Below are 144,179 nucleotides of genomic sequence, written 5' to 3'. Positions count from 1 at the left end.
AATGTCACAGAACGCATTCAAATTACGCAACTAAATAGTAAACAGAAGGCGAACAAACACTCTCTACACCAAGCAATAAGAAGGCGAGACAAACCTCAGAAAATGACTAAAAAGGCTTATATTCCCATTGACACCTCAATGTTTAAATGCCTTGTGAGTGAATCTATCATTAGTTTCTTATCATGGATGACATTTAACCAATGTTAGACCCTGACGTCTTTGAAGCAAAGACCCTACAAACGGACGTTTTAGGTGTCAATGCTTGAAGATACCATTCCCACTAGCATGATCGAATCAGAGAGACTAGATTGATCTAACTTTCGAGCTAGATCAGCCACCAGCAGCTGAGAAAAAATAAGTCAACATAATCATCAGAGTCAAGCGAGGTAGACAACGACTTCACACATTATACTCCACAGAGAGGACATTCTTACACAATTCACAAAAAGCGTTCAAAAGCTTCGTTAAAGGCATTGTTCGCGATCCCAGGGACGGGCATGGCTGGTGGTGTGGCAAATGCAAAATGTTAGTCATGCTGAATCAAGGTGTAATCAAGTAATAGCTTATTTATAGATTGGGAAAATCCTAATCCTGATAGTAATGATGGAATATAAACTTTGTGAAAAGTTGAGAAATTTGCCACTTCTATGATTTGTATGTTTTACATTCCATGTTGTACTAGCCTGTACTATACATGAACAGTCAATACATCCGGCAAGTATTCTGTGCTGTTCTTTTATAGTTAGGTCCCCGCAATCCGTGATAAGTCTTTCTATAGTGTCAACCATTCTCTTCGATTACTGTAATCTACTCCAATAAATTCCCATTTAACTCATTTGTATGATTACAGGGAAGCCTAAGCCTATCTCTTACAATCTAAGATTTGAGATATTTGACAACAATATGTATGCAATTTTCATATTTTTCATAGGCCTAAATAACACACAGAAGAAAGTCATACTCAATGTTTTGTCCAATTGAAAGTCAAATTTTCACCGAAACAAGTAGAGGTGGCCATCTGTAAGCCAAACGAGAATTAATATTAGCAAAGATGGATATTAATTGAGCCTTTCCCATTTCCGATCCCAGTTACTCATACAACGGGGTATAAGCGAAAGCCAAGAGTATCGAAGTGTTGAAACCTAAGTGGCCCCTATTCAGTACCACGAAGCCTACAGGTACACCTTAAAGAATACTTACCAGGCCAAAATACCGAGTGTTGAATTCCTTCAAAAGTGGCAATCCTACAGGTACACCTTAAAGAATACTTACCAGGAAAAATACCGAGTGTTGAATTCCTTCAAAAGTGGCAACACCTGGAAAGACACTGCGGCAACCAATTTATCACCCTGATCTCTAACTATTTACCTCTATACCCAATAAAGCACCGAGACTCAAGACAGTTGTACATCACAAACTTAAGAGAGCGATCGAAGACACTCGCCTCACAGAACGCAAAATGGAAGGCTGCAAAGACGATTCTTCAAATAGGCAAAAAAGAGGCTAAAAACAACACAAACATTCACAGCAACGACGACAGGTCGGGTTTTCTTCCTATACTACGGTACAAAACCAAACCAAAGGGTCTTTCAAAGGCCACCGCACTTCCCTTAAAGCCCGGCTCGAAATGGACTGGGATCATGATTAGTGCCAAGTTTGGTTGGGCGTTTTTGGGGCATGGCTCTGCATAATGAGTCTGTTGGTAACGGTTGCGATCGTTCGCATTATCTGCGGATCTTTTTGCTCTCAGATCACGCTCAGGCTCGGACTAATATAGATACGTACAGCCTTCGTTTCAAGGTTCGTTTCAGTCATGCCATGGCAAATACTCGAAATAAAAAAGAAAGGAAAACTATCAACTTAATCAAACAAGAGTTTGCTTGAATGAATTTACGAAGTTTCAGGCCATATCAACGTTCGTTATGTGAATGATTCAGCTGCTGACCGCCATGTACATACGGAATATTGGCGCCATCTAAAGTCGAATAATTATCAAAAAAGTAAAAAGATTATATCTGGGCTTTCTAAGAATGTATTGTTTATGGTACTTTTTGTCTTTGTTTCCGACTAGCGGTAAATATGTTACCCCTAACCCATTCCTATTTTACTACCGGGGCGTGACAGCCCTTCACAAACAAGTCGTTACACTCGCACACACCATCAGTTAAATGGAAAATAAGCAGATTATGACAGCTGAGAATACTAGCTAACAGAAAATCATAGTGGGTAAAATGCCTTAGAGGGGATGATTTCGATACCTGGCCAACGGACTAACTGTTTTGTGCATATTGTTCAAAAAATCACTTAAAATTGACACAAACTGAAAGGCTTAAGCTTTGTAACTTTCAAATATGCAACTTTCCCCAATAAAACTATACATGTTTGGAAAGGCCAATTTCAGAGCTTTCAAACAGTATAACATTTATATGGTTTCATAATTCATAATTCGAGGCAGAACGGGAAACATTACCCCTACCCCTTATATTATAATTTTGTTCAAAAATCACTTAAAATTGACACAAACTGAAAGGCTTAAGCTTTGTAACTTTCAAATATGCAACTTTCCCCAATAAAACTATACATGTTTGGAAAGGCCAATTTCAGAGCTTTCAAACAGTATAACATTTATATGGTTTCATAATTCATAATTCGAGGCAGAAAGGGAAACATTACCCCTACCCCATATGTTGTAATTTCGTTCTAAAAATGACTTAAAATTGACACAAACTGAAAGGTTTAAGCTTTGTAACTTTAAAATATGGACTTTTCCCAATAAGACTATACATGTTTGGAAAGGCCAATTTCAGAGCTTTCAAACAGTATAACATTTATATGGTTTCGTAATTCATGATTCGAGACAGAACGGGAACCATTACCCCTACCCCTTTTATTATAATTTTGTTCAAAAATCACTTAAAATTGACACAAACTGAAAGGCTTAAGCTTTGTAACTTTCAAATATGCAACTTTCCCAATGAAACTATACATGTTTGGAAAGGCCAATTTCAGAGCTTTCAAACAGTATAACATTTATATGGTTTCATAATTCATAATTCGAGGCAGAAAGGGAAACATTACCCCTACCCCATATGTTGTAATTTCGTTCTTAAAAATGACTTAAAATTGACACAAGCTGAAAGGTTTAAGCTTTGTAACTTTAAAGTATGGACTTTTCCCAATGAAACTATACATGTTTGGAAAGGCCCATTTCAGAGCTTTCAAACAGTATAACATTTATATGGTTTCATAATTCATAATTCGAGGCAGAAAGGGAAACATTACCACCCTACCCATATGTTGTAATTTCGTCCTTAAAAAATCACTTAAAAGTTAGACAAACTGAAAGGCATCAGCTTTGTAACTTTAAAATATGGACTTTTCTCAATAAAACTATACATGTTTGGAAAGGCCAATTTCAGAGCTTTCAAACAGTATAACATTTATATGGTTTCGTAATTCATGATTCGAGGCAGAAAGGGAAACATTACCCTACCCATATGTTGTAATTTCGTTCTTAAAAAATCACTTAAAATCGACACAAACCGAAAGGTTTAAGCTTTGTAACTTTTAAATATGCAATTTTTCCCCATAAATCTATATATTTTTAGAAAGGTCTGATGCAGCACTTTCAAAAATGTAACATTTTTATGGTTTCATCATTCATGATTCGAAACAGAAAGGGAAACATTACCCCTACCCCTTATGTTACACACGGATATGTGGCATACCGCGTAATCAGAAAACAAGCTCATGCACCCACTAAATCTCAAGACACATACTTTTAATCTTGTTTTTCTTGTTTATTGCACTGAGTTCTTCCAAAAAATATATAAATACCTTATGAAAAATTGTTTGGAGGAACGGGAACTTAATTATTGGGTGTGAAATTTCGCAAATTTTACGATTACGGCCAATGACCGATATAAAGTCTAATCGACGTTCAAATATTAATTAATCCCTATTAAGTTATATATCAATGAAAAGGCCATGATCTTGGCTTTCTAAAAATGTAACGTTTATAGTATTTTATTGTTTCTGTTTCCGTCGAGCGGTAGATACGTGACCCCTACCCCATTGTTGAATCCAAGATGGCGGCCAAGATGGCGGCAAAGATGGCGCCAAATGAACCCCATGGGACACGATTTGATTTTGGGAACATCAAAATTCATTAAATATAGACCCTAAGGATTACAAAAATGTAGGTTAAAAAAATACATCCATGGGGTGCATGGGAACCCTACCTTCCGACTAGACTAACTGTATCTATATAAATAGATATTTTCTCGGACTGCACAGGGGAGACAGCTTATACTTGGCATCTGAAAAGAGAACGCCTGTCTGACCTGGGAGATTGCTGCACAACTCCGGCTGACTCGCAGCGTGTTTGCAAGGTTATATCTGATTGGTCGATTGTCACTATTAACAGCAACTTAGGGAGTTTATTTGTATTATTTAATTGTAACGGTAAGATTCTGCCAACCAATTGGATAACAGCTTCGAAATCGCTGCACAACTGACAATAATGGAACTGCAGATATGATGGAACCAATGCAAGTGTTGCAATACTGTCGATGTCATGTACAAAGAAGGTGAGAGGAAAAACGCTGTTTTCAACGTCGAACAATTACGTCATCAAACTGTGAACTGCGCTATGTGTATTGAATCCTACGTCTGTTTTCTTCGCATCACAATGTCTCATTGAAGATCAGACTGTTTAAGTTGAAACCACGGCTCAACCACGTTCTCGACCAAGCTAAGTATTTCTTAATAATTTTTGTATATTTCAATTTATTAGTGAGCATTTTAGTTTAAATTAAATCATTTTTGTCACCAATGAACGAACTCCTCTGTGCACATCAAATATCCACTTTCTGTGTCTTGCAATTTCTACCGTATCAATAAATAATGAAATTTCTTGTTCGTAGAATGTTTAAATTTTGAAGTTGATCTCCAAATACTACATACATATATTTAATCAGTTTCTTATTTTTCTTGTAGCAACTTTCTCATCATGGACCCGACTACGTGGAATTTTGTCGTAGTATTTATTGGCTTTTAATCGCGGTTTCTTCGAAAATCATGGAGCTACAAGCGCTTGTACCTTCGTCGTCAAGTTTAATATCCACGGAACGAAGGAGAACAATCGACGAAAAAAGTGCGGTCACTGTGTAACATGAGGAATGGAAGCTTACAAAAAAATACAAAAAGCACGATTAGAAGCAGCAAAGTGTGCGCATGCGTGCATCCTCGTACGCGGATATCATTTGAAAGATCAAAGCAACGTGCTTCTTGAGATACTTGTTTTGTACCTCTAGAACCACAATCGTAGTGAAATCCACATGTGATCGTATCGTCCGTGCTCTCTGTTTCCAAATACGACTGGTGCTTCTTGCGAGACATATTTCGTATCCTTAGAAGCACACTGTAAAAAGACATGAAAATAAAGAAATTGCACCATTTTAACCACTTTACTCAAAACCCCTTTTTTCCCCATTAAATTATGACTGGTGCTTCTTGCGAGACATATTTTGTGCCTTAGAAGCACACGATTAAAAACATGAAAATATAAAGAAATTGCACTATTTTAACTTAACTTACTGATGAATTTATTTCACGTTTTATGAAACAATTGTGACTTATCTTCTACTGACCATCTGTAATAAAAAAAACACACTTTTTCCTTATATCTTCCTATTTGTGCTTCTTGCGAGACATATTTTGTATCCTTAGAAGCACATTGTAAAAAACATGAAAATATAAAGAAATTGCACCATTTTACCGTAACTTATTGATGAAATTATTTCACGTTTTATGAAGCAATTGTGACTTATCTTCTACGAAGACCACTTTCAATTGAATAAAAAAAATTTCCTTTGATGTTATGGCTGGTGCTTCTTGCAAGACATGTTTTGTTTCCTCAGAAGCACACTATTAAAAACATGAAAATATAAAGAATTTGCACCATTTTTACCGTAACTTATTGATGAAATTATTTCATGTTTTATGAAGCAATTGTGACTTATCTTCCAAAGAACAATTTTAATGATTCAAATAAAAAACCACACTTTCCTATTGAATTATGACTTGTGCTTCTTGCAAGACATATTTTGTATCCTTAGAAGCACATTGTTAAAAACATGAAAATATAAAGATATTGCACCGTTTTAACGTAACTCATTGATTAAATTCTTTCACAGTTTATTAAGCAATTGTGACTTACCTTCTACCGACCACTTTCAATTGAAAAAAAAACTTTTTCCTTTGATATTATAACTGGTGCTTCTTGCAAGACATATTTTGTGTCCTTAGAAGCACACTATTAAAAACATGAAAATATAAATAAATTACACCATTTTAACTTAAGTTACTGATGAATTTCTTTCATATTTTATTAAGCGATTGTGACTTATCTTCTACTGACCATCTTTAATTTAAAAAAACGTTTTCTTTTTATATTCCAATTTGTGCTTCTTGCAAAAACATATTTTGTGTCCTTAGAAGCACACTATTAAAAACATGAAATATTAAGAAATTGAACCATTTTACCATAACTTAGTGAAGAAATTATTTCATGTTTTATGAAACAATTGTGACTTATCTTCTACCGACCACTTTCAATTGAAAAAAAACCTATTCCTTTGATATTATGACTGGTGCTTTTTGCGAGACATATTTTGTATCCTAAGAAGCACACTATGAAAAACATGAAATATAAATAAATTACACCATTTTAACTTAACTTACTAATGAATTTCTTTCATATTTTATTAAGCGATTGTGACTTATCTTCTACTGACCATCTTTTATTTTAAAAAAAACACTTTTTCCTTTTATCTTCCAATTGTGCTTCTTGCAAAAACATATTTTGTGTCCTTAGAAGCACACTATTAAAACATGAAAATATTAAGAAATTGAACCATTGTACCATAACTTATTGATGAAATTATTTCATGTTTTATGAAGGAATTGTGACTTATCTTCTACCGACCACTTTCAATTGAAAAAAAAACTTTTTCCTTTGATATTATGACTGGTGCTTCTTGCGAGACATATTTTGTATCCTTAGAAGCACACTGTTAAAAAACATGAAAATATAAAGAAATTGCATCATTTTACCGTAACTTATTGATGAAATTATTTCATGTTTTATGAAGATATTGTGACTTATCTTCCACAGACCAATTTTAATAATTCAAATAAAAAACCACACTTTCCTATTGAATTATGACTGGTGCTTCTTGCAAGACATATTTTGTGTCCTTAGAAGCACACTATTAAAAACATGAAAATATAAAGAAATTGCACCATTTTACCGTAACTTATTGATGAAATTATTTCACGTTTTTTGAAGCAATTGTGACTTATCGACGAAATTCTTTCATGGTTTATGAAGTCATTAATATTGTGACTAATCTTCTACAGACCATTTTAATTTTCAAAAGCTAAAGATAAAATCTAGGTAGACATCCTGAAACATACTGAAAACTGACTATAAAAAGTTGAGAGGTGTAACAGCGAACAAAAATGAAGGATTATCCAGACCTAAATACATATTTTTTTGAATATATTTTCACCTAAAAGCTTTCAAACGTGAAAAGATATCGATAAGCTTTTGCCCTCCTAACTTCAATGGAGCAAAAACTGATTGATTTGATACCCAAAGTTTTCCTTGCCAGAGGAAATCAAGAAAATTATGTTGAATTTCATCGATGATAAAAGCAGGAGGACAGAGGCAAATCAAAAGATGGAAGAGTTTGGTTACAGCAAGGGGATTATTACATGACGCGGCCTTGGAATGGCATAGCTTGAGCATATCTATCCCGCCATTATTAACACAGTCAATCCAGTTTTTTTAATACTCACTACTGTTACCCAAATAAGTACCAAGGACCGTGAGACCAATACTATTCCAAAAAAATTCAAGCAGGTGATCAGTACGCCCACGCCAAGGGCCAACCAAAAGACCCGAGAGACTTACGATAGATAATTTTTGCTGGCAAGCTTGTAAACAGAAAACCAATATTTTAACCCTAATTCGGTTTTACGAGTAACAAGAGTATTTATATCATGAGCATTAGTTGAAAGTATACGTTTATGTGCCGTGGGCTAGAGGGGCTACATGCACCCCCCCCCGGATAACAAACCTGTATTTTTCAGAAGCCTTGTTAAAACCGATAACTTTGTTACTAACCAATAACGTATCAAACCCGATAACGTAGTAATTTCTTCCTAACCGATAACGTATCAACAAATTTACCGATAACGTATCAATGAACCAACCACGGATTAAATCAACTGATAACGTAGAAAAGTCAACCAATACTGCATCAAAACAACCAATACTGTATCAATTAACTGATAACATCTGATTCAGTGATTCATTGGAGCGATAGATCGATCGATTTATAGATAGATAGATATTAGATAGATAGATAGATGGATAGATAGATAGATAGGTCGATCAATGTATCGCTAGATAAATCGATCACTCAATCGATAGATCGATCGATCTATATATTGATGTTTGATAGATGGTCGGTCGATCGATCAATTGATCGATAGATAAATTGATGGGCAGATCGATCGATAGAACGAAGGATCTATCAATTCGATAGAAAAATAGATCAATTAATCGATAGATCGATTTATCGATCGATAAATTCGTCATCAGATAGATGGATAGATATATCTATAGATCGATTTGTAATCACATTGTCTCGTACTCAATTTTCTTTTCTTCAATTTATTTTTTCCGTTTAGCGTAAATTGTTACAAATTTGTTTCCCATACTAGACATATTGCAAAAATGATGCGGTGACGCGGTTTTTTAAATTGTTACAAATTTTTTTCCCATACTAGACATATTGCAAAAATGATGCGGTGACGCGGTTTTTTAAATTTCTCCTCACTTTTTTACTCTTTAACCAACAAGAATGCGCAAAAAACATGAAAACGACATAGCAATGCACGCAGAGATTAATGCACAGTATGTTGTTTTAGTATTTTTGTATAGCAACAGTTCTGTGGTTTGACTTTTAGTGCAGCAACGCACAGTTTTGCCAGCTTAATATAACAGTGAAATATATGTACAGTTCTGAACGGAATGTTAGCGTCAGTTATTTACGTGAATAACGACAGAAAGGATAAAAAGGAAAGAAAAAAGCAATATGTTGTCTGCAAAATCTGTGGCTTCCTTATACAGGAGTGAATTTTGATTATAAGGAATTCAATTGAGCAATGAGTCCAGATTTACCTAATTCAGCCCTAGAATGAGAGTTACATGAGTGTGTACGGGTACTTTACTATCTGCTCTGTTCTGTCAAGAGTCTATGTTTTATAACTTGTGTATTACGAATTTTGACCTAGTGTTATCGGATTATGGATTGGTATGATTACGATTATTTCACAAATATGAAATAAGTTTTAACAGGAATATGATATGATTTAGTAGCCATTTGGATCATATTTGGAAGGGTACCCACGTATCACGGCAAATTTGCTGAAACACATACATGTGCCATATCTGGGTGCCCTACCATAATGATCAAATGGCTACTAAATCATATTATCTTCCATTAAAAGTCTATTTCATATTTGTGACATACTTTTGAAACAAACAAACAAATCAGATTTTATATAAACGTTGCCTTTTGTATCATGTGTAGCAAAAGTATGGCAATTTTTTTGCTATTAAAAGTCTTGATATATTTATGACATTTCCCTGCAGCAAATAAAGCAGATTTCATACGAGTATTGTCTTTGTAATATATCTAAGTAAAACTTTGGTAAAATTTGAGATTAGCTGTAACAGTAATTTCCGATACAAACTTTAGGGTATCGGGTAAATGTTTGTCTTATTTCAGAAACAAAGATAGACATATTGAACATTACAATATGTCATTTTGAAGACTAATAAATTGCCTTTCTAATACTAAACAAGCCAGGTTAAGCTCATAGATGACTCACAAGAATAATTTAACAATTTGAAAAAAGGTGCCAGTCTGCAGAACTGTGATAATGCATTACTCTTCAAAATATGGCTATTACAGCTATACAATCCAAATATTTTTTTCTATTAAAAGTCAATTTTATATTTCTGGTATGTTTCTGTAGCAATTAAAACAGATTTCATACAAAGCATTGCATTTCTTATTATGTCTAGCAAATAATTGGTAGAATTTGCGATCCACTGTAATTTGCGATGTTAAACTTTGGGGTATGGGTAAGTTTTAGTCATATTTCATGAATCTGTACGAAGCCTTTGAAAGAAAATGCAACGACCATCTCCATTGGTAGGAGCAAAAACATTGAGCAAATGATAGGAAGTATCATCCATTTTAACATGCAAATGCAGTAAACGACCTTGAATGATACTTTTGACAGAAACAACATCAACATTTTTGTTTCGCGGAAACAGCACCGCAACACCAGCAAAATTGCTCGTTCCATAAAAGAAGTAAATAGGCGCACGCCAAACAACTTTCCAATGTGCCTGATTTGCCATTGTAGAATGGGTTTCTTGTAGAAAATTAAAGTCAGCGCAATGGTTACACTTTAGTTAAGACAGAAAGTTGTACCGTTATAAAGAGCGTGACATCCATTCACATTCCAAGAAATGACTGAAATACTTGTCATCACCAGAAAAGCAAAAACAAGAGAGAATATACATTCAATAATTTTTACTAATTGCCACATTTTTACACTATCAGATTTTTGTAATTAAGTCAAAAATTTTTGAATATATTAACAGATGGACTGTCTTTTGTTCACTTTATACTTACCTGTCATAAACCTCGAAATTAGCGCTTAAAATCTTCAAGATGTGTTTAAAGACGCGATGATAACCAGCAGAATATTGCTATGTTTCAACATCAAACAATGGTTGTTATTTGATACACATGAAGGTAATTTTTAAACCGAAGATTGGTCCTCAGATACACGGAATTATAATAAGAAGAGGGATTTTTTGAATAAAAGGAGTCTGTAGAAGATAAATCACGATGCTGTGGAAGGATTTCATCAAAGAGCTACCATAAAATGGTGCAACTTCTATATTTTCATGTCTTTTAACAGTGTGCTTTTCAGGATATATAATATGTCTCGCAGGAATCACAAGTCAGAATATAAACGAGAAGTGTTTTTACCGAATAAAATCGGTCTGAACAACATAAGTCACAATCGCTTAGTTAAATATGAAAGAATTTCATTATTGGGTTACGTTAAAATGGTGCAATTTCTTGATTTTCATGTCTTTTAACACAATGTGCTTCTAAGGACACAAAATATGTCTCGCAAGAAGCACCAGTCATAATATAAAGGAAAAAGTTTTTTTTTTCAATTAAAAGTGGTCGGTAGAAGATAAGTCACAATTGCTTAATAAACTTTGAAAGAATTTAATCAATGAGTTACGTTAAAATGGTGCAAGTTCTTTATATTTTCATGTTTTTAACAGTGTGCTTCTAAGGATACAAAATATGTCTCGCAAGAAGCACAAGTCATAATTCGATAGGAAAGTGTGTTTTTTTTGAATTATTAAAATTGGTCTGTGGAAGATAAATCACTATTGCTTTATAGAACGTGAATAATTCCATCGACAAGTTATGGTAAAATGGTTCAATTTCTTTATATTTTCATGTTTTTTAATAATGTGCTTCTAAGGACACAAAATATATGTCTCGCAAGAAGCACCAGTCTTAATATAACAAGAATGTTTTTTAAATGGTCTGTGGAAGATTAGTCACAATTTTCATTGCTTCATAACCCATGGAAGAATTTCGTCGATAACTTACGTTACAATGATGAATTTTCTTTATTTTCATGTCTTCTTATAGTGTGCTTCTGAGGACACAGAATATGTCTCGCAAGAAGCACCAGTCATAATTCAACAGGAAAAGTGTTTGTTTAATTAATAAAATTGGTCTATAGAAGATAAGTCACAATTGCTTCATAAAACATGAAAGAATTTAATCAATGAATTACGTTACAATGATGAAATTTCTTTATTTTCATGTCTTTTTACAGTGTGCTTCTAACAGGTTTGGCCATGCACTTTTCTACTTTCTTTCTGTGTTTCTGAGTGCAAATTATGTATCTCAAGAAGCACAAGTGATAATAGAGAAGAGAAGACATATATTCTTATGTTTGTACTGCACCCACAAAAGTAATATAGTATCCCGGATATGTTTACGTACTATAAAATGACATAATTTGAGAAAATGTTGGGTTTAAAGCTCATAGAATTTTCTTTTTTTCATTGTGCTTCTAAGAGTTACAAAAACCCACGAGAAGCACAGTTACACATTATACAGGGGAGGGATTTTTCGTTTAAACTGTGACCCAACACTAAAGAATTTTGCTTTAACTAAATGGTAAAGGACATCATATTGCATACAAACTTGGTTTTAACATTCAATGTTCTGTATATTTGTCTCATTGTGCTTCATAGAGTACAAAATATGTATCTCAAGAAGCACAAGATATCATATTGTCTACAAAATTGGTTTTGATATTCAATTTTCCTATCTTTTTCTCATTGTGTTTCTTATAGTACAAAAGATAGATCTCAAGAAGCACAAGACATCATACAGGGGAGGAGGTTTCTAGGTTTGAACTATGACCCACACTTTAGGCATTGTAAATTTAAATAAGCAGAAAAAGACATCATTTTGTCTAAAAATTGGTTTTAACATTCACTGTTCTGTATATTTTTCTAATTGTGCTTCTTAGAGTACAAAAATGTATCTCAAGAAGCACATGTAATTATAGAAGGTAGCTAGGAGATATCTTTATGGTTAAATGGTGACCCATACTTTTAGGCATTCTAAATTTAACTAAGCAGAAAAAGACATTGTATTTTCTAAAAAATTAGTTTCATACTGCAATTGTCCTATCTTTTCTCATTGTGCTTCTTACAGTATAAAATATATCTCAAGAAGCACATGTAATTATAGAGGGGAGCTAGGAGAGATCTTTATGATCAAAATGTGACCCACACTTTAGGCATTCTAAATTTAACTTGGGCGAAAAAGACATCAAATAGTCTACAACGTTTGTTTAAACGTTAAATATTCTGTATATTTTTCTTATTGTGCTTCTTAGAGTACAAAAGATATATCTCAAGAAGCACATGTAATTATAGAGGGTTAGGAGAGATCTTTATGGTTAAATGGTGACCCACACTTTAGGAATTTTAAATGTAAAGCAGAAAAAGACATATTGTCTACAAATTTGTTTTAATATTCAAAGAGTACAAAATATATATCTCAAGAAGCACATGTATTAATAATGGGGCCTAGCGGAAATTTTAATAGTTAAGAAGGGATGTGACCCACACTTTAGCATTCTTAATTTAACTTATCATTTGTTTTAACATTAAATATTATGTATATCTTTCTAATTGTGATTCAAAGAGTAAAAAATATATATATCTCAAGAAGTAGATGTAATTATCATAAAAGAGCAGGAGCTAGGAAAGATTTTTATGTTTAAAAAGTTACACACACTTAACGCATAATATTCTTTTAACATTCACTGTTCTGTGTTTGTGTCATTGTGCTTCTTAGAGTCCAAAAAATGTATCTCAAGAAGCACATGTAATTATAGAAGGTTGCTAGGAGAGATCTTTATGTTTCAAAAGAGACCCACACTTTAGGCATTCTAAATTTAACTAAACAGAGTACAAAATATATATCTCAAGAAGCACAAGACATCATACTGTCTATAAAATTGGTTTAAACATTCAATGTTCTGTATATTTTTCTCTTTGTGCTTCTTAGAGAACAATATATATATATATATATATATATATATATATATATATATATCTCTCTCTCTCTCTCTCTCTCTCTCTCTCTATATATATATATATATATATATATATATATCTTTATGAGATCTTTATGTTTCAAAAGAGTACCACACTTTAGGCATTCTAAATTTAACTAAACAGAGTACAAAATATATATCTCAAGAAGCACAAGACATCATACTGTCTATAAAATTGGTTTAAACATTCAATGTTCTGTATATTTTTCTCTTTGTGCTTCTTAGAGAACAATATATATCTATATATCTATATATCTATCTATATCTATCTATCTATCTATCTATCTATCTATCTATCTATCTATCTATCTATCTATCTATCTATCTATCTATCTATCTATCTATATATATATATATATATATATATATATATATATATATATATATATATATATATATATATATATATATATATATATATATATATATATACACAACTGAGTTGATCAGGATAATCTAAAATATTACATTTCCACTACAAATTTGTTTCGTATAGGCTGCAGAGCGCCTACACTAATCGGGTGGCTGTGATCGAAACAAATTTGTAGTGGAAATGTAATATTTTAGATTATCCTGATCAACTCAGTTGTGTATTTAGCTATACTCTAGTATTGAGCACTCTACTCCAGCTGATCTTGAACTAAACAAGAAGTTATATATATATATATATATATATATATATATATATATATATATATATATATATATATATATATATATATATATATATATATATATATATATATATATATATATATATATATATATCTTTATGAGATCTTTATGTTTCAAAAGAGTACCACACTTTAGGCATTCTAAATTAACTAAACAGTGTACAAAATATATATCTCAAGAAGCACAAGACATCATTTTTGTCTATAAAACTTGTTTTAACATTCAATGTTCTGTATATTTGTCTCATTGTGCTTCTTAGAGTGCAAAATATATATCTCAAGAAGCACATGTATTCATAGAGGGTAGCTAGGTGAGATATTTATGTTTAAAAAGTGACACACACTTTAGACATTTTAAATTTAACTAGCAGGAAAAGACATATTGTCGACAGAATGGTTTTAATATTCAAATTTCATATTTTTTTCTCATTGTGCTTTTTAGAGTACAAAATATATATCTCAACAAGCACAAGACATCACACAGGGGAGGGATTTTGGTTTAAACTGTGACCTAAAATATGCATATTAATTTTAACTGAACACAAAATGGCATGATTGCTTAAAAATTAGTTTTAACATGCAATTTTCCTAATTTTTCTCATTGTGATTCTAATGGTACAAAATATGTATCTCAAGAAGCAAGAGCCATAACAGAGGGGAGGAAAAAGTTTTTTGTTTAAACTGTGATCCACACTTAGGCATTCTATATTTAACTATTATAGAATGACTGAATTTAACATAATAGGGTGTAATTGATGCGATTTTCCTATCTTTTTTCGGTGTGCTTCTAAGAGTAAAAAATATGTATCTCAAGAAGCATTACATGTTAGTGATCCACACTAGGCATTCAAACTTTCACTACAAAGAAATTAAATAATTTTCAAAAACAATGCAATTTTGCTATACTTTCTGATTGAGTGCTTCTAAGGACAAAAAGTATATATCTCAAGAAGCACATCATAATGAGATAAGGGGGTGGGGATGGTGTGGAGAGTGTGAGAGACATTGTTATGTTTAAAAGTAGGCATTTTACGTTTACCTTAATATAAATTGACAGCATTAAAAATGAGTTTGGCATGCAATATTCCCATATTTTCTGATTGAGTGCTTCTAAAGATACAAAATATATCGCTCAAGAAGCATGTCATAGAGGGAGGGGGAGAGATGTTGTTATGTAGAAAATGTAGGCATTCTACGTTTACCTTAATAGAAACTGACAGCATTAAAAATGAGTTTAACATGCAATTTTCCTATATTTACTGATATTTACTGATTGTGCTTCTAAAGGTACAAAACAAGTATCTCAAGAAGCACGTTCATCTTTGAAATGACATCCGCGTACGAGGATGCCCTTACACGCATGCGCACACTTATGCTTTCCCCTGCTTCTAATCGTGCTTTTTGTATTTTTTTTGTAAACTTCCATTCCTGGTCCATGTCACCGTCAGTTTCCCGACCGTTGAACCCCCGTGTTGGACCACTCAGGATTTCGATGTGCCGTCCATATTTGTGGTTAGAAGCGGTATAATAGCAATATGCGTGGGCTATAATTGCAACAGGTGTGCTATGTATTGTTCTTGATATTGTATCTCTGAACATTTTAGTCAAAATGTACGCTCTTCAAATTAGTAGTCACATTATATTGCGTTCAAATTGGACGGCAACCCGGAGAATGCACTCGACGCTCGTTCGTAAACTTCGACGACTTCAACTTTTGAAGGAAAACGCCGAACAGTGTGTTGAAGTGCTGAAAAGTTCCAACTCGAAGTTTGTGCTGTTCTATGATTCAAAGCCCCTGATGACGAAGAGTGGAAGCGATCTTGTCGTAGCCCTTAAAAGTTTACAAGGTTTGTGGAAACTTTAGACACATAGGCGTATGGGGACGGGGGATGGTTCGGCGCCCCCAGGGGGGCAGGGCGCTGTTGCGCTGTATATGGGTAGATGTATCATGGACGTCTGTTTTTACGTCCATGGATGTATGGAATGCTTGATCATACCCACCCATGGGGGAGCTGAACCATCCTCAATATGACTGTGCGCTGTACATTTGTGTCAGTATTCATGAAACTGCCCCCCCCCCAAGTCGTTAGGGGTGGACCCTTTGATGTCGGGGGGGGGGATGGTTTTGGAAGATTGATGAGGTGGCATTATTTTTTTACATGATTCATTGTATATTATTTTCCCCACCCTCCCACCTTTTTTGTCACGCCTTCTCTGGCTGATTTTTATTCATTGACATTTGCTTGGAATTTCTTTTTAAAAACCTTCCAGACCCCAGGTTATCAAATGGTCCACCCCTTAGTCAGCTATGGGTCAAATGATAGTATTGGTAGGGAACCTTTGTTAATCCAGAAAGTTTCAAAGTCGTGTGGTCAGGTGTATAGTGGTATTGCTTTAATCTCTATGATACATACATTGGTTTCAAATTCAGTATTTTAGAATTGGCGATAGATGTAATCTTTACTAATAATTTGTAATTTGTCAGATGGAGCTTACTTTTCAGCAAATTCACAAGAACTGTACAGTTGACAGGATTGAAACTAAGACCAATGTTTCATTTCCAACTTCAGTATAAAAGATGATCATAGTGATCTCCACAACATTGTCTTTTTGTTCTTAATTGGTATGTAATATGCAAATTGGATGTAAAATTAAAACAAATTTTATTTCAAAGAGTTCAACAAAAGGTTGAAAAGGTTTGGCCCTCCAGATGTAATTACTGTTACAAGTGATATTGACAAGTTATTGTTAAGTATAATGTAATCAAATGGTAATTAGCTTTTGACCATATTTCATGAATAAATGCCTTTATTTGACCTACACATGTGTATACTAAACTAGGAAAACTTGCTATTGTGTGTGTACATACATTTCAACATGCGTGCACATGATCACATCAAGTTCCTGCGTCCATAGTAATCAATGTGTAGTTGTAACAAGTATATAACTCATAGTGACAAACAAGTATAAAGCTACAGAAACAATTGCATTCTTCAAAAAGAGGATTAGAAATAGATATGTGAAAACATCTGTCTGCATGGAAAACATGGATATAATCTTGGAAAATGAATTTTTCATACCAATAGTACCAGTTAGTGGTGTCAAATGTACTTGTCTATAGGGAAAAATTGAGAATGAAATGATCTGCATTTTTTGGTCAAAGTTTGAGTCAAGGCTACAGGGTGGTGGTTTCTCGCATTATCTTTATGACCAATGGACTGTTAAGATATTTCCATTACTTTACATGGGTGAAAAGTTAAATTTCGTTTTGATCCATTAATATGTGTTTTTATGAGAGAAGTGAACACTTTTATGATTAAGATTCGTGTAATGTTTAACCTTTTCAGTGTGACTTTTAAGAACTTCTTTTCATCAACATTTTAACGTGGTAATTTCTTTAGATTTACAGGAAAAATTTCAGAGCTGTGATGAAATTCTCAAGACATCTGTCCTTCTGTATAACTATGACAACAACAAAAATGAAGAAGTATTTGCCGTTGAAATTCCTCCAGGAACAGAAGTCAAAGATGACTTAGGTGAAATGTTGTCTGGTAAATTTGTGACCCCAAGAAAGGCTTTAATGCTGGTGTCTGATAGAGACATTGGAATGCTTTCTCAGGTAAGTCTAGAAATTTAGGGTAGAATATGCCTTAGGGAAGTACTCAGACTTTTCAAGTTTTTGGTCTGTCACTTGTATGGGCTCATTTTGAAGCCCAAGGAGTAACAATATTTTTGTCTTGGTTTAATTCTGGTATTTTGTCCTGGTTTAGTCCATGTGTTCTGTCCTGGTTTAGTCCTTGTCTTCTGTCCTGGTTATAAGACCTTGTTTTTATCTGGTTTAATCCTTGTGTCTGTCCTGGTTTAGTCATTGTGTCTGTCCTGGTTTAGTCCTTGTATTTTTCATGATTTAATCATTGTGTTTTTTCCTGGTTTGGTCCATGTGTTTTGTCTTGGTTTAATGCTTGGTTTGTCCTGGTTTGGTCCTTTTCTTCTGGTTCAGTTATTATCTTTCGTCCTAGCTTAACTCTTGTGTGTGTCCTTGTTTAGGCCTTGTCTTTGTCCTGGTTTAATTTTTATTCTTTTTACCTTGTTTAATCCTTGTGCTTCATCCTGGTTTTGTGTTTTGTCCTGGTTTACTAAGTCCTTATCCCTGTCCTGGTATAGTCATTGTCTTCTGTCCTGGTTCAGTCATTGCCTTTGTCCAGGTTTAGTCATTGCTTCCATGAAATGAAGTGAAAATATGATATGAACTTTCAAAATGGACATAATATGCAATATTGTAAATTAGTGTTATTTGTTTGATACAGATAAAATCCAGAGGGACTAATTGGTCATGTCTATGTGTTTGGGTGTGAGTCTCTGCGTCCGTGCGCCCATTTTATGCAAATTACTCAGAGATGTAAGGAGTGATTTCTTTCAAACTTTGTACAAGGATTACTCCCTATGTCCTACATATGCACCTTGACTTGTTCTGTGATAAGATCCAATATAGCCGCCAGGTGGCCATTTTCTCACGTTTGTTTTTAATGTCCAGAACCATTTCTAAGACATGCCCATACAAATTTCTTATATAGATAAAACACTGTAGAATACCCATGCACATTGCTTTGTTTTGTAATATGATCCAATGTGGCCCCAGGCAGCTATTTTCTTGCAATTTTATTGATGTCCAGAGCCATTTCTAACACATGCCTTGACAAATTTCTGTTAAACTTGGCACAAGGACAATGATCAAATATGGCCACCAGGTAGCCATTTTCTTGCAATTTTTTAAATATCCCAAGCAATAACTAAGGCATTCCTCCACAGATTTATTTTAAAGTTGGCACAAGAACAACACTGTATGACATACATAGCATGTCAAATGACTTCATGATATGATCAAAAATATTGCTGCCAGATGGCCATTTTCTTGCAATTTATTTATCTCTAGAGCCATTAATGAAAAATGCCTAGACAAATTTCCACAGTAACCAAGTCAAATGTCTTCATGGTATGATCCAATATCACTGCCAGGCAGCCATTTTCTTGCAACTTTTTCTTTTCATTGCCATTAGTAAAGCATGCCTTGACAGATTTCTTTTTAACTTGACAAACGGACAACACACTATGACTTTACGTAGGTATGTCAAATGTCTTCATGATGCAATCCAAAATGGTCACCAGGCCACAAATCATCAAAAGTTAACATTACTGGCCCATTAACAGCCCAGGATTTCCCTTTGCACCCTGCACTTTCAAGTCCAGTCACCTTTTACTCTTGTGCCTATAAAACTGAGCTTCATACATTGCCAGACCAACAATTTAAGAAATGTAGAATACCTACAGTCATGTCTTCGTGAATGACTGCTACATCTGTCCACCCGTATCAATCTTTATCACAAACCAACACTCAGACTTCATATAACCACATTGCAGCCATTGATCACACACCCAACTATTTCTAAAATCTAGCTAACTAATTCCATTCAAAGATCAGACATCAAATGCACATAAGTATTAATATACTCCACCATTTTCCATATATCTGCTTTCCGATATCACTCAACCATCATTTTCGTCAATGGTTTTGTAAATTCATAAACCAAGTTTGGACTATGTCATTAAAAATGATGTGTTTTCATTAATTCTATTGAAGGCAATATCGTACCTTCATTGGCATGGTAACAACCAGTTCTGCTCCAAATGTGGTTCTAGATCAATCAAGACACCATCCGGATCACATAGACACTGCTCAGACTGTAAAACTACTCATTATCCAATGGTCAGTTTTCCTTTTCTTTTTATCAACAAACTAGCATCTCATAAGTAATTTTGTAAAAATATACAGCTGCAATTCATAATCCCTGGTCAAAGTATCAGTTGGTATTTACATTTGCATTAAAATCAACTGTTTGCATTGTATTGTGTCTTTTGTTTTCCTTTAAAGTGATATCAAGTTAAACAATAATGCTGATAAACATAAATACTCTAACAACAGCAGTAATTAAGCTTGTGATGAGATAAATGAATGGAAAGTGTCTTGTGAGGTGACTAGATAAATGAATGGAATGTGTCTTGTGAAGTGACTAGATAAATGAATGGAATGTGTCTTGTGAAGTGACTAAATAAATGAAAGGAATGTGTCTTGTGAAGTGACTAGATAAATGAATGGAATGTGTCTTGTGAAGTGACTAGATAAATGAATGGAATGTGTCTTGTGAAGTGACTAGATAAATGAATGGAATGTGTCTTGTGAAGTGACTAGATAAATGAATGGAATGTGTCTTGTGAAGTGACTAGATAAATGAATGAAATGTGTCTTGTGAAGTGACTAGATAAATGAATGAAATGTGTCTTGTGAAGTGACTAGATAAATGAATGGAATGTGTCTTGTGAAGTGACTAGATAAATGAATGGAAAGTGTCTTGTGAAGTGACTAGATAAATGAATGGAATGTGTCTTGTGAAGTGACTAAATAAATGAATGAAATGTGTCTTGTGAAGTGACTAGATAAATGAATGGAATGTGTCTTGTGAAGTGACTAAATACATGAAAGGAATGTGTCTTGTGAAGTGACTAAATAAATGAATGAAATGTGTCTTGTGAAGTGACTAGATAAATGAATGGAATGTGTCTTGTGAAGTGACTAGATAAATGAATGGAATGTGTCTTGTGAAGTGACTAGATAAATGAATGGAATGTGTCTTGTGAAGTGACTAGATAAATGAATGGAATGTGTCTTGTGAAGTGACTAGATAAATGAATGGAATGTGTCTTGTGAAGTGACTAAATAAATGAAAGGAATGTGTCTTGTGAAGTGACTAGATAAATGAATGGAATGTGTCTTGTGAAGTGACTAGATAAATGAATGAAATGTGCCTTGTGAACTGACTAGATAAATGAATTGAAAGTGTCTTGTGAAGTGACTAGATAATTGAATGGAATATGTCTTGTGAAGTGACTAGATAAATGAATGGAAATGTGTCTTGTGAAGTGACTAATAAATGAATGGAATGTGTCTTGTGAAGTGACTGATACATGAAAGGAATGTGTCTTGTGAAGTGACTAAATAAATGAATAAAATGTGTCTTGTGAACTGACTAGATAAATGAATTGAAAGTGTCTTGTGAAGTGACTAGATAAATGAATGGAATGTGTCTTGTGAAGTGACTAGATAAATGAATGGAAAGTGTCTTGTGAAGTGACTAGATAAATGAATGGAATATGTCTTGTGAAGTGACTAGATAAATGAATGGAATGTGTCTTGTGAAGTGACTAGATAAATGAATGGAATGTGTCTTGTGAAGTGACTAGATAAATGAATGGAATGTGTCTTGTGAAGTGACTAGATACATGAAAGGAATGTGTCTTGTGAGGTGACTAGATAAATGAATGGAATGTGTCTTGTGAAGTGACTAGATAAATGAATGGAATGTGTCTTGTGAAGTGACTAAATACATGAAAGGAATGTGTCTTGTGAAGTGACTAGATAAATGAATGGAATGTGTCTTGTGAAGTGACTAGATAAATGAATGGAAAGTGTCTTGTGAAGTGACTAGATAAATGAATGGAATGTGTCTTGTGAAGTGACTAGATAAATGAATGGAAAGTGTCTTGTGAAGTGACTAGATAAATGAATGGAATGTGTCTTGTGAAGTGACTAAATAAATGAATGGAATGTGTCTTGTGAAGTGACTAGATAAATGAATGGAATGTGTCTTGTGAAGTGACTAGATAAATGAAAGGAATGTGTCTTGTGAGGTGACTAGATAAATGAATGGAATGTGTCTTGTGAAGTGACTAGATAAATGAATGGAATGTGTCTTGTGAAGTGACTAAATAAATGAAAGGAATGTGTCTTGTGAAGTGACTAGATAAATGAATGGAATGTGTCTTGTGAAGTGACTAGATAAATGAATGGAATGTGTCTTGTGAAGTGACTAGATAAATGAATGGAATGTGTCTTGTGAAGTGACTAGATAAATGAATGGAATGTGTCTTGTGAAGTGACTAGATAAATGAATGGAATATGTCTTGTGAAGTGACTAGATAAATGAATGAAATGTGTCTTGTGAAGTGACTAGATAAATGAATGGAATGTGTCTTGTGAAGTGACTAAATACATGAAAGGAATGTGTCTTGTGAAGTGACTAAATAAATGAAATGTGTCTTGTGAGGTGACTAGATAAATGAATGGAATGTGTCTTGTGAAGTGACTAGATAAATGAATGGAATGTGTCTTGTGAAGTGACTAGATAAATGAATGGAATGTGTCTTGTGAAGTGACTAAATAAATGAATGGAATGTGTCTTGTGAAGTGACTTAAATGACTGAAATGTGTCTTGTGAAGTGACTAAATAAATGAAAGGAATGTGTCTTGTGAAGTGACTAGATAAATGAATGGAATGTGTCTTGTGAAGTGACTAGATAAATGAATGGAATGTGTCTTGTGAAGTGACTAAATACATGAAAGGAATGTGTCTTGTGAAGTGACTAAATAAATGAATGTATCTTAAGAGGATTTTCATCAGTTCCCCTTTGTAGAGGTCCAACCTAATTCATCTCTGCTGTGTGCCCCATGGCAGCCCTGATGGTCACTCTGGCTTTCAGGTCTCGCTGAATATTTTCATTATCTTACGCTGTTTATTGTCAAGTAGGCAATCTCTTTCAACAGTGTATGTATTTTTCTGATCATTTTACAAATTATGAAAGATGTGTGTATTTCATTCAGTATGTGATCACTGTGTAGCTTTGTGCCACCTGGCATGGAGTGCTGATTCTGGTTAAAACTATTTTTCGTTGAGATCAATGCGCATAATGTAAATATGGTTGACATGTAATTGCACATAATTTTCTGATATTTGAGATTAAATATCAAAATGCACACATTTTAAAAACAATTCTCAAGAAAAAAAATTAAGTATTAATAATGATACATAATGACAATTTATTAATGTGATAAAATTGGAACATTTCCATCCATAATGAAAAATATCCCTAATGATTGTCATTGCCTAGTGTCCAATCAAATTGCTGGTACCAGACACATCTCCAAATGAAGGGTTCTGAGGTAGACTGATGTACACTGTGACTCTTTGTCTCTGATCCCATCCATTCTCCACATTCCCTATTATACAACCAGAATCAATGTGTCTCAAATCCATTACTTGTCAATACATTCTGGTATTTTGATTTTATTTGCAGACATCGCCAGTTGTCATCACTCTGGTTCACCATGGAGACCATTGTTTATTGGCAAGACAACCAGAATTTCAGAAGAATTTCTATTCAGCACTAGCTGGATTCTGTGATATTGGTATGACATTTTAATTCAGTGAATTCCCTGATATTGGTATGACATTTTGATTCGTTGAATTCTGTGATACTGCTAGGACATTTTAATTCAGCTGGATTCAATATAACATTTCTTTAGCAGAGCTAATTTTCTAAAACCTCCGTTGAAAAGACCATCTTCAATTATCTAGGGTTGATCATTTCATTTTCTGTGTCCAATATGAAAATAAACTCCTTAATAGTATACCGTACACATAGTTACTGTTAGTTATAGTAATTGCATTATCTATAAAATAACATGTAGTATTTTTTATCATGAGAGAACCCAGTTGTTATTGATCATGTATTTAAATGTATTGTAAACAAGTAACGCTGTTTATTGAAATACATGTCTTATTATGTGCTTGATTACTGTACTGGGCTACAGTAAGTTATTCCATCTTCCAGTACTAAACCTAGGGAACTTGCCAACATTACAACCGCGGCAAAGCAAGTGCATAGGTAACTGATTGTAATACAAACACTAATAGTAATTAATATGTAGTCTAACTGTGCCTTGTTTATCTATACTTTGTCGCTGTCAGTAAGAAATCTCAGCAGGGTGGCGTTAAATGGTACTGTCTTCAGGAAGTCCATGCCAAGTTGATTTCTTATATTTATGTTTGGCAAGGAGACTTCTCATATCTAAACCAAGCACCCCGTGGTTTATTAGCTCTTTATCAGTAAAATAAAGATGCCGCTTCTATTTACTTTAAGGTTTTCCAGTACTTGTTGCTATTGTAGTTTCTGTTTGTATTACAATCAGTTGTCTATGCACTTGCTTTGCCGCGGTTGTATTAACTTTTGAGTATTGTTTTGTCTATTTGGCACTTCTGGACCTGGAAACTGCATTTACAGTCACATTTGTGCACATTGACAAATTTATATTTGGCGGGGACTATGTCACTGACGATGACTTGTCATTCAATAGCATGAGAGTCTTCCAAAATAGTCTATTTCACCATAGACTGAGTTTCTCTACAACAGTCTATTTCACCATAGACTAAGTTTCCCTAAAACAGTCTATTTCACCGTAGACTGAGTTTCCCTAAAACAGTCTATTTCACCGTAGACTGAGTTTCCCTAAAACAGTCTATTTCACCGTAGACTGAGTTTCCCTAAAACAGTCTATTTCACCGTAGACTGAATTTCCCCAGAACAGTCTATTTCACCATAGACTGAGAGAATAAGACTGTTTGAGCAACTCTAAGGCAAAAGGGAAAAACAGACTTGTGTAGTTATCCAAATATGGCCAGTCAATGTGTTTGGTAACCTACTACATTCAATTTTCTCACTGACGTACTGAGTTCCTCTGTTATCACATGTTTTGGTTGCAGACAACACAACCACCTCCATTTTACATCCTAGAGTGTGTGCACATATAGACAGTGCCTTTAAACTTAGACATTCAACAGCGGTTCTGAACTGTTAACCAGTCAACAGTTTGAAAACTGTTGACCAGTGACTAGCTATTTGCACACTTCGATGCCAAAATGATGCATATGACATGATTGTAAATGAACAAGTCACGTTAAAGAGATTAGAAGAGATGTGCTACATGAACAAAGTACATGGTATATTATGATAATGAGCAAATGAATAAGTTTATCATTTGCAAACACTGCCATCTTACAAAGCTTGTCTATGGTATTGAGAGGACATGAGTTGTGTAAACAAAAACTTTTGACGTCTATTACTGGTTGACCAGTGTCATTGAAAATACGGATTAGAAAATCATATCTATTTGAAATTGACGTTAGCATAAATGTTAGTGTGATATAGATGCATTCTGGCAGAGTATTTAGCAATTTTAACAATCACTTTAACACAGCTTAGTTAAAGAAAAAAAATTGCCTTTTAATTCTACTTCCTAGCTTACCAAGTATATTATAATTGTAGTAACTGGTCTTTCTTTCTGCAGTGTTTCTTTGTGATGCAACAAATTAGAGCTCTAACTGGGTACAATGATCATTCTTACTGCATTTTCTCTCATCAGGGGAGACTTTTGAAGCAGCAGTCGAAAGAGAAGTCGCAGAAGAAGTCGGTTTAGAAGTTGATAATATAAGATTTTTTTCATCCCAGCATTGGCCATTTCCAGCCAGTAGTTTGATGTTAGGATGTCATGCAAGGCTAAAAGAAGGCACAGAGCAAAAGGTAAATCTGACTTTTGAAAAATATTGTATTTGTTGATTAGTCAAAGCAAGGCACCACTGATAGATACCCTCTTAGCTGATACAGGTTGATTTCATCTGTTCAAATTGACTTTTTCGATCTGCATTCTGGAATGTGACATGGTTCACTTGAAAGTGCAACTTTCTTTTTTTCATAACTTTTGTATATATTTATAACACATGTGTGATATCAAGTGATCTGAGATTGGGATTGACAATATTGTTTCACTCTGACCAGTCAGTCTTGTCTAGTAGACCAGTGAATACCAATGCATTGTACGATATTAGAGTGTCACAGGTCAGTAAACTAAGACAGCAGGCTGGCAAACCAAACTACAAGACTGGTAAACAACATTGCAAAATAGATTAGACTACAAACTAGACTACAGGACTAGAAAAGTAGACCACAAGAATTATGTCATACTGTCTGGACTTCACAAAATTCTGATAGGTGTGTTGACTTCACTTTCCATCTGTAATTTCACTCACTTTCCAACTTTTGTTAGCTCCGCTGTCAGTGACGCGGAGCTTATCAAATAGGTTGATTTCCGTCGTCGTCCGTCGTCGTCCATCGTCTGTCGTCGTCTATCGTCCGTCAACTATTGCCTTCTCCTCTGAAACTGCAAGTACAATTGCTTTGAAATTTTATATGCAGCTCACTGTGGGTGACCTCACTTAAGTTTGTTCCAATTGTGGTGAAATTTGCATATTTGTATTTTTGGGGCATTTTTTGGTGTTTTTTGGTAAAAAAATCTTCTCTGAAACCGCTTGTCTGATTGCTTTGAAATTTGATATGCAGTTTACTTAGGGTGACTTCAGTCAGATTTGTTCAAATTGTGGTGAAATTTGCATATTTGTATTTTTAAGGCAATTTTTGTCATTTTTGGTAAAAAAATCTTTAAAAATCTTCTTCTTCAAAACTACCTGTCAGATAGCTTTGATATTTGGTACATATGTCCCTAGGGATGATGTTTTTCAGATTTGTTCAAATTGTGCAGAAATATGCAAATTTGCATTTTTAAGGCAATTTTTTGCGATTTTTGGTCAAAAAATGTATTTCTCAAAAAGTACTGGTCTGACAGTTTTGAAATCTGGTATACAGGTTTCTATAGATGAACTAAGTAATGTATATTGAATTCCTGATGAAATCTGTAATTTTGTATTTTTGGGGCAATTTTTGCCATTTTTGGTCAAAAATGTGTATTTCCAAATGTACTCATCTGAGAGCTTTGAAACATGGTATACAGCTTCCCATAGATGAACTAAATGATATTTATTGAAATTATGATGAAATCTGTAATTTTGTATTTTTGGGGCATTTTTTGCCACTTTTGGTCAAAAAATGTGTATTTCCAAAACTACTCATCTGATAGCTTTGCAATTTGGTATACAGGTTCCTACAGATCACCTTAATGATATTTATTGAAATTATGATGAAATCTGCAATTTTGTAATTTTGGGGAAATTTTTGCCATTTTTGGTCAAAAAATATGCAAATGTGCATTTTTAATGCAATTTTTTGCGATTTTTGGTCAAAAAATGTATTTCTCAAAAAGTACTCGTCTGATAGCTTTGAAATTTGGTATACAGGTTTTTATAGATGAACTAAATAATATTTATTGAAATTATGATGAAATCTGCAATTTTGAATTTTTGGGACAATTTTTTCCATTTTTGGTTAAAAAATGTGTTTCTCAAAAAGTACTGGTCTAACAGCTTTGAAATTTGGTATACAGGTTTCTATAGATGAACTAAATTTGATCTTTTGAAATTGTGATGAAATCTTCAAATTTTATTTTTGGGGGCAATTGTTGCCATTTTTGGTCAGAAAATTTTATTCTCCAAAAAACTACTCATCAGATAGCTTTGGTTGACATGTTCTTAGGATGATCCGATGTGATATATTCAAAGTACGATGAAATCTTCTATTGTGTATTTTTGCAGCTATTTTAGCCACTTTTTTCTGGCCACTGCATTGAGCTATCAAAGATTTCCACCTTCTTCATCAACATCCGTCAAAAATAGTTATTCTCTACATAAACACAGCGGAGCTATATCGGCCGCTAGGTCGCTTGTATTACTTACTACTATGTTACCTCAGACTCATGACATTTGTTATCTTTTAAAGGGACAAAGCCATTCTTTTTTGAGCTTTTCCTCATGGATTTTGTTTGATATGAAAAAGTAGTTTGACTTGTTTGGCTTCTTGAAACATGCTGAAATACAAGTCAACTGTGCACAAGCTCAACTCTGCTTGCAGCCAGATAAGATTAAACATGCAGCAGCATTGTCTGCACCAAAAAATCAAGTTCTAATATCAAGTGTACAACTCTCACCATGCATGGCTGAACATATACTGTTTACATAAAGTTTGGACATCATGTAAGTTTTGTAATGAAATCTTAATTGTTCCTTTCATACAGCTATAAGGATAGCAGCTTTTCTTTACATAGTGGCAATGTTTATCCATCATAGCAAAGCAAGTCAGAATGGGAAAATCCATTTTATTAAGAAATCACAAATGAAATCATCTATATGCATTAAACAAAAAGGTAAAGCAGTCCTGCACTGTTATCAATCTGTATCCTGAGTGACTTTATGCAAGTATTCCATGTTTCTTGATATCATAAAAAGAGTAAAAAAAGAGCAACTTTGTCACTTTAAGGTCAATTTAAGAATGTCTGAAAATTTTCTAGGGCCAGCCCTACCAGTACATGCAGTATAGAACTTTCTGGTATCAGCAGTACCAAGCTTTGGCTAAGAGGGTTTCAGCAGTGCCTTAATTGCTTAGGCTTAGAGGGTTTCAGCAGTGCTTAGGCTTAGAGGGTTTCAGCGGTGCCTTGTTTTGGCTCAGAGTCAGAGGGTATAAGTGGTGCCTTGTTTTGGCGTAGAGGGTATCAGTGGTGCCTTGTTTTGGCTAAGAGGGTATCAGTGGTGCCCTAGGGTTTGGCTTGCTTTGGCCAGGAGAGTATCAGTGGTGCACTAGGGTTTGGCTTAGGGGTACATTGTTCTATCATAAGCTCTTTCCCCTACTGATCAAGCTTTAGTGTAGAATAAAATTAGTGCATGCCTCAATTTAGGTGTTGATAACCTTAAAATGTTGCTTTGCCACTGATTTTCACAGCATCAAATCTGATTTTATTTTTTTTAATGTTTTTCTTGCCGAGTTCAGATAGCCTTGGATAAAGCAGAACTTGAAGACGCTCTATGGTTTCACAGAGATGAAGTTAAAAAAGCTGTTCTGTTTCAACCAAAACATTTCACAAAAACAAGGACAGACAAGATGCCATGGTTTTCAATTCCACCACCATTGGCCATTGCACATCATCTGATAAAAAGTTGGGCTTTGAATTGACTTGATAACTTCACGGAAATACGGGTATAAATATTATGCAATATCAATTGACTGTAACTTTGACCTCGAATATTTTGGGTATTTAAATTTGACTACAAATATCAGAAATATGGAATCTTAATAAAATAATTAACTTATATAACTTGACCTTGTCCTTGTTTTTCATAATTATATTTTTCTGCTGCACACTGTGGTAACAGCCAATATAACTACCTAGTAACTTGACTGTAGCAGACTTCTCCGGAAATCACAAAGCCGTTTCCTGTGTGTGTGCTATTACCAATCACATACTTGCAAACCATAGAATGGCCTTTCCCATGTCGACAGGGTCAACATTGTATTGACTATCCAACTACAAAATCAGTGTTGCACAACATAAAACAGAGACACCAATTGAATTAGCTGTTTGGAATTTCTAGTACTTTATTTACAAAGCTTACAGTAAGACAAGTGACGGCACTACAGTGATTCAAAAACAAAGTAATGTTATCTCTTTGTAACTGTGTTACTGTTTGCTAAGCAACAAACTCCCATTTTCTAACATAATCTGTTACTCAACATATGGAATTCTTTGGACAACTTACATGATCATCAACACTCAATACACTGAATAAAACAATATCTACCATAGTCTTGAAAAAAAATTATTTTTGTTGTGATACATGTATTACAAGTGGTTGTGAAGTTGTATGTTGAATTGTTACATCCTATGCAAACAAAAATACAGCACTACAAAAACATTTTTTTGGCTCTTGAAACAAAATTTCACCATACTGTCTTGCACATTTAACATTCACTATCTCTAAACACTGATAACATTTGTCAGCAATGATGATGTAAAACTGATGCTGACCATTATGCAGTGTGTGATAACAATCTTTATAAAAAATAATGGAAACTCAGAGACCCAAAAGTTGCCTTCTTTAGCAATAACCCCTGTGTAGGGTGATGGCAAACACTTGTATTTTACATAAAGTTCAGTGACAAATGACAACTCTCAAGAGTCTTAATAGCGCTGATCATGATTTCAGGTTTGTTACGACATCGGACACTACTGCTTGAAATTCAGACAAATTTTGTTGTTGCAGCTTGTCTTAACCATGAATCAGTGCGACTTTTAATAGCCATTGTAACACTAGCAGGTTTTATTTTCATAGTTTATGCGTAAACTGCGGACAATATATGACGCCATTTGCGATCAGCGCTACTTACAAGAAGGTAGTGACATTAAATCATATTAAGACCTCTGATATTATCATCAAGAAGCTGATGTATATCGACACATCATACTAAAGTAATGTTTTATACATGTCAATGCTGGATCAACTTATTACATTGAAAGTAATGTTGTATACATATCAATGCTCTGCAATGATAGCAAATGTTCACACAGGCAAAAACAGCTTTTATCCCTTCCTCTACTTGCACAAGATATGAAAGGCAGTGTAGACATAACCCTGTGTATCAAATAAATTCCAAAGATCTAGCTTCAAAATAAATAATCCATTGTTACTGCACAGGTTTATAATTACAGCACTATCAGAGTAAGATTTAGTTCCTATTACACTGAGAGGTTATATGTTAATTGACTAATCTTGACTATCTCAAGTCAAATCAATGACTAATCTTGACAATCTCAAGTCAAATCACTGACTGATCTTAACAATCTCGAGTAAAATCAATGACTTGACTCTGTCAAACAGAGATTGTCATGCTTTGTTCCAGAAATACACCACAACAAATCTTTCTATGGCTAATTTCACTGACTTGTACATCTTGCTAATGAATTACATGTACTTGTAAGTGACATATTGACTATTTTCTAAATTCTTCAAACTAATCAACCATATAGGGTATTAAAAAGCTACTGTAACAAATCACCAGCAATGGATTTTTTACCATTTTCTGATGAGTAATCTTACTTTACATCACTGAGGCTTCCACTGGTTGTACTTACATTTTAAAGTCAAGTCATTAAAATTTTTAAACATTGGCAGTACTTTGTCCTCAATTACCATGGTAGCTAAAGCAACATCTCCATGGTAACTAATGGAACATTGTCTTTAGTACAGGTTAGTATTGTGACCTTTGACCCAATGACCACTAGAAACAGATAGCTTTAATAACACTGCTAAATTTACTTTTGTTCCTGCTAATGATGAACAGGTATGTCACAATTACAATGATATGCATTAGACAAGCTCCTAGAAAAGAAAAGTCTGGTATTGGATAGAGGAAATCTTAATGAAACTGCTGGATAATAACTGAATTTTTTAAAATTTTATTTACGCAAATTAATAAGACACACTACAACAGATCAAAGCATTCTACAAAGATTGATCACAAAGACGTGACAATAAGTCAACACCAGTTTACTAAAGTAAACAATTCTGACACTGTTGGTACTTTCTGATACTTCTTTTAGACATATTTGAAAGGAATGAGTTTCAATATGGGCTAAACTCCCTTATAGCTTCTTTGCTACACAATGTTCCCTTCTGCCAAATCCATGTTTTCCAAAACAAGGTAAAGTTTTCTACTGTGTCCCACTATAATGAGGCAGTGTGGCCAGGTCAGGCTCAGTAATACCCAGCATGCTTTGTGAGCCTCACTCTGGTTAAAGTGTTGTGGAAGCATAAAGTACAGCAAAGAATAGCAGCTTCTTTACTCACAGAGATTGTCCTGTTTTAAGTGCTATTAACAACCCATCCAGTTGTGCTAATTACACATCCAATAAAAGACATAAAGGAAAGGAGTACACCATGATGGGCATAATATGTACATGTCCAAGGAAGAAAATACAACATTCATTTTGTGATTCCTGTTTATAAGCTACATTTTGCAAATTACATTTGAATTAAAATCTGGAATCTGTAACCTGACTTTTACATGTCTACACTACTTTGTTTTGTAACATTCATAACATGCATGTATCACTGTATACAATGGAAGGTTTGAAACATGCTATTCCATACAGTGTCTGATTAGCAAGTGTTCCTTGAAAATACAAGAACACAAGTTTTCCAATAGTAAGAGTTTACAAGTACTTCTTTGTATCTTTGCATTTAATACATCATTATACGGTATTACCCTAGATTTGTACTACTTTCACAAAACATCACAGCAGTTTGGGAGTGTGGACTGTGACACTTTCATTACTGACACTTGGCTATTTCCTTCAAATGTGCTCAATTATCAATATCTACATTCAGACAGACATACTGACACTATGTAGGTGCTTTCACATTATTTGTTGTTAGAAAACATTCTTTGAAATGCTAGCACAATAGTCTTTCATACATGTACCTATTTAATTAGAGTTCCAAATTGTTGAAGACAGTGGGCTCATATCGCTATATTATGGAACTGTGTTAATCTCTTCCCTTTCATCAGAAAACAGATACTTATACACATACAGGTAAAATGACCGTCTCCTTCTTTTCTAATAAAGAAATCCAACTTTGTCCTCAAAAACAACATGGCTGTACAACAGCTAGATGCAAAGAGGGTACATGCTGTAGCTGTCATTACAGTTGACATGCTTCCTGTTAAAGCCTGGCATGGTGACCAAAATTTTGTTTTCATTTCAATGAAAACTGTAGGAATGTATTTGAGGTGTGTGTGCAAGATAGAACTGAAGTTGACTGGAATTTTGAAATAGATTTCAAAGTACACAGAAGGAAGTTTATCAGCATTTATCCTAGAAATACATCTATTGATTACTTACAATCTTCTATACAGATGATCTTCTTCTTGTTTGTCCGATTACAATTTACAGCAAGCCATCCTTGAGAAATCAAAACAGTATACAACTCTGTTCCCCTTGAATGTAGACGTCTTCACTTTTTCTCCATGTCTGAATTTACAGCTTCTTATCTATGTATTCAGTCACTGAGTGACTTTTCTAGTCTTTTTTCCTCCTAGAGGGACAGTAGCTGTAACTTACGATGATTTTCACTATCTTTGTTAGTGTTAATTTTGCTTGGTAAAGCACCTACAATTTAGCTTGTCAACATAGGGCTACATGTGTAGAATACAGTGTTATTATTTACATTCACTTTTCAACAATAACAATACAGTCTACACATGTACAGGCTGAGTTGACAAGCTGAATACTATGTTTCAACATGCTGTGGGGAGTAGAACAAGAAACAGAAGTTGATATCAAGAATAAAAATAGTGAAAAAAAATAATCAAAAGTTACAGCTACTGGCCCTTGAACCCATAAAATGATAAATTCTTCATTAAAAGTTTTATAGAATATATTGCACACAGTCACTATGTCTCAAGAGCTAAGTTTCTCATTTATAACATTTGTTTTTATATTTGTTGAATTGTCAATCGCTATGACTCTTGTAATGAAATAAATAGATACAAGTCATTGTAAATGACAAAGTCCCCACCTGTAATTTAGGTGATTTGATTAGATGTAACTAAACTGAAATCAATATAATGCACCCATTAGAATGTATGACTGGTAAGTATAGGTAAGCATAGTCATAAATCGTAAATAAATTAGTTATAAATCATTGCACCTTTGAGATTGGTCTTGGCATGTCTGAGCAATGGTTCCAGCTTGACAAAAATTAAAAGAAAATGGCCGCCAGGCAGCGATATTGGATCATATCACATATAACTATTGATGTGCATCTGTACTTCATGGTACTCCATCCTTGTGCCAAGTTTTATTGAAACCAGTGCTACAATATCTGAGTAATGTCTTTGGACAGGCAAATATTAAACTGACAGCTGGCAGATGGCCAAATTAGATCACAGTAATGTCTTTTGACAGGCAAATATTTAAACAAACTGACCGGCAGGTAGCCACATTAGATCATATCATTAAACAAACTGATGTGCATTAGTGTCTTGGGGGAAAAAAGGGTAGAAAGAGAATTGAGACCTAAAGCATCATGGCAGTGCCATCTTGTAATGAAGATCTAAAGAGTGCTGACAAGCAAGAACTCATGAGTCAGCTTCAGTTACTGAAAGCATTATGATCCAGACCGATACCTCAACTCACATTCTCTAAGGTACAAGTGTAACAACTGACTGAAATCTGTCTAGGTATGTCAAGGCATTGGTTTGAGACCAACAGTATTAAAATATAATTACCACCATGCATACATATTTGATTGTATGGTGAAATATGTTGACAAACACCTGAATGTCACTGATTTTGTCCTTTTTGAATGGAATCGTTTCAGTCAGATCTGAGTAATCGCTCTGGAAGGACAAATATTAAAATATAAAATGGCTGCCAGGCTGCCATATTGAATTGTATTGCAGGATAATTTAATGTGCTTTTTGACATCAGGGTACTATGTCCTTCTGCCATACTTAATTGTAATTGGTCCAGTCATGTTAGTATACGGGCTCCAGACCAACAAAAATTAAAACGGAATGGCCCCCAATAGCCAATTCTGTTTTGCAAAACAAATACTGCACTGTCTTTGTGCTCACTTTGAATGTGTAAATTATAGCTCTTTGCACAAAATGACTGCCCGGCAGCCATATTGGATGGGATGACAGAACAAATCATATGTATGCTACAATGTGTTGTCCTAATATCAAGTTTGAAACAAATTAGTCAAGTTATGTCTTAGAAACTGCTCTGGGCTGACGGATGCATGAACAGACGGAACTCAATCAATAAATCCATGTTCAAAACTTTGTCAAATGCAGACAAACAAAACATGTTCAATATATGAAAACTTGCCTTGTTAATACTTAATTTTACAGTAATTTTTTGGGGGTTTACAGGACATTTTTTCCTATTACAGTAAATCTTTTGGCTTCACAGGACATTTTTTCTACACTAATACCACATCTCTTTATTGTTACACTTCCTGCGAAACATATACAGTCTTAATGGCAGCCATATGGGATTGTGTATTGTGTGTATCCATACAAAATATTTCAAATTATAAACTAAGATACAATGTATACATATATACAAATATACAGTTAACAATCTATCATCATTCAAAGTTTTTATAAATAATAACTGTCACTATAAAAGAATTGTCGTCTTGGATACATAATGCCAGTTGCTTCCTGATACATCATTCTTGAATTTGTTATTTTTTTGTTGTGAAATATATAGTTATACCTATAACTGTTATCATCACCAGACCTATAACCACCAGTAACACTCGATTCTGCACGATCCTGAAACAAATAATATATGTGCATTTTTTCAGTGTTGTTGTTTTATTGATTGTGAATACACTGCAAAGGAACTGTCTGCTGTACAAACACTAGACATGTTATGTTATGCTATGACAAGACTTCAAGTCATGTCTTTCATCTTTTGGTGTTTTTGATAAGTTTGGAATGTCAGTGAAGTGATCAAAATTATTGTAATTTATGGAACAAAATCAGAACTAAATAAGTATCTCTTGTGCATTTTTATGAAATACTGAGTAAGCTCAGCTTCACGTAAAAAAATGAAATCACAACATTTTTCCTAAAAGTTTCAGAAAACTGAAACACTTTCTTTACAATCAAAAGAAAAACTACGGTATTACTGGGGTTTGAATTCACATTCTGTTCTGTAGATATTGAAATGTGAATGTTGACTTCACAAATTAAATCATAATATCCGTGTATTCTGATTTATAGATATTGAAATTGAAAAATGTAGGCTGATCTTTTATGTGTTGTGCATTTGCATGAGATTTGACGACAACATTGTGAACATCCAGATTTTTTTTACTTTCCAGTAGTGAAAACTTGCCGTGAACAGCAAATTATTGGAATATTTAAGAACTACATTCTGAAAATCAGTCCAAAAAGTGCAGACTACTTGAAGTAGCTAAACAACATTCTGTGTAATCTACAGCAATACTCTAATACTGAGACAAAAAATTACAGCACACACACTGAACAGAGACAGACTGAATTTGCCTTTAGGGTGATTCAGATTATCAGTGTAGGTAAACTTTGAACCTGACCTTTAATCCAAAGGAGTGATGGGAGTCAGGAGAATGATGGGAAGGAGAAATACATGCAAAGTATGAGGTACATTGATGTGAAAGTATTTACAAACTCACAAGTGAACGTTTTTAATTTCCAGAAGATGGAAGAAACCTACCGAAGAATAAAAAGAACTGCAATTCAGATTTCCACCTTGCCAAGAATCTTAGTTAAATTTACAATTCTAAATAAGCGTAGACTTCTCACACAAAACACACGCTTAAAGAAATCAAATTTGCCTTTGAAAGAAAGCAGTACTTATTACCAACTCTCATTTTTGGCAAAGAATAGAGTTTGAAGGACAATGTATCTCATTAATAATTAGTAAGCTAGGGAGTTTGAAGGACAATGTATCTCATTAATAATTAGTAAGCTGGGGAGTTTGAAGGACAATGTATCTCACTAATAATTAGTAAGCTAGGGAGTTTGAAGGACAATGTATCTCATTAATAATTAGTAAGCTAAGGAGTTGTTAGGATTGGTGATGAGTACATAAGTAGAATCCCATGAAAATGCTTTTACTTTTACTTTTTAACTTAAAGATTTGTATCCCTGAATCTTCAATAGTGACCTCATTGATAAACTGTCAGTGCCATGTCTTCAAGGATCAACGGTACTGCTTATCTGAGAATCAGCTGATGTACCAGCTTTCTGATTTACTCAAGAACATAAAAAAACCCCCAAAATTTAAACACTGAATGAGAAAATTACTTATCACTGGTGCTATCATCGTTATTAACCTGATTACCCCGCTTTATTTGCAAATAGGTCCACACACACATTTGATAACAATAGGTTTGAGGCCAACCGTGGCAGTGAAAAGGCTAGAGTAAAGTTAGTGCATCAGCTGTGACTTAAAGTTTGAAAAATTGACACTCACTACAGACTTGTAATGTGATATTGATATGCAAACCAAGAAAAGATCACAGACAGATTCAATGATAAAAACACACTGCCATCACCGTAGAAACCTACCTTCTCATCATTCCACTGAGAACCCTTGAACTTTTTCCTAAATCTGTATCAGTTTCACGAAGCTGAAATGACAAAAAAGATTCTCAGCATTTCAAAGTTTGAATAATTTTACTAGCCTTTCTCACTTTTGAAACTATGTTTTTGACTTCAGTAACCACAACACAGAAATACTTAAAATCTTCCTAAACACTGAAATTTTAACATTTCTGTATATTATTCTGGCAACAGTGATATAGCACTACTCAAAATTAGCTGGATGGATTACCAAAATTGGCTTAAAATCACTAAGTGAACTAAAGGCATTAGCAATAAGCATTAGCAATATTTGTTTTTTTTTTTATTTCTACTAGTTTCTTTTTCTACTCCCCAAAGCATGTTTAAACACATGGTATTCCCTTTGTCAACTCAGTCTGTACATGTGTTTGCTATTGTTGAAAAGAGAATTCCGGTCCAGCCAAGAATTCAAACGTAAACATTTACAGTACATTTGACAAGTACAGATGCTGTGTTGATAAGCTAAACTGTGTTTTAGCATTCTCTACGGAGTAGAATAAGAATTTATTGACATACAAAAAATAAATTGTAATACATAATCAAAAGTTACAGCTACTGGCCCTCTAAACACACAACAGCTTGCAATTACACCAGTTTTGTAAAACCTTGACAAGCTAAATATAAACTTCTTTGCTGTTATTTATGAAAATATTGAGTACATGATGTACAATGGATAGATTACTGTCAAGTACAGTGTATGTCTGAATTATCCCATGTGGTCAGAGGATATAAGTGAGGTTTTGTAATTATTTTCCGGTAATTTCTATAAATCAAACTTTTTTTATGTATTTTAACTCCATGACCATTATACATGTAGGAGAATGATAAATCTTACCCTCTCTCTTGCTCTTTCAATTTTTCTTCTGTCATCTTGTAAGTTTTCCAATATGTCAGCTCCAACTTGTTCTGAATGAAGCAATGCAAAATTCAAAATTATCACTTTGATTTTCAGTTTTCATGAATTTATGATGGTCGGTTGGGAGCCAGGGGGACTGTCATAGGAGGGTATACCTAGGGGCATTGCCATAGGAGGGTATACACCCTGGGGAACTACCATAGGAAGGTATACACCCTGGGTGCATTGATATAGGAAGGTATACACAGGGGGCGTTGCCATAGGAGGGTATACACCCTGTGGCACTATAGGAATGTATACACCTTAAAGCACTGCCATAGGAATGTATACACCCAGGTGCACTACCATAGAAATGTATATACCCAGGGGCACTGCCATAGGAGGGTATACACAGGGGGCATTGCCATAGGAGGGTATACACCCGGAGGCACTGTCATAGGAAGGTATACACAGGGGGCATTGCCATAAGAGGGTATACAACCAAGGGCCCTACCATACATGTAGGAAGGTATACGTCGTGCAGTACTGCCATAGGATGGTATATATCCAGGGCCACCATCATAGGAAGGTATACAAAGGGACCACTGTCATAGGAGGGTATACACTGGGGAATTTGCCATTGGAGGGTATACACCTGGTGGCACTGTCATAGGAAGGTGTACACCGGGAGAACTGCTTGTAAAAGAGGTGATCTCTACAATTAAGAGAATATTAATGAACATGGGATCAACTAGCTGTGATATGACAGCGGTGCCTGTGGCTTCTATCGAACGTGCTTGGGTCAAGGGTCACCGCCACAGTACTGCTGCAAGCCAACACGTAAGCTTTTTTGGTAGTTTACTACGACACTGATCGGTGTTGCTGATTTAGCTTGCAAAATAATGAAACATAGTAGACTTTGAATAAATGAACTTGTATCATCTTTATCATTGACTATCTCAGTAAGACTCATTCTCTACCCCTGCTAACTACCTCGATGACAAGAACATGTATTTCAACCACTTTCTTGTGAGCCGTCGACGGTTTCTGTGACGTTTCCCCGCTTGTGGGTACAATGCACTGAATACGTTTGAGATCAAAAGTTCAAATTCGAGCAGAACTCGTCAATGCGTCGACGGCTCATGGAAAAACAGATGAAAATACATGTTCTTATTGTCTAGGTAGTAACCGGGAGTAGAGAAGGGGTGGTAGATAGTCATTAACAAATTGGGTACAAGTTTATTTATTCAAAGACTAATATATTTCATTAAGTGTTCTCCCTGAATAAGGTAACAGGGGCGTGGCGCCCTCTTGTAAATTCCGAGCGCCCCCTTGCCAGAAATGAAAAAGATTTATTTTTTTGAAAAATAAAACAATAAAATGTACGGGGAAAAAAAGTTGACAGTGATTTACAAGCAAAATGCGAGCGTGAGCGTCGATCCTGCAGACTGCAAACGTAATTCTCATCGATCTTGCAAATCTCGCGAGTTTGTGATGTCATCCGAGATCATAAGCCCATGTGCAACTCATCGAAGGCAGCCATATTTGCATGGCTCAGTCCGTAACGTCACGTTAGCCACAGTCCCTCCATAGGGACCGTGCATTAGGTAACCGACTTAGCTGAGTAAACATGGCAAGGAGCTGGAGGGTAACCAACTGAGGACAGCAGAGTACACTGAAGTTTTTATAGGAGGTTAGAATTTCGTTTGTGTATTCCTTCCAAAAGCAAAACAACCTAATTTTAGGCTCGGTCGGACTTGTATCAGGATGAGAACACGTGAGTGTTATGGTGATAATTTTGCCATCGATGAATAAATGTATGTCTGTAGACTCGCTATGTTTTCGTTTGTAATAAAAGTTATGGAACACTGTTTCAGATCTCTTTTCCTTTGAGTTTTTTGTACGAAAAAAATCTGAAAAAATGCTCCCCAAACCTGAGTGTTATGGTGATAATTTTGACATCGATGAATAAATGTATGTCTCTCGCTACGTTTTCGTTTTCAAAAAATGAAATCTTCATAATTGAAATCAGTGAACTGTTTATGGTACACTGTCTCAGATCTCCTTTCCTTTGAGTTTTTTATACGAAAAAAATCTGAAAAAAGTACTCCCCAAGTGCCACCAAATAACACCATTTTAATCGCTGTTTTTCAAAGCTCCAACGGCAGGAGGGGGACACCCCCCTCCTGACCTCCCCCCGCGACCGCTTACGCGGTCGCTTGTGGTGCTTCGCACCACGTCTTCACCCTCTTCTCAAAAATCCTGGGAGAACATTGTCATTATTTTGTGAGCTAAATCAGTGACACTGATCAGTGTCATAGTAAATTACCAAAAAAAGCCTATGGGTTGGCTCGCAGCGGTACTGTGGGAGTGACCCTTGACCTGAGCATGTTCAATAGACGCAACTAGCACCGCTGCGATATCACAGGTAGGGATCAACATATTTGAATATCGACAGCTTATTTCTGAATATGTTGTAGATTATTTTTTTGCATGGGATAGAGTCAAACTAGTGATCATTTGCATACATCATTGGTGGCACACTTTGCTTGATTACTAAAATTAGTAACAACAAGTCATCGTTGATGACCCAGTCCCCGCTTGCTAATGGGTACTTTGATTACAGGTTCTGTGATAAAAATACTTTGATACAGATGGCACTCAATGGCCAAGAATGAGTTCCATGGTGATGAAAAACATAAAACCAATGTAGGCCACTATCCTAAAGGTCATTAAATGAGTCAACTGGGAATTAGTTGACAGGATGTTGCAAAACATTTTTCATTCTATCCTAACACTAATAGATAACCGGTACCATATTTCATAAAGTTTAATGTAGTATTTACAACACTATGAGATCAACATCTGTATCAAGTTTCATCAAATTTGACGTTGTATTTGTGGATATATCACTCTAATTAGGAAAGTTCATTACATATGCAATTACAAATTAATTAAAATGACACTGATAAATGTCTTTTTCACTGTTAAAGCAATGTGAGCTTAACATCTGTACAAAGTTTCATGAAATTTGATGCAGTATTTCTGACATATCAACCTAATTATGAAACTTCAATAATTGACATGATACTGCTACATGACGTGAAACAACTGACGAGCATGTATGAAATAGGTCAATGTCCTTGTACCAACTTTGAATGATACTGGTGGAAATACCGGTATGTCTCAGTTATGGCTCAGTACATGAGAAAATCGTAACAAATTTGCCGCCAGGCAGCGATATTTGATCTTACTGTTTTAAAAATCAACACGTATATGTATTACATAAGTCAATGTCCAGGTACAAACTTTGAATAAAATCAGTTGAGACTTGCTAGAGTTATGGCTCTCGACATGAAAAAAACATAACAAAATTGCTACCATTTGGCCATATCAGACCATATCGAGAAACAAATCAATGTACTTATGTATACTATAAGTAAATGTCCTTGTACCAACTTTGAATGAATTTGCTTGATACATGTCGGAGTTATTGTTCAGGACATGGAAAGTCGTAAAAAAATGGCCACAAGGCGGCCATATTGGATCGTATCACAAAACAATTCAATATGCATAAGTATAACATAGGTCAATGTCCTTGTACCAACTTTGAATAAAATCAGTTGAGATATGCCTGAATTATGGCTTTGTACACGAAAAAATCATAACAAAATGGCCACCTGGCGGCCATATTGGATCATATCACAAAACAAATCCACATGCATATATATGACATTGGTCAATGTCCTTGTACAAACTTTGAATAAAATCTGTTGAAACATGTCTGAGTTATGGCGCTGTACATGAAAAAATCGTAATAAAATGGCCGCCTGGTGGCCATATTGGATCGTATCACAAAACAAATTGACACGCATATATATGACATAGGTCAATGTCCTTGTACCAAGTTTGAATAAAATCGGTTGAGATATGCCTGAGTTATGGCACTGTACATGAAAAAATCGAAACAAAATGGCCGCCGGGCGGCCATATTGGATCGTATCACAAAACAAATCAATGTGCATATGTATGACATTGGTCATTGTCCTTGTACCAACTTTGAATAAAATCGGTTGAAACATGCCTGAGTTATGGCTCTGTACATGAAAAAATCATAATAAAATGGCTGCCTGGCAGCCATATTGGATCATATCACAAAACAAATTGACATGCATATCTATGACATTGGTCAATGTCCTTGTACCAACTTTGAATAAAATCGGTTGAAACATGTCTGAGTTATGGCTCCGTACATGAAAAAATTGTAATAAAATGGCCGCCTGGCGGCCATATTGGATCGTATCGCAAAATAAATCGATGTGCATCTGTAGGTCATAGTGCTATGCCTTTGTGCCAAGTTTGAACAAAATTGGTTTGGCAGTGTCTGAGAAACTGTTGATGACGGACGGACGGACGGACGGACGGACGGACGGACGGACACACGGACGGGACCCAATCTATAAGTCCCCGCCGGACTTCGTCCGCGGGGACTAATTAACCATAGCTCAACATTTTGTTTGACCAGAACCGGCAAACATTGCCCCAAACGTATAAGTATGCAAGTTAATCATATATGTATTTTCGACAAATCTGAGTCAGGCCACCCCTAGGAAGCTACACATAAAAGCAAGCTGCATATCAAGTTTCAAACCAATCAGACCTTCAGTTTCAGAGAAGAACCTTGGAATGCAAAACCTTGACAGACGACAGACAAGAGATGTTGGACAACAGACAAGATGACAACGGACAACCACCTATTTGATAATCTCCTTGTCGCTGACAGAGAGGAGCTACACCAAAGGGTTGTTCAGATATCTCTGTCTATGGCGTATGGCACACTGCATATGGCATACACAAAGCCATCACTGCAGTCTGTTGCTCAGTCTGTCCAAAGAACAAAAAATGCCTTCAAACAATAAACATGCTTATTTCACCAGTTTTGAACAAATCTGCATAAGATTAGCCCTAGGGACCTCTACAGCAAAAAATACACCTGTTTTATCTGAGGTTATGAAGATTTTTTTCAAATATGAGATTTGTTTGCTCATTTTCATATTTTTGACAATATCATTAAAAGAATCTAGCTTTGATGCATCTACACACCAAATATCAAGTTTGTAAGTACTCAAGATATTTGAGTGGATGGAAATCCTCACACACATTTATACAGTACATATGTACCGGTACATACATACCGGTACATACAGACAGAGATGAAAAGACGCCTGATAAATATCCATACTATAGGTTCTATAGACATATAATGCATCACAACCATTATGAAAACTCATAACTAACGAATTTAATTGATTACACAGTAAAATTCATAGAAAAATCCTTTCAGGTGATAGTTGGGTGCAAATACACATTTGATGGCAACAGTCAAATTTGAAAACAGATCATCGTAAAAGTGGACAGCTGCCTTATAATGGGAAGAAAAGACATCTCTCCAAAGATTTGATGGTAAGTTTTTGGTAAAGCAACATGCGAAAAGATACAGCTACTGAGGCTGTAAGAGTAGAGTTTGTGCTTTGTAGTTTGAGCTCTCTACATATACCTGGCAGTAACCCAAATCAGGGCTGACTGCTTCTCTTGGGAGATTTTCTCAGTTTTTGAATGATAAATAGGTTGCTGGAGGGTACTATTCCATATTTGCTAATTCCAGAAAATTTTCACTCAACAGAAACTAAGGTGTGATAGCACACTTGTTTCATTCGAAACCATATGATTGAAAAATTATAGTATTTCCATCGGTAGGAAAAAAGCAGCAAAAATATGACACATTTTTACAAATAGGGAAGATTAGCAGCAAGTGAGAACACTTTATGTATATTCCCGCAACTATTTCTCAGTTTAAGAAATTCTAAAGAACATGCAAACTTACCTGTTTCCACTGCAATCCTATACCCATGTTCCAGTCGTCTATTTGTCCGGTCAAGTTTTTCTGTGTTGTCTAAAAGCCTTGCTCTCTAAAAAGAAAACAAAAATAATCCCTGAATTGTTTTGACTGAAGAATTATTTCAATGTATTAGGTTTGTGAGTGTTATTTCAATTATTGCTATCCTTGTCAGAGGACAAGGATAGCGTTGGGACATACATGAAAGAGTGGGGACATACATGATAGAGTGGGGACATACATGATAGAGTGGGGACATAGATGATAGAGTGGGGACATACATGATAGAGTGGGGACATACATGATAGAGTGGGGACATAGATGAAAGAGTGGGGACATAGATGATAGAGTGGGGACATACATGAAAGAGTGGGGACAAACATGAAAGAGTGGGGACATACATGATAGAGTGGGGACAAACATGATAGAGTGGGGACATAGATGATAGAGTGGGGACATACATGATAGAGTGGGGACATAGATGATAGAGTGGGGACATTGATGAAAGAGTGGGGACATACATGATAGAGTGGGGACAAACATGATAGAGTGGGGACATAGATGATAGAGTGGGGACATACATGAAAGAGTGGGGACAAACATGAAAGAGTGGGGACATACATGATAGAGTGGGGACAAACATGATAGAGTGGGGACATAGATGATAGAGTGGGGACAAACATGATAGAGTGGGGACAAACATGAAAGAGTGGGGACAAACATGAAAGAGTGGGGACATAAATGATAGAGTGGGGACATTGATGAAAGAGTGGGGACAAACATGAAAGAGTGGGGACAATAATGATAGAGTGGGGACAAACATGATAGAGTGGGGACATAGATGATAGAGTGGGGACATACATGAAAGAGTGGGGACATAAATGATAGAGTGGAGACAAACATAATAGAGTGGGGACATAGATGATGATGGTATGGGGACATAAATGATAGTGTGGACACATATATAATAGTGGGAAGATTTTGCTTCAGCTATTTTAAGGTCAATAAGACTCTAAACGCCTCCAAAAATTACAACCTGACTCCAATAAGTCAGACAGATACGCACTGGCTGCTGAGAATAGTCATAATACCAGATATGAACTGAACATGCTCACATGTGTAGTAGTGAGTCAGGGCTGTTATTTAGTTCAACAAGTCTTTATCATAGAGTGAAATGTGACATAAGCATAATTAGCTAGTTTCATTAATTTTTGTGATTAATTACAGGATATGGTAATTAGTGGCTGATGAGTTTCATTCTTAAATGTCGTCGCATAGTACAGAAAGATTTCTGTAAGATCAATATGCTAATATGTTTTCAGAATAAAAATAGTCTGATCTGAAAACGCATAATTGATGATAAAAGTTGATTACAGAATGTTTGGAGAAATTGCTCCTTTGGTTTGATACAGTATAGATGCTATTAGGTTTGTGAGTGTTGCCCTACTATTCATTATATAAATTTTCCTGGAAATGCTTTTGTAGAAGAGGGGTACAGTATGGATTTGTTTGTGTAAGAGCGATACCTAAAAATGGTAGTGGAGTAGAAAGTCAACCTTCATGTGAGCAGCTGCAGAAGTTATGGTCAGTTTCTGTCAATCTTTGGCTGAATCAGATATGCATTGATTGTAACTTTTATCTTATCAAAAACCTCAGAGTTCCATATATTCCAAATAGTGTATTTAACATAAGAAGTAATACAATGTATTATTTCTGAGATTGAATCATCAATGTCTGCTCCAGTTATTGCCATTTTTTTTTTCAAGTCAGTGTCTTCATGTAGTCCATGCTCTTTTGTTAAGAACAATATCCCATAGTTTTGTTTGCATATCTCCAATCAAAAATTGCATGTTCAATGGTCTCTTCGTCCCCACAGATGTGGCATTTCCCATCACTAACTTTGAAGATTTTTGCCAAACTTTCTGTGACTAAACCTCTATGATATATCTTCCAGTTTAGGTCATTTACCACATTGCTGACAATTTTGTCTGAATTTAAAAGCTGGAACAAGGACTTTTTATAGTTATTCCAGTTAATATTCAAAGTCTCTGTCAAGTCACACTCCTTTTCTTTAAAAAAAAGGTAAATTTATTTCAACAAATTCTCAATAAAACAGATCTACATAACTGTGAATGCATTAAAATTATAGTGCAACTTTCATAAAGGAGGACACTTCCAACATTTTTAATATTGTCATTATACCGCAGAACTTCACTAAGAAGATTCTGTTTTGATGTTGGTAAATATTCACTCTTGTAAGTCTAAGTGACTTCCAGGTATTTCACATATTCCCATACACCATTGGGGTACGATTGTTTTTGGCTTTGACATTGAGATGGAGATAGTGATAATCACTATTCAGTTTATTGTCAAAATTTGCTATGAAATACTTTGATAAGCTGGCCCATTTAGGGGTCTCTTTATCTGGATTTTTCTCAAATAATTTCACAAGCCATTTTAATTGGAGTGCATTAATTTTTTCTTCAATATCGACAACTTTTTGCCACAGTCATCATATCTTTGAATGAAAATGCCCCTTTTTATAACTTCTCGTTTGCCTCTCCAAATAAAATTCCATAATTTACTATTTGCTTCATTAATAATTTCCTTAGGTACGTGATCAAATGATGCCAGGTACCATAATTTTGATGCAGTCAGCATATTGCCCTGCCTTTAAAGGACAGACTTCCAGTATTCCAGATCTTAAGGCAGTTCGTAAATTTCTCCATCACTGTTTTCCAGTTTTCTCTGGATGTGTAGCTGTTTCCAAACCCAACTCCCAAGATCTGTTAAACCTTGTTCGAAAAATTGATCCCTTCCACTGAATCAGTGTGGTTTTTAAAACTCCCAGCCAATAAATCTTTGGATTTCTTCTTGCTCAGTTTTGTACGTGTTGCTTTTCCATATTTGTTAAATATTTTCAAGGACTGTGTAATGCTTTCTACATTTCTCACGTATAGAGTCGTATCATCTGCATAACTTTCAATTAATTTTTTCCTCTTGTTTGTCTTGTAGTATGAATCCAGTCATACTCCATATATAAACATGGTACTTCAAATGGTCGATATGGTCAAACTATCGTTTCACTAACATATTCACACTCCACCATATGATGGCACTATCACTAGCTTCTTTCACCACAAATTTATCTTTTTCGAAAAAAAAAGGACTGAGGTGACAAAGGCATGAAAAATCCGGCATTCAGTACTCAGCAGTCCTTTCCATCACTGGTTCAGATTATACCATCAACACTGCGAGCTGTTAATTAACATGGCTCTGCTGAATGTCTCACAGCAAAGTCAAATGTCTGTCACTTCAATATCTGTAGGTTTTATCAATATTGGTAAACCAATTTCACTAATTACAATATTCAAATTAGCATTTAATTGGCATGATGCTCCAAATACTATAATTTCTTGCATATTACAATTTATATGGCAAGTTTCATCATATTAAGTGCAGTAAATCTTGATATATAACACTATGTTCATCATGCATCCCATAGACAACCATGTAACAGAAAAATTAAAACTGATATAACTTCATGAATATGCATACCAAACCCACGAAAATCTAATAAGTTCTTGCCATTTGATATCTGAAGCTATGTACAAAATTTGGTTGAAATCTGTCCAGCCGTTCTTGATATATCGTGTATACAGAGGGACACAGAGAGACAGAGAGACAGAGAGACAGACAGACAGACACACACAAACACACACAGACATCACTGAACCATAAGCCCACATGTGTGACACACGTGAGCTAATGAGTTCATGAATGACAAATGCTGCATTCAATATGTGTCCAAGTGTGTCCTCTTGGATTCCTGACTTCGTGACACATCACTGTTTTCTGCACAGGATCAAGTGAGTAACTTGTATGTTCAAGGTTTTTTTGATTGTTTCGGGATAGTTATGGATGAACACTTGCTGCAAGACTTTGCAGAATTTACCTTGAAGTGGCAGTTTTCATTTTGTACAATATTAAGTGGAATTTTGTTGTCTTCTAAATCAGTAGCTGTGAAAGTGCAGTTATCTGTAGCTGAGTAGGCTTTGTCTATGCGGGTCATCAAAAGCTTGAGGCGAGTTGACCTTTTAATGACATGAAGATACATTGGTAGCATCACCCACTACAGATAACTGAGCTTTCATGGCTACTACATCATACATTGATTCACATAGTTTTATTAAAAATACCGTCAATGACGCTGTACCTTCTCTAATGTGTGGCCAGGTCAGGTAATTGGTTGTTGGCATGGAGTTGTTGGTAAATAGTTGATGATGTAGGGGCATGAGGTGGGATATGGACCCAAAGAACCCAAAAGATGATTAAATACATCAATCAAAAAAATTCTAAGCTACAGTATAAACTGCCTAAAGATAGTTCAATGTGGAAAAAAAGTTAACAATTCAGAAATAAGAATTAACAGTCCAAAATAGTAATGACGCACTTCCTTACTGACGTGAGTGCATGTGAAATACACAACCTGGCATCTGTAAATTAAATGTATACCAAGTGATCATTTCCAGTCACTTTTAACTGTTTTTAATGGATTTTCCAAAGAGTCCTGTGGAAATGATGAAAAACGCTTATCTGGTCTTGTGTTTGTATAACCTCATGGCTGATAATTGTCATAGTATTGAAAAAAAATTGAAAGTGAAGAAATTACTGTTTTAATAGGCATATTTTCCTTGAAATACATGACAGTGTAAAGAATATATGCTAAAAGTGTTTAAGAGTAAATTTCTTTTCAAAAAATAATTTAATTTGTGACCAAAGGATTTTTATTCTTTGAGTTTACAAATTCAAACATTGCAATTTGTTCAATCATCTTGTGCAGTGCAAAATTTATAAAATGACTGAAAAACAAAAAAATTGGCAGAATTACAGTCTTTGTGATGTAAAATTATGGGTTGACATCACGATAATTGTTAATCTGTTTGAAGTACTAATATACTATAATTTAAAAAAGAAAAATTCATGCAGAAACGGTAAAATATATTGTCAGCAATGTAGTGTTAATTTTGACTTTACATCAAAATATGCCTTTGCTGGATACCAAATATATAGGGCGAAATATCAGCCATGTTCAGCAAAATCCACACAACAGCATTGATCCTTTTCTAATTTGATTTGATTTGCTTATGTTATCCTTGTATGACAGTCAGTACAATATGGAACTTGAACACAACACAGTGAATAAGTATGCTGTAAATGAAATGGTGTGGCTGCATCCACATGCAGCAATAGGAGTGCCTTTGTCTCTCACCCCTCATTTCCAACCTGTCCCATCCCTGAAAAAATAGTTTGGTCTTATATTTATAATGTTAATAATTTCTGTATTTGTTAAAATGTGCGCATCTCAAAAACTTTTGATCATAAACATTTTCATTGTTTTTTATAGCTGACCAATCAGTTAACCTGTTTATTTTGAATATTTGCGCATTTTTCCTCAGTATTTGACATTTTCTGAATACCATCTTATTCAGTTTGTCATTTTCTAAAAGTTTAAATGCTCGAGCTCCATTGTGTGGTCAAGCTTTCCACAAGCATCAAATGTGGTACTTCATATAGGAGGGTCTGCCTCTAGAGGGCGGGCATCATGAACACTCCTGTGTTTATTGGTTAATTTCCTCCACGTAAACTTCTGATTGTACTGTAAACATTGAACATGGCCGACGTCCGATTTTCCTGTCTAAAACTTTCACTCATTTTCGTTCATATGACTCTGAAACTCCAGGAAACGATTGGGAAGAAAGGGTTATCTTGAAATATTGAGGTACTCGCCGATATTTGCAAAATTAAATCAGAAAAAATGCAAGGAAAATGCCGACAGGCTTACACAATGACAGTTTTCAGACTCGGAGGCATATGATCATCTCCGCAGATTATGCAACAGGCCCAGATCACGTGAGGCCATGAGGGGATATCCATGCAACTCAGTACCAAACACTAGCGCTCACAGAGTGAGCAAACACAAAGTGAGTACCCCTAACGTCAGCTCAGTAGTCTGTAATAGATTGTAGTCAACTAAGAAACCTTGGAGAAAGGCTTAACACTGTGGCTATGCCGCTAAGTCCTTTTGATTTTTGTCATAGCTCAAAATCGTTCTCCCACACCTCAACCTGAGCCATGAACACCCCCACAAGTTTATGATATGACCCATCACAATGGCATGACGTCAACGGATCTTGACAGACGGAAGTCTTGACAGACGGAAGTTCTTGACAGCAGCATATTGGTTTTCAACTCTAATACCTTCTCTGTCTATAAATAGACACGAGAAGGTAAAAAAAAAGTTCCAGGATTAATGGCATGTGTCGGATATGAGAGTATTACTACTGATTTTGTTCCGTACTTATACCGAGACCTTAGAGATTGTGCTTCCAGTAACCTAACCTACTCGAGTTCACCCCAACCATAAAAATTTTTCTTCAATTGCAAGAATGCACCTCTGAGACTATATCTGGACCATCAAATTTTTTGGAATGTTTTTGTGGTTTAATTGTGTGGATTCATTTGGAATAAAAGTTTTCATCATCTTATCTTTTTAAATCAAAAATTTAATTTTTTCCCGCCAATAGAGTTACTGGTAATACAGCTATGGCAGCCATTTCGAATTATAACTGATGATAAATTTGAGATACTTTGTTTTTCCAGTACCAAATTTGCATCAGGACCCCTTAATTTTATTCTTGATTTTGACAGCGAATAGTTTCCTTCAGGTAAGTTTGAGCAAAAGTTTAAGTCTTTGAGCTTCAAGGCGCATAGTTCCTTAATCCAATCTGTTTAATTCTTACCTGATCTTCAGACGTTGTGACATCATCTCCTCCTAAAAGTTCTTCTCTTGTGTGCTGTAAATCACTGTATGCTATTCGAGAACGTTTCTGAAAAGAATGAAATGAAAGGGATGGTCAGGGGTGGCTCAAGGGATTTGTATGGATATGAGGGAAATTGTGATTCACTTTCTGTTATCTGAAATGTACAAGTGTAAAACACATGTAGCACACTTCATAAGATGTCATTACTGTGAGGTTGTAAGTAGTGATCAGTGACTTGGCAATGATGTAAACACAATAGTCATTACTGTGAGGTGGTTAGTAGTGATCAGTGACTTGGCAATGATGTAAACACAATAGTCATTACTGTGAGGTGGTAAGTAGTGATCAGTGACTTGGCAATGATGTAAACACAATAGTCATTACTGTGAGGTGGTAAGTAGTGATCAGTGACTTGGCAATGATGTAAGCACAATAGTCATTACTGTGAGGTGGTAAGTAGTGATCAGTGACTTGGCAATGATGTAAACACAATAGTCATTACTGTGAGGTGGTAAGTAGTGATCAGTGACTTGGCAATGATGTAAACACAATAGTCATTACTGTGAGGTGGTAAGTAGTGATCAGTGACTTGGCAATGATGTAAACACAATAGTCATTACTGTGGAGGTGGTAAGTAGTGATCAGTGACTTGGCAATGATGTAAACACAATAGTCATTACTGTGAGGTGGTAAGTAGTGATCAGTGACTTGGCAATGATGTAACACAATAGTCATTACTGTGAGGTGGTAAGTAGTGATCAGTGACTTGGCAATGATGTAAACATAATAGTCATTACTGTGAGGTGGTAAGTAGTGATCAGTGACTTGGCAATGATGTAGACATAATAGTCATTACTGTGAGGTGGTAAGTAGTGATCAGTGACTTGGCAATGATGTAAACACAATAGTCATTACTGTGAGGTGGTAAGTATGATCAGTGACTTGGCAATGATGTAAACACAATAGTCATTACTGTGAGGTGGTAAGTAGTGATCAGTGACTTGGCAATGATGTAAACACAATAGTCATTACTGTGAGGTGGTAAGTAGTGATCAGTGACTTGGCAATGATGTAGACATAATAGTCATTACTGTGAGGTGGTAAGTAGTGATCAGTGACTTGGCAATGATGTAAACACAATAGTCATTACTGTGAGGTGGTTAGTAGTGATCAGTGACTTGGCAATGATGTAAACACAATAGTCATTACTGTGAGGTGGTAAGTAGTGATCAGTGACTTGGCAATGATGTAAACACAATAGTCAGTACTGTGAGGTGGTAAGTAGTGATCAGTGACTTGGCAATGATGTAAACACAATAGTCATTACTGTGAGGTGGTTAGTAGTGATCAGTGACTTGGCAATGATGTAAACACAATAGTCATTACTGTGAGGTGGTAAGTAGTGATCAGTGACTTGGCAATGATGTAAACACAATAGTCATTACTGTGAGTTGGTAAGTAGTGATCAGTGACTTGGCAATGATGTAAACACAATAGTCATTACTGTGAGGTGGTTAGTAGTGATCAGTGACTTGGCAATGATGTAAACACAATAGTCATTACTGTGAGGTGGGAAGTAGTGATCAGTGACTTGGCAATGATGTAAACACAATAGTCATTACTGTGAGGTGGGAAGTAGTGATCAGTGACTTGGCAATGATGTAAGCACAATAGTCATTACTGTGAGGGTGGTAAGTAGTGATCAGTGACTTGGCAATGATGTAAACACAATAGTCATTACTGTGAGGTGGTAAGTAGTGATCAGTGACTTGGCAATGATGTAAACACAATAGTCATTACTGTGAGGTGGTAAGTTGTGATCAGTGACTTGGCAATGATGTAAACACAATAGTCATTACTGTGAGGTGGTAAGTAGTGATCAGTGACTTGGCAATGATGTAAACACAATAGTCATTACTGTGAGGTGGTAAGTAGTGATCAGTGACTTGGCAATGATGTAAACACAATAGTCATTACTGTGAGGTGGTAAGTAGTGATCAGTGACTTGGCAATGATGTAAACACAATAGTCATTACTGTGAGGTGGTAAGTAGTGATCAGTGACTTGGCAATGATGTAAACACAATAGTCAGTACTGTGAGGTGGTAAGTAGTGATCAGTGACTTGGCAATGATGTAAACACAATAGTCATTACTGTGAGGTGGTTAGTAGTGATCAGTGACTTGGCAATGATGTAGACATAATAGTAATTATTGTGAGGTGGGAAGCAGTAATCAATCATTCTCAAATATTTGAGATTTTCATCTGATGTTGCTTTCATTATGAAAGGAATTTTCACACCTCTTCATGACTTGCAATGAGTCCTTAGTTTGTTCATTTTAAAGCCCAAATAGATGCAAATTTTATGCTTTATTTTTCATTATTATTATTTTAAAAACAAAGTTGGTTCATGTAAATATACTAAAGAAGGATGTGTATAGAAGTATCACTGCTCACTGATTTGGACTGTGCCTACATGTTTTAACAGGTTAAAATAATAAATGGGTGCTGCACTCATAAAATGCCGCTCCCACAGAAATTTCCTGCACATACACATCGTGATCATACAAGAAACAAGCATGATGCCATTTACTTGAATGCTCAGCACATGACGGCCAACATTTTGTTGTTGTAATCTTTACTTTCTCTGTCACATGATTAGTTTTTGAAAATGGCTGGAAATCTAAAATGATGTTAAAACGTTTGAATTTACATGCCACTTTCAACACTAATGACAGTGTTTATACACTTTTTCAGTCTTTAATGGGTCTTATCCAAAGAAAACTCTTGGAAAACTCAGGATATTGTGAGATCAGTTTATTACACATTCACAGCTATTGTGGCTTTAATGTTCACACATTACAGGGGTTACAGCCACAGATTTCATTAGAGTTCTAAAGACTGTCCAGCTGGGTCTTATCAGAGCATGGAGGTAGGAATGAGACAATATTTGAAATCGATAGTCCAGGTGTCCCGATTTGATCAAATCTCATGCCATCAGAGGACTGGAACAATAGTCTCTTTTCACTACATTAATCATATTTTCTACAAGACAAGTATTGTAATGCATTTATTTGAAACTATAAAACTCAACAGAAGTTAGAAATGGGATTACAATCATGCTGCATCATGAAAATGAAGCAAACATAGAAATGTTGGGGGCTGCAGAGCCAGTTCAGAGAAATAATCAACGTTCCGATAATCAATGGTTCACTGATGTCCAAAATGATTTCCTCTTCAAGGAAAGCATTCTCATCTTCAGTGTACCAATCTTTATGTCTACCTTAACAAATCACATGTCTATCTTAACAAATCACATTATTTTACTGACATCTTCATTGTTATCTTTTGTGAAGTACGACTGAAGTTGGAAGATAATATGATTGATGGAAAAACAGAAAATACATCTCTAGAAACATACTTGATATCACTCATAGACACGTAGAGATTCATGCTTGCTCTACTGAACACAACACAGTATTCCCCACAGTTTGGAAAAAGATGGGTGACCAATTTACATAACATGGTCCATCTCTAAAAATCCCTTTCTGGAACAACCCTGCAACCTGTTTAATGGCAAAAATGCAAATCTGTATGTTCCCTGCAGTTCATGTATTTAATTTTGCTACAGATGTTTTGGCCATGTTTGTTTGGGGCAGGTATCATGTATTTTTGCTGAAAAACTGAATTTAGAGCATTGAGGCTGATCAAACATCTAAAACCCACTTTGATGTCACTGTTCAAAGCAGAGCAAAGTTAATATAGATCAATAAAAGAATTTCCAAATACTTACAAAATCTTTTTCTAACTTGGTCAATTCTGATTGGTAACTCTTCAACCTGTTGCTGAATCTTTGTCTGTCTTTGGAAGGAATTTCTCGGATTTCTAAATCCATTTGCTCAAGCTGTGAATGAAATATTGACAGAAGAAGCTTGCTGTTAAAAAAAACTTTCAACAACTTTGAATTTTCAGACCATAATATTATTTTCCTACTTTGTTTACATGCTTAAAACTATTGATTTGGTTGCAAAAACTTTGTTTTGCATTTGTTGACGTTTGATTTACAATTATAGATTATACTCAATCAGTCAATCAATCGATCAAATAATTTATAATGCGCTGGTATCCTATACTGTGACTGAGAATACTGGGTATTCCTTGTAATAAATTCTGTTGTTATTGAGAATACTGGTATGCAATATGCTGTTTCTGAAAACACAGGGATCTTGGTGCATACATGATGTACATTTAATATTTCAAAAACTTGCCAAGTACTTAACCCTTTCACCACAAGAACTTGGTATCACTCCAATGCTAAAGCTGGACTTTAACACAGGAAAATTGGGATGAAAAGTTTAAATTCTATCAACGGCTTTTCAAGCATACAAAATAAACAATGTCACAAGTTCATGGATACACCGGTAGGTCTGGAATCAACCATATCCTGCCAGGCAGTATTACATTCCCATCTGCCTAGTCAGTAAAAAGCACTATTGAGTCAAATCTATAAATATTATGTACACTCATCTATTTGGCATTGTAAGTTAAGGAGCAGGTTTTCAAGTAAAAAATCATGTTTACAGTAATCTATGTCAGGGCTTGAATTCATTTTTTTTAACTGAAAATATGGTCCAATATCAAATATGGTGATCAGTCCAATATCAAATATGACAAAGGTTTACTATTAGAGTCTCTGACAGTATTAAATGAGTGCATCAGTTTGTTTCGGTCATTGTACATCAGCTTTGGTTGACTGGTCATCCAATTCTTCAAGAATTTTTTGACCATTTTGGGTTTTTTTTAGATGGAGCAGCACTGTCTTGCTTATCGTTTATTGATATCCCATCATCTCATTTGTTTTGTTTACTGGGCTAATACAAGTACTGGAACTTGCATTTCCCTCCAGACTTTGCACTTCACTCGCTTTTTAAACTCAGATACATCCAAACTTACAGAGATCTGAACTGCTTATATTTTTAATGTTGAAAGAAGTTCGGCACATCGTCATTGACCTTGTCCATTGCCAAATACTATCAACTTTGCCATGAATTAAATCTCAGGAGATTCAGTAAAGCAAAAACATGTGTGGCATCTTTTGATCATCGGTGTAATTTATGAGGATTGCTTGTATCAAATCTTGCATTCATTGACGCTACCCAACAGTGATGCAAACGTCACTTATGATATTGATGATAGATTCATGGAACCCTGGCACCTGCTGGCTTTACTTGTACACTGTATGGGTATCTGCTAAGCCATGTTTGACAAAATCATACTAAATGAGTGACAGATAGCAGTGGCCATATCAACACTGTTAGCCATTGATCTTTTCACAACAAATTCAGAGTGGCAGGTTCTATAACCGAGTATAATCATTTTCAAACAAGGCCGTCACAAGTTAGATTTTGTGATGGTCCAAATTGGACCACTGCTTTTCAAAAAAGGTTGTCCAAAAAAAGAAACTGCTGGACTTTTGGATGCAAGACCAATGTCTTCTAGCCCTGACTGTGTGTTGTCATGGGTCTTCAAATGTTCAAGTTCTTGTTAATCTGTTCACCTCTAATTCCGTGTAAACAGGTCCACACTCACCATTAATAACAATGGGTGTGAGCCAAACCATGGTGGTGAAAGGGTTAAAATGCAACATACGGGACATGTTATGCCTTACTGGTTTTAACAAACTTGACCTGATGGTGACACATGACCTTGGAAGGACAAAGGTTAAAGCACACAACATATACAGTGAATGGTGAGATGCTTACCAATTCATGTGCCTCATCCAGGCTTTTTTCAACAGAGCTAATCATGGATCGTTTCTCACCTGTAATTTGTGTAATAAAGTAAAACTCTCATTAGCATATAGATATTTAGTAACTTAAAGGCGGAGCCTCCCTTTAAAAGGGCACGAAGCTATGGCGGCATTCATTGTGTAAGTTGACACCAAACAGGCAACACGCAGGCATACGCTCCAGAAAATGCCACTTTTTAGTTTTTTCTGGCCACAAAAACGCAGACAGACTGCCAAGTGGTCAGTGCAAAGCTGCTGCCGATCAAACTCTATTCAAATTCTAACGCGACTGAAGATGAGTTTTTAGGAAATTTGAGCGTTGATGGTTGGGAATCAATGACCGTTCGTGATTTGAACCGACCGCTATAAACACAAAGCAATCGCTCTTAGGCCACACATACCAAAATCTCAATTTTTCAACTGATTGCAGACTGACAGTAGATAGCCTACTTTCGAGTGTGTGGCAGATGTGGCTTGAAAACAGTGTTTCAGTTGAAACAGCACAGGTCCACTATAAAATTGCACCCCAAAAAATACGTTTTGATGCAAAGAAGATAGCAGGTATGAGTTTTGACAAAGAGTGGAGGCCAACAGTGCTGTTTTATTGAAAACATTGTGCCTTTTCTTGGGGGAAATCAGTCTCTGAATGGGGCAATACGTGTACATAGTGGCCACTTAGTTTCAAAACTACCTATCTTTCTAATACTTAAGGGCTTATTGTGTATCAAACCACAAGTCGCCCCGACTGTGGTCTAGGCATACTGATAGACAGTAAATCGAGGTTTGCAAGTACCTCCATGGACAGCAAAAATGAGACTCTATGGTCAAACTTCTACTGTCTATGGTCTAGTTTACAGTAACATCGTAAGCTCTTTTGTACATCCATGAAGCTAGAAACAGAGCTCTATGGTACATCAATGCTAAACCATAGACACCATGGATGTACAAAAAATAGTACATCCATCCATGGACAGGTCCTTCTCGAACGTCTATAAACACTGAATACTCGGGCGCCTGTTTCTCCGCCAATTATAATATTGAACGTTCCCAATCTCTAAAATATCCAGTCAGTAAATAACCCCTATCAGACGACACATTCCGGCCCCGGTAGTTGCCCACTGCAGGTGTGTTCAGGTAGTGCGCACCTGGTATGACACGTACACACGTTCAATGATCACAACAACCATAGTACTGTACAGTGATATTATGGCTTCGACTTCACAGGCCCATACTGGCACACAGCCACGCAAGCATATCAGTTCTAATACGATCTGTCAGAAGTTATGAGATCTTGGATAATACTTCAGCTACTCCGGGAACCACACTCCCAGACGACCATTCGAACGGGCAGGCTCCTTGTAGGCAGCATGATTGCCATGGCATGATTGAAGACTTTATTTTCCCAATACCATACAGGTAGTCTAATACGTCACTCGCCCTTCCGTTCGGTACTAGTCTTCATGATCACGCTTGACAGACACTGAATCACCAACTCATCACGGAAATACTACTCGTGCTAAAATAAAAAATAAAGAAACAAACGATATTATCTTTTTCTTACTTACCCCCTGATAAATTTGGTATTTTTCCAATTTTTGTTGTGATTTCAGCCGTTAAACCGGCGAATTGGTGTTCGTAACTATCGAGCAGCGACGACGCCATGTTTGTGATATTGGGTTTGATCGTTCGAGGTTTTGCCACCTCCAGTGAGCGGCTACGCGACATGCGCGATGCGAGGATAAGAGTTTCAGGAGTATATACCGTGGACGAAAACGACAATCCTCCGCACTGTATAAAATTTCTCACTACAGTTTAAAATTTCTCTACTGTTTGAAATTTCTCTCTACTGTTTAAAATTTCTCTAAGGTTTTAAATTTCTCTATAATGTTTGAAGCACAGGGGCCTCGATCTCCGATGATGATGATGATGATGATGATGATGATGATTTAATAATTTAAAAATGAAGAAAAATAAAAATATATTTGGACTCAGTAAATTCGTTGTTGTTTGTTGTTGTTGTTGTTGTTGTTGATAGTATTTGGAAATTGCAGAAAAGAACAAAGTATGCGCTGCAAAATTCAATACAGCCTAATTATACACATGCTACAAATTCAATACAGCGTAACTATTGGGCTGATTTCCATTAAACTTTAAATTCCTGGAGAAAGGAAAAACCCAAGATAGCCTGAACGGCTATCGGTTAGATATTCACCCAGTAAGTGTACAGATACATAGGTACATGAAAAGTAGTTTATTGGCCAAAACGTACTATGGCTCCTTGTTTCTTTCAGGACAATATTGTAGTTCAAAACATGAAAGGATGAAGAATTTGATATCGGCTCTCCGCTTGGAAAGTTTTAAAAAAAGCTGCCTACAAGCTGCAAAATGCTTATTCATGTTGTAAAGAAGGATCAATTTGATTTCACAGAGGAGGTTCAAATGTAACCTAAAGCATAGTCCCTCAAAGCACAGCATGACCCTGCCTGAGGCCTAAGTAGTGACCACCGGGCCGGGACCTTCACGAATGTGATCAATATGTTCGTACCGGTATCTTCAAGTTTTGATGATATATGTAATATTTTCAATAAGAACTGTATTTTTTTATCAACGGTCTCCTGATCTTTAACTGGAAACCCTGATCACTGACCACACACTGCTGTCACTGCTGGTCTGTAAACACTGCCTAATGAGCTACCGTGTTTAACTCATCAAGGGATAAAGTAGGCGGTCAACTTTAACATTTCGTGATAAACTTGTGACCTGAAAGAAAGGCAGTATCAGAACATCATCATATTAAAGCAAATATTGTCATTTCTTGAAACTTTCTCAGACTCGGAATAAGAAGTTTTGAAACTTAAATTCAAAAAGAGGCTAGCTTTCAAGACCAAATGGCAAATAAGCGTTTATGTTTGTCTATATTTTGTTTATTATTTATGTATTTGTATGTTTGTTATATTTTATTTATTTATTTTATTTTTTTGTTTGTTTGCATGCTTGTTTGTTTGTTTTTTCCTGGCTTCCCTGTGACGAGATGCCCTCTAGGCAACCCAGGACAACGCAAAACCGTGCGAGCAGCTAGAAGTAGGCTACATCTTGGGAAATTGCGCTGAATCTCCCCTCAATTTCTTTCAACCAAACGCTGATTAGTTTTGTAATTTGTCCGCCCGCTGAAAAACTGCGCACGAACATCTTTTTTCAGAAACAGCTTAGTTGGCGGCACCTGAAAATACTGTCGATGTCACACGTAAAGACTGCTCGACTGCAGTGGTACGTCCACAGGGAACTTAGTAATCTTGTTGTTGTTGTTGTTGTTGTTGTTGTTGTTATTGTTGTTGTTGTTGATGGTGGTGATGATGATGATGACGATAATAAAAAATATTAAAAAACAATGTCTCATTCCTTGCTGTTGTTTGTCGATGTTGTAGATAATTGTAAAAGAAAACTGTAATCGTGATCAAAAAACGACGTAGGTCGCCCAACGTCACTCCCGTCCTATTATACAACCAAGGGTGGAATCGAGATGCCCCTGATCAAGGCTCATCAGCCACCTTCAAGGCCCAGAAAAACACCCCATTCACGAGCGATCGATTGAAATGTGCTATCATAGGCACTGAAATTTATCTCACTGACCTAATTTGGGCTTCACTTGAACTACCGACCTGCAAAAGAGTGGAAAAACGGCGATTTCCAAGTCGTACCCGGTCAAAATCGATCACATTTGAACTTCCCGGTCGATGGTGATGGGTCTGTCATCGCTGGGCATTTAAATTGACCAATTGGGGGCACTGTAAAGGCTGCTTCGGCCAGCCGATTGTTTATGTTTCAATGCTCCCTACTCGTACGCGTACGTGTAACGTTCAAAAGTACGCAAAAAAGTAGAAAAACCTTCATAGTCATGCAGATAAACGGAGACTTTCCAACTCTTTGTCAGGAAATCTGCCATTTTACGTCAGGATATACTGTCGATAGTTAGAGCGTACACTTCCGGGTATTTGACTTTCCCCCGTTACAAGGATACAAGCGTAATCAACATCCGGGCTCGTACTTGAGCGAGTGTACATTGTCGTTGTGAATGAGTATTCCAGGTGATAGTTTACAGTAAATGACGGGTTGATTTGTCATTGGTATCCATATAAGTATTATTCTACAAGAATGGAAATTGAATGAAGTTGAGACGGCGAAGTTTAAACTGTAGTGAAATTTTGCGTTGGGACAAGCCTCCTCATGTATTAGTAATGGCAGCTGGCCGAAGCAACCTTTACAGGGCCCCCAATTGGTCAATTTAAATGCCCAGCCCATCACCATCGACCGGGAAGTTCAAATGTGATCGATTTTGACCGGGTACGACTTGGAAATCGCCGTTTTTCCACTCTTTTGCAGGTCGGTAGTTCAAGTGAAGCCCAAATTAGGTCAGTGAGATAAATTTCAGTGCCTATGATAGCACATTTCAATCGATCGCTCGTGAATGGGGTGTTTTTTCTGGGCCTTGAAGGTGGCTGATGAGCCTTGATCAGGGGCATCTCGATTCCACCCTTGGTTGTATAATAGGACGGGAGTGACGTTGGGCGACCTACGTCGTTTTTTGATCACGATTACAGTTTTCTTTTACAATTATCTACAACATCGACAGACAACAGCAAGGAATGAGACATTGTTTTTTAATATTTTTTATTATCGTCATCATCATCATCACCATCAACAACAACAACAACAACAACAACAACAAACAACAACAACAACAACAGATTATAAGTTCCTGTGGACGTCCATGGCATGGGACATATGGATGTACGTCATTAAGGCCAAAGTAAGTAAATTCTTTGTTTTGCGTCCACTCAAAATCCTAAAAGGTACGCGGGTAAGCGGCGAAAAAACACACACAGAAAATTTAACACAAAATCTGTTTGCCTAAGTTTATTGGACAATTTTTCTCAAACCACTTGAATACTCCTATCACAGTGTGACCACTGTATGATCACTGTATGCATTTTCATAACAAATGGATCAAAACAAACAGTCATTCTTTGACGTTTGCTTTTCTCTTATTAGTTTTAGATTTCTTTCTTGTGCATTCAAAGTGTCAATTCTCAATACCATTGCACAGCAACTTGACAGCCTTGACAGTTTGATGAATGGGTGTACTATAACAGTATACAGTAGCAGTCTGTTGTCCTCAAGTTCTTGTACGTTTTTTTTTCAAAGTTTCTTGTAATGCCTATGCTCTGATGGAATATCATAGTTTTGCTGAATGGTGTCTGTTTTGAAAGAAAACACCAAACAGAAATGGTAGCTTGTAGCCTCTGCATTCAATTTTAGAAAGATGAGGCATCAGAGAGAACAAGAAATTGGTGATATAATTGACAAAAGTATTCCCTGTAGCTTCCTCGGGACCATCCGTAAAACCAGCACCTTTCCTTTCCATCAAATAAAAGAAAGCATTTCGCAATTGTCAGTCTCCACACACAGACTCATCAGACCCAAATTTAGGTGGAAGCTTCACATCTTTATTCCATGCACTTTCAAAGTACCACATCCCAGATTGATTGAAAAGATGAAGTATCATGGCATAAATGGAAATATTCTACAGTGGGTCAAAGCATGATTGACAAATACAAAACAGCGAGTATAATGGAGCATCATCTGAATGGAGAATACGTCAGAAGTGGTGTCCCAAAGGGTTCAGTTCTTGGACCAATACCTCTAACATCAATCATACTGGCGGTGAAATTAGTTCTGAAGTCAAAAATTTACTGACAATACCAAGACATATCATCCCTTGCGAAATTGTAGTGATCCTGAAATTCTACAAGCTGATTTGGACAAGCTACAAAAAATGAGTGAACACTGGCGGACGCATATTGGCTACAACAACCCCTTCAATAAATACTCAATGAACAATATTTCACTGGGACGTACAACTGAAGAAAATGATCTACTTCATTCTACCTTAAAACCTTCAAGCAAATGTGATAAGTTTGCAAAAAAGCAAACAGAATGTTGATCTCATCAAACGATCATTGTCGATCAAATAAAAAAATGTCATTCTTCGTCTTTACAAGCAACTTGTGAGACCACAGCTCGAGCATGCAGTACAAGCTTGGTCACCATGGCTACAAAAGGACATAAAAATCTTAGCACGGCAAATAATACCTAAACTCAGGTGCAGCCAACGAACAATGCACTTTTAGAAAGGTCCTTACTATGATAAGATATATTGTGCATGACAAATAATGTGAACTGACTAATTTTAAATCAAGAGGGTAATTAATTAGCTGTTCATAATTTGCCCTCCCACAGAAAATTTTTCGACTTACCCTCCCACACTCAAACTTCATTTTTACCCACTCCCCACTTATTTTTGCCTGTTTCCCCTCCCCACTGTGAATTTTTGAAGCTCCCTCGCCCTGTGGCGAAAAAAAACTTGCAAATTTCCCCTGCCCTGGAAACAATTCCCCTCAAAAAGTTTTTCGCCAAGCCCTGTCCCCAGGACAATCAACCGATATCCGCCCTGCCCTACAAAAAAAACCCTAAAATTTGCTCCCCTACCACCTAAAAACATGTCCCCTGCCCTAGCAAAATTAAAATTTCCCCTGCCCTCAAAAATTGCTCCTGGAATAGCTTTTTCGATGAATAGCTCCGTTGGCTGCACCTGTTAAATGCAACACTACAATTATCAAAATAGACTTAAACAGCTTGGTTTAATAACACTTGAACAAAGAAGAATTCGCGGCGACATGATTCAACGCTAGAATTAGTTATCAAAGGCCATGACCACTGTAACCTTTCACTTGAGTTAGCAGCCGACTCGAGAACTTGAGGACACTGTCCCAAACTTCATAAACTAACCGTTCGACTTAACACAAGAAAGTACTTTTTCAGCAAGAGTTGTGGACACCTGGAATAAATTACCAGCCGATGTCATTAATGCAGAAAGTGTGACCTCCTTCAAGAGCAGCTACGACCGCCTACTACAAGTTTGAACTTTCACAGAGGGATTCTAATATACTTTCCCATACCCAAACTGAACAAAAAAGTACGTAAAGGCCTTTCGTTTACAGGACTGATCACTGGTTTATTTTTGTTTCAAGTTAAAATGGACGAATTAACCAAATTTTTGGCAAACCTAAAAGACCAATTAACTAGGATAGGCCTCAACACTTTCCGATTTTTCCGTCTGCCATACTCTCTGAGTCGTGGTACCCAAGTCCAATCGGCCGACTGAATCTCTCTCTGTTCAAGTCCCGATTGCTCGCAATGACCATGCCTTCAAGTTGCCGTGCAAAGGTTTCCTGCTTTTTTAACTTCGATTATTTCCCTGCTTTCATCCATTTTTTGACGACAAAGCCACAACACACAAAGCCACAACAGACAGCGAGAATGTGAGGCCCCGGCGTGAGGCTGAGAGTATCGACAGGTGTAAATGTGTAGAGGGTACTGTTTACGTCACCGCATGGTCCATTAGCGAAATCTGACTGCCGTTAAGGAGTGTGTCGTCGCAAAGTTAAAAGCCACGACCAGTTTTGCGAAATCTTGAAAGGAAAGTTTGTGTTTTTTTCCGAAAAAATCTTCAAAAACCTAGGCGCGCGCGGACGCAAAACAAAGAATTTACTTACTTTGGCCTAAAACAGACGTGATGAGCGGATCATTACCCACAATCCTTTTCACGACCTTTTTGCGGCCATCTTGGAGAGAGTAAGTGGCGTTCGGTGTTGAAGTTAAATAAAATCTACACATATCTAAGTCCATCACGCCTCTGTGTCACTTACAGACCCTTTAAAAGAACTGTGATGATAGTAAAATTCATGCCAAAGATAGTATTTTTTAAATCTAAGGGTTAATTTGTGTATTTTTCCGCCTCAGATCACCATGGTGCAAAGGTTGCAGTACAGGCGACGATTGTCGTACAACACCAAATCCAATCGTAAGAGAATGTGAGTAAAGACTAGAATGTATTTGTGATTTTGTTCGATGTATTGGCAAAGTTTTCAGTCAGTATATTTACTGTTGTAACGTGTTGAACTCCCTTCTGCAACGTGCTAATTCTCTTTTATTGTTTTTCATCATTTTGGTGCCGCCCGTTCTCGATTGATCTCGTGTGCCTGAAAATACATACGTATAAACACGGTGTTTGTTATGATCGTTCAGTTCCAAAACTCCAGGTGAGTAATTTGATTGACAAGTGATAATTAGCAAGTTTTTCATAGATCGTAAATTGATGATTACTTCCTGTTCAGAACTTACACTATCATGAACGAAAAATAGACACTGCAATTACATACTTCATTGTGATGGTGCAGATCAGCTTTGAGTCCAGACCCCAGCATGTCTGAGTCTATCGTTTGCAGACCTGGATCTTCTCTCGGGCACGTCCATTTTCATACACAGCCCTCAGCAATCAGAAATTCAAGGAGGCAAACGTACCAACTTGAACGCAATCCTCTGTTATATTTGAAATTATTCGTTGGGCGCATTTACGTCTGTCAGAAACACAGACTATCTTGTCACAGAACATTGGAAAGTTACAGTACACTGAGGTACTTCTACTAATAGTAGGTGGCATTCAAAACACAAGATGCACAGGCAATAGTCTTAGTCATCAAAAAGAACATGTGTTCCATCCCAAGATGTGTTTTATTAAAGCTGTAAATGCACAGTTTCTAAAAAAGTGGGTAAACAACAGATACTCTTTGCATATACAGTGTTGAATCTATTCTAAAAAAGTGGGTAAACAACAGATACTCTTTGCATATATACAGTGTTGAATCTAGGAAAAGAGAGTTGAGGGGCATTCTTTGCTATGGACTAAAATTTTAGGACCTTTCTGCAAATTAGAGGCATTTTTGCATTACTTTGTTGTGAAGGTACACAAGTCGATCATATTACTCAAAGAGGTCATCCGCTATAGATGCAGTGTTTCTGTGGGTGTTTGCCAAATGGGCAACTGGTAATAAAATGGTGAATTGGTGATTTTCTTTGAAGCCCAGTTTGCCATGAATGATGGTTAGGTAATAGACCTGAAATCAGAAGTGCTGCTCTTTCTCTCCAACATTGGCACCAGAGAGGTTGAAAATTTTCTTGTACTGTGCATGCTAGCCGTGAGGGTTTTAAGTATCTACCTCACATTGAGAGCTCGCGCTGTGATACTGTAGCTCGTATACGGTATAGTGACCAAGCAGGCCAAGCACCCCACAATGCGTGATCTTTTGACGCATCAGGCTAGTGACATTGCAACATTTTTGTTCTGAAAAATATGGGAATCCAGCAATACTGTGCCCTAGATTCAACACTGATATATTTTTTGGAAAAGTCATATGTGTGATTGTCACATCTTTCGGAATATGCTATATTGCAAATTCATGAATCCAGCAAGTATTTGTAACATTCATGTTAATATGAAGCAAGCATTGCTTATGTGAACGTTCAGCGTTCAGGGTCAACTTTGATGAAAATGTGATGAATATACACCTTTCTTTCAGGTGGCAAACTTGTGTATCTGTACACCAAGAAGAAGGGTTCTATTCCATCATGTGGTGACTGCAAGAGAAAACTCTTTGGGGTAGGTGCTGCCTGCATGATATAACACCAGGTTAATTCGAACGCTTAAATTTGGTGAACTTTCCAAGAAGTCATCAGACCATGTATGCACAATCAAACATTGTACATCTCTAATATTATCTGTATTCTTGTACAAAGATGCAAAAATTCACTCATTTATTTGAATAAGAACTTTTACATTTGCAGTCTGAATTTTACATTTGCAGTCTTGCGATCGATGATACTGAAGAAATGCTCAATCATAAATTCTGTTTTGACTCTCCTTATCCTGATCAGATCCAACCAGCTCGTCCCAAGCAGCTTATGTCCATGTCACAGACAAAGAAACATGTCACAAGAACGTATGGTGGCTCCAGATGTGGAACTTGTGTCAGACAAAGGTAATTATTCACAAAATGATGTGCTCTGTAGAAGTTTCATATTTGTCTTTTTAGTCCCCACGGACACCGTCCGGGGGGACTTATAGGTTTGGTCATGTCCGTGCGTGTGTGCGTGCGTGCGTGCGTGCGTGCGTCTGTGCGTCCGTCCGTCCGTCCGTTCACGCAGATATCTCAGAGATGCCTGAAGCGATTTCATTCAAACTTGGTACAAGGATTACTTCATATGTCATACAGATGCACGTCGATTTGTTTTGTGATACGATCCAATATGGCTGCCAGGCGCCCATTTTATTACAATTTTTTCATATACAGAGCCATAATTCAGGCATGTTTCAACTGATTTTATTCAAAGTTGGTACAAGGACATTGACCAATGTCATAGATATGCACGTCAATTCTTTTTGTGATATGATCCAATATGGCCGCCGTGCGGCCATTTTGTTACGATTTTTACATGTACAGAGCTATAACTCAGGCATATCTCAACCGATTTTATTCAAAATTGGTACAAGGACATTGACCTATGTCATACATATGCACGTCAATTTGTTTTGTGATACGATCCAATATGGCCGCCAGGCGGCCATTTTATTACGATTTTTTCATGTACAGAGCCATTACTCAGGCATGTTTCTAAAGATTTTATTCAAAGTTGGTACAAGGACATTGACCAATGTCATAGATATGCACGTCAATTTGTTTTGTGATATGATCCAATATGGCCGCCGTGCGGCCATTTTGTTACTATTTTTTCATGTACAGAGCCATAACTCAGGCATATCTCAACCAATTTTATTCAAACTTGGTACAAGGACATTGATCTATGTCATACACATGTACATTGACTTGTTATGTGATACAATCCAATATGGCCGCCGTGTGGCCATTTTATTACGTTTTATCATGTCCAGAATCAAGCAAATTTATTCAAAGTTGGTACAAGGAGATTGACCCATGTCATACATATGCATATTAATTTGTTTTGTGATACGATCTAATATGGCTGCTGTGCAGCCATTTTGTTACGATTTTTTCATGTACAAAGCCATAACTCAGGCATATTTCAACCGATTTTAATCAAAGTTGGTACAAGGACATTGACCTATTTTGTGATTCGATCCAATATGGCCACCATGTGGCCATTTTATTACGATTTTTTCATGTCCTGAACTACAACTCAGACATGTGTCAAGCAAATTTATTCAAAAGTATTTTTATCACAGACCTTATCAAGAGGACTCTATCCTCTCTGAGGACCTGTAATCAAAGCACCAATTAACAAGTGGGGACTGTGTCATCAACGATGACTTGTTTTGATTGAAGTTAGTAAGTAGACTTGTGAAGACACCTTTTAAATATTTTTACAATGTTCTCCACGGCCTGTCAAATCAAAGGGCCCATCAATTTACATAACAATACATTTACATGTTCTTTGGTTGTAGACGTGTCCTTTATAACTGTTATTGACATATGACTGGCTTGCCCACAAAATAAGTTAGTGACCAATCCTTTGAAATCCCTTTGTTGGGAACCCTGATTGACAGTAATATTGTCACTGGCTACGGCATTGTAGATATGGTCACTGGTACATCGCTAGTAAAATTTTCCCACAGTTACATATAGAATGTTGTCATTATACCTGTGCATAAATGTATAGATGCTGGTTTGACAAGGTGAATAGCGGGCAAATTCACCATGCTTTGGGGAGTAGAAAATGAACTTGCATTTGAGTTGAAAACAAATTGAAAGAAATTATGAAAAGTTACAAGCTACTATCTCTTTAAAGACACTGGAGTAGTATAGTGTAATGCTATGGCAGGCTTCAGACAGCTTTTTTGAATGGTAGTCCAAGTGGACTACTATTCCTGTAGATCAGTTGTCCTAGGATATCGGGTAGTCCACTTTCACTCTTGCCATTTTCTGAATTATCTGAATAAGATGAAAACAAAACAGAAGTTGCAGATTCTATAATTATCTCTCAGGAGTTTAAGTTTGATCTGATCATTCCAACACTACCAGTGTTTTCTCCAGAGTGGGTGATTTTGCTAATCCCAATAATCCCCCCAACTAGAGTTGGTTTCAGTGTGCCCTCTAAGGGAAGGTGAAAACAATTTTTTTTGAGTCAAATTGAAGAAAACTTGACTTGCTGTGCATTACCACATGCATGAAAATGGTTTCAAGTGTGTCAGCAGTTGTAAGTATGTATAGCGCCTCTTTTTTCGTGTGTCTTTCTTGATTCCTGGCACTCGTGTGAGTCAATGAGCTATCTCCTCGCATAGAATGAAGGGTGGTGTGGCAGCAGTGTGGCATAGATAATTCTAACAAAGTTAGAGGGTTTCCGAGTCGTTCACCGCGTGCCCTCACCAATCTCTGCTGCTGGCAAATTTACATATTCCAAAATGGGACTTCTTTCAGTTCTGCGCGTGCCCAACTGACTTGATAAATGTGGCTTAGGCCAAAAAAAAAAAAAAAGAAATGTTCTGGTCAGGTCCTTCTTTAAAAAATGGTGCGGCGACGCATTTTATTTTTTTTTATTTTTTATTTTTTTCTCTCAAGGGAGGGAGGAGGGTGAGTTTTATAGTTTTATCAATGTAGTCACTTATATACTGTTCATGCAGTCACTGATCATGCCCCCAAAGAATTTTCTCTTTCTCTTCAGCCATTTTGGTTTGGTGTCAGCCACGGCCGCCGGCCACAAACAGAAAAAAAAAGAGTGACGCGCTGTTGTTCAAGTGACGCGCGCGCTGACCAGAAACATTTCTTTTTCTTTTTTTGGCCTTACATCTCAGATTTTGATAGGAGCTTTCTGGCAAGAGATCGCGCTTTCCGTACAGTGGCAAAAAATAATACACATACAACAGTAAAAATGATACCTATACGTTCCATAACTTTGAAAATCACGTCTGCAGTGCTAACAGCGTTGGTGCAGATATTTGAATCATCGATTCACATCCATGTAACCTAGAGCAAGGCAGTGTTCTCCCAGGATTTTTTGAGAAGAGGGCGAAGACGTGGTGCGAAGCACCACAAGCGACCGCGTAAGCGGTCGCGGGGGGAGGTCAGGAGGGGGGTGTCCCCCTCCTGCCGTTGAGCTTTTGAAAAAGCGATTAAAATGGTGTTATTTGGTGGCACTTGGGGAGTACTTTTTTCAGATTTTTTTCGTATAAAAAACTCAAAGGAAAGGAGATCTGAGACAGTGTACCATAAACAGTTCACTGATTTCAATTATGAAGATTTCATTTTGAAAACGAAAACGTAGCGAGAGACATACATTTATTCATCGATGTCAAAATTATCACCATAACACTCAGGTTTGGGGAGCATTTTTTCAGATTTTTTTCGTACAAAAAACTCAAAGGAAAAGAGATCTGAAACAGTGTTCCATAACTTTTATTACAAACGAAAACATAGCGAGTCTACAGACATACATTTATTCATCGATGGCAAAATTATCACCATAACACTCACGTGTTCTCATCCTGATACAAGTCCGACCGAGCCTAAAATTAGGTTGTTTTGCTTTGGAAGGAATACACAAACGAAATTCTAACCTCCTATAAAAACTTCAGTGTACTCTGCTGTCCTCAGTTGGTTACCCTCCAGCTCCTTGCCATGTTTACTCAGCTAAGTCGGTTACCTAATGCACGGTCCCTATGGAGGGACCGTGGCTAACGTAACGTTACGGACTGAGCCATGCAAATATGGCTGCCTTCGATGAGTTGCACATGGGCTTATGATCTCGGATGACATCACAAACTCGCGAGATTTGCAAGATCGATGAGAATTACGTTTGCAGTCTGCAGGATCGACGCTCACGCTCGCATTTTGCTTGTAAATCACTGTCAACTTTTTTTCCCCGTACATTTATTGTTTATTTTTCAAAAAAATAATCTTTTTCATTTCTGGCAAGGGGGCGCTCGGAATTTACAAGAGGGCGCCACGCCCTGTTACCTTATTCAGGGAGAACACTGCAAGGTCTCTGTTTTGTAAATGTTTCATAAAATTACGGAAGCATTTGAGGATTATATTGAAACTGGTGTATTTTTCTTATTTTTTGGGGTTTGAAGTATTATATATAAAAAAGACAGAAAATGTATATCATGGAAAACGCGGATTACCCAAAAAGTTGGTGAAATCCGTTGCAGGTGGCAGAGATTAGTGTGGCTACTGCATAGACTCCCTAGCTAGATTATAATTATCCACGCCGCACAATGTCTGTATGGAGATTGGTCAATGAGAGGACAATGAAAACAACAATGGCTGCTTCCTTTCACATTGATCGATCGGCAAGATAAGTGTACTATTAGCACGTAGTATCACCGCAGAGACTTATAGAAATGACACATTCAGTTATTTTTTTGCCCTAAAACTACAGGAAAACATGTTACCTGTGTATATTATGCTGCTGAGTTTTTACCTTCTCGTGTCTATTTATAGACAGAGAAGGTATTAGAGTTGAAAACCAGTATGCTGGTGTCAACTACTTCCGTCTGTCAATACTTCCGTCTGTCAAGATCCGTTGACGTCATGCCATTGTGATGGGTCATATCATAAACTGGTGGGGGTGGTTCATGGTTCAGGTTGAGGTGTAGGAGACGATTTGAGCTGTGACAAAAATCAAATGGGACTTAGCGGCATAGCCAGTGTTAAGCCTTTCTCCAAGGTTTCTTAGTTGACTACAATCTATTACAGACTACTGAGCTGACGTTAGGGGTACTCACTTTGTTGTTTGCTCACTCTGTGTGCGCTAGTGTTTGGTACTGAGTTGCGTGGATATCCCCTCATGGCCTCACGTGATATGGGCCTGTTGCATAATCTGCAGATGTTAGCCAGTCGGCATTTTCCTTGGATTTTTTTCTCATTTAATTTTGCAAAATATCGGCGAGTATCTCAATATTTCAAGATAACTCTTTCTTCCCAATCGTTTCCTGGAGTTTCAGAGTCATATGAACGAAAATGAGTGAAAGTTTTAGACAGGAAAATCGGACATCGGCCATGTTCAATGTTTACAGTACAATCAGAAATTATGTGGAGGAAATATAGTAACTAACAAACACTGTTCATGATGCTTGCCCTCTAGAGGCAGACCTTCCTATATGAAGTACCACATTTGATGCTTGTGGAAAGCTTGACCACACAAAGGAGCATTTTAACTTTTAGAAAATGACAAATTGAATAAGAAGGTATTCTGAAATGTCAAAAACTGAGGAAAAATGCGCAAATATTCAAAATAAACAGGTTAACTGACTGGTCAGCTATAAAAAATGAAAATGTTTATGATCAAAAGTTTTGAGATGCGCACATTTTAACAAATACAGAAATTATTAACATTATAAATATAAGACCAAACTATTTGTTCAGGGATGGGAGAGGTTGGAAATGAGGGGTGAGAGACAAAGACACTCCTATTGCTGCATGTGGATGCAGCCACACCATTTCATTTACAGCATACTTATTCACTGTGTTGTGTTCAAGTTCCATATTGTACTGACTGTCATACAAGGATAACATAAGCAAATCAAATCAATTAGAAAAGGATCAATGCCGTTGTGTGGATTTTGCTGAACATGGCTGATTTTAATATTTCGCCCTATATATTTGGTATCCAGCAAAGGCATTTTTGATGTAAAGTCAAAATTAACGCTACATTGCTGACAATATATGTTACCGTTTCTGCATGAACTTTCTTTTTTAATAGTATAGTAGTACTTCGAACAGATTAACAATTATCGTGATGTCAACCCATAATTTTACATCACAAAGACTGTAATTCTGCCAATTTTTTTTTTTTTCAGTCATTTATAAATTTGCACTGCACAAGATGATTGAACAAATTGCAATGTTTGAATTTGTAAACTCAAAGAATAAAATCCTTTGGTCACAGATTAAATTATTTTTTGAAAAGAAATTTACTCTTAAACACTTTTAGCATATATTCTTTACACGGTCATGTATTTCAAGGTAAATATGCCTATCATAAACAGTAATTTCTTCACTTTCAATTTTTTTTCAATACTATGACAATTATCAGCCATGAGGTTTCATACCAGATAAGCGTTTTTCATCATTTCCACAGGACTCTTTGGAAAATCCATTTAAAACAGTTAAAAGTGACTTAAAATGATCACTTGGTATACCGATACATTTAATTTATAGATGCCAAGCAGTGTTCTCCCCAGGATTTTTTGAGAAGAGGGCGAAGACGTGGTGCGAAGCACCACAAGCGACCGCGTAAGCGGTCGCGGGGGGAGGTCAGGAGGGGGGTGTCCCCCCTCCTGCCGTTGGAGCTTTTGAAAAACAGCGATTAAAATGGTGTTATTTGGTGGCACTTGGGGAGTACTTTTTTCAGATTTTTTTCGTATAAAAAACTCAAAGGAAAGGAGATCTGAGACAGTGTACCATAAACAGTTCACTGATTTCAATTATGAAGATTTCATTTTTTGAAAACGAAAACGTAGCGAGAGACATACATTTATTCATCGATGTCAAAATTATCACCATAACACTCAGGTTTGGGGAGCATTTTTTCAGATTTTTTTCGTACAAAAAACTCAAAGGAAAAGAGATCTGAAACAGTGTTCCATAACTTTTATTACAAACGAAAACATAGCGAGTCTACAGACATACATTTATTCATCGATGGCAAAATTATCACCATAACACTCACGTGTTCTCATCCTGATACAAGTCCGACCGAGCCTAAAATTAGGTTGTTTTGCTTTTGGAAGGAATACACAAACGAAATTCTAACCTCCTATAAAAACTTCAGTGTACTCTGCTGTCCTCAGTTGGTTACCCTCCAGCTCCTTGCCATGTTTACTCAGCTAAGTCGGTTACCTAATGCACGGTCCCTATGGAGGGACCGTGGCTAACGTAACGTTACGGACTGAGCCATGCAAATATGGCTGCCTCGATGAGTTGCACATGGGCTTATGATCTCGGATGACATCACAAACTCGCGAGATTTGCAAGATCGATGAGAATTACGTTTGCAGTCTGCAGGATCGACGCTCACGCTCGCATTTTGCTTGTAAATCACTGTCAACTTTTTTCCCCGTACATTTTATTGTTTTATTTTTCAAAAAAATAAATCTTTTTCATTTCTGGCAAGGGGGCGCTCGGAATTTACAAGAGGGCGCCACGCCCCTGTTACCTTATTCAGGGAGAACACTGCAAGTTGTGTATTTCACATGCACTCAGGTCAGTAGGGAAGTGCGTCATTACTATTTTGGACTGTTATTCTTATTTCTGAATTATTTAACTTTTTTCCACATTGAACTATCTTTAGGCAGTTTATACTGTAGCTTAGAATTTTTTGATTGATATATTTAATCATCTTTTGGGTTCTTTGGGTCCATATCCCACCTCATGCCCCTACATCATCAACTATTTACCAACAACTCCATGCCAACAACCAATTACCTGACCTGGCCACACATTAGAGAAGGTACAGCGTCATTGACGGTATTTCTAGTCATTGGCAGGCTTTTTACAGCTGCGTCAGTGACGCTTCAGATTACTCAATGCGTCAGGCGGGTTTTCCCTGTGTCATGACGCGTCATATTAACTTAGCGGGCACAATGGTTGGCTTTCAGATAACATATCTCACATTGAAATTCTCTGAATGAAGTGTGAATGATATATATAGGCTTTAAATAAAGTCAACATTTACCAGAAGGAAAAGAGCAAGAAACGAGAGACCGTTTAATCAGATATTTGATCCATACTACAACATTGATTTGCCAATACCCTGAAAAATCTTAATTTGCGTAATTTATTTGAATCCCTGTCAATTTTGTTTTTCAGAATTGTCCGAGCATTTTTGATAGAAGAACAGAAGATTGTTGTGCGGGTATTGAAGGCACAAGCTATCAAGAAGAAAGCACATTAAGATCACTATGAGCTTTGATTTGTAATTATATTTCACGTGGACAAAGTAAAAAAACTGGTGAACAGCAAAGTTAAAACTTGTTGAGTGTTTTGGTTGTGTTCACAGCTTGGTAAGAGATATTGTTGTAATGTGAATGTGTGTGACAAATTCACCTTGCAAGTTCATGTACAGATGAAAGGGAAGTATGGGAGACCACCTTGTCACAATTTCATGGATTATTTTCCGCTGGAAGTTCAGCTGAATAGGTTGAGAACAGTTTGAGGTTCACAAAATGTAATCAAACTTTCATGCAGTGTTATGAATCCTCACCGTCCAATCATGTGTGATTTCTGAAAGTAAGGTCCCTTAACCCTTTTCCTGCCAAGTCCATATTTCACCACCAGGTCAAGATGGTTAAAATTAATGAAACACAACGTATTCCATAAGGTGTATTTGAACATAATACTGTACATTTGAAGGCTGTTGAAACCATAATACTGTAAAGTTGATTTTTTTTTTGGACAAAAGATGCTATAACATACCAAGCCAAGTGGGTGAAAATACGTCATGTTTTGGCTCAATACTGCTTTTTACTGACTTGGCTGATGGGGAAGTGATACAGTTATTACTGTTCTGGCAGGAAAAGGTTAAAGGCTTGTTGACAGCTGGAGTTTTATCATCATTCAAGTTGAAGACCAAAATTACGTTGCTAGCAAGTGAATGCATGGTCTTTGAGATAAATGGTTATCCCAAATTTTTTTATGAATGTATTGGATTATGCGTGACTGCTATTCTGGACAATAATAAAGTATATTGTTACTTGCCGAGGATACGAACAAAAGGGTGAACTCAGCAGTTTACGTTTAAACAAAATTTATTACAAAAATAAAACTAATTGCTAAGTCAGGGATAAAATATAAGCTTTAAAAGTGTACAGACTACTTATCTCAGCTGGGACGGCAAAGCTCCAGTCTCAGAGTTGTAACAGTCAGTTGGATGAATGAACAGTCCTTGCAGGCTTGAAGATGCATAAAGTCCACAGTATAAATCCAGCGTTGGCAGTGAAGGTCTTGAAAAGTCTTGAGAATGACTACTGCTGGAGTTTAGTAACACACAAGAGACACGATCCCAAAAGTCTGACTGGAAGCTGAGCACGTCCCTTTTATAAAGGCATATAAGAACAATCTAGAACTTTTATTGACATGCTAATTACTGTTCTAAAATTATCTCTCTTACACAACTAATCAACTTTCCAGAACATTCCAAACATGACTAATTGAATTCAAGGTTGTGAGGTCATTAAGGGCAGTGACCTTGAGAATGTTCTAGACTAATTGAACTCAGGTCATGATGAGTGTGGGGGGAATGACCTACATAACACACCCCCTCTTCAAAAAAAGAAAATTTTTCAAAGAAAAATCTTTCTTTTGCAAATGTAATCTTGAAAAAGATTTAAGTACTCAAATTTTGTTTTACTCTAAAGTAAAATTTCTTGAAAGTGAAGAACAATAAACTCTAAATACGAGAGAGACAGTCTGCAATTAAATTGTCTCTGCCTTTGATGTGTCTAATGTCAAGATTAAACTCCTGTAACATTAAACTCCATCTTAGCAATCTCTGATTTTTGCCTTTAAATTTCTGCAGAAAAACAAGAGGGTTGTGATCAATATAAACCACTATTGGCTGATTTGAAGAAGTAACATAAACTTCAAAATGCTGTAAAGCTAATATCAAAGATAAACACTCTTTTTCAATTGTAGAGTAGTTTCTCTGGGATTTGTTAAATTTGCGTGAAAAATAGCAAACAGGATGATCTACACCATGACTATCCTCTTGCAATAAAACAGCACCAGCAGCCGTATCACTAGCATCTACAGCTAATTTGAATGGCAAAGTGAAATCTGGTGCAGACAACACTGGGGCACTTTGCAGTATGGCTTTAAGTGTATCAAATGCCTGTTGGCATTGCTCTGACCAAACAAACTTTACTTTCTTTTAAGTAAGTTAGTCAAAGGCTCAGTAATTGTGGAGAAATTTGGACAGAATTTTCTGTAGTAACCAGCCATACCGAGAAAGCGCATCAGTTGTCGTTTGCAGTTTGGTATGGGAAAACTTGAAATGGCACTGATTTTGGCATCAACAGGTTTTACCTCACCCTGTCCTACAGTATGTCCGAGGTAAGTCACCCTCGCCCAACCAAACTCAGATTTGGCAAGGTTGACAGTCAACATTGCTTTGCTCAGTCTCTCAAAGAACTTCCGCATGAGCTTGATGTGTTCCTCCCAGGTGTCAGTATACAGGACGACGTCGTCAACGTAAGCTGCACACCCGTCTAGCCCGGATATGACGTCGTTGATCATCCGTTGGAACGTTGCCGGAGAGTTCTTCATTCCGAATGGCATCACCTTGTACTGGAACAATCCGTCTGGTGTAACAAAGGCGGATATTTCACGAGCACGATCCGTCAGAGGGACTTGCCAAAATCCCTTCAGTAGGTCAAATTTCGTCACATACTTGGCTTTTCCCACTCGGTCGATGCAGTCATCAATCCTCGGGATTGGGAAAGTGTCTGTCTTTGTTAAAGTGTTGACCTTCTAAAGTCCGTGCACATACGATAACTGTGATCTGATTTGGGAACAAGTATGCATGGCGAACTCAGTTACTTTTACTGGGTTCAATAAAGTCATTGTCCAGCAGGTATTTGACTTCTTCCTGGAGATATTTCGCTTTTGTTGGATTCAGTCTGTATGGATGTTGTTTTACAGGCTTACTGTCCCCAACATCAACGTCGTGATAGATGACGTTTGTCCTCGTTGGAACATCTTGAAACAGGTGTTTATATTCGTGGAGCAGTTCTTTCACCTGTTGTTGTTGTTCTGGCTGGAGGTGTGCCAACTTTGTAGACTCCAGCTTCTCCAGGATTTCTGAGTTCTGAAGCTTGACCGAGCCCAGCTTTGAGTTTAGAGTATTTTCACTCAAGTCAGTTTCAGTATCACTATCTTCATAATGGTTTGAACTGACTGCACTGACAGGCTTTGTTTTAGTAGGATTATCCCTATCCAAATATGGCTTAAGCATATTTATGTGACATAGCTGTTTTTGTTTTCGCCTGTCAGGTGTTATTATGATGTAATTTAAATCACTCAATTTCTTATCAATTAGGTATGGCCCAAAGTAACGAGCATGGAGTGGTTTGCCAGGAATCGGAAGTAGAACAAGAACTTTTTGACCTGGTTCAAACTTCCGTTTTGAGGTGCTTTTATCATATCTGGTTTTCATTGACTGCTGAGATGACTTAAGATTTTCTCTGGCTAATTCACATGCTTTAGAGAGTTTCGTACGAAAATCTGACACATATTGCAAAATATTCAGACAATCATCGTCGTCAGACAGGAATTTCTCTTTAACGAGCTTAAGTGGGCCACGGACTGTATGTCCAAATACAAGCTCAAATGGGCTAAAACCAAGAGACTCTTGAATTGACTCTCTAACAGCAAAGAGCAGAAAATGAATTCCTTCATCCACTGCTTCTCTGTGTCAAAACAGTAGGTCCTAACCATGTTTTTCAAAGTTTGATGAAATCGCTCAAGAGCACCCTGACTTTCTGGATGATAGGCGGATGACCTATACTGTTTAATGCCTAGCTGATCCATTACTTGTTGAAAAATACCAGACATAAAGTTGGAGCCTTGATCGACTGGACACATTTGGGGAGGCCAAATAAAGTGAAAAATTTGACTAAAGCTTTCACTATAGTCTTTGTCTTTATATTTCTCAGTGGTATGGCTTCTGGGAACCGAGTTGATGTACACATAATTGTCAACATGTACTCATTTCCTGATCTTGTTTTTGGTAGGGGCCCAACACAGTCTATTAGTATCCTACTAAATGGTTCTTGAAATGCAGGAATTGGCTGTAAAGGGGCCTTTGGAATGGTCTGATTTGGCTTTCCTACCATTGACATGTGTGACAAGTTTTACAGAAATGTGCTACATCCTGCCTGAGATTAGGCCAATAAAAGTGACTGAGAATTTTGTGATAAGTTTTCTGACTCCTAAGTGACCAGCCCAGGGGGTTTCATGGGCCAGGCGCAATATTTCAGCACGGTAGGGCTTTGGAACGACAATTTGATGTTTTATAGCCCAATCGTCATCAACCAAAACATCTGGAGGTCTCCATTTACGCATGAGAATACCAGATTTTGTATAATAGGAAACAGAGCTATCTGAAGTTTTACCTTCATCATCTACCCTGTCAAACAAAGACAAAATATCTGGGTCTTGTGTTGTTCTGCAATGAGATTTGATCTAGAAAATGTCTGACTTTGGTCAGCAGAAGTTTTACTGGAAGTTTCAAATCCACGAGGGATAACGGAATGCTCCGTGTCAAACACCTGACTGAGAAAGGTGTCATTTAAGTCAACATCTGTGACATTATTTTGAGAGTATTTTGATTCTCGGAAGTTTTCTTTGACATGGCTCGAGTAATGGCACATGATGGGAAAAGGCCGGGAATGTCTTCCTCTATTGGCTCTGGATTTTGATCTAAAGTAGGATTATCAGTCACAAGTGGATAGTGATGACCTTGTCCCAGCAAGGTCGTTTCCAAGAAGAAGGTGAATCCCTTCGAAAGGCAAAAAAGGCCTAATACCTAAAGCCACAGGTCCAGAAACAAAGTCCGAAGACAAATAGACATTATGGAGAGGAACAGGAATGTAGTCATTGCAATCTACCCCCTTAATAAGAACTTTAGAACCTGAAAATGACTTTTCAGAAACGGCAGGGTATCTGCCAACAAAAGAGACTGGGAAGCCCCGGTATCTCTTAAAATTTGACAGGGGTAGCGGAAGAAAAATCACTAGAAAGTGATATAAAACCATCGTGAATAAATGGTTCGAAAATACCCATAATGCTATCTTGAGAAGAATTGACCTTGACCTCATTAATTGGGGATGAGAGGGATTTAACCTCAGAAAATGTGTTGCACACATTATTAGACTCTAATCGAGTTGATGAAGAAATAAAGCCGGTGGGCTTAGATCCACTTTGACTACTTTGACCTTCACGTTTTCTTTTCAATTTGAAACAATCTGACATTAAATGGCCGTCTTTCTTACAATAATTACAAGAAAGTGTACCGAACTGTTTGTCAGAAGGAGATTGAGACTTGGGATCTGATGATGTGGGAGTGTTACTTGAATTTTGTGAACTGTTGTCATTTGATTTTCTACTGTCCTTTGAGAAATTCTTGGATGAAAAGGAGGAGTTAAATTTACCTGCATTGTTTCTGTATGGAAAAGGACTGGATGGTTTGCTGAGAATGAAGATTTGTGGGTCAATGAATAATCATCAGCCAAACGTGCAGCAACCTCTAATGTATCTGCCTTTTGTTCATTGATAAACGTCTTGATGTCACTCCGGATGCACCTTTTAAATTCCTCAATCAAAACAAGCTGTCGTAATTTGTCATAATTCTGACTGACCTTTTCCGAAGAACACCAACGATCAAACAGTTGTTCTTTGTTCGAGCAAATTCAACATAAGTTTGATCCTTCACCTTCTCACAATCCCTAAATTTCTGACGGTAAGCTTCAGGCACCAACTCATAGCCCTTGAGAATTAATTCCTTCACAGAATCATAATCTGAAGCCTGCTCTACTGACAATTGAATGTAAATTTCTCTGGCTTTACCCACCAAAGCACTCTGCAAAAGCATAGACCAGGACTCCTTAGGCCAATTCAGACTCTGAGCAATTTTCTCAAAATGAAGGAAATATTTATCAACATCCTTTTCTTGGAAAGGGGGAACTAACCTGAAATGCTTAGTGATGTCAAAACCGTGTGAGGGGAAGGATTTTCCTGACTGTCCAAGCTCTAAACGTCTTATTTCTAACTGCAGTCGGTGTTCTGCTAATTCTCTTTCCTTTTCTTTTTCCTCTCTTTCTTTCTCCCTTTGTCTTTCTTCCATTTGCAATTCTTTTTCTTTCATTTCCAATTCCCTCTCTTTCTGTCTTTCTTCCATTTTTAATCTTTCCTGCTATCTTTCTCTCTCTGTCTTTCTTCCATTTGTAATTCTTTCTCTCTCATTTGTAATTCTAGTTTCTTGATCTCCAAATTTGTCTGCATTTCTAATTCTAATTTTCTGAGTTCAGAGGTAGACTCGGGCTCATAATCTTTTAAGGCAGACTCCTCAAATGGCCTGATTTAACTAAATGTTTTGCAATCTTGAACTGTATTTCTCGCTTGCGCATAGATCGTTTAACTTCTACCTTAAGGAAATTGGCCAGTGTTATGAGGTCGTCTTTTCTGAGGGAATCAAATGTGTCCTGATCAAGGTCATCCATTTCCTCTGGTTTAAATTCCGCCATGATTAAATTTCGCTGAGTTCACAGTATATAGTAGTTTTGAAAAGGTGTCAAAATGTTGTCAACGGCTCAAAATATTCGTATCCCGGACGAGCCCCCAATTTTGTTACGTGCCGAGGATACGAACAAAAGGGTGAACTCAGCAGTTTACGTTTAAACAAAATTTATTACAAAAATAAAACTAATTGCTAAGTCAGGGATAAAATATAAGCTTTAAAAGTGTACAGACTACTTATCTCAGCTGGGACGGCAAAGCTCCAGTCTCAGAGTTGTAACAGTCAGTTGGATGAATGAACAGTCCTTGCAGGCTTGAAGATGCATAAAGTCCACAGTATAAATCCAGCGTTGGCAGTGAAGGTCTTGAAAAGTCTTAAGAATGACTACTGCTGGAGTTTAGTAACACACAAGAGACACGATCCCAAAAGTCTGACTGGAAGCTGAGCACGTCCCTTTTATAAAGGCATATAAGAACAATCTAGAACTTTTATTGACATGCTAATTACTGTTCTAAAATTATCTCTCTTACACAACTAATCAACTTTCCAGAACATTCCAAACATGACTAATTGAATTCAAGGTTGTGAGGTCATTAAGGGCAGTGACCTTGAGAATGTTCTAGACTAATTGAACTCAGGTCATGATGAGTGTGGGGGGAAATGACCTACATAACAATATCTGTACACAGTATTGCAGCCAGGACATGCCCTAGGGACAAAAATCCAGGGGGTCATCGTAATTTTGGAAGCCGCAAAGGGGGGTCATCGCTTTTTCACTGGTAGGAAAGGGGGGTCACCACATTTCAAAAACATAATACCAACAATAAAGTTCACTTTATGCCATGGCCATGATCGACCCTCTTTACCGGCGTGCCGCCGAAGGCGGCCCACTACAATAAATATACATTATGTATTACCCATGACCCTCTTAACGGGCAGACGCCTTTTGCGGCCCACTCCAATTAGGTTTACTTCATGCAATGGCCTTGATCGACCCTCTTTACCAGCGGGCCGCCTTCGGTGGCCCACTACAATAAATATACATTATGTATTACCCATGACCCTCTTAATAACAGGCAGACGCCTTTGGCGGCCCACTCCAATTAGGTTTACTTCATGCAATGGCCTTGATCGACCCTCTTTACCAGCGGGCCGCCTTGGGTGGCCCACTACAATAAATATACATTATGTATTACCCATGACCCTCTTAACGGGCAGACAGCCTTTGGCGGCCACTCCAATTAGGTTTACTTCATGCAATGGCCATGATTGACCCTCTTTACCGGCGGGCCGCCTGCGGCGGCTCACTACAATAAATTGACTTTATGTAATACCCCACGGCAATCTTACCGTAAAATTCCCAATTGAAGCCGCGGCTTGTATTAAAAACATTTTGAGGGACCCCTGGGATCACGCACTGAATAATGTTAATGGCCGCGCGCCTTCAGTGGCCCTGTCCAGTAAAGTCTACTTTATGCAATAGCCATGATCGACCCTCTTACCGGCGGGCCACCTTTGGTGGCCCACTAGAATAAAGTTGACTTTACGTAATGGCCCATGACCCTCTTAACCGGAGGGCTGCCTTTGGTGAACCACTCCAATAGAGTTTACTGTATACAATGTCCATGGACATGAGTTCTCTATGGAAATGAAGTTAAAAATTGCCTTACAGTCGTCCTAATTAACAGACGTTTCAATGGATGTGGCTGAGAAGTTTGTGCACTGGCATCTCTGCTACACGAATAAAGTGCGCCGCGTACCAGAGTTCAAATCCAAACCATGCGGGTAAATTTGACATATGGGTTTTGGTTATTTTTCAGGGGGGGGGGGGGGGTTCATCAATTTTTTTCGTCTGACAAAGGGGGGGGGGGTCATCTTTTTTTCACAAACAATGCAGGGGGGTCTATATTTTTTTGAACACCGGCGACAAGATTTTGCCGGCCCCCCCCCAGGCCGTAAAAACTGAACGCTCCCTAATGCGGTAGAAATTTTGGAAATCAGGAAGCAGCAGTGAAGAAAACGTGAGTTTTTGGAAGGCCTGTGCACTGCTTGGAATGTCACCGGCTCCTTCCTATTATTTACTGTGTAGGGTGGACCATTTGATATGGGGGGGGGGTGTCTGGATGATTGGTAAGGTAGCTTCTCGAAAATCTTCTAGACCCCCAGGATATAGAATGGTCCACCCCTTAGAAAGTCTGCCGAGGTAGTACCGTGGCAGTGCATCAAGACACTGTGCAATGCTACAGTTGTACTATAATATTGATCATATTTTTGAGGGTCTGTGCTACAACTGCATGAATTTGGCATAAATAATGATCATCATTTAGGATTCGAGTGTTGTAGGGTACCTTTGTAGGTATAAAATTATGAAAGAAATGTAAATTTTTATCAAGAATTTTCAAAATCATAAATTTATTAAGAACAGGGTCTGTACTACAATTGCGTGAATTGCCATGAGAACTGATCGCCATTCAGGATTCAAGAGAAGTAGGGTGCCTTTTAAAATAATGATGAAAATATTAAATTTTTAGCAACAGTTTTCATCATCATAAATTTATTATATTATGCACTCTTGCTGGAACTAATAACGCCTTATGCCTCTTTGACAACGCGATCATTTATCGTTGTATTAACAATTTCCAGTCACATTTCGACGGGCGCCCCCATGCGATTGTTGGTCAGGCGTTGCATAGCCCTTCCTACTGCTTTGTGTCACTGACTTGCATCCCAATGATTGGAATCTGTAACCCGTGACACATGACGAGATTTCATATAATATATACTCTGAGGCCATTTTAATGTGAAGCAACGTGTGTGACCTCGTTTGATACTGTATAAATCTAAGAAGTTGGCCAAGGGCTACGAGGTTGGTTTTACAATTTGTGAGTGAAATGGGTCAGAAATCGAGCAGAGTAAACATCAGTAAGGGTAAGTATTCGAAACAAGAATGAAATTGTGCCCCTTTATACATTTGTTTGATAGCTGTAAACGTGAACTTTGTTGCGTTGAATTTTTCACAAAGTCCACCAGTGCTTTCTAGTCCATCTCTGAACAGACAAAATGACAGACGAATAGTATAAGTAGGCAAGTCGGACCCAGATGGTTTAATCTCGAAGACAGATTGAATGTTAATGTGTGTCTTGAAATAGATCCAGCACATATCATCCATGCAGTCGACGAAGATCAGATGTATATGTGAACTTTCAGTTCACAATTTCGATAAGAGAGATGCATCTATGACGCAACTCCAAATCCAAAGCAAGCTTCTTCAATTCCCAATTTTAGTCTCTTACAGAGAAAGACTGGGAAAGGGGATTTGATAAAGTGAAGGCGGACAAGAGGGTTAACAGATGTGTACATTGTACACCAAAATGATGTTCGTATTCGATATATATTGAACAGTGTTCTAGGCATCTGGTCAACCGCCCCTTGTCAAGTCTTTGCAAGATGTACTTAACATCACATTGCCACTTCTTATAGCCGTGCTTTCAACTTGTCTACTTCTCCGTAATCTGATAAGAGACAAGGAATGTGCAACGCAACGCCGAGGTGACCAGTTTAAATTAAAGTCAGACTTCCGTCAGTTGCATATCACTTTTGCTGCAAAATATTTCCAACCGCCAAGCTTATAACGAAGTCAAACAGCGTGCATTGAGTGGGTTCCTGTAAATTCAATTTCCTTCGTACACACAGTACATGGAATCTCTGACAAGCCCATCTCTGAAAATAATAATAAAAAACCATCTTTTTTTCTGAGTCACATCGTCACGGGCAACCATGGTGTCAAATTCTTAGCTTTGCAATGTGTAACAGTTTCAAGTCGCAATGCCAGCCTCTGTACTGGTATGATGTCATACGGGAATAAATATACGAAGGCATCGTCATTCAACAGACACGTTCGGCACGTTTGGCGGTCGTTTAGTTGCGATTCACATTCATTGATACATACACTTGTATAAGTAGAATAATGAATGCTAGCTTTCTTATCGATCAATGTTATCTGCCCCTTTAACAAGCCCTTTATAGTCTGTGCTTTAATTTCTCTGTTTTGCTATTTGTATGCCCACAGACTAGGGACAAATCTATGTTTGTAAGTTTGAGCTTCTGTCTGAACTTTAAAGAAACGCCATATTATCTAAGGCCGCGTTCAAAAAAAGTGGTGGGGGGGGGGGCTGGAGGAATTCAGGGGGGGGATTCGAAAATTTTTGGGGTAGTGGAGGGGGGGGGACTTGAAAGTTTTGCTCTGCCTATAGGGGGGGGGACCTGAAAATATTTTGACTCCCAACATTTTGATGTCGTCCAATGGTTCTAATGTTAGTAATAATTAAACAAAACCCAGAACCGCTTTGTCTCATTTTATGTCTTTAATCTCGAAAAAGTCTAAAAATGTATGAATGTCATTAAATTTTCGTAGAACAAGTTGGCCTTGTAATGGGGCAGGAGCTACAACTGTTGATAATTTTTCAACATTTCTATGCAATTTATCACACAGTTTCTTGGTGTCTCTCTACAGCATGCTGCTGAAAAACACAATATTCAGTTTTTCAACAAAGCCCGTTTGTCTAAATATTGGTGATAATTGAATGATGCAAATGCACGGTACATGTAGGCTGTGTTGGCAAGCTGAATACTGGATAGCTCAACATTCTGTAGGGAGTAGAACAAGAACACAATTGTATAAACTGAACAAAAATATTGTCAAAATAAAAAGTTAATACAACTACTGCCCTGCTACTACATACTGGCAGTGACAGTGATACATGTAGCTCTGACTCTGATGTAGTTTAAGAAGAGTTTCGGTCATAGGACACTCAATTGACAGTGAAACATACATCTACTTGTACACAAGATCCAGCCAGAGAGCAACACATAGGGGACTAACAGTTACCATGGATTTTTGAATTCTGGCATATGAGAACAATCAAATATTAGAGAAAAAAAGATGGGGTCACCATACTTGATCTTATACAAATGTATGATGAAAAGTCAGTTTTTCTAAAATCACTTAAAATCAATATATAAAACCGTTCATGCAGTGAATGAAATTTTCACATCTCATTGTACCAATAACACAAAAGTAAAACTTTAAACAGTAAAGACTCTAATTTAAAGGGAAAAATGTGTGACTAAATGGAATCTTTTATTTTTTATCAAATTTGCCATTATTACACCCAAAATTTCTGAGATTAAAACATTAATTTCATGGAATATTTTAACCTTCCAGTATTGTCAATTTCGTAAAACATTTTATAAGTGGCATCTAAGTTGTATGTCTTGTACTTTTGAAAAAAAATTTTCAGTAGGTCACTGTGCTCATTTTTTCACAATTTGGTTAAACGTAGCTAGAATACACAATTTTCATACTCCCTCATGATTGTCATTTTGTGTGCTTTTCAGCTGGTGCCATTGAACTGGCCACAGTTGGATAAACTTAAGTCGGCTTAGACTGAGAAATCCAAAAAGTTCACTGATGCATTTAAAAATGAATCAATTTAAGAACTTGCCATAGGTATATGGCTCTACAACCTGCTGATAAGAGGTAGTGTTGAACATTTGCGTGCAGAACGACACATTACATGTTTTTTTTCACTCTGCGTGCATTCCTAATATATATGCTGCTATATGGTAATTTGGGGGGGGGGGACTTGAAAATTTTTGAGGGTATTGAGGGGGGGGACTTGAAAATTTTTGAGGGTATCGAGGGGGGGGATCTGAAAAAAAAAAGATTTCAATCACGATTCCTCCAGCCCCCCCTAACCATTTTTTTGAACGCGGCCTAACTACATAGATCACACGGTGGAATGTTAAGTATGATGGGTTAATTTATCAACAACCGAGAATTCCCACCGCAATTAACTCAATGTCTAAGCTCGCAACAGCTTTGTACAGTGAAGCTATACCGTCTTTTCGTTGGAAATTCCTTCTAAGAACGCTTTTTCGACAATTGCGATGATTTGCTTTCAACCTGTTTAAAATAGCACGACGTACCTAAAACCTCCCTTTCCATCACAGATCACATATTTTTTTTTATACTTTTATTAACAATAGTATGAACGCAACATTTGTCGACCGTTTCTATCCTCTAAAACTCTCCAAAATCCCAGAATTAAAGGACAGAGATAGTTAGGGTACAGTGAAGCAGCTTATATGAGTGGCTTACGACATACTTGATCATTCACAAAAGCATGATGGATCTAATGCCCATATCATTCTGACAGTCAATTTGATCTCATTCTGCTTAAAATGATACGTTTTATCAAAATGCCCATCTCATTCTAACTTAAAATGATACAGTTTGATCTCAAAGATGAATATGTGACAAGGTAACAGCATCCCCCTGTGTTTGTCTTACAAATCTCAAGAGACCGTAATCACGCGCCAAGCACGCGAAAGTATATTTTTACTTTTACCGTCGTAACAGAATGTAAGTACGCATACCATCGTGATCGTTTGTGCAGTGGTTGCTGAGTAACAAGACATGAAGACGTCCGTCATCGTATGCATTCCCGGTATGCATGCATACAAGAACATAGAATGACGTGAATGCATGCAACACCAGCTTCCAATCTCTGGTATATTATCGATCAAGTTTCAAATTGACAAACTTACAGTACAACTTGCCTGACAAACGATACACAATGATTAACATACGTCCACAGTCGTTGAGCTTTTTCAAAGTAATTAATCACCAAAAGTGCATTAACTGTGTTAGTATGTCTTATCTTTCAACGTCGCTGTTACGAATCGCATGCCTCTTTGGATACGTCATCAAGTTTTCATTGACAAGGCAATAGTCCACTGGCCTCCTCGTGTATATGCACATTGGTAAAATCGACTGCAGAGCACTGATTTGTATTCTAAAATTCGTTTTGGTTCATTTTGTGTATTGTATGTGTATTAAGCATAGAGGCATAAGGAATGACGTGCAAGATACTGTATTGGTATTTGGACTATGTGTTGCCACTATAATACATTTACTGCAATGTCAAAATCTGAAATCTTCATGGGTTCAAGAGAAACACACTGAAGCTACACGAATTCATAGGTGATGCATACCAACTTGTATTGGTCTTAAAATCGGGGTGGTGTGGAAAATGGTGAATCATGCAGTGTCTTTACGACCAGCTGTACATTCAGAAATAAACATTAGCCAGTCTGGAATTTCTATCGTGTCTGTACAAGATGATATTACTGGATTTTCCTCGTTTATGTGACGAACTTAAGAATAAAACATTAGCTTTTGATCAAGTTGTGCCAATAGCTATTACATTTAAAATAATTTATTTTGATATCAACATTTCCAATCATGGTAGCATTTAAAAATACGTCATAGCATAATTCAGCAGTACAAACATATTGATCTACACTCAGGCTGAATATACCTGTAAAAGTTTCGTGTAACTACTGCAGTGTGGATGTTGTACAGGCTAACATACTATTCCTCGGATCCATGGAATTTATTTGAACGGTTGATAACAAACACTCAGACTTTCATGACGTTCATGAAACGAAAGTTCGACGTCATTTTACGTTGCCCCGGTCAGTTGATGCGCCGACCGAGAATCGTCGAGATGACAATAAATCTTAACAGCCTGTATGCAAATCAATGCCACCGGAAGCGCATAAAAGAGGAAGTTTTTTTCAAGCACATTGTAATAATCTACCCCTTGGTACACGGTTTACGTTACTGCTTCATACGATCTCACAATTCTTTATCTATTACAGGAAAGACAAGGCTGTCAGAAAATTACTTGCATTAGAATTCATATATTATGATGATAAGAAACTGGTTAATGAAATAAATATGTATGTACTTACGATACACAACTTGAAAAGATTTGGTTCAGTCATGAATTAGAATGTGTATCATTTGAATCTTAAACTTTATATTGAACTCAGGAAACTATTAAACACCTGACATTGCCAAATGTCAAGTTCCTTGCCGAGATTGAACGACATCGGTGCATGTTTTATTTTCGCTTGGCTTCTTGTGGTTTTAACAGATAAATCGTTGACATTTTAGATAAATAATTTCGCCTGAAGTTCCCTGTAGTTGTGTCGTAGATGTTTACAGCATCCTCATCCTGAGTTTGGGCAACTTGGTAATTGACTAATGCCAAAGTAATTAAATTCTTTGTTTTGCGTCCACTCAAAATGGGAAAATGTAGGCGTCTAAGCGGCTGAAAAACACACACAAGAAAATTAACACAATGTTCACGATTTATTTCCAGCGCAAAGGGACACGTTCAGGAACGACGCCCTCAACGCCCACAATTCTTATCGGAAGGCGCATGGCGTTCCCACGTTGAAGATGACCAAGAAATTAAATAAATACGCTCAAAATTGGGCAGACCGCCTCGCAAAAGCCGGTAAGCTAGAACACCGATCGAATAGAAAATATGGAGAATGCATTGCTTGGCAGAAAAGTCAAACCGGAATGACAGGTAAATGTATCTATTTTATTATTGTAGGCGTCTGTGCTTTTGAACATTTTCTGAACAGAGATTTCGCAATAAATAGAAGCGCTAGCGAGCAGAGCGTTTGATGATATTTTCATTGGGTTTGATCTTGAATCTTGCAATTATACTCGTATAAATATTCAACGACATTCTTTCCCTTCCATCCTTGTCAGGAAATCAAGCAGTAGAAAAACTTTACAACGAAATCAACCAATATGACTGGAATAGACCAGAACACTCACCGGCAACAGGTTAGTTGATAAGCCTTTCTCTGTCTCTCTGTGTGTCTGTCTCTGTCTGTCTGTCTGTCTGTCTGTCTGTCTCTCCCCCCTCTCTCTCCCTCTCTCTCTCCTGCTTAACGTTTTTTCACTCTTCGTAGTCTATATTTTTTTATGATCTCCTCGACGTAAATTCTGCAAGGCGTCGCCTGACGACCAAAATCCCCGTTTTCAAACAAGTATGCGAAGAGACTATATTCACACAGCGCGGCCTCAATACAAGGCACACCATCCACTATCGTTTTTATGAGGTCATATGGTTGTTTTACTTGCTTTTTAAAGTTGTTTTACGTTTTCGCCTTTTTCTCTTGATTGGATTGCATCATAGCTCACATATTTAATAAAGACACATCATCATCATCCTTTGTAAGTGTGTCGCAACTAGAAAGAATCCTTTCTAAACATCAATAACAGCCATCACTGTAGAAGCAAATCTCAAACACCCTAACCTGACTGGGTTCAGATGGAGACTACAGGCAGGAAACCTTGGATTTTGTATTATAATACAGTCACGTTTGGCAGCGGTCATTCAGTGAAAAGTTATCGAGTACAAATGAAACGGTCAAACGATCTATTCTTGACCGTAATCGCCAGTGATCCTCATTACAGCCGACTGAATAAATCCGCAAAGTTGAAATGCGACACACACCTCACACCTCCCATGGCAAAATTGATTCTGGTATAGTGATAGTGTGATTCTTTATACATTATCAGGTCACTTTACACAAGTTGTCTGGAAATCAAGTCGTGAACTTGGCATTGGATACTGCGTCAACCCGAAAGACAGCAAAGATGTATACGCAGTGTTCAATTACAACCCAGCAGGCAATGTCGTTGACAAGTACAAGGAAAACGTTTTGCCAAAAAAGAAATAGAACAAAGAGCAAAGTACCTCTCCTCAGAATGGATTATCAAGAAATTTGAAGAGTGCAAGATGTGATAGAATTAGAACACCGCCCTCAGCGACACCTTGACTTCAAAGAAAATCTTTTAACGCCGCTCAATTTCAGAATATGTAGTACTTCCAGATGGCAAATTTGTGTGGTTTTAAAACATTCTTCTCTTAGTTCAACGTACTAAAGGTAGAATATGTTTCAAGTTCAAATGTTATCCTATGAAAGCTATTTCACGACAACGCAGTGATCAATCTTTGTTTTCAGGCATCAAGAACATAAGACCGAAATATTCGGCTGTGTGAGAGCGGCGTCGCCGGAGTCTACAAGAACATTGTACTACATGAATGCTATATACATAATGGGTACCTAGATTTGTTCCCTCCGTGACTGAACAACTGAAAACAATTTCAAGGAAAGATTTGTTGCTGTGACGGCCACAACCTAAAAATGCCGAAGAGTGAATTTAAAGATGGCCCGCCCAAAACTTAAACTGAATAGATTTTGCAAATTTGACCAAAAAAACAAAACAAAACAAAAACAAACTTTTAGAAAGAGAATCGATTGTCCATCCGTGGCAGCAAAACAAATTCTCATACCTGATAGCAAACGAGATTTATAAACATCACAGTTATGTGGAGATTGTTTAAGTTGATGAGTTTCTCCAAGAAACATTTCCTACATTTCGCTACTCAAGTAGAATTAATTAAGAATTTTGTAAAGACAGCCTTATCTTTTGAATTCTGTATTTTAAATTATAAATTTGTGTTAAATTTGCAAATTCTGATGTTATAGTCAAGAATATCTTGAAGCAGATAGCTTTCTTTAATTTTGCAGCATTTGCATGCAAAAAAGTTTACCTTTTGCAATCATGACTGCAAATCCAAAATATTCAGGATATGTAGCCAATCATTTATCGTAAATCAGTATGTGTATCGTCACCTATAGGTGTTATGCTGTTGACTTGTCTTTCGAGGCACAATTTTGAGCACAAACCTATATTACTACGTAAACTTGACAAACAAACATTGACAAAGTTGTAACCGTACTGCGTACGAAGCAAATGAATATAGGTGTATCTATCTGTCAACAAGAATGCATATTCTGTTATCTGTAAAAGGTCAAAGGTCTGTCATACTCTGCAAATTACCCGCAACATCAGTTGATAACGCGCGTTTTGGATGAAAAATGGAGACATTAGTTACATTTATTAAATGGACATTATTCAATCACATGGATTCGACTTGTATTCTTCAGATTTGCCATGACAACTAAAGATGGGTTAGTCAACACTGAATGGCCAACACTGAAACTACTACCTTGTCAACGCTCTGAGTTTTTCATTCGTAACATTGCACAGACTGTGTGAACGACCATAGTCTGGTCATAGTGGAGTTAAGAGCTCTCTGCTAGTCAAAGCAAACGAACGTAAATTAAACAGGTTGCACGGCATATCTCATCATATTTGAAATAGACCGGTAATTTAGAGTGTCATTGCGTAAGACGAAGGCAGTACTAACGTTGTTGAACTTTCAGACCTATAGCAAATACGTCAACTTGTCTTTCTAGGCGACTAAAACCAGCTTAGCAAAGAACTGTAAACAAACGACGGTTTTCCCTGAGAAATGTGATGATCTTCCTAAGTAGACCGTTTGACTTCGGATTTCCAACAAGCTGCAAGTGACGATAAGCTTATTTTGAAATTCAGATTCGGATAAGTCGTCGCTGAGAGGTAGTTCTCGTCAAGCCATACCGATATCAGGGATTTATGCTGAAGAAAAGGTTTATTGGTTTCTCATTAGACGGAAATAATCCTTTGTCACCACGTCGTATTCTGGAGAATATCGCAACATATCAAACATACAGAAGCTAAGGTTCGTTTTTAATTGAATCTACAAGACACCACAGGGTTTTAATGCTGATTCGGATGCTGTACAGTAGGCACTGTTATCAATAATTTTACACGTTCTCCATTGTGGTGCACAGCAGCGAGTGTTGACATTATTAGAGAAGGTAATTTTTGTTGTTAGTTACGGTAGCGAAGACAACGCGGATTCACAGAGCGTCACTTTCAATGTCACAGATGTGTTAGTGAGTTTGAGAGTACACATTCAGTATCACAGATGTGTGAGTGAGTTTGAGAAACCATTCAGTCATTAATTGACCGTCACGGGAGAGTACTTGATTTTGGATCGTCTCTCATTCGAAAAACACAAGCCATGTCACGGTCTGAAGTAGATAACGACATCGATATTAAAGTGATCGGTAAGTACCTAAATACAAGTACATATCCAATTTTTCACATTTTGCTATTTTTATCACGTGACAACAGACCTGGATCGATGGTGCCTTGGTTTCAACCTTTGAAAATATCATGAAAAATGACGAATATTGTAGACATACAAAGCTTGCAAAGTTAAAGGTCAATCATTGTGGGTAATTAACCTGCTTCTGATCATTTGAAAATCGTCTTTACAACTATGTGTGGCATTTTTTGCTTGAAATAGATAGTTGTCGCCAAATCTATCTGTAGGTATGATATTCTATGTTCGCTGAGAAAGGAACTTTTCAGTTACCAATATGTATCTGAAAACATTTCTACATCTGCCATTCAAAAGCTAAAATCGAATAGTTGTACCTTTCCTTTCTACGCCTGTTCAGGATTATCAGGACGAATTTCAGTTTCAAATAAAGGCATGTTTTCGTACATTTTCAGACTTGGAAAACGGAGATGACTTGTTGAATGGCGTTCCTCGTCCTAGACGTCCAGATTGCAAAGAGTTGCCGATGTGTTTTACAGCGTATTTGGATGCTTGCCACGATCTGGGAGTTGTCCCGTGTAGGAAATTTTTGCAATGTTTAAAGAACAAAGAAGAAAGAATAAATCTCAAACATTACGGCTTAGGACCAATCGGGGCTCAGGCTGTTGCCATGGCAATGATGGTAAGCTTACATTTTAAGAGACTCGTACTTTCTTGACATGCAGTCCAAAGTGCGTGGTTGACAACCAATCCCAGTTACAGTACGCGGCGCCTCATTTAGGGATATTATAGAAAACAAGACATTGTTTATCTCGCATTTAAATCGGCAGCAGTATTTAACTATTTTGTTTCAAAATTTAAAATTTTAAATCCTAAAAGTCATCTACTTCCGTATGTTAAGTTACCCTGTCTGAAAACGATTTCATCACTAATTATCGGTAAACTGATAAAGCGTATATAAATATACATACAGTGATGGTAGGCAAGCAATAAGTACTAAATTGTGGTTGCTGCGTTACGAGCAATACACTGTATTTGCCTACCATTTCAGCAACTACCCACTCCAAATCTTAATCATTCTTTGCCGACTAAGCGCTCCAACTGACCATCGTTAACCATCTAAATCTAAATCATTGCTTTCACAGCAAATGAATCTGCTTTTGAATACTTCAAAAATATCGTCAATTTTCACTTCTTGGATGTCAATATCATCCAGAACATGTCTGCCATTTTAATTTTCCAGTGGTTGTCTTTAAAAGCATTTTGTAATAGTCATGTGTATCATATCAAGAGATATCTCCTGTATCAGCTTGAAGAGATCCATACTGATTTCATAAAATATTCAATATTGATCCGCTTCCTTCTAAGATACGTTGGATTAAATACCTTCAAGAAACCTTAGAGTAGGTCCTTCAAGTTCCTGTTAACACTATCGTTTATATAAAACACTCCATAGCAGTTACTAATGTCCCAGCTTTAGGGAAAGCCATTTGCTCAACGACTTCTTCTTGTGACGAAAACCAAGTTGTATGAAAATCAAAGACACATTGAAGAGTACTTTCACGCCGTCCTATGAAAAGCTGTGTCTTAAGGTTCCTGACTCTTGGTGTTCGTATTATCGTCGTTAAACCGTCAACTCCTTTACGGTAACTCTGGTGTTCGTATTATCGTCGTTAAACCGTCAACTCCTTTACGGTAACTGCAGAAAAGAATCTTTTGCTACGAGAATGGTAAGAGTTCATGAATAAACCCTTTGAAAGTCCTCTTCCATGGATCGTAAACTCGGCGGTCAAATGTGACTCTGTCAAAGTTGAAGCACTCACCTTTCTTTGTTTCCAGTTTCCGCTCTCTGATTACAACGAAGACTAAACAATAGTTTGAAAGGCGTTCAATACAAAGTTGGTTTAGCAAACTGTACTATAATGTAGTCCATAACAAACATGTGTAATTAAGGGATGAGGTGTTTAATAAACACACGTCATAGAAATTGATTGAATTAAGCACTAGGCAGTATGTAGTGTCGCAGTCTGCATTTGTGGATTGTCTTTGGCAGTCTGTCGAACGTAAGGGGCGTCTATACTGTCAAAGGTGGAAACGCCCCGAACCAAACACTTAAGTAATTGGAAATGTCGAGTTTGTGGCTAAGATGAAGCCATGGAACATCTTATTTTAGAGTAAATATGTAGAAGAAATTTGGCAATACTGTATTTCTTATTTTGCCAGAAAACGTAATATCAACAACAACACCAATACATCAACAGATTGGCAATCGTGGAAATTAAAAATGACAATGCAACATTAGATATTCTCGAACCTTGCTATGAGACACACAATTTGGAATATCAGAGACTCTCTTACTCTTGATGGAATTAAGGTGTACCCTGCAATTCTATGCTACGCAGCACAAATGATATCTGTCTGTCATAGGTGAATATCTTGTACTAAATTTACATTTCTCAAGATGACCTTCTCTATCCATACATTTGAAACAATCAATAATGCAAATTGGTCAAATTGGCTCGATAGCCACGGCATGGTTGGTGATATGAATACCTACACTCAATCAGAGTCATGATGAGTCTACCGATATTCACTATGCCATGCACGTCGACCTTTAAGGTAAGACTGTTGTCATGACGACTACACTCACAATCACTGTCCTGCTGAATAGACAACTGAACACAGGACGAGAAAGAGTTGAGCCCCTCTTCTTGATTTGAATGCCAGCTTATGATTTAGTATTTTCTGTTTGGTTCATAGAAAAATGTCTCAGCGACTTACCTGAATCTAGAGGACAATGATATTGGTCCGTGTGGCGCCATGTATATTATAGAGATGCTGACAGAAAACGTGGGTATACAGAGATTGGTAAGTTCATGTTTAATTGCGCACTCTTTCCGTAAACGCCATGTGAAGTGGCTTCGACGAAACCCAAGTTTACGAAAAATACTATTTACGGTAATATACCATGCACCTATCCTTTGGAATTCATTGCCATCAGAGATTCGCTCTGCAAAAAATGGTGAATGTTTTAAACGTGCTTTAAAGACTCACCTTTTTACTGAGTTTTATCAACCGTGATTTTAAGCCATTTTGCTCATTTTTACTTCGTTTCCAAATTTCTTGTGATATTTGTGACTTTTTAAAAACAATCTTGCTTTCATTTTAGTCATGTATTTCTTTTTTCTTCAGTCATGTACAGCGCGCTGAGACGTATGTGTAGTGCGCTTTAAAGAAGTTTTTGATAATAATAATAATAATAATAATAATAATAATAATAATAATAATATAATAATAATAATACCAATCAGCGAATACAAAAAATCATTGGGGCATTACTGTATTCAAATCGTTCATAATGTACGTCAATCTAACTACAGTTACAGCTGTAGGGCAAGCCGCTAAGGTCAAGTTAAAGTCAATGTGTGTTGTGAATTAAAGTCAACAGATCCAGAGGCTCTTAAAGGCAAATGGTTGTCGGAACTGCGTCTGTGCGAATTTCTTGTTTAAAAAACAATGTATTTCGTAAACGATATCTAGATGCATCTCATCATCATAGCTGCAACATTTAAAGTATATATGATGTAGATTATGACGGACATATTTTAACTTTCATCAATCACCATCATACCCTGGATACAGTGTTTACGTTGGTTGTATGGGTCCCATGCGACCTTCGACCGCAGTTCCGACGACTGTATCCCTTAAGTTCAATAATATCTTCATTATAGAACCGACATCTACATATCACACGGGGAGTGAGCCCTGAGATAACATGATGCTAATACGGTACCGTAAAGAGAACAAAAAAGATGATCTTATCGTTATATGAATATTTGAGGAGCAGCCACCAAGGCCGTTACCAACTTGAAAATAAAACCAGACGCTTGCTTGGTAACACAACTGGCGAGCTGAAAACCTTTTTGTGTATACATAGGTGGGTGGATAGGGATTGTTTATTATCAGCGGTCGAAAATTTTTATCATTTGCTCAATATTTTGAGCTTTGATAATGGCGAATGTGCTGACAGGGAGTTTGCCTGAGGGATTTTAGTGAGAGACAGCTAACGAAAAGGAGTCGGCATTTCCTAACATTTCGAAAATCTCTGAATTCCTCTCAAAATATTAATTCTGCTTGTAACAGAACTGTACATTTACTTATAAAACATTTCGAATTACAATTTCTTGTGAATGACTTGGGTAGATGGACTAATTCGGAAATTTCAGATTTTCTTCTCATTCTGTTATGCTGTAGAATCTATCGGAAAACAATCTGGGCTCGGAGGGCGCTAGACTGATATGTGATGTAATTAATTCAAACAACAACCTCACAAACCTACAATTAAGGGGTAAGTAACTTAATAGCTATTGTTCTCGTTAATATCCCGGAAAAGTTAAACATAACGAATATTTGGCACGGTGTGCACTAAGATCTGTGAACCAAGCAGCATGTAGTTCCATATGCCATCACCTGGGCGTCCTTCCCAGAATGAGGTTAGCCATAAACCTGTGGGGATCGCTGTCAGAATGAGGTTAGCCATCACCTGGGCGCCCTTCCCAGAATGAAGTTAATAGCCATCACCTGGCGGTCCATCTCAGAATGAAGTTAGCCATCACCTGGGCGCCTTTCTCAGAATGAGGTTAGCCATCACCTAGCGGTCTATCTCAGAATGAAGTTAGCCATCACCTGGGCGCCTTTTTCAGAATGAGGTTAGCCATCACCTAGCAGTCTATCTCAGAATTAAGTTAACCATCACCTGGGTGCCCTTCGCACAATGAGGTTAGATTTGGTAAAAAATGCCATGGCTGTATATTCCGGTAATCCCGCCGTGACGTCATTAGTTTGTGATATTTGACACTTGATTCTTATCGGGCGATGATGACATCTTCAAAATTTATTTTAACGTTCGGAACGATTTAGATATGTTGCAGGCGTGAAGCAGTTACAGTTGGATTATTGTAAAGATCAGAGAAGTGATATTCATTGTCACTATGTAACGTCTCAGATACGTCTTGGAGATATTTCTGCACTATTTATCTTCCAAAATTAATATTTATAATTCTACTATTAACACTTTGTTTGGCGAGACAACATGTGAGATAGAACATCAGAGTAAGCCTTGGTTGAAACTATGTGTAAGCACAGAGTATCATAAACAGAGTGGCAACACTTGCATGCCTTTTGTTCCATGGTCGTCTCGGTAGACTATTGGCTTTTCATATTAAAATGAGCTTCAAAGGTGTTAAACGTTTTGGAGGCTTTGTTTGTGGTTGATAATTACACGAGATTATGCGAAACATACGACGAGATGGCATCGTACTGCCAGTCGCGTAGCAACCATAGTTACTTTGTGAGCTCTCAGGCCAGAAACACTGCTTCACGCCAATCAAAACATAACACGCCAGCAGTTTCATAAACATGTCCTTTCTTGACGCACGTGTAAAAGGCGGTATGACTGACCGTAAACCATTGAGTAAAACCAGACGGTATCGATAAAAAGACTTTCAAATTTGGTTCAAACACACTTATTATATATTCATAAAAATATGAGAGGAATTTTTAAAACGGTAAAACCCACTTTCCTGAAGCTCAAAACACTCCTGTTTTTGCCAGTACATCAATTCCGATCAGCACCACACGACAACAACAACACAAACTTTGTCGAACATACTTTCGCTTAACAATTGGTGAAAATCCGAAAATTACCGAAGGGTGCATGGTCGGCACTCTTCGGAAAAGAGAGCCAAGAGCTTCGTGAGGCGAGGCAAACACGGATTGCTTACGTAACCGCTTCACGCCTTAAACAATAGGTGTTGCCACTCTGTCTATCATACTCTGTGGTGTAGGTTACTAAAGATTTTTGAAAAAGCATTGTCTTGATTTAATCGACTATGTAACAGTTACAAAACTTTTAATATTTTACTTAGAGTGACCCGGTCACGTTCATTCTGATATGCCAATGCTATCACAAATATACAAGATCAAGCTAACAAACTATTCATGCATATCGTGCGGTACTATACATCTAAATGAAGTTTTCGTGACTTTAAAGGTATACTGTCACCTATTCCAATTTTGCCACAGTTACCATGGAAAGAGAAAATCTAACCAATCACAGTTTAAGCGGGTGGCCGCTTTTAAAAACAGCGCCCTCACATGGGTGTTTTGAATACCAAGGAACGCCCCTTTGACAATATATATGGGCATATTTAGATTACAGGTGACTGTATACCTTTAAATCGCCTTGTCTTATCTCCTGATTTAGGAAATCGTTTCAAAGAGTCCGACGCAGTGCACTTTGCAGAACTTCTTAAGGTATGTGTACGATGATTCTTAATACGCTATCAAACTTGACTACAAACTGTAAATTTGGTCTTACACTTTCTAATCCCTGCAGGATGCCCATCTTTCTCATTGCCGTTTAACGTGACGACAGTGCAACGAGTATAAATACAGCACGGACTTTCTTCGGGCACTCACATTGCATTCTGATGCTAACATCCATTTCTGGGTGAATATTTGACAGATTGACAAGTTGCTTTGTGTTCTTAACGCTTTAAATTTCTAACAACAGAGTTATATTATGTAAAAAACAACATACCTCATGTTACTGAGCAAGTGAAAACTTCACCCTGTCAGTTCAACGATTGTTTCAGTGCGGTTATGGCTTTGTAAAATTAAGCAATAACCACCGCCATAGACGGGTGTAAACGAGGAATTGGGTACAAGGCCAATGCTAAATGGAGCGGATATTATCTAAAGAAATTGTATACCCGGAAAAGGGTTGATTTTGGTAATATATTATATCACAGTGTTTACTGCGTGAAAAGTTTTAGCAGCCAAACGAGAAGAGAGAGAATATTAAGCAATCGTCATGACTCTTTATTCATTCTTGCGATGGTTTCATGCATCGTGTCTAAAACCTGGGTTGAATGTATGCATTGTCACTCATTCATTCAGTATCTTTCAACATATCAAACAATATAAGTAGTATCTCGTATCAAACAAAATTCATGAAAAGTGGGCCGACTTTGTCCTTTAAAGGTATACAGTCACCTGTAATCTAAATATACCCATATATGGTCAAAGGAGTTCCCCGGTATTCAAAATGCTCATGTGAGGGCGATGTTTTTAAAAAGCGGCCACCCGCTTAAAATCTGTGATTGGTTAGATCTTCTCTTTCCATGATAACTGTGGCAAAATTTGAACAGGTGACAGTGTCCTTTAAGTATCCCCTCTTCTGTTGACGCGTCGAGAATACGTATCATGTGTACCCGGCATGTGTACTTGGCCATGGCAGTGGAACACGCAGACGACAAGAGGTGACAATGATTTGGCGAAGCGCAAGCCAAATGCTCTAATAAGGCAGTTTAAAAGCAACATTCTAAACGTTTACAGCACCCTTGCAGTTATCTCTAAGCTCCATGGATTCAATCATTTATCACGTTTTAACGCCGATTTTGCCTGCCAGACAAGCTCTCCGTCTTCTATGCCAGCTGAGGAGCCCGTTTTAGCACTGATAAAACATCTTTTATCACGGCCGGAGTGAGCTCTCATCCAATTATAGAACGACATATTTGTGTGTCGGATACACTGATATAATACAATGCATTTTAAACTGTCAGATATAAACTATTACCTTTCTCATTTATTGCTTAATCACTCTATAGGTTTTCCCTTCCCTAATACTTAGTGTATTGCCTATTCCAGAGTCCGGTGTCTCGAAACCTCAAAGAAATAAACTTAAGTCATAATCAGTTTTCAGTGAAAGGCGGACAACTACTGGCCTCAGCGATAGGTGAGTAACAACTGATCGTCAATCGCTGTATACTTTAAGAAACAGTACATTAAAGCCATATACATTTTAGTGACCTTTGGCGAAGTTACATGATTCCTCTTTTTAACTCATCGCTGATCGTGTCCTGCAAATATTTTATTTGTATCTACAGAGATAAACAGTACATTAATGAAACTTGATTTGAGTTGGAACCATCTCAGAAGGAAAGGATCGCTAGCTTTATGCCGGGCATTAAAAGTAAGACACCTTTATCACTGTTTACGTGTCCTTTCTTTCTTATTACGTCATTCAGTTACAATTTTGACTTCATCATTTGGTGAGATGACCGTTTTTACCACGATGCTGACTCCATATATATCTTAAACTCTTCGCAGAATATTGCCTCGAATCGTCAACATTTGCGCTTTGTAATAATTTTACATAAATTTATTGCGTTTTCCTTTGTAATAGTCACTGTTTAAATATCTGTAGCTTAACACATCAGTAACGTACATCGACTTGTCATGGAACGGACTGGCCGACGAGGGCGCTGCAGTGCTCTCCGTTGTTCTTCGCAAGAATCCAACATTACGATACTTGGATATTGGATGCAACAGGATATCAAGAGTTGGCATTGGAAAGATTACAGATGCCCTGAAAAGCAACCAAACACTTCAGATTCTCAAAGTGTGTACATGGTTTCCCCTCTTCGGTGATTATATATCAAATTTATACAACTCCTATCCTGTATTTGATGGACGGTAAAAGATCACCTCGATCCACATTTTAAAAGACATTTCTATTCTAAGAGCGTGTCCTATAAATCTGTCACTCGTATATAGTATTGTAAAAAGACTGGAGCAAGATTTGCACATTTTCATAATTTTCATTTGATTCATTTGTTTAGCTTTTAGCTCCGCTGTCAGCGATGCAGAGCTTGTCAAATTACGAATAGGTGTTTGTCCGTCCTCGTCTTACGTCCGTCACCCGTCGTCCATCGTTCGTCGTCCGTCAGTAAAATTTTGGCATTTGGAGCTTCTTTATGAAAACAGCCCGTTGAATTACTTGTATATTTTGTATACAGGTTCGTAGGGATAGCTTAAATCGAGTTTCTCCAAATAGTGATTAAATACTCAACTGTGTAGTTTTAAGGCCATTTTTGCCATTTTTTGTAAAAATCTTCCTCTTCCGGGCCTCTGGTACATCTTTGATATTTGATGTACATGTCCTACAGAGATTTGTCTAAATTATGACGAAATCTGCAATTTGTTATTTTAAAATTATTTTTTGCTCTTTTGGTCAATTTCTTCGAAAATCATCTTCTCTGAAACCAGCTTTCCAATAACAATCAAATGTGGTCTGTTTGCGTGGAACCTCATTCACTTTTGTTCAAATTGTGATAACGTTTTATTTGGCAATAGAAATTACAAATTTGTGTATTTCTTCATCGCAAAAATTCTATTATGCTTTAAGTGAATACCACAATCAGTAGTCTGCACTACATTACATATCTGAATGCATATCTGGAGGTTGCTTATTCTTTCTGTGCAATGGGACGACACACCATTTGACTAATCTGTGTCAAATGGCAATTTGTCTAGCCGTGTTAGTTTCCTTTGAATGCCATTTTATATTGCTATGAAGTTATTTTTCATTTATCAAAAAAAGAAACAAAAAAAAAACACATACAAAAATACTATAACAGCGGGGCTAATTCGGCCGCTTGGTTGCTTGTCACTTAAAGGCTCAAAATACAAAACTGAAGGTTTTTTGTCTTTACAGCTTGCTGGTAATACAATAACACATTCAGGTGCCGTTGCGATACTTGTGACCCTCGACAACAATGGAGAATCTGCACTAGTACTTCTTGACCTTGGGGTGAGTCCTTGATTTATCTTCTTCATATATTTCACTTTTGAATTAGCGAAAAAAGGAACTTGCTACATAGATATGTAAAGAGTTCCCAATTTCTATGACGTGAACATCTGCCAGTGATGACCAGGTATTGTCTTTTCCTTTGTGAAACTGAACGTTGGAAGTAAAGGACAGGATTGGTATGAGTCACAATAATAAAAATAGTCTCATACTTCCACATATCAGAGAATAAACTTTTAACTGGGGATATACGATCTGTTGGATTGCTTCGCTTACTTCAACTTAAGGTCAAAGGTTAAGCCTATCTTTTGAAAAAATTAAATTTGATAATGTTACGCTTTAACTGTGATACTTGCCTTATTCTGTGTTTTATTTTATTATTTCACCACTAGCAGATAACTTGTGTTTCCGTTTTGGAATGTTGTTCAAAGTTTATTCGTAGAATGATTGACTTCCTTTCTTCCGTGAAGAGAAGTGAACAGTGTCATGGAAACGATCTTTCCTCTTCAACAAACACTGATTGGTCTTAGTTTAATAATAAAGATGTTTGAACAAGTCATATGTCATCGTGTTACAACACAAGGAACGATGTCAATATGATCGAAAGAGCAGTAACAACAAATAGATGTTCTTCAATTTCTTAGTGAATTACGACAAAAACAACAACACCTCAACTGCCATCAACAACAACAACAACAACAACCAGATCGTGAAGTTCCTCGTGGTTGCAATTGTTCTTATCTCCCTTGAACGTTTGTCAGATTCGATTGTAGTACTTCAATTTCCGGTTTTATATTTAGGGCAGCACATGAACACTTTAGTTGGAGCGATCTCATTCATAAAGTACAAGTGATTTCTATGAAAACATACTGAATAGGAAGGATTTGTAATTGACAAGTGACGTACAGAAACTAAGCTGCGACGTCAAAAGTTCAATGTAGGATAAAAAACTTAATTCCCTTAGTTTCTCCCCAAACCCCCCCACCCCCCCTACAAACTTAATTGACTTATATTGAACCTGTTGCAAGGCTCTTTCTATGTAAAGCAAAGCTAAGGATCAGTCAATTTAGGGGTGAAATAAAGTAATGCATCGTTAAAGCCCCATTAGCTGTAACTCTTGAAATTTGTTGACCTCAAATTATCTACCTATTCTCTCTTTCTGAAATCTACCCTCTGAAGAGATATGAGCTTTTACTGCATTAGGAAACCATTCCTTTCAGAAACATTTGACATGTAAATTAAAATTTTAATTTTTGATTTCCTGGCATTTTCAAGAATTGGTAATATTACAAAGGAATCAGAACATACAATGTCATAGTTGACATTCACCCTCATGCATTACAATTCGGACTACTCTGTGCAGTTTATATGAAGATTTCAGTGCAGATATGCATAGTATCAAGGTTTTAGCTTTTCTGCATGGGGCTAGAGCTGTGATTTAATGTTTGGGCAAACATTTAATTGCAGTGTAATCTTTATCTTGTTCAAAATTGCATATATAGCCCCGGCAGGTAGTTATAAGTGTGTACACAGACCTAAATGACTACATTGTCACCAACTTATTTTAGTTTGAAAGTAAAATCATAAAAATAATGCTAAAAGATAAAGCTAGTGGGGCTTAAGATTGGGAACACACTTTGTGTTTCATCAAATATAAATACAATATACTAACAATGAATGAACAAGAACAACAACAATAAAGTCCAGGTTTCTCCTTCCAGAGGTATAAAAACTATCTCAACTGTCCTGGTGGTTGTAACAACTCAGTTCACACTACCGGTACTCCATTCAGGCGGACTACACGTGCACCAGAAATGTAACAAAATACAATTATAAATTCCGAGTGCAACCATATAGACAGTAGAGAAACTACCGTCTATGGTGCAACAGAGGCCAACAGCCTGCATTGTTTACACTAACTAGGCCAGGTGCAGCTCTGCACCCTGTTAAAACAACTCCCTCCGCTGGCTTCAACACGAAAGTGTGCATTTCTGCTCTATTTTTTTCAAAATATTCATTCCCCTGGCAATTTTTACCTTAAATCGATTTGTAGGATAGAAACTTTTTTAGGTCAAAACCCCCCCACCCCCAAACTAAAAGAATTAAGTTTTTTATCCTTCATTGAACTTTTGACGTCGCCCCTAAGCTGAATAGAAATCGACCAGTGACGTAAAGAAACTATGTCGTTATCTAAACGCCCACGTATGCGGAACAGGACGATATATTAAACTGATCACGTTATTGTCATGTCCGCGACATTCAATATATTTTATCCTTTTATATTAACTTTCATTTGACTTCTCTCAATTCTCTTCTATTTTGCATTAAACTTCTGCGTTTACACTCGGTATCAACTTTGGCTTGCATTTATATTTTATGTCTTGGCCTTTAGAATATTTTCACCTTAAGAGTTGCACGCAAGTCTCGCTTTATGTCGAGTCTTCAGTCTTTATCTGTGTGCAGAGGCACAATAAAAAAGGCTTTCACCAGGAAAAGTTGATTAATTTGTCTGCTGTTTGATGAAGATTTGATTTCATCACTTGGCCCTCGGTCCTGCCTTTTTTCATAGTTTTATAGTCTTTGCGATGAATGTGATAGGAAGAAAAGGAAAGTTTGAAACCAAAATAAAATCGCTAAAAAATAACACCGAGTCTTTTTCGACCACCATCCCATCTGTTATAGTGATATGCCTTTTTCAGAATGTATCAGTGACGAGGGAATTTCTGGATCATTTAGAAGAACTTCAATTAGAAAGACCAAAGCTGAAAGTTATCCATGGATCGGTTGTCAGAGAATGCAATCTGGACCATCGAATCATCAAGTTCAAAGGTCACGCTTCAACCAATGCAGCAAAAGCATTGACAGATTACGTCGTTCAAAATCAACTAAGATCGGGTGATTTATTTCATCGATTTGACAAAAATAAGGATGGAAGATTAACAAAATCCGAACTTAGACAAGGACTCAGGGTAGGTTTTGTCATGGTAAATCACTCAAACAGTCAGGGTAGCTATGAAATCACCAAAGATGTAAACAAGTTTTAAAAATTGGAACAACAGGCTACTTAAAAATCGAATGCTTGTGTGTAGACGACGACAACAACAAAATATTATATAGAAAAATATACTACGTAATATACTATGTAATATGTCTGCATTGCAGTATACTACTATCTGTATATTTTTAATTATATCGTAATTCCAGAAAGCAAATATTGATAAAATGTACTTTATGACTGATTCCCTTGTTGCTTGACAGGAAATCGATTTAGCATTAAACGCTGAAGAACGTCGATCACTGTACAATGGTTTTGATAAAGATAACAAGGGATACTTTGATTACAGGTAATTATTATTATTATTATTATTATTATTATTATTGTTATTATTATTATTATTATTATATTATTTCGGACTCACTGTCCATATAACAGTAAAAACATTAGGTAAAAAATATTCACAGTTTGGTTAAATATACAAAAAGATCTTATCATAACTTTATCGTTTCAGATTTTAAATATAATTAGTCATAAACACTATACACTATAATTTCTGTACTTTTATGTGATGTTCACATACTAGTAATTTTGGCCAATTGTATGACGTCACAAAGGACGACGAAATTGAATAATCCAGTGAGTTTTACGTCACAGAGGCCAACAAGCCAGAATAATGTCCTTCTTGTGTGTAGCCCTAGTATAAAAGCGAAACAGCATTAAGAAGCTATAATTTCTGTACTATTTTGTGATGTTCACATACTAGTTTATAACATAGTACAGCGATAACATTATATAGTTAAGTACTTTTTCTGATGATATTTACATATAAAGTACGGTGTAAATCAACGGCAGGATAATTTCTGGAATGACATGTGTTAAATGCGATGCTTTTGGTGTCAAGATATTTATTATTTCAAAACTCTTCAATAATCACTGCATGAATGACTTGCAAGGCGCATATTGAAGCCACCGGGACACTATCTGTACCTTTTGAAATTTGTTGACCTCAAAATATCTTCCTATTCTCTCCTGGTTTTCTTTGAATTCTACCCTCTGAATGGATGCGGGCTTTTACTGCATTAGGAAACCATTTCTTTTTGAAACATTTGATAAAGAAATTCAAATTTTAACGGTTATTTTAACTTCCCGCCATTTTCAAAAATTGGTAATATTACAAAGGAAACAGAAAATAGAATGTCACAGTTGAAAACATTCACCCCTATGCATTACATTAGACTACACTGTGCAATTTATGTGAAAAATTTCAGTGCAGATATGCACAGTATCATTTGGGCGAACGTTTAATCGCAACTTTATTTACAGTCCCAGCAGGTAGTTAATAATAAGTGTATACACACACCTAAATAAGTACATTCTCACAAACTTACTTTAGCTTGAAAGTAAAATCATAAAAAGAGTTCTAAAAGCTACAGCTAGTGGGGCTTTAAAGGACCGTGTGGACATGTCTACAATGGACAATTGCCTACTGTTCCACCAGAATTAATGTCACCGCATTGCATCGTTTCGTAGCTAGCATGTTTACTTTCTCACCGTATCCAAACAGTACATTGACTTCATATAATAAGATACATATAGGATATGTTGAAATTTCTCAACAAGGCTAAGCACTTCGCTGTTTTCGTGGGTAGAGTTCACCGGATCAGAGGCAATACGATTTCACGAAAATCGACATAGGAAAGACCATTGACTATGGAGCACTTCAAAAGTTTACTAGTAACGTCGTCAATGTTTTTTGGTCGTAGTGATTTCGTCAGTACTGTACAACAGCTAGTGAACGAAGAGAGAAGGAGGCGTGTAAGGATTGCTCTACGAACTGCCATCGTAGCTACCAGACTAATGAAGAAAAGACCCACAATTACAACAGCAGTAGATCCACGCAATGATGACGATGATGACTCGAATTCAGAGACAAGCTCCAATGATACAGACTCGACATGAAACGAAAACTGCAACGCAAGTTTAACAACGATTTTCACAGTCTCACACTATTATAAACGATTTAGAGCACACGAGCTTTTTATAATTTTGACCAATTACTACGAAATATTCCTATCCTTAAGGTGCATGAACAGTACGCAAGATTTTTCATTATTTGTGTGCGTGTAAGAGGTATATTTTAAACAAATTAAAATAACTGGTTTAACAGACATCGGGACTAACTTGTCATCACTACAAGATTTAATTCAAATGCAGTGATTGAATGGACAATAGGAAATAATCCGATCTATTCTTTATGGGCTTGTATGTCAAAACTTAATCCTGATTGCAGAAAAGTCTACTTGTAGAAATCTATAGCCATCAATTGAAATTTCACGCCAATTGAAATTTCACGCCAATTTCTCTTAAATCAAATTTACAGATTCATCGGATTTAGCCTGTAGTTTCCTTAGAGTTTTAAAATAAGTTATCAAATTGGCTAGATGATATCAAAATTCACTTACAAAATCATAATTTGCACTAACCAAACCTGTGAATGACTGCAATGTTCTCACTGAGCATTTTTAAAAACACAATATTCATACCCGATGTCTATGAAGATTAGTTTTCAAATCCTGCTGCCATCAATAGACACCAATATTCAGGTTAATCTATTTCTGTTGCCTGTCATTAAAATTCAGCCATAGGAAAATTCTCCTAAATCAAACTGATAATGCTGGGAGTGTATCAACGAACTGCACATTTTTGTGGTCAATACATTTACGCTGAATATAGAAAATTATATCATACCTGTATATTGATGGCGCGAATACAGCGACCTGATAGGCCGAGACGTGAAAATAACCGTGCTATATAGCGTGATATAGCACGGTTGGCACTCCTTCGAGCTCTCAGCAAGAACAAAAATCGTTTGCAGACATTTCACGCCAGAAACTGGAACTCACAAGTTCTTGCATCTGTATCCAATTTGAAAGGCAAGGCGTACATCTGATACCAAGAGTGATTAAATCCATGAACTCTTTCATAATATACTTTATCAACTCTATGAAAGTCGCCGCCAAAGTAGAAGTTGATCAGCCAGTACTTTTGATGTTTCATAATATTCTAGTTTTGACCATTTTGAAGAGAGAGACTTGATCATGCTGTACAATTGACGCATTTCATTTGCTTGGAGATTTAGGGCTAGGAGGTCATCCCAGGTCAGATAACCATTCCAATGCTCATGCTATAATGTCGTTGAGTTGATCGAACAGCGAACAACAAATCCCCTTAAACTTATTCATTATCGAACATCATTAGATAACGCGCACAGGCGAACTAGAGATTAACACTCTAAAATATGAAATTATTTTCTTAATTATTAAAAATAATAAATCGTAATTATGAAACATTAATATGTCTAAAACCAAGTTAGTATTTCATCTGGGTTGAGCTTCCTTTCTGCGGAGCAGGACGCGACAGAGATAGCTTTGACTCTGATGTACAAGGTAGTTGAAGAAGAGTTTGGGTCAAATGACGCTCATGACAGTGAAACATACCTTTACACAAGATCAGGCCAGAGAGCAACACAGGGAAGACCAGGAGACTTAAAAAGTTATGGGGGATTTTTGAATTCTGGCTAATGAGAATAATCAAATATTTAAGAAAAAAATGGGGTCACCATGCATAATTGTCACATTCTCATCATAAAATAAAACAAAAGTAAAACTTTGAACAATAAAGATTAAATGAAAAAATATGTGACTAAATGGAATAATTTATTGTTTAACCAAATTTGCCATTATTACACCCAAAATTTCAGAGATTAAAACTTTTATTTGATGGAATATTTTAACTTTCCAGTATTGTCAATTTGGATTAGCATCTAATTCATATGTCTTGTACTTTTGAAACAAATTTTTGGTAGGTCACTGTACTCAGCTTTTTACAATATGGCAGTTAGCTAGAATTCACAATTTGCCTACTCTCTCATGATCGTCATTTTTGTGTGCTCTTTAGCAGGAGTAACTGACCTAGCCAGAGTTGGATTAACTCAAGTTGGCTCTGACTGATAAATCCAAAAAGTTTACTGATGTGTTTAAAAATCAATAAATTTAGAACTTGCTTTAGGAATATGCCTTTACAAACTACTAATTACAGGTAGTGTTGAACATCTGGGAGCGGAACGACGCGATACGTGTTTATTTTTTCTGCACGCACATCCTTTACAAATATGCGGGCTTGTGATTGTGGGGGACTTGAAAAAATTTTATCATATAGAGGGGGATTTTAAAGATTTTTAGGGTATTGAGGGGTAGGGGATCTGAAAAAAAATTAATCGCGATTCATCCAGCCCCCCAATCGTTATTTGTGAACGTAGCCTAAGTTCACATTCGATCGCCATTTTAACAAGGCTGAGTGATTAGATTTACAAGTTCGAAAAGTCGTCAATGTTGTGAATTTCATATCAAATCTTTACAATTGGATTTTGTATTTAGTCTTGATGAATGCTTTTCTCAAACTGTTAGATTATTGCTGGTCGGGAAACTGTCATTAAACTTCAATGAACGGACCACACTGGGAACTGTAGCTTTAAGACTAGCTTACAATCCATGCTTAAATCATAAACAACAGAAAAAAGGTCACTTTCTACTGCACAAGCTAAACTTTATATATTTTTTTATATGCGACGATGTTTGAGAAACACGTGTGTCCTCGTACATGCGATAGAAGTTTGGCCTCCGTCCAGTGTTACCGCGATTAAAAAAAATGCACACAAAATGAACCAGTTTTGAAGGACCTTCGCCCCTAATAAAAAATTTGCATGACGCTGACAAATGTGCACTTAGCCTGCTCAGAGAGTCACTGAATGAATGCGGCTTCGACCTGTCATCCTAAGGTCATATGCTAATTACCCGCCCTCACAGGGTCATATGCTGCTAACGTGAGAACATCACGCCAGTATTCGTCTCGTGCTGAACTCTGAAATCAGAATTTAGATTTCTTTGCTGAAAATGCCACAATACAAGCTGCATTACTTCGATGGTCGGGGAAGGGGCGAGGGTTGTCGACTGATATTTGCCGCTGCTGGTGTGGACTACGAAGACATTCGTATCGACGAAGATAACGAGTGGCCGGCGGAAAAGAGCACGGGCAGTGAGTATTGTTGAACCAATAGTGCGGTGTGACAGGATACGAGAGAAAATTGAAAGAACGGATAATGACATATGGCGCCCAATTCACGGTTTACTTTCTTCCTGTTTTTATTTACATAAGAATCAACACACATTATGGAGAAACATAAATTCCAAGACTTATTGGCAGCACAAGTGTTTGATACTTTACTGGAGTTGTAGTTTATTACTTTTTTTGTCCGTGTAATTTTTTAATATCGGTTCGGGAGTACGAAAATTCGCGGATGCTATAGGCAAAGAAAGCCCTGAGGAAGTTGGTCTGACGCATATTCGATAGATTTCATGTTATTAAACGGTCACTTCATCACAAATCCCAGGGATTTCTTTAGTAATACTACAGCTTATGCTGCAATGTTTTATGTAATCAGCTTGGAACAAAATCACTGCAAATAGAGCAGGGTTGTTCTTCAAAAGTCAACTTCGCTGAATGAAGCAGAAGTATTTACATGTAACGTTTACCTCATCAATACAAATTACATGTACTTCATTTTCAAGGCGGAGAGTGAAGTCATCACGGCAAAGAAGTGTGTAAAAATGAGAAAGGTAGCTTACCCCTAAACCAAATGTGGAATGTTTAACCTCTTTAATTAAACATCGTCCAGTTCAGATTTAAAATACAGTTGGCCCAACATACAAAAGGTCATCCCTCGTACCAGAGCATGTCACAATGTCTTAACACGATGGAGTACTATCTCTGACCTGTTAACCTGCACACCTCTCTGTCACAGACTTTTGGATCGATGTCCACGTGATGATACAACTTTGACCCAAACTTTTGAACAGAAATTTGGGCTTTCTGCCAGAGTTGCAACGGGCCTATGCTGTGAAGGGTTGTGGGAGCTGTTTCACTGGACAGTTTTATGGACCTTTTACAATAATTGTATAAGAGAAATTTCTTTACATGTAAAGAGCGTTCCCTATGTCACGGACATAAAGCCTGAGCCAAGAAGTCAGAGACGATTGAATGAACATACGTAATGCATCAGACGCATCGTAGGTTTTGTACATGTCGATCGAGTGGGGCGTTTTTATTTGTAGTTACCAAAGTAGTATTATCAACCTTACTGTCACGTGAACTTGTCAATGGGGCACATGTTGGAATTGTGTCAGTTATGATGGGTCAAGGGTACTTGTCAAAACCGTGGATGGGTTTACTATTAGTATTTGTGTGTAGATATGCACTGAATACGTTTAGACTTGAGTCATACATACACTACCATTGACCGTGTATAAACACTCAGATTTAGCGTTTTGTACATCTCAAGGCTTGAGAGGCAGGTACTTACGATTGCAAAACAATTTATTGTCTTTCTAACTGAAAACAATTACGACAATACAAACCCAAGCCACCGCATGTACCACAGGTGCTCGCAGCGTTGCCTTGATAGTCGATCTAAGGCCCGGGATGGAAGTGTGCTACCGAGGTTTGGTCTACGGTCTCAAAAGTCGATCCAGGGCCTTCCATTGACTATCCAAGTAACGCTAGGAGCACCAGTGGAGTGTCCTTCCCCAGTTTACAACTCCAATTGATCAACAGCGAGTGCTATTATCTTTGATATGACCTCTGACCTTCCAGGGACTTTGATTTGACTCAGTGATGTGATAAAACCATTTGATATGTAAATTTGACATTTTATAGTAATTCATGTTTCTTTATAGGAATGCTGTCATGAGTGTTCGAGATATGACAAATGACAAACGCAGAAATCTGAATATTCATTAGAAACTCCGGATGTAAGAGAGTATAGGGCGACTGTGTGTCAACTTATCGAGCACCCTACCACATGTGGTAGATATAGACAGACTACACAAATGTTGAAGCACGATCTCGTATTGTATGGATCTGCGCTAACTTTAACCCGTAGTTAGGGTTGGTTTTTACCGAGATCCATACATGAATGACTCACCAATTGCAAGACCATGGTTGAAACCTTGATGGACAGTCCTCAGTCGCTCAATTTTGTCAGGGAGGTCAAATAAGGTAACACTGTGAAAGGACTCTCTTCTAACTTATGTCACTGCAGAGAGCAAAATATCTTCGCTTGAAGTTACACGTAATGTTTTCCTTAGGGAGCCCTCATTATTTAAGGTCTGTGGGGTCGGAGGAATTTCATCGGAAACTCCGATATTTCGAGTAACTCCCCCCGCCAACCATGATGAATTTTAGTGATCCCCTCTCTAACACATAAATTTTGACTGACCCCCTATAAAAACTTCAATATCGATACAGTTATCGTAAAATTTACAAAAATACAGCAATAGTAAAGACCTTTTAGATCCTGGCGTTCTCTGCTAGATTATCCTCGAGTAATATCTCATGACGGTTGAAAAAGGTGAAACCAACGAAATGAAATTCAAAGTCACAACAAAATATAAATATAAAAGCTCACACGATAACCAGTATCCAACCATATAGAATTTCTTTAATTTGGATGGTATCATAACAGGGTTTTCTTTAGGATATCTGACTGGGAAGAATTTGAAAGTACAGGGGAGAACACGCGACAGGCTAGGGGGAAGTGTTAGAAGCGAGTTTTTCCTATCTTTCATCGGAAATTCTGAGAAATTGATGTGTGCAATGGTGCAGTCTGGTGCATTCTATGAGGTGTTTTTGATTTTTTTAAAGAGTTAAACTGTTAGGGGGAGAGCACGAGAGGGGGTCCCTTCTCGTGATGTGTGCAATGGTGCAATCTGAGAGGTGTTTTCAGTTTATTTCGCACCAAAAATTGAGTAACACCCCTTCTTTCTCTCCACGTTTTTAGCAACTCCCTTGTAGTTTTCAATATTTTGAGTGACCCCCCACTCTCAAATTCCTCCGATCCCCCAGGGCATAAATAATGACGGCTCCCTTAGAGTTATGAAAGAAACGAATAGCTTCCTCGAAACGGCCAGTGCGTGTGAGTTCTCTGCGGGGTTGGAATATATAATCGAAGTTATTCTGGAGGTGCAAGACAATGAGAAAATTGCAAATTACGTCAGTGGCAGATATGTTCGATTCAATGTGACACACAGATGACTTTACACGACTTTCACTATCTTCGCTGTAGGTAAATATGTGGTGAATCACTGTGTAGCTCTGCCGTAAAGACATGGCAATGGTGAACACAATGATGGACAGAGGTTCTCTGTGTTGTCAGACGTTGATCAGGGCTCGAAATAATGTTTGTCTCCCTGTCCCGGACAGGTACTTGGAGGCTTTTGACAGGCAGTTTTGAAAAGTACCTGTCTACGTGGACAGGTGGAACTTTCAGCCCTCGATCAGAATTACAATCTTTTACCCTTACCGTATATGTGAAAATTTCGATCCAAGTAACGTTAGAAATTTTCGAAACCATGATCTGGACATTCAAAGATTAAAAACATAATATTGAGGGCGCTCTTGCCTTATAAGCAATTAATCATAACCTTGTGTGTCACTTCCACTTCCATTACAAGCCACTTTGTGCATCGAAATAGAAAACTTTCATAAACTCAAAGCTGTTAAATTTTATCAATATATTCTTCCCGTCTCTTCTTCTTAGCACACGGCGCATCAGAAAACCACTAGACCAAACATTTGCCAATCAAGCTTACATTTTCATGGGAAACCCACAGCTCTTTGAAAAAACAGAACTCTGCAGAATTATGTCGATCTGTGAAATAAGTTTGTATGGGCGCATCATTCTTCAGTCTTGCCGGATATACACTTGCACACATACGATGTATTGACACAGTACATTTATTTTGGATACACAGTCGTATTAGACCGACAGACAGTACATTTATTTTGGATACACAATCATATCAGACTGACAGACAGACAGACAGACAGGTAAACGGATTGAAAGTGTAATAACAAGTGCAACATTTCTTCTTCAGAGTATGTTTTTGGTCAAGTACCATGTCTTGATGTTGACGATGTCAGAATCACCCAATCACGGGCAATAGCACGTTACCTGGCAACACAGTTCGGTGAGTTTCATGAAACTCCATTCGATTCCTGAAAAATAAAACTAAATCTCGTAAATGTGTGTGTGTCTACTTATTCGAGAACAGCAACAAATCTATAATAGCGTTAGCTGGTTATGGAAAAAATAAAACGCATGCCCACTACAATTTTTGCATTATAGCCGTACAATTTGTTGATTGTAGATCAATATTAAAGTGTGCGTTACATATATGCTAATATTACAGTGTGTGATACTCCTCTCTAATACTTTGCAATCTGATGTAATCCGGAGAAAGATTCCACAGACTAATACAGAAAATAACAAAATGAATCGATGATAAGATATATAGACTAAGAAAAGCCGAGCAAGAAAAGAATGAAAAGGGAGACACAGCGAAACTTCAGATTTATTTCAATAAAGTGCTCTGAAGTAAACAATGCAATAAACACAACATTTGACTGAAGGTGATTATGTCTTTCCACAAGGCATGATGGGAAGCTCAGCCATGGACAATGCTAAGATTGACATGATCGCTGACACTATGGAGGATCTATTTGAAGGCTGGGCACAGTTTATTTTCAAAATTGAGGATGAACAAAAGAAGGTAATAAACTATGTTTCTCAGTAACAAATTAGTCCATTACTTTGTAATTTGACGAATTTGACGGTTGATTATCGTCGGAATCGTGAACACTTGTAATAATGAAATGGATTTTGTAATTTACAATTTATGTCCTTTACAAGCCGATTCTAGGAGCGTTTGTTCGTTATCTCTCTTCTTATATACCTTCTATTACTTCCTATAGGCCGAGGCTAAAGATGTTTACGAAACGAGTACTGTACCCACTGTGTTGGGGGCGCTCGAGAAAATATTGAAAGACAACAACGGTGGAAAAGGTTACCTGGTTGGTCCAAAGGTATGGTTGGCAAGGGGACCATTACTGTTACCCTCTGTCTAATCTACTCAGATAATAAATTACTTTTCTGAGATACAGTAAGTAAACTTAATGAATACAGGCTTTGATCGGCATATTACTGAACGGTATATAGATATAGAAGTTGAGTGAGGTTGCATTTTGTAGATTAAACGACAGAGACTGTTACTAGACAGTGTCGACATTCAGTTCCCCGCGACAATACAACAATAGAATAGTTGGAGCTAAAAGGATCGCTTTAAACAACGGAGCCTTTATTCATAACACCATCCAACTATGTAAGACTCAAAGTTAAAAGCTTCGATGGATTCAAAAACACACCTGTGTATAAATCATTGATGTTACCATCAATGCAATCCGTGCATGCAATTCTTTCATAAGATAAGAAATCACGTGACATTGTTGATACGATACTCAGGAAAGCAGCAACATCACATATACATTACCTATAATAATCTGCATCAAACCAGCTTTTCCTTGTTCTGTATTTCTTTGCAGCTGACGTGGGCAGATCTGTTCTTCTTCGCCCAAATGGATACCAATCTTCAACTCAACCCCAAAGTACTCGATGACTATCCCGCATTAAAGGCTCTTTACAAGCGCGTGGGTGATTTACCCAAAGTTGCCGCCTGGGTCCAAAAACGACCAAAGACAGACTGGTAGAGTTGACTTTGCAAACAAAGCTTGAGCAAGTACGCGAAGATAAATACCATAAAATAGATATGGTGTTTTCTTATTTCAAATTGTGTTTTTGTTTTGCATGAAGTCACCAAATGAGTATATGGACACTTGATTATGCGTAATTATGAACCAAAAGCAACGTTCCTTTCTCTTGATGAAAACTTACGAATGAGATCTAAAATTCTTGTAATAAACATTTTGCCGTATTGAATACACCTTAATTCTATACATTGTCCAAAATCACCACTTTATCTGCAGATAAAGAATAAACGCGACTTTTTCCGTGGCATCTGACATGCTACGATTGGAAGATTTTCACTATTGCTTATTAGTTTTATTTACTTGGTAATTCATATTATGCGGTTAATACATGATCAATTCTAACAGCTTTTTCATGTGCTTCTTCTGCGTTTTTTCACTCAGCAAAATGTTGTGCGTCAGAAAATTATAGAGCTGTTATAAAAATTAAAGAGTGAAATAAGCGTGTATTTGTTTTCGATTTATTTTTTACCAAGTCAAAGTCATGTCACGTGATATGAGATTCTTATCAATGGAAGACAGACCAATGTAACTAATTTGCCCATATCCTTACATTTTTTCTTTCTTTTTTGTCATCATTGTTCAAAGACCTTCGATCATAAAACCTGACGCACTGAAACGAAATTCCTTATTTTAGGGGAGGGGGTAAGACCCCAATTTCGTTTTGCGTGCGTCACAATCGCAAAAAGGCTTCTGCTGTTACAAAAAAAAAAATTAAAAAAACTCCAACCCCGAAACCATATCAGATGAGATAGAATGACAATACAGACACAGAACACGTATTGGTGTGCGGTTTAAACGTGTGGACTCAACTAAATGTGATTATACGACTCCGAAGCAGAACTGTCTCATAAATCACGACAACCCAAAAAACATAACTTAACTCTGATAGAAGAATATAGACTACTCAGAGACAGATTGGTATTGTTTAATACATAATAAAGAACACGGTTTTCCTAAAACCGATTTCTCATTGAGGAGTTTCGGGGGTGGGGTGGGGGCACTGACACCAAAATAAGGAATTATGTTTCTAGTCACGGTCCCTCGGGCCGTGTTCTAGTGCGTTAGCTTTTATGATCGGCCGCCCTCAGGCGATGTCACAGATTTTGCACAAAGCGGATAGAACCTGGAAATTATCAAGAATGTCTATGACATGAAAAGGAAACATACACACTGTGTTTTTAACACGAGTAAATGAACAATAAAGTTAGGTTATATCATAGGTCTATGGTTATATAAGACGAAATATCGAATTTAATAGTAAAATCGTAAGCATTATCGTCTGAAGGACAGTCCTAAAATCGTACCAAAGTTTAAAAGAAAATTGAAATATACCCAAGTATTGCATTGTATCTTCGGAGATCATACCTTCGGAGGGACCGTCTTCGTAGGGTCCATCTTCGGAGGGACCATCTTCGGAGGGACTATCTTCGGAGGGTCCATCTTCGGAGGGACCATCTTCGGAGGGACCATCTTCGGAGGGACCATTTTCGGAGGGACCCTCTTCGGAGGGTCCATCTTCGGAGGGACCATCTTCGGAGGGACCATTTTCGGAGGGACCCTCTTCGGAGGGTCCATCTTCGGAGGGACCATTATTGAAACTTCATCTGATGTAGACAGTTTGAAACAATGTCCAGATTAAGTTCATAATCTGTAACATAAAAATTAGTAAAATATTCTCAGGAGTACCGTCCAAAAAGAATAGCCACAGCTGTAAGTTTGAAAGTTGGAAAGGAGGTATAAATCATGATAACATGGCCAAATTAAGAAAGATTTGACTAAGCTTATAGTGTGACTATAGCTTTGACTAAGCTTATAGTGTTAAAAATGACAATAGATTCAAATATCCTTGGAAGACGTGAGGTATTCAAGGAAGTCTAAACTTTTAGCAATTTAGAAAAGTTAGAATAAATTTGCAGTTGAACATCGTCACTGAAGTTTTACAGTTGTTGTTTAGAAATCTTAATTTATAAGCCCAATATTCTAAAATTGTATTCCATTTTCATAAATCCAAAGATGTATGTAGATCGTTTGTACTCAGCTTTGGATTCAGAACGACAACACACTTCACCTGAATTTCTAAAAATAGCAAAAGTCTTCAAAAGATCTAATAATGACGAACAATATTGCTTTACATACGGCCACGCCATGCAGAGTTCAAAAATTTCAATTTAGGGCTACGTCCGTATTTTAGGACAGAAAATATCAATCCACGATCATTTCACTTGTAAACATCCGGAAGTACGGAAATGTCGATATGATTTCAATACCGATAGTTTTCTTACTTCTTCAAATTTTTACTTAAGTACAGACTTCCTCTGCGTAATTTCCCCAAAATTATTCTAAATTAGGCTGTGCAATATGTGCAGTTCTACGGCGCGGCTACAAACGCAAACTGTTCCGGTGTGCGTTTTTGCATTTCAAACGGTGAGTGGGTGAGAAAGAGGGCAACAGGTGTCCTTGAAAATAGGAATCACGTTACTCTCCTGCACAGATGATGTAATAACCACGTGATGTGTCTGGTTGTAACACCTTGTCTCTTCCACGTCGATATCAGTGGTTCCGAAAATTACCAACAATTTTTGTAACCATTTGCCTGCAGTTCTCAGCAAGTAGAGCAAGACTGAAACTTCTAACGTTACGGTTGAGAAATTATCTTCGAGAGGATGTCAACCAATATCATGGCTTCATTTCGAGTCATCATATTTCTTTGGCCCGTCTGCATCGGAACAGGTTTGTGTCAAACGTGCTCAGCATACCTATGGTAGCTTTCTTCATTTTTTCGACACTTGATGCGTCGCTGTTTAGTGACTTATTTTCGTTGTTTTGAATACACATCGATGTACCCGTAAAATTTTAGCCCACGGAACACCTCCGAACAAATTAATCGTCTTTTTTCACAAGGAGGGATAAATAATTTTCTCTCAGGTGATGGCGAAAGACCAGCCAATCAAAAATGCTGCAAGTAGCACAATTACTGTATTTCAAAGTCTAAAACTACTTTGTAAATTAAAATACGCCACTTTGCCGATGTTATATGTTGAACATGATTGCCTCACGCAACAAGCGATTGTTCATTACGCGTTTTCATCAAAGTCATCGCAATTTGCTTTTCTCTCCACATCTTTCAATGTAGTAATCGGTAGCAGTTATCTTAGGCAGCACATATTGCATGATAGGTAAGTATTCAATTGCGTTAATTTTGATTTTATGTGTTTAGACCATTATAAGTCCACCGTGATCTTACCAGAGCGAAATACAAAGAACAAGATGAAAATTACTGGATAAAATATTATTACGTTGCGTTGTTCCTAAAAAGTATCGGCTTTCGACATTTATGCATGCTACGGACTACAGAACATTAGACAAACTACTGACTATACACTATTCTACGTAAATAGAACTTTACACTTGTTTGCGGACTATACACAATTGTTTTTAGCAGAACATTATACTTGCTAGGGACTATATATTGTTCTTCGTAACAGAAAATTACACATGCTACGGTATGCTGTGATTCCTTGCAGAACTTTACATCTTTCGATAAACTTGCACGAACCATGTACAGAAAGATGACACTGATCAAACTCAGAAATCGTCATGACGACAAAACGTGTGGTAATAATTGTTGGACACGTTTAAGAGTGTGATCTTTATACGATGAACAGCTCTAAAAGAGAGGGAGAGTTCAATTGTGAGAAACCACTTCTTCCACAAAGAACACACAGATATGACATTCAAATTCAAGAAAATCGGTCTTCTCGTTCTGTGTTGGAATGTGCGTCAATTACAATTGGCTGAAAGGAGAAGAAAGTTGATTCTGGAATTGCTGCTGATATCATTGGCTTCAGTATTACAATGTGGAAACCTTTCCTTGTGCGCAGATTTTTAGAGGGTCGTAAAAAGTCCCTGTCGATGGGGGGCATACCCACTGAAATACCCAGTGTGGAAATTCCCCCAGTGTCAAATAGTTTGGAAAGTTGCCCTCGCGAATGAAAAGGCTGTCTTAGATAATGAGAACGGCTTCGTTCCATTCTGTTAGTGCGTCTTTAATATTGTGAATTAGAAAAATGCCTTTGAGATTGAGCGCTTCATACTTGAGACATATTGTCTCTGTAAACCCAAGTTTTACGTTGATCTTAGGAGATCTATCAGTCGATGCGAAACTTTGTTTTATAAAGGCAATGAGGACCAATACTTCTAAAGTCACGCAATTGCAGAGAACGCCTTACTTTGTGGCTATTGACATGTACCTCAGACTAAGTTGCAAGTTGCAGTCCTATGTATATTTTTGTGATAGTCGCATTTAGACTTTCTATAACATTTCATTAGAGGCCCCCATGACCTGTCCCGCTTTAGGGATATACTATATTTTTTTTATAAAAGCCAAGTCTAAAACTAACCATTACCCAATATCTGAGCGCTATAGATTGGATTAGGTTTCTCCAAATGAATTGACTTTTGTATGGATAGTCTTAAGGAGGGTGGAAGATAGAAATCCCAGGCAATACATTTTCTTCGGAGTAGGCAGAGCATGCATACATTTCTCAGAACATAAATGTTCTACATCCTAGTTATCTTTCAAAAGTAGTAAAAGCTGCTATAAAAACAGACTTTTTCAAGTTTGACCACCCAACGGCACAATTTAAAAATCCACTTCTTAATGGGGCAAGCTGACATCTCCGGCATGTTATTGTCAGAAATCCTCCCTAAAAACGTGGAATTAAAAATGAAATATTTTCTTTAAGTATGATTGTTGTTACTTTTTGTGTCTTCATTCAGGACGCACCCAGCTGCCGTTCCTCTGCCCATGCGTCCATGCAGCAATACATGCACGCATGCGTACAATGGAATTTGCCAAGATGGACGTGATGACTCGGAAAACCTGTGTCAATATGGAACAGATTGCAACGATTGTGACGGTGAGTGGTCGTTCTTAAAATGAAAATTGTCACATGCATAGGAATTCTTGACTGGTTTCCTAAATTAGCTTCATGGATTTGGTTTGTATTGTTTGGTATATATGATGAATATATTATGACTTGAATATATAACGATCTGAATACAGGATGGTGGGAATACAGGATGGTGGGAATACAGGGTAATTGGAATACAGAATGTTGGGTATACAAGATACTTGGAATACAGGGTGGTGGGAATACAGGATGCTTTGAATACAGTATTTGGAATACAGGATGGTGAAAATGAATGTGAATGAAAAGAAACAATAGGAGCAAACGAGAACGGCGTTGGATACAGAAAGGGATGCGTAAGCTTATTTGCAAATAACCGACAATGTATTGGACTCTATCTTCCGGTCCATCTTAAAGTTTACATGTTACTGATCGAAGTTATTTGAAAACTAATGAAAATATTCGATATTGCAATAGCTGAACTTTTAAACTCTCCAATGATAAGGGGTTCTGTTGATTCCCTCAACTGATTTTGAGTTGAATTATCACATTTTGAACACACTGTCGACAGCCGCTTGTGATGCTTTGGGCTTTACGTTCGAGGAGCACAACATTTCGAATGAGCCTTCAACTCTCTGCTGTAAATTCGTACATCAACGGCACTTGCCTATGACACTGACTATGGCGGTAAGTTAGGCAAAGACGGCACTGTCGACCGTCTCTTGGGGAAATTGCTTGAGAATTGATAGTGTTCAACAAAGTTCTCAGGCTTCCACTGAATTTTTACTCTATTTCAATCAAATTTTACGATGAAAATATGCTACCTTACTCCTCAGGTGTAGAGATTTGTAGTGATGACTGCACCTCTGCTATTGATGGCCACTGTGATGATGGCGGGCCAGCTTCGAATACCAACACGTGCCAATTTGGAACAGACTGTCAGGACTGTGGAATTAGAAAAGGTAAGAATTCAAACTTAGGAAACCAAGCACGAAATTAAACTTGGAGTACACGCGAGATTTAACGAGAGTCTGTGAAATCATGTTCAATCTCCCGAGCAAATCGAATTCAATTGGATTTGGAAGTGGAGTAGAGTAACAGTGCTGAAACTTAGACACGAAACTCTCCTTGCCCGCTCACTCTTTTTATTTCTTCTTTCTATGCAGTAAATTGATTTAAAATGTCCCCGACAGTTGATGACAAAAATTACCCTGATAGTTGATGACAAAAAATGCACAGTCCCCCTTTCCCGTTCTACTGAATCAAAAATCGGTGACGAACAAATGTTTTCGCGATCGGCTATGTTGGTTGTCTCTATTAAATCTAGAAGTAGAAGAGTTAGTGTTGTTATTGCCATTGTCTACAGCCTGCCTGCTTCTTGTCATGAAATATGAATATCGAACAATTACTCAACACGGCTTGCAAGGAACGACAATTTCCACATCCGTAAAGTAAACCTCTCTATAAATCAGCACAGTCTCAAATACGCTGCAACCAAGCATTGGAATTCGCTACCTGACTCATCGAACAAAATTGATAATAGAAGCTCCTTTAAGTTACAATTGAAGCAATATCTTGTTTATCTGTTTATTCATTCTGTTCTGTCACCTTACTTTTACCAGTCTGATTTATATTTATTTTTTGATTTTTTTTTTGTATTTAAACGTCAATTGTCAGCCTGATGCAAATGCAACGCATTTCACGCAGAGCTTCATTTTGGGGCCACAAGCTCGACTAGTTTCTTAAGAATTATTTTTGTGGCTCCAGCCAGAATTATGATCTTTCTTGATTGAATAGCATACATTATGATGTTTTGTTGTTTCTGGCCAATAAAAATTTATTTATTTATAGTTATTAACTATTCATGTCACCAATCAAGAAAACTTCACGAATAAAAATGTGATCGAGAAGAGTCTCTCAGATCACTGTCCTGTTGTAACTTATCGTAAATTGAACTCGCATATGAAACCTGCAAGTGGATCAAAATATCAGTCTTTCAAACATTTCAGTGAAAGAAAATTTCTTGACGATTTGTGCAATACCCCTCGTTATTTACTTGATGACATTGATAATGTTCATGGTTTGGTTACAATTTTCAACATGACTTGTGATTTGAACTGTTCCATCATTGAGCGTCGGGTTGAACGTTATAAGCAGCATGAGTGGCTTACAAATGAGATTTTAAACGTTATTAAGAAGCGTGAGAACCGTGATTCGTCACTTAGAAACGCCAGTTCCTGCTCTTCTCTCCAATCTATGGAACTCTTATAAAACCCTTCGTAAGAAAGTTGTGCACATTACCATGGAGGTCAAAAGGCAGTTTTTAGGAACACTCTCATTGATCAAAATACAAATGCAACGATCGTAAAGATCCTGCGTTTATTTCTAAAGGGACTTGTTTTAGGAATTATTCAGATATTGCTAATGAATTTAATAGCCATTTCTTGGCAATCTTTAAAAACACTGATAATATTGATGGTACAGTGGATGTTGAGATATTTCAGAAGTTTGTAAATACTCGCTTGAGTAACACTTTTTGTTTTCCGTTGATTAGAACGATTTTTTACACAATTCTTTGTAACAAGCAAAAACTACAGGAGTTGATTATGTGAATTGTAAACTTAAGAATTTCCTCTCCTGTAATCACAGATACTCGCTCAGATGTTCAATGTCAGTCTCAAGAATGTTATCTTTTTGTGCTAAAGTAGTTCCCATTTACAAAGCTTCTGGTGATGTTTTTGATATGTTAAATTATCAACCGAATTCCATACTTCAAGCTCTCTGTAAAACCCCTGAAAGACATGTGTTTAGTGCGCTGTTTGATTATTTATCTGCCTATAGATACTTTCGTAAGAATTAATCATGTCAAACAGCTTTAATCCGTTTAACGTCTGAAATATTGCACAATGTAGAGAATGATTATTTAAACAGTGCACTTTTGCCTGATCTTTCAAAGGTGTTTGACCTTATTGATCATGATATTTTGTTAGCAAAGTTATGCAGTATATGGGTTATCATGTGGACTAATGAATTGATTTAGATCTTATCTGTCAAATCGTCATCAAATTGATGAATATATGGGTAGTTTATCAGCCAAACGTCATGTAACTGCAGGAGTCCCACAATGTTCTATTTTGGGACCTTTATTATTTATGCTTTTTATCAATGATCTTTCGTTACCTGTTGACTTCTCTTCCTTACATATGTACGCCGACAGTCAGACACTGCTTACAAGGAGTAAATGTTTTGGCGAGGTCAATGAAGCCATAAATAGTGATATTCGTCCGATCTCGAATTGGATGACATTGAATCGTGTGCGCATAAATACTAGTAAAACAAAGTGTCTTAATTACAAGCCCTTACCGGTTGAGTCTCGTGAATGAGACTGATTTGTCGCTATATATTTCTGACATTTTGATTCCCCAAGTTCAATCTGGAAAACATTTGGGTGCGACCCTTAATAAAACTTTGTCTTGGAATGTACATATCGAAACTTTATCTAAGAAATTAAGTATGCATATCGGTCTATTACGTAGATTACGATCATATATCCCCTATGAGTATCGTATGGTGCTATAGTTTGGACTGTTCCAGAGCGCTCTTGACTATTGCTGCATAGTATGGGGTAATGCAATAGAAAAATCATTGATAAAGTTTTCATTCTCCAGAAACGAGCATTACGTGTACTTTCTGAACTTTCCTTTGATTTTTCACCGCAAGATTTATTTTCATTTCTTAATATTATGTCAATTAGACAGCGTATGTTTTACTTTAGGACAATTTTAATTTTTAAATGTATGAATGGAATTCGTCCACAATATTTATCCAGCTTATTTACTCTCAACTGATGTTCATTCATAATATCTCTTACAAACAAATGCAATGTTTTTGGCAGCTTTATCTGAAGGGAGGACAACACACTTATCATGGAGTTCAGTAAAACACTTCAAAGCATCAGGATCTTTCAAGACTGATACAAGTCTTTTGTGAAGACAACATTTAAGCAGCCTTATTTACTGTCACGATCGCGAGTAGCAACATGCCTAGTGGGGTCATTCTTAATTAATATATCGATGTTGTTTTTATCAAATCTATCGATCTGGGATTTATCAAATCCATCGGTTTTTTATCAAATCCATTGGTGTTTTAATCAAACCCATTGATGGACGCTTTTATCAATTCCATCGGTGGGCCTTTTTTATTAATCCTATCGGTTGTTTTTGTATCAAATATGTTGTGGATGTTTTGAGCAGATCCACCGATGGTCACATGTGAGAGAGTTCTCGATTTAACTTTCTTTCCATTTTTTGTACGTTGGTAGTAGACCTCGGCTCAGTTTTTAACGTAAAATTTGTAACCTAGGTGAAGCCACGGTTTATTTGACAATTCGTATAGATTTTCTGTTCAAAATACTGAAAGAGTAAAATAGCGGTAAACTGAGATATGGAAGTAATGTTTTTTGTGCATTGTTTTTAAAAAGAAACGCCTTATGAACAATGAAGATGTCTATGTAATGAATTGACGTTGTTTGATAATTAAACAATCGATGCGCTTTTATCAAATCTATGGGTTGGATTGTCTTCAGGTCCAATAGGAATGTGTTCCAACGGATGCGTTTGGCCTGGAGACGGTTACTGCGACGACGGTGGTCCCAATGCCATGTATGACATTTGTGATTTCGGCACGGATTGCCAAGACTGTGGCCAAAGAATGGGTAAGGAAAATTTGATAGTTTTCCTTGTTTATAAGGCATCCTCTGTCGTATGGAAGAAAACTTCAGTACGGAATTCAAACCTATTCCATCGATTTTCATCGATTTTTAGGAAAGACTTGTTCATATGACCAAGTGTACATCTTTCTTTACTCAGAAGTGCCATTGCAGACATTGAAGACAAGTCTGAGTACATAATTTAATGTATCGTTGTTATGGTTGACTCTGACCGTTTTTACTCCTCAAAGTGAGTCTCGGGTTGATTTAATCTTTTGGAAATAGAGCCAAAGTTCTATTTCCCCTAATCCTAATTTGACTCTGCATTGATGACCAATGGAAGAATACAATGTTATCAAAATCTTAAAATTTGTGCCACCAATTATCGTTTGATTGAATTCATTGTCAGGAGAGGAACTCGTGCCTTTTTACACTTAAAGTCGTCAGGACTGCCTATTTACGTTTTCACTATTTTCTCCCTAAAAATGAGAATTAAAAACAAAACACCAGCCCTTTCTCAAAACATTCAATTGCTTAAATTTTTAAAGGTGTGCCGATATGTTCCGATGCATGTTCTTCTGCCAACGATGGAACTTGCCAAGATGGCGGCGTCAATGGTCTCGTTGGTAATGAAGTACCAGAGAATTGTGGGTACGGTACGGATTGCAGTGACTGTGGTGTTAGGGCAGGTGCGACATTAACGTTTTTTGCCAACCGACTACATATATGTACATCGCCGGCCCTTCATACAATAAATGAAAAAAAAATACATACAAATACAGCAGGGGCAGTATGAACAAGTCAGAAATATCTATACGCGATGCCAAGTCGTCTGCAATAGACATCAATCTTGAAACTCTAATGGGTAAACTCTGACAAATTTATCAAGTTATTGGAGTTTTTTACAATTTAATAGGTTGCTGTATTTTATCAACGACTGTTGATCAAAACGAATGACGAAAGGAATTGAAACGTTTTTCTTAAATTCTAAACCCACAAAAAGCTGTACCATATATTATAATAATTAAACTACTCAAGTCCTTAAGTCTATTTTTTATGTTAAACTGTTTTTAAATGACAAGACACGAGTCCAGGATGGAGGAATTGGCTAAGTCAATTGACTTCTGTTGACTATTGATTTAAAAGTAGAAAGTGAAAGCCAATCATAGCCCACAGTTTTCATATCCCAGACGCGGCCAAATCAAAACTAAACAAAGTGTGTTTAGCGTTTTTTGCCCATCAAAAACAGTCCTTTGTAAGCCATTTCATTGGTAATAATAGAAATGTCTGATGTATCTTTCCTTATCGCTGTGAAATAATTAATATTAAACACTAGATCGAACTGAGTGTTTTCAAAGATTGCTATCACGACAGTTACATTGCACAAGAGCTTGTCAACACAATCAGAAATCATATCGAAAGACTTTCTCGAAATGCATTTTGTCATGACATTTGTAGAAATTTTGGACGATATTTTAAAACTCTTTCATTTCTTTCAGCTCGAGTAATTTGTAACAATACTTGTTCATTCGCTATCGACAACGAATGCGATGATGGAGGTGTGGGATCAGATTTCAAACTCTGTGAACTTGGAACAGATTGTTATGATTGTGGTCCTCGAGCAGGTAAGAAAAAATTATTCTGATTGAATTCCTGCGACAACTGATGCGATTGGCTGGACCTTAAGTAACGACAGATCTAATTGGATACAGCGAAATTTAAAATGAGTGTTTTCTATAACATCCCCATCAGAAATAGGGTCTGTAGGTCGGATTTTATTTACATATTTTACTTGTACTCTGACGAAAGAAAATGCAAAAAATTTTTCCAAGCGATATAAAATCTTGTCTCATATTCAGAATCCCACGAAAGTACTTCTTTGATTTCACTGTTGAAGTTCATGATGAAACAACACAGAACTGGTCGGACATAAAATTGTACTGTAACGGCTTGATTTGATTTTACAAGTGAAACATATTAATATCAGATCAACGTTTTCGATTATCACGTCTCCGTATCTCAATATTTGATAACATGTCTACCAATCATATACAGCTGCTCCGAAGACTGTTTTCGAAGTCACGTGATCTCGTTGAACTTGTTTCGTTGTCCAGATGTATTTATCTGGTTTCTGCGTTAAGTCACAACGCAAAAGAAAATGAATCTTATCTCCAACAGATCCACTCTGAAAAAATTCACAAATCCTTCTATTAGTATCTTCATGTCGACATTTTCCAACCACTCAGACTCTAACGGGGACAATAACTTTCAATTTACCATGGATATATCGATACATGGTAGTCTTCATGGTAAGATTTGATCATCAAAAATGTAACACATCTCAGTAGACCAGTTACAGTTATTTAAAGCAAAATCTCATAAAATATTCTCTTGGTAAGTCTCTGCTCTTCTACATAAAATTTATTCTAAATAATATTGATGTGCCTTCGATTTTACAAGTTTTCTGCCCAGGGTCACAGGTAACACCATGAGTTGGTGTGAACCTCTGTACACGTGGAAAAACCGTAAAACTCATTAAACAAAACACCAAGTTAATTTTATTTATTAAAAAATCAATGCGATGTGCCTCAATGTGGAATTAAAAAACATTAGTACTATTTCACTTTCTGAAGTGGATAATTTTAGATTTATTACGGTTTATTGAAAATCGCCATTTTGAGCACCAGCTATTAACATAATCAAGTACAGTTTGCATTTCCAATTCACTTTTTGAGGCTTTTTTTCGTTTAACTTGAGGCCCATACTCTTGTTCTGGTTGTCACTTAAATTGATATATATATATAAAACAAACATGCACAAACTGAAGTTTATTTTAGGAGTTTTTAGACTTATATTGTTGTTTTGACGAAAACACGGAAAAGTTCCACGTTTTGAGTTCGGTCATCGGTACATTTTCGGAAATTGCCGAGCACACCCAGTTCTGGCATAAGTAGATGTGGTGTCACTGATGGAAACTGGGAATAATAGAATCTCACACCCCAAGGACCTGGGAGCAGATTTCTCACACGAGTTGGGGATATTTTGTCTCACACGAGCCGAAGGTGAGTATGAGACAAAACATCCCCAAAGAGTGTGAGAAATCTGATCGCAGGTCCTTGATGTGTGAGATTCTTTTTCTCACATGACCAAAAATGCGTTAAATTCACATTGGACACGTACAACATTATCCAAAATCGTGACAACTCTGTCGTCTGCCTCTGTACTTTGACCCGCTTACTTTGTAGTTCCGGTCCGTGTGTTACTTGTTGTGCCATTGGATAACATTTTGCACGTGGAACGAAAAAGACTGTTTATCATCCAATCAGAGCTCGTGTAATGTTTACTGCAGAGTGTGGGACGATTTCTGAGAGTGTGGGATCGATTTTTCCCACACCGTCGATCCCGCATTCCCAGCGGCCAGGAATGTGAGTAGAAGATTTGTACGAGCCACAGAGCATCGGGTATAGTGATAGTGATAACTGCATGAATGAAATGAGTGCAACTGAGAATGCAATAGTCATCGAAGACGACAACCGCAACCAGCATTACATAGTAGCCCTGGTTGCTTTTTGCCGTTGAGCGACTTCAGTCCTTTGAAATCGTAAGTGATCAATTGCGTAACCCGTTACACAAACTAAAACTGGTTAAACGATCGACCAATTTACGATTTTTAACGGACTGATGTTGCTCAGTGGCAAAAAAAAACTTGGGCGTATTGAACGTTGCATGCAATTATAACAATGTCATCAGAAAAGAATGTTGGGCACATCGAATTAGAGTCATTTTATGGGTACAACACGTTTGAACTAAATTTGATTTTCCACACAAAGTTTGAATTTGAATAATTGTCCTCACAAATATCTTTCCTTGCAAGTCACGTGATCGATTTAACGTAACAGTCGTAGGATTGTAATTGCATTCTTCACGCGTAAACGTTCGCGTTAGAGCAAGTGGAAGTAACAGCGTTTGGTTGCTCGGCATCATTGAAATCATGTTTGATTTACATAATTGAAATCATATTTGATTTATATAATTGAAATTATTCTTGATATCTACACTTTTCGCCAAATCTCACTTGATTTTCCGCATAGAAAAAGTCGAAAATCTGGATATGAACAAGGATAGGCAAGGTTACCCGATACACACTCTTGAAATGTCCCGACTGACTTGAGCGAATAACTATCAAACTCGGTCTTGTCAAACGCGATAGATGACGATCAACTCTGAAATAATAAGCCCCCCCTGCCATAAAACAAACAAAGACAAGGAGACTTTAGGGCTCTGATATGCAAAATACATTATCTTAAGACAAATTTTGCGAATATTTTGGTCAACACCTGCAAAATCAAACTTAAATTATTTGGTTCTGCTTGTTTTTACTAATTATTTGCACTACGATAGGACAATACTTGTTGCAATTAAAATTTAAAATATAAATTTAATATTGAGAAGAAGGTAATCCTAATGATACGTTTTTTTCAGCAATTTCTCACTGTTCCTATAATCCATGTAAAAATGGAGCAACGTGCATCGGCACCATTAATGGTTATCTCTGTCTCTGTGCTGATGGTTGGACGGGAACAAACTGTAATATTGGTAAGAGAATTCTCTATCTTTTTTAGCAAATTTTGCAAATTATTGTTATCAGTAGCAGTGTAGGTCAGGTGATTTTAGCTTTGTGGACCGATAGGACGCTCTACCATTAGTCACGTGACCTAATCGTTGGCAGACCCTTTATGTAAGGTAGAATATATCTCCACTCGTTCAGGTGCATTGGAAAATGAGCACGAAGGTAGGTAGTTCTGAAAGTTTACATTCACCAAATTTGACTTTCCTGAAAACGACAGTCTGCCATACAAAGTTACTTTTTTGCGACAAAAACTTGTAATCTACGGTACAATCAGCCGTCCGTCCCAAGAATTGACGGTATATAGGTTTGACTCTGTGTGATTAATGCCTTTTAAGAATTAGGTTAGTCTTTTAAAAGCAGTAATAAAACTCACGTGTAGGCATATACAACGAGAACCTTGAATGTCCACCGTTGGCCTGCACAGAACCTTTACTGAGGACGCCATTCTCATAGTGTAAAGGGAGTGTTTAGAATTTACTTTGGGGGAGGGGGCGCTGGAGGATTTTTTATTTTCCTGGTGACGTTTTCCCATGCCCCCCTCATATTTCCTGTTTTTTCCATGCCCCCTCGTATTTTCTGGGTTTTTCCATGCCCCCCAATATATACATGCATGCTTACATACTAAGACATATACAGTCTGACAAGTTTATCACACTTTGTAGGACAATACAGTGGTCATTTCATGAATGATATAACAAAACATTTCAGAGTTACAATTAAGTGGCCATAAAAAGCTTGTTTGCCCTGTATATCGTGAAATGAGAAAGACATTTTTACCGTTGTGTTATTATCATTCACCGACAATAGCAAAATTTACATTACTCATGCGTTTCACAAAATCGTGATACTCTGTTAACTCTGTCAAAATTCCTGTTTTAATAGCTTTTAAAAAGGAGAGAGAATTTGTTACAAAATATGCAATGAATGTCCCTTTTGTGTATTTGCGATGTACTGTAAATAGCCTGCAAGTATTTCTTTCCCAAATGTTGTCTGTTATCACTATTTATTATCATGAATTGTATAAAGAAGGGTCGGTGGCCTAAAAACCATATATATATATATATATATATATATATATATATATATATATATATATATTATATATGCTGAGAATCTAGGAACTTGTAGTTGTCACTCTACAGGCTGTTTCATGCGCTAAACAATCATCATGCTTACCGCATGAAACAGCCTGTAGAGTGACAACTACAAGTTCCTAGATTCTCAGTATTACCGCCCTGCAGAAATACATTGAGCACTATACTTTGCCTGCATTGACAAGCAATCCATTTTTGTATATATATATATATATATATATATATATATATATATATATATATATATATATATATATATATATATATATATATATATATATATATATATATATATTGGCACACTTTTGGAAAGGCTAGTAATGAACAAATCAAGTTGTAAATTTCTGAAGAAAAGTTAATTATTAAGCATGAATACTTCTTTCATTATGTCAACTATAAATGATCCATTTTATAGCCCTTTTCTTGATTATTTTGATGATTACCTTGTCCAAGATGTTGTTATATGAGTGGTCCACAATATCAAACACTTTGGTTGTAAATGTTGCGAAGTTGTTTTTAACATTATAAACTAGTAGCAAGTACTCAGAGGAAGAAATAATATACTAATGGTATCCAAAGCAGGGTGTGTTCACTGACTAGACAAGTTGTCTCACTTTTTTTAGAAGTACTCTCCCTTAGGTGGAAATGAATTGAAAAACTTGACAAATGTTTAACTGTGGCAGGTACTACCAATACCACGAATATTGTCATTTCCTAAAAATCACATACTGATATGCTGTAGCTCGTAAATTGGCTGTTTCCAATCTACTTTCTGAGATAATTTACATTCAATTATCCATTACCCCATGATTTTGAGCTCTCACATGACTTAATTGCAAATTTGACCTGTTCAAAGACGACAATAGCCATGGTGGATACAAATATTGTTATTTCATTACATGGGTGATTCTTAAGTATTGTCTACATGTAGTATGAAGTTACTCATCCAATGACAAAAATGCAACCTTATTTAATGTAATAAAACATTGTGAAAAATGCTGAGTTAGCTCTTTTTCATCAGTGATTTTGCAAAGAAAAACATACAATTGTGATTCACTTCACAAGCACAGTAACATGGTATTTGTTGCATATTTTTCAATAAAGCACCATTCAGTGGGTCATTTGTGCAAGTTTTATGAAATTGACAATATTCCTGGTTTACTTCCTAACATTTCTACATGTCTGCAATCCTATGCAATCACTAATTTTGCATAGCCCCTGGGCAGTCTTCTACCTTGTGCCATGAAAAATCGCTATTGGCATCAAACCTAGAATTATTTACCTCATTGCAAGGCAAAACCAGTCATTTTGTACTTTCATTCTGGGATACCATGCAAATCCTCTCTGTACTTTTAACAACGCAATAGATAGACCGGCTGTCTGGCACGCTCAGTGCATTGTATACGAGACCATGGATAATGAAGATAGATGACAGTAAGGTTGACATTTTCAAATGCAGTCTTTGTAGGATGACAGCGGATATCAGTGATCTAGTAGCTCTATTGAATAATTGATTACGTCCTTGCGGGGGACCTACTGCCCGGTTCATATCATCACACGGAACTACCGTTATGTACATACTCTAACAAATACTGAGAAAACAAAGCTTCAAAATCTTTTTAAAACAGTCTTAAGTGACAGAAAAGGATTTATTTCACTGTAGTTTATAAGTAAATTGTCTCGAAATTCTACTAAAAAGAGAGTCGCGACACAATAACTCTACTGAATGGCACATGATACAAAAGTAGTATGCCGAGTAAAAACCTTGGTACATGAAGACCAAAAATGTGACCTGTCGGTGCAGCTCGAACGTTTTGCCTTGTGCCTTCGCATTTGCCTCTGCGCATTGAGCTGGCAGCTTGAGCTCTCGGGTTTTGGGGGAGAGGGCATAAATAAAGGTGTCTGTCGGTGATTTCAAGAGGGACCGTAGACAGTGTACATCGACATGGTGTACTTGTCGCTGGTTCCATCTATCAATCTCGCCTAAAACAGATTATTTTGCAGACTTTTTAGCTCCTTGAGTTTTTTACGCGGAATCAGTCAGGAGAGACCTTTCGACTGCCTACCCATTCCATGGAAGCCATGTCCACACCGCGTTGTAGCTTGGCAAACTTTACCATCTCAATACGCATGCGTACAAATCAACTTGCAGAAATGACATTTCAAATTCTGTGCTTTACCCTCGCAACAGAACAATGTTAGCTATGTACTACAACGGCAATTTATTCGGTTATTGAGTATGTTTATTCTAATTAGAGTCTTTACCGTATTCCGATTAATAATCTAATCTGCAAATGAAATAGGTACAAATTTTTCTTGAAGGTTAAATCGCCGAAATATAAGGTCGATTCTGACCCATATTCTGCCATTAGCTGAGTGCGTGAAACCACAGTTGAAAGTGCTCTGTATTTTCATTGCCACATTTTTGCCCGTAGAGCAAGTTTTTTAAAGCAACGAGATGAATAACAAAATTTATTATATTTACATTCTTTTTCAGAACCGAATGCTTGTTTAAGTAATCCTTGCAAAAATAACGGTACTTGCGTGAAGGAGGGTGCCCTGTATAATTGCATCTGTCTTCAAGGATGGCAAGGAATAAATTGTGAGATTGGTAAGACTTTTTATGTTGGATTTATCAGTATAGAATTTGTAAAGTGACAAATGTTGATGACGTCACTTTGGGCCGTGATTCAGAGATGTCTTAACGCGTCTGGCAAGAGCGGGGGGGGGGGGGGGGGGGGGGGGGCGGCAGCGTTATACTTGTCCAGTGAAGTTGGCAAATCGATATTATCATTAGAAGGTTGAGCACATGGACAGTATTGGATGAGTGTACGCGAATGCAATTCGGGAAGAACCATTTGGAGTGCAATCTCGGTTACCCCCCTCCCCCACACACCGTTTCCTGTGGTAGCAGATAATTTCTGAAATGGCACAGATTCAAAACGAAGGCTAAATCTCGTTACGTTTTGCCCGTCTCTTGCGGAAACAACCTTTTACAGAGTATTATTCATATACTCTACTATTTATATTCTTTCCAGAAGTCAATGAGTGCCTATCAGACCCGTGTGAAAATGGAGGAGTCTGCATAGATTTAGTGAATGGCTACTTTTGCGCATGTCAGCCAGGAATGGTCGGTGAACGCTGTGAAAATGGTAATGCTTTCCTGGTTATTTTAGTGAATCATCTTCGCCCTGCGATGAGACACACGAAAGTTTCTTCAGAGAATTTGCAACCTTCACCCATCATCAGATTTTGACCGTGCTGAAGCGTTTCGAACATCTGTGCCATGCTTTAAACACTTAAAACACAAACACTAAACTGACTCCTAACTGTATAAAACTCCAATGTTTCGAAGCTTCAGAAATATTTAGACTAGACTTCTGGTGGTAGGCATATCATGCCAGAAGAAACCATGGACAGTTTCTCTACTGCCTATGATGACATGTATTGAACTTGGTTTTATGAAAGTCGTTGACCCCTTGTCTCACCTTAAACAAAAGTTAAGCAGACAACAAATTTTATCATTTACCCATGTCCATATAACTCCTTCCTGCTGACGTTTACCGTAAATATCAGTTGTGATAATTACGATAAACGTCATCAGTTTTTGATGTTCCCGAACCATGCTTGCAATTTAATAGTAAACAAAGTTTTAGTAAACAAAATGGCTCCACCATCTGCAAACGATGCGATGTTGCCGACATAGAAATTCTACAGGCTTAGAGGAATATGGATATTTCGGGTAGCTAAATACAGCTATAATATGTTGCATCTTGTAATGTTATCCCTTGGTTATTTCGTTAAAGTTCTTGCAATTTTTAGACAAGCTTCAGCAAACATTCTCCCGTTCGCACAGCACGGTCAACCTTCGAACATGTAGTGAACTTGACCGTGCTGAAGCATTTCGAACACCTGTGCCGTGCTTTAAACACTTACAACACAAACACCAAAACTGACTCCTAACTGTATAAAACTCCAATGTTTCGAAGCTTCAGAAATATTTAGACTAGACTACTGACTTGACAGCGATGTCGCGCGCGCGATACCTGTTGACATGGCAGCTCTGTGAAAATAGACAAAATAGACACAATGACCTATCTCCTCCTCCGTAGGATGCTCGAGCGCGATCGAAATCGGAAGTGATTCAAAGGAGAGGAAACGTTTTGATCGGTAACAATTGTGATAACATATTGCCCATGAAAAATTCTTCCCGTGCGACTATTTTTGAATCCCGATATCTTTCCTTTTGGTGTTCACTGAGAAATGGAAGATTTGTCGCGCGTGGTGTTGATTTTTGCGAAAACGTCGTAAAGTTTTTATTAATGAAGCCAGTTTACACAAACATTCCCATATCTATGCGCAAGCAGAATAAATTTAAGGTTTTTCCAATCACTCGTAAAAATCTGGGCATGAATATATTATAAATATGTTATTACCCAATATGCCCAGCTCCTTGCGTTGTATCGGCATATTCGTTTCTTTTGTGCTGCGTCGGCAACTTGTGTCCGACACATCACAAATAACACTCATGGTTAGACACAGAAACAAGCAATATTGTCTCTATTTGTCTATTGTTGCTCAACTGCGCGAAAATATTTGAGTAGGTGGAACGCGATATCACAGTAGTCTAGATTAGCCAAAATATCTATGATTTGTACCCTTGAAGAGTACTAGTCTAATAACTTTTTCAGTTCTACATGTAAACAATTAGCCTATGTGAAGCATTCCCATAGTAATGGTCGGCGCAGCCACTACAAATGCCAATTTTTTGGAAGCAAGTTTCCATTTCCCCCTAAACTATTCTGGCTTGAAAATTTTACAAAGTGCAATCTCCCTTAATCGAACGTACTTTTTTAAATCATTTTAAATTGGAATTGAGAGAAATCATGATTGTAAAAGTACGTTTTCAAAATTTATAAAAGTAGTCTACAAAATAATTTACATATTAAAGACATGCCACACTTCACTGAGGAATCTCCAAGGGTACAAATCATGATGCATCATGGGATATCTTCAATACTTTGCGACACCGGGAGTTTTCAACATATTAATTCTCATAGCTTACCTTGATCTGAGACAGGAGACGACCACCTTAGGTCTAAGCCTTGAATGATTTACGGAATGAAAAAACTACGTTTATCATACGTAACTTTTCCAGATATTGAACCTCCATATTGGATTAACTGTCCTGAAAACGTCACCAGAGAAACGCTTCCCAGAGTTAACTTTGCGACAGTCAAATGGAATAGACCTCATCCTCAGGACAATTCTGGACGCATCACTTTCGAAAACAATCATGATCCCGGCGAGAAGTTTGACATTGGTGTTCATTGGGTAAAATATGTTGCATACGATTCATCGTTCAACACCGCCACTTGTAGTTTCGTCGTCGAGGTAACAGGTAAATCTTAGCAATATACATGTGAGGGATTCTGAGTGATATTAAGTCAATCAAATACCACTTTGAATTGTTTATGTTTGCCTCAAAATCACATGAAGGCTTTCACTCTTTCTACTGTTTATATACAGAGGTTGAGTCCATCATTGTAACTGAAATTTTGAGGAGAACGAGCTCAGAAATTGCAGATTAAAATTGAAACATCCTGACCTTTACTTTGCAGACAGCGAAGCGCCCACTATCGAAAGTTGCCCGAAAAATATATTGACCAATGCGGAAAATGGTCGAAATTTCAGCCAAGTGAATTGGACGGAGCCCATAGTTGCTGATAATTCTGAAAGTGAAATCGAAGTGGAAGCAAGTCATTTATCCGGCGACTATTTCAATATTGGACAGCATACCATTACTTACATCTTCACTGATGCCTCAGAAAATGTTGCAAACTGTAGTTTTCTCGTCCAAGTGAACGGTATGTATGTCATTAAGCGTGGGAGCCGTATAATGAGTCTTGATTATTAACTCTGAATTTTGCTGGCATTGCTTTCAGAGATAATCGAAATTTTACAAGTAAAATCTCTCTTCTTAACTTACCATGTTAAAGGTACACAGTCACCGTAAATTTGCATATTCCATATATGGTAAAGGGGTTGGATTTAGCGTACTGTCCCGCAACACCTGTAGCTGTCGGGCCTCCATATTTGATACGTCAAGGGACATGCAGACGACGCTGCTAAATATGCCATGGCTGGTCGTGGGGGGCGCCCTTTTTAAAAAGCGGCCACCGCGTAAAATCTGTGATTGGTTATTAAAATACAGGTGACCGAATACCTTTAAGTTTACATTAGGCTCTAAAGAAGTCCATATCTACCGTAGTACCTACCGGCTTTCTTGTTCCTTCTAGATTTTCATTTGGCAACGTTTGTTCAGAATATCAGAGTTGCGGTATATTGCAAGTTGCATGAACGTACACATCAGCGTTACTACAGACTTCAAGCATTTAATAAATTTAATAAGAATGCAAGGAGAAAATTTGCTTAAAATACGACTACGAGAATCAGTTGAAAATGCTGTCCCTGTATTAAATTATAGAGGATATATGAAATCCTGAAACATGTTAGGATGTGTAATATTTTCTCAACCATATTCCATTTTAGATACTGAAGAACCAAATTTCAATGGTTGCCCTCAAAGCATAATGGTGGAAAACGATATTGGTTTTGAAAGTGCTGACGTCACGTGGGTTGCACCTGAAGCCTCTGACAACTCCGGTGATGTTGTGGAGGTAACATCGAACTTTGACCCCGGTGAATCGTTTTCTCTTGGTACATTTGAAGTCGTATACACCGCGACTGATAGTTATGGAAACGTCGCAAAGTGTTGCTTTAATGTGACTGTAAAAGGTAGGTTATCGTACTAAATTTTAGAGAAAGGCTGGGTTACTTTCAAAGTAGTACAGTTTACAGTAATTGACAGCCAATTCCTGCTACACAAATACTACATACGGTATCTATGCATACAAAGTCGTCTGTCTGAACGTGAGTTTAGATCCTAGTGATTAGCGGCAGAATTTTCCCGCGGGTTTTAGTGATGGCAAATCGGGAAGTACCGTAAGTTTTCGATAAGGTGTTTTCGTCGTCATAGGTTCGACACCTAACATTCTATTGTAGTCTTTGTCTAGAATCTGTGATTTTTTGATTGTATGACACATTGTTTTTACCAAGAACGCAATTGAAAAATATCTACAGAACACGATATACTTATCGCCCATCTATAATGAATTATCATTTCTCCTTTACTTATTTTACCAAGGTTATTGCTGCAAGTCGAATAATAGTGGAACGATAATGGAATTATACGCCAAGATTCCTAGAAGATGTTTTTTTCAATATTTCAGATTCACAAGCCCCAAAATACCCATACTGTCCGCACACTATACAAATTCACACGGATCCTGGACAAGACACCGGTAATGCGACGTGGATTATACCAATATCAACAGACAACTCGGGCGGAAACGTGATCGTAGAATCTAACTATTCTCCCGGTCACACCTTCCCAATTGGCAACACGTCTGTGTTGTACACGGCATCTGATTTATCTGGTAACGTGGCAGAGTGCCAATTTTTTATCGATGTATCAGGTGCGTACACAGGATCAATTTACATGATACCGTCTTTTTGTATATTTTGAAGATGCTTTATCGGTGATAGTAGAGAAGAGTTTCACCACTTGTCAGAAAGGTGTAACAGTAGACTCCTCATTGTCATTTATCGTGTGTAGTATTTCAATAAGTTTACAGCTATGTGTCTCTTGTCTTTTTCCTGTGAGCAATTTTCTTTCTTTAGATGGTAATCGTGTTTGACTTTTGGTAAACAGAGAATTTACACGAATGAAATGGTTGGTTTAATGTTTCGCCATTTCTATTAGAGAAAAGGCCGAGGATTGTATAGTCCATACACTTCTGTAGAGATCAAAGGTCGTACACAAGATGTGGTTACGGAGTTTGAATTAAATTCACGAGTTATTGTATCTATTATCACTTTGAAAGGCAATTATTATATAATCCCCCGTAATACTTTTCGCTCAGTGGTATACGGTCTTCTTGACCTTAAAGGGACACCCTAATACCTTGGAGGGACACCCTAATACCTTGGAGGGACACCCTTATACCTTTGATACCTTGGAGGGCAACCCTAATACCTTGGAGGGCAACCCTAATACCTTGGAGGGACACCCTAATACCTTTTCTGCTGAGTTTACCAAGTCTCATAAAATTACGACCAAAGTATAAATGATTTACTTCATAATATTTCATAATGTTTTGCTTCCGACCGTTTCGATGAGAGACCCTTGATCTTGCCGTACAGTTGGGTGAAGCACTTTATTTGCTTGGAAATTTTGGGCCATAAGGTCATCTCAGGACAGATAATCATTTTCGTTGAGAAGGCTGGCAACATAGTGGGAGCCTTTGTAACGTAACATAGAAGTAGATATCGATTTGCCATCGATGAGGGTCTGGCTCGGGAGATTCGTTTTTAAGTCCTCGTACAGACTGTCAGAGATTGATTCCAGTAACTCTGTGTAAAATGGAGGTAATTCCATGTGTAGAGTTTTCACATTAAAGTTACAAGTAAGTAAATATTTTCTAAGTACTTTATTCGCCCCCGTTTTAGTCGATAGTTTTAGGAAGAGTTTCCAAGTACGCTTCACATCCTTTACATCGTCATCTCAGTAAAGTTAATACACATTTAATTATACATGGTTTTTACATCTGGAGCCTTTATGCCTCCTTCCGAAATTCTTCTCGTCATTACCTTTCTGTAATTCTATCTCAGAAATTTTAAAACAAGATGGTATATTCTATGTAAAATTTCAGGCGTTGTCGATGTCATCCCCAAGACAATAATTTACCTGCATGGGGTGTACCTAACGTTTTAAAATCATTGACCGTCCCACTTGGACGAGCTGCATCGCCACATATCCAAGGTGTCTTCGATTTGCTTAATTGATTGGCAAAAATTAAGCCTAGCACTAAACTGGTAATTGTAGAATTGTAGATTCCTACCATCTTAATTGACCATCATTGTGTTCAATTTCAGTTTTTTCGTCCTTTTTGCCTTTTGCCAAGCTAAAGGCTTCATCTTTTTCTTAATTTGCCTTCAGGCCGGACAGGGAGTGCAACTCCTTTAACATGTCAAAACAGGAATGGCATGAAGTGTCATCTGTGACAAACGTATCTTATCGTTGGCTAATGCTGCATATTTTCACTCTGATGAGTCAAATTTTATATCTACATGTACAATGTCTATCTTGCATGACTACGAATGAAGAGTTAAGATGACTTACTGTCTCCCTGGTGAACAACTATGCTCATGTTAAAGTATACTCTATTGAAACCACAATCAGTCTGACATACGTGTGTCTCTAACTTCAACAAAGGCGCTGTGTTGACAATCCCCTGCTTTATCCGACTGGCTAAACACTTCGATCCTATTTTGAAATATGTGTTTATGAGTCAAATAGGCGCCAGTTTTTGATCTGTTGAGAGTCTTTCCTATTAATTTTAGTCATAAAGGTTATCACACTTTGCCTTTACGAATTGTAAAGTGTACACTTCGCAAACACATGGTTGAGGAACCCGACGATTGTGCCTCTATTGCTGGTTGTACCTTCATTGCTTTATTTATTGTTTAAGCTTGATTTGTTGACTTAGGCAGCGTTCACAAAAAACACTGGGGGGGGGGCTGGAGGAATTCAGGGGGATTCGGAAATTGGTGGTAGTAGAGGGGGGACTTGAAAGTTTTGCTCGCCTGCAGGGGGGGGGACGTGAAAACTTTTTGGTTCCCTTTTTTACGATTCCAAGCATTGATTGGTAATTCAATGAAAATTTAATAACATTTAATGTCATCCAATTGTCCTAATTTCAGTAATAATTAAACAAGATCTAGAAGCATTTTGTCGCATTTCATTATTTTGATCTCGAAAATCTAAAAAATGAATGAATTTTCTTAAAAAAAACAAACAAGTAGGCCTAGTATCGGGGCAGAAGCTGCAGTTGTTGATATTTTTTAATATTTCCATGCAGAATATTAAATGCAGTTTCTTGATGTTTCTCTACAGCATGCTGAATCACGCAATACTCAGTTTGTCTACAAAAGCCTGCATATATGAATATTGGGTGATAATTGAATTAGAGTCCAGCCTGAAAGTCATTTGTCAATGATACAAATGCGGAGTACATATTCACAGGCTGTGTTGGCAAGCTGAATACTTGACAGTGCAACAAAGTTGATACAGCTACTGCCCTGCTACTGCCTACGGGCAGTGTCACAATTACTGCACACCGGCAGTGACAGAAATAGCTCTGACTATGATGTAGCTTATTAAGAAGAGTTCGGGTCATGTGACGCTCATGAGAGTGAAACATACTTGTACACAAGATCAGGCCAGGAAGCAGCACATGGAAAACCAGGAGATTTGAAAGTTATAAGGGATTTTAAAAATTCTGTCATATGAGAATTATCAAATATTAATGAAAAAAGATGAAAGTTACTATGCTTGATTTTCTAAATTTTCACATTCTCATCGTAAAATAACACAGAAGTAAAACTTTGTACAGTAAAGACTCTAATTTAAATGAAACATTGTGTGACTAAATGGAATTATTTTAATTTTACCAAATTTACCATTATTACACCAAATATTTCAGAGATTAAAACGTACCTTCCAGTATTGTCAAATTTTGTAAAACTTACGAGTAGCATTCAATGTAGCAAAGAATTCACAATTTGCATACTCTCTCATGATCATCATTTTGTGTTCCCTTCAGCAGGTGCCATTGACCTAGCCAGAGTTGGATTAACTGATAAATTAAAAAAGTCCACTGATGTGTTTAAAAATGAATCAATTTAATAATTTGCCGTAGGAATATATTGCTCTACAAACAACTAATGACAGGTAGTGTTGAACATCTGCGAGCAGAACTGTCCAATGCCTGTTTATTTTTTCTTAGCGTGCATCCCTAATAGATATGCGTCTATATGATAATGGGGAGGGGGGTTGACTTAAAAATATTTGATCATAGAGACGGGGGACTTGAACATTTTAGGGTATTGAGGGGGATCTGAAAAATAAAAAGATTTCAATCGCGGTTTAAACATCTTGTTGTGGGAATAAGATATTTATTCCAATAAGGCGTAGAAACAAGCACAAAATATGCGCAATTTTTTCATTGTCCGAATCTTTTCACAGATATCGAGCCACCTTTTATTATTGACTGTCCTGAGTGCATCGACCTGGTTGCTGAAAACTCCACTGCGGTTGTAGTCTGGGACGAGCCTATTGCATCCGATAATTCTAAACTTCCTGTCAATGTGACTTCTACACATAAACCTGGTGACGTATTTGTCGAAGGAGTCAGCAATGTCTCATACACTTTCACTGATGTGTCTGGTAACACTGCTTGTTGTCATTTCGTGGTAACCGTCCAAGGTAAACATGATTTATAAATTAATAGCAGAATAATATCACCGTTTCTGCATACGTTTTCCAAAAATTCCAGGTTTACCTGATTTTTGAAGGCATTCTGTGCAAGATTCTGCGACCTAGTAACAAGTGGTACAGTATCTCGGTTTAAACATAAATATTTCACAATTTTACAGGTTTTCCTTATTTCTGAAGTCATTCTTTACAGGATGCTGCGACGTACTTTTGCTGCCGTCTTTCCATCCTACCCGACGTTGCGTGACACTAACAGCACAAATAAAAGCCTACACTCATTGAAAGCTTTAAGCCTGCACTATTGTGGTCTATCATACAAGACCTGAAAAGATCAAGACATACTGATCGTATACAAACAGGACGGTGGCCGAGCAGTATGAAGAAATACGTTTTCAGCATAATTGTGGATGAAAACTATTTTTTCTATCCATTATAAACACGGCAAGCGAATTTTGGCTTGGAGTAGGTTGGAATTTCAAGCTGAATGATATTCTGAAAGGTATTAAAGGTATGCTTGAACAATAACAGGGATTACAAATTACGATACAAACATGCTGAAAAGCAGCTTGTTCTGATTCCAGCGTAGGTACAACAACATTAGCATCCCCCTGCTACCCTTACATAGCCAGAAGATGTAGACTCGACAGACATATCGTAGCAAACAATGATGCTACCCGTTTTAGTTTCAATTTGAATATGGGCACCAAATATTCTACTTTGTAATATTCCCAGAGTTGCCAGACAGAGTGGTCCCAGTCACTCTAGTTTCCAACATGTTATATTATACTATGTGCGAGCTATTAATGTGGCCGAGCAAGTGAATCATGTATACGGTTGTACTGTTTTTTCAAAGCGGAAGCTATAGTTTCGAAAGATGATGACTAATGTACTTGCTGCGATACTTTTATTTGTTTAGAGCATGTTTTCAAATATATGACCGTAAAAATTTGAATTTTACATTCGCCAAAAAGGTTCTTGTGGGTGCTTCTACGCAACTAATTGTGATGCATTACTTATTCATACAGAAAGACCGACACACTTTTATTCATATTAAAGTAAAACCAACACTTCATTTGACATACTAATGATCTATATTCAGCAAAATTGTTAAGTGAATGAAAGTATGGTGGTTTACTAATTTGCATGAGAACGATAAGAATTCAGAAGATTTAAGGAATTAATGAATGGCAAGAACAAAGGGTCACGTGACCAAGAGTGGTTTAAACACACAAACCAGGTGTAGAGGTTGATAAACAATCGCAAATGGTATTGCAGCAGGCTGTAAGAGATGATATGTCAACAAGTGTTAATTAGGGGTAGTTATAG

At 37.0% G+C, this 144,179-nt stretch overlaps 7 protein-coding genes across 10 annotated transcripts; 6 read left to right on the top strand and 1 right to left on the bottom strand.

Annotated features, from left to right (window-relative positions):
- The first annotated feature begins 15,934 nt into the window (after positions 1-15,934).
- On the top strand, positions 15,935-29,481 carry LOC139123131 (NAD(P)H pyrophosphatase NUDT13, mitochondrial-like). 2 transcript variants are annotated; one of them, XR_011549603.1, is made up of 6 exons: positions 15,935-16,345; positions 17,900-18,117; positions 20,137-20,262; positions 23,685-23,796; positions 25,810-26,485; positions 28,052-29,481. XR_011549603.1 is itself a non-coding variant. In XM_070689146.1 (6 exons), the coding sequence occupies exons 1-6, from the start codon at positions 16,108-16,110 to the stop codon at positions 29,337-29,339; spliced, it is 1,035 nt and encodes a 344-aa protein (XP_070545247.1). In that variant the 5' UTR covers positions 15,942-16,107; the 3' UTR covers positions 29,340-29,481. The 2 variants fall into 2 exon arrangements, 1 of the variants encoding a protein (XP_070545247.1); XM_070689146.1 differs by having other exon boundaries at positions 15,942-16,345; positions 25,810-25,967; positions 29,157-29,481.
- A 256-nt stretch (positions 29,482-29,737) lies between these two features.
- LOC139123132 (vesicle transport through interaction with t-SNAREs homolog 1A-like) lies at positions 29,738-58,389 on the bottom strand. 2 transcript variants are annotated; one of them, XM_070689148.1, is made up of 10 exons: positions 58,254-58,389; positions 56,663-56,721; positions 54,694-54,804; positions 50,881-50,967; positions 44,066-44,150; positions 38,182-38,252; positions 37,293-37,354; positions 36,395-36,431; positions 30,674-35,510; positions 29,738-30,344 (listed from the first exon to the last, which is right to left on the bottom strand). In XM_070689148.1, the coding sequence occupies exons 1-8, from the start codon at positions 58,348-58,350 to the stop codon at positions 36,407-36,409; spliced, it is 597 nt and encodes a 198-aa protein (XP_070545249.1). In that variant the 5' UTR covers positions 58,351-58,389; the 3' UTR covers positions 29,738-30,344; positions 30,674-35,510; positions 36,395-36,406. The 2 variants fall into 2 exon arrangements, with proteins under 2 accessions (XP_070545249.1, XP_070545248.1); XM_070689147.1 differs by lacking the exon at positions 36,395-36,431.
- Positions 58,390-64,230: 5,841 nt separating this feature from the next.
- On the top strand, positions 64,231-74,590 carry LOC139123130 (large ribosomal subunit protein eL34-like). 2 transcript variants are annotated; one of them, XM_070689145.1, is made up of 6 exons: positions 64,232-64,380; positions 64,549-64,619; positions 64,834-64,847; positions 66,165-66,244; positions 66,520-66,623; positions 74,430-74,590. In XM_070689145.1, exons 2-6 carry the CDS (start codon positions 64,555-64,557, stop codon positions 74,512-74,514), a joined length of 348 nt encoding a protein of 115 aa, XP_070545246.1. In that variant the 5' UTR covers positions 64,232-64,380; positions 64,549-64,554; the 3' UTR covers positions 74,515-74,590. The 2 variants fall into 2 exon arrangements, with proteins under 2 accessions (XP_070545245.1, XP_070545246.1); XM_070689144.1 differs by lacking the exon at positions 64,834-64,847 and having other exon boundaries at positions 64,231-64,380.
- An 8,952-nt stretch (positions 74,591-83,542) lies between these two features.
- LOC139123129 (Golgi-associated plant pathogenesis-related protein 1-like) lies at positions 83,543-91,712 on the top strand. Its single transcript, XM_070689142.1, has 4 exons — positions 83,543-83,781; positions 89,085-89,297; positions 89,486-89,563; positions 90,305-91,712. Exons 1-4 carry the CDS (start codon positions 83,745-83,747, stop codon positions 90,463-90,465), a joined length of 489 nt encoding a protein of 162 aa, XP_070545243.1. The 5' UTR covers positions 83,543-83,744; the 3' UTR covers positions 90,466-91,712.
- A 122-nt stretch (positions 91,713-91,834) lies between these two features.
- Positions 91,835-107,562, top strand: LOC139123128 (leucine-rich repeat-containing protein 74A-like). The gene is made up of 12 exons (XM_070689141.1): positions 91,835-92,748; positions 93,200-93,426; positions 95,505-95,612; positions 96,999-97,092; positions 99,010-99,059; positions 100,455-100,542; positions 100,694-100,779; positions 101,014-101,208; positions 102,304-102,399; positions 105,096-105,365; positions 105,655-105,740; positions 107,158-107,562. Exons 1-12 carry the CDS (start codon positions 92,703-92,705, stop codon positions 107,351-107,353), a joined length of 1,542 nt encoding a protein of 513 aa, XP_070545242.1. The 5' UTR covers positions 91,835-92,702; the 3' UTR covers positions 107,354-107,562.
- A 2,687-nt stretch (positions 107,563-110,249) lies between these two features.
- Positions 110,250-116,557, top strand: LOC139123127 (hematopoietic prostaglandin D synthase-like). Its single transcript, XM_070689140.1, has 5 exons — positions 110,250-110,488; positions 114,385-114,477; positions 114,941-115,059; positions 115,262-115,372; positions 115,889-116,557. Exons 1-5 carry the CDS (start codon positions 110,347-110,349, stop codon positions 116,051-116,053), a joined length of 630 nt encoding a protein of 209 aa, XP_070545241.1. The 5' UTR covers positions 110,250-110,346; the 3' UTR covers positions 116,054-116,557.
- Positions 116,558-118,633: 2,076 nt separating this feature from the next.
- On the top strand, positions 118,634-142,861 carry LOC139122325 (hyalin-like). The gene is made up of 15 exons (XM_070687720.1): positions 118,634-118,843; positions 119,247-119,289; positions 120,893-121,032; positions 121,860-121,985; positions 125,609-125,737; positions 126,280-126,420; positions 127,231-127,356; positions 130,214-130,327; positions 133,953-134,066; positions 134,494-134,607; positions 136,614-136,856; positions 137,077-137,322; positions 138,008-138,253; positions 138,748-138,993; positions 142,605-142,861. Exons 1-15 carry the CDS (start codon positions 118,777-118,779, stop codon positions 142,859-142,861), a joined length of 2,352 nt encoding a protein of 783 aa, XP_070543821.1. The 5' UTR covers positions 118,634-118,776.
- Positions 142,862-144,179: the final 1,318 nt, after the last annotated feature.

Source organism: Ptychodera flava, chromosome 22, assembly GCF_041260155.1.
Source record: "Ptychodera flava strain L36383 chromosome 22, AS_Pfla_20210202, whole genome shotgun sequence".
NCBI classification, from domain to species: Eukaryota; Metazoa; Hemichordata; class Enteropneusta; family Ptychoderidae; genus Ptychodera; species Ptychodera flava.
The sequence above is the reverse complement of the archived record's forward strand: the minus strand, read 5'-3'. Positions and strand labels throughout refer to the sequence as shown.

What these genes read in the sequence shown, in the direction of transcription:
- LOC139123131 (XM_070689146.1), top strand. Translation starts at nt 16,108, where the DNA reads ATGTACGCTCTTCAAATTAGTAGTCACATTATATTGCGTTCAAATTGG. An exon ending in AAACTACTCATTATCCAATG is followed by an intron (nt 20,263 to 23,684) that starts GTCAGTTTTCCT and finishes TTTTATTTGCAG; the next exon opens with ACATCGCCAGTTGTCATCAC. An exon ending in AAGAAGGCACAGAGCAAAAG is followed by an intron (nt 25,968 to 29,156) that starts GTAAATCTGACT and finishes TGCCGAGTTCAG; the next exon opens with ATAGCCTTGGATAAAGCAGA.
- LOC139123132 (XM_070689147.1), bottom strand. Translation starts at nt 58,350, where the DNA reads ATGGCGTCGTCGCTGCTCGATAGTTACGAACACCAATTCGCCGGTTTA. An exon ending in CCAAGTTAGAAAAAGATTTT is followed by an intron (nt 50,968 to 54,693) that starts GTAAGTATTTGG and finishes CATTCTTTTCAG; the next exon opens with AAACGTTCTCGAATAGCATA. An exon ending in TAGGATTGCAGTGGAAACAG is followed by an intron (nt 38,253 to 44,065) that starts GTAAGTTTGCAT and finishes TGCTTCATTCAG; the next exon opens with AACAAGTTGGAGCTGACATA.
- LOC139123130 (XM_070689144.1), top strand. Translation starts at nt 64,322, where the DNA reads ATGAGCGGATCATTACCCACAATCCTTTTCACGACCTTTTTGCGGCCA. An exon ending in GCAAGAGAAAACTCTTTGGG is followed by an intron (nt 66,245 to 66,519) that starts GTAGGTGCTGCC and finishes TATCCTGATCAG; the next exon opens with ATCCAACCAGCTCGTCCCAA. An exon ending in GGAACTTGTGTCAGACAAAG is followed by an intron (nt 66,624 to 74,429) that starts GTAATTATTCAC and finishes TTTGTTTTTCAG; the next exon opens with AATTGTCCGAGCATTTTTGA.
- LOC139123129 (XM_070689142.1), top strand. Translation starts at nt 83,745, where the DNA reads ATGGGTCAGAAATCGAGCAGAGTAAACATCAGTAAGG. An exon ending in AAGTCAAACCGGAATGACAG is followed by an intron (nt 89,298 to 89,485) that starts GTAAATGTATCT and finishes CATCCTTGTCAG; the next exon opens with GAAATCAAGCAGTAGAAAAA. An exon ending in AGAACACTCACCGGCAACAG is followed by an intron (nt 89,564 to 90,304) that starts GTTAGTTGATAA and finishes ATACATTATCAG; the next exon opens with GTCACTTTACACAAGTTGTC.
- LOC139123128 (XM_070689141.1), top strand. Translation starts at nt 92,703, where the DNA reads ATGTCACGGTCTGAAGTAGATAACGACATCGATATTAAAGTGATCG. An exon ending in CTTTATGCCGGGCATTAAAA is followed by an intron (nt 100,780 to 101,013) that starts GTAAGACACCTT and finishes AAATATCTGTAG; the next exon opens with CTTAACACATCAGTAACGTA. An exon ending in AAGGGATACTTTGATTACAG is followed by an intron (nt 105,741 to 107,157) that starts GTAATTATTATT and finishes TTTTGGTCGTAG; the next exon opens with TGATTTCGTCAGTACTGTAC.
- LOC139123127 (XM_070689140.1), top strand. Translation starts at nt 110,347, where the DNA reads ATGCCACAATACAAGCTGCATTACTTCGATGGTCGGGGAAGGGGCGAG. An exon ending in GGCGGAAAAGAGCACGGGCA is followed by an intron (nt 110,489 to 114,384) that starts GTGAGTATTGTT and finishes TTTCTTCTTCAG; the next exon opens with AGTATGTTTTTGGTCAAGTA. An exon ending in TTACCTGGCAACACAGTTCG is followed by an intron (nt 114,478 to 114,940) that starts GTGAGTTTCATG and finishes TCTTTCCACAAG; the next exon opens with GCATGATGGGAAGCTCAGCC.
- LOC139122325 (XM_070687720.1), top strand. Translation starts at nt 118,777, where the DNA reads ATGTCAACCAATATCATGGCTTCATTTCGAGTCATCATATTTCTTTGG. An exon ending in CAGCACATATTGCATGATAG is followed by an intron (nt 119,290 to 120,892) that starts GTAAGTATTCAA and finishes GTCTTCATTCAG; the next exon opens with GACGCACCCAGCTGCCGTTC. An exon ending in TGACTGTGGTGTTAGGGCAG is followed by an intron (nt 126,421 to 127,230) that starts GTGCGACATTAA and finishes CATTTCTTTCAG; the next exon opens with CTCGAGTAATTTGTAACAAT.